This window comes from Dipodomys merriami, unplaced genomic scaffold (genome assembly GCF_024711535.1).
Source record: "Dipodomys merriami isolate MVZ:Mamm:240054 unplaced genomic scaffold, mDipMer1.0.p SCAF_7, whole genome shotgun sequence".
Taxonomy (NCBI): Eukaryota; Metazoa; Chordata; class Mammalia; order Rodentia; family Heteromyidae; genus Dipodomys; species Dipodomys merriami.
Genome location: NW_027206290.1, coordinates 14,226,163 through 14,359,003, shown reverse-complemented (window position 1 = coordinate 14,359,003; position 132,841 = coordinate 14,226,163). Strand labels below are relative to the sequence as shown.

The 132,841-nt window shown below is 40.8% G+C and overlaps 1 protein-coding gene and 1 non-coding gene across 4 annotated transcripts; one reads left to right on the top strand and one right to left on the bottom strand.

Moving 5' to 3' along the window:
* Positions 1-11,193: 11,193 nt before the first annotated feature.
* On the top strand, positions 11,194-73,840 carry Lpar3 (lysophosphatidic acid receptor 3). Of its 3 annotated transcripts, none has more exons than XM_070007471.1 (3): positions 11,194-11,247; positions 35,991-36,747; positions 72,074-73,840. In XM_070007471.1, exons 2-3 carry the CDS (start codon positions 36,012-36,014, stop codon positions 72,400-72,402), a joined length of 1,065 nt encoding a protein of 354 aa, XP_069863572.1. In that variant the 5' UTR covers positions 11,194-11,247; positions 35,991-36,011; the 3' UTR covers positions 72,403-73,840. The 3 variants fall into 3 exon arrangements, with proteins under 3 accessions (XP_069863572.1, XP_069863571.1, XP_069863570.1); XM_070007470.1 differs by lacking the exon at positions 11,194-11,247 and adding an exon at positions 11,479-11,642; XM_070007469.1 differs by lacking the exon at positions 11,194-11,247 and adding an exon at positions 20,531-20,549.
* A 29,686-nt stretch (positions 73,841-103,526) lies between these two features.
* On the bottom strand, positions 103,527-103,633 carry LOC138817424 (U6 spliceosomal RNA). Its single transcript, XR_011368869.1, has one exon. It is a non-coding gene; the product is annotated as a U6 spliceosomal RNA (small nuclear RNA).
* Positions 103,634-132,841: the final 29,208 nt, after the last annotated feature.

The window sequence follows — 132,841 nt, the reverse complement described above, 5'->3', positions numbered from 1 at the left end:
CATGTATTCTACCCAGCCCAGGTTAATGATTTTAATATTCATCCTGGTGGTCATATTATTAGTTTATGCCCCTTTGGGGGAAGATACACAACTTGTTTTAACTATTGATGGACATTTGTATTATTTCATTTTTAATATAGGTGCCACAAATGCTGCTAACTAGCTTCTTGTACACATATGATATCAGTTCTTGTGAGTAAATAAATACAAATAAAATTACTTTAGGAATATGTTTAAGTTTATAAGTAGTTCTTTTTTCTTTTCTTATGGTTGTATCAGTTTGTACCAGGCTCCCAGTTGGTTACTGTTAGTAAGTACTTGCCATTCTTACTCCTTTCAATGTTAGTCACTATAGTACATATGAAGTGCCTTATTGGTCATATAATTATATTTTTTTGTGTATGTGCTGGTACTGGGTTTGAACTCAGGGCCTTGGGCTCTCACCAGTTCAAAGTTGGTGTTCTACCTCTTGAACTTCCACTTCGAGCATTTTGGTGATTAATTGGAGATAAGAGTTTCATGAGCTTTCCTGCCTGGGCTGACTTTGAAGCTCTGTCCTCAGACCTCAGTCTCCTGAGTGACTAAGATTACAGACATGAGTCACTGGTGCCCAGGCACCAGTATTATGTATTTATCTTCTTTTGTGAAGTATTTGAATAGTTTGCGTACTTTAAAATAGGATTGTTTTTATCATCACTATTTATCTGATAAGGACCTTTAGTATTAGAGATATAAATCCTTGTCAGACACATGTACAACAATTTTTTTCCAATCTATGGATTATATTTTCATTTTCTTAATAATACCTTTCAAAGTATAGAACTTCATTATTTTTTTTGTGGGGGAGGTCCGGTCGTGGGGCCTGAACTCTGGGCCTGGGCACTGTCCCTCAGCTCTTCAGCTCAAGGCTAGCGCTCTACCACTTGAGCCACAGTGTCACTTCTGGCTTTTTTCTTTTTGCTTATGAGGTGCTGAGGAATCAAACTCAGGGCCTCATGTATGCAAGGCAAGCGCTCTACCACTGAGCCACCTTCCCAGCCCCAGAACTTCATTATTTTTGTAAATATTTTTAGTATATTTTAGTAGCTATACAAGGGAATTGCCATTCACCAAACCAGTCTCTGAACACAGTGCATCTTGATCAACGTTACCCCTTTCAACATTCTCACCTACCCTTCCCAACCTACCCTTCCCTCATTTTTCTTAATTTTTAGGTTATATATTGATTTTTGCCATTTAACAAAGCAGTTTATATATGCAATACATCTTGATCTGTGTCATCTCTTCTTCAACACTCTTCGACCCACTCCCTCCTTTGTAATTCTCAATTCTGTGGTATATTCAGTGAATTCTTGCCTTCATTCTCCTCCCTTCCCCCTTTCATTCTTCTATCCCTCTCATCTTGGCTTCACTTTCCCCTCTTAGAGGTACCTATTTCCTGGTATAAGCAAAGCAATCCAAATCCAGAGAAACATTTGTGGTAGCTAGAATGTGGCTATAAATCTATAAGTAAACACACTGGGCAGTAAGCAAGTGGTTACAAATGAATCAACTGAGTTCTATGGAGAGCTCAAATAGCATAATTCTTTTAAAAGACTAAATTAAATTTTCTTATTTTGAAGTGCAATTTGTTAATTTTAAATTTATCTATGAGCTCTCTTTAAACATTTTTATTGCTATTATGAAGGTGATGTACAGAAGGGTTTCAGTTACCTAAGTCAGGTAATGAGTATATTTCTTTATGGCCAATGTCACCTTTCTTCCAGTAGTTCCCTCCCATCTCCACCTACAATTTGTATAGTTTGTTTTCAGCATAGTGTCTAGTGAGTACCTCTACTGCATTTGTTTACCCTTTGTCCCTTCATTTCTATGCCCCCCTTTACCCTCCCAAAGACAGATAAAACAAACAAGACAAAAAGAAAGGAAAACAAAAACAGCAACAAAGGGAAAAGAAAACCTCTTGTTTCATTTCCTGGAGTTCATTTTGATAAATATTATTTTATATGATCAGAGGCACACTCTTTGTTCTTATCTAACAAATGGATCATTTCATTTGTCTCTCATATTTTCTTCTGGAAGCGTTACTGTCTCAGCTTCAAAGCGTAAGTCTACAATGCATTTTTTCCCATCTAGATAACTAGTTGTTCGGACACCATGAAATGAAAGACTATGCTTTCTCTGTAAATTGCTTGGCTCCTTTGTTGAAAGTCATCTGATCCTTCTCATGGAGACCTGCCCCCGACTCCCTTCTTGTTCGAGATCAGTACTCAAGTTTGGTTCTGATGCTTTCGGTCATTGGCTGGTGCTCTACCACCTGAGTTACACATCGAACCCTTGTGAAGACTGATCTCTAGATTCTAGTCTGGCCCATTGAACTACTTGTATACCTTGCATGAATATCACACAGTCTTGATGACTGGAATTTTGTGGCCTTGAAATCAAATAATGTGTGTCTCCAACTTTGCAACAATCTAGGCAACTTTAGGCCTTCCACTCTCTCACTTATTGAATCAGCTTATCAATTTGTGGGGTCATGATAGGGATAACGCATATGACTTTTACTAATCTGGTCAGCTAACAAGCTTTTGATTTCTCTGTGGTTTACTCTCACTTTTCTTTGTTTTTTATTCCGTTAATTTTCATGTTTACCTTTAAATTTCCATTTTATGTTTTTGTATTTAGTTTTTCTTCTTTATTCTTACTTTTTGAGGTGAAAGTTTTAGATTTTAAACTTTGTTTCCAATATGAACATTTAAAGCTATAAATCTCCTTCTTAAGTATTGCTCTGGATGTACCCCATAAATTTTGATATGCGATGTTTTCATTATTATTCACCTCAAAATATTTTCTAAATTCCCTTTGGATTGCTTTGATTTATGGGTTGTTTATATACATATTGCTTAATTTCAAAATATTTGAAGATTTCTAGATTCTTTTGTTATTGGCTTCTAATTTATTAGTATTTTTGGCTAGAGAAAAGTTTCACTCTTCTTAGACTTGTTGAAACTTGTTTTGTGATTTGTATGTGCACATACAAAGATGAATTTTGTAGTTGACAAGTACAATGCTTGTGTGTGTGTGTGTGTGTGTGTGTGTGTGTGTGTGTGTGTGTGTGTGTGTGTGTGTGTTGTGTTTGTGCAGGTCCTGTCCTGGGGTTTGAACTGAGGGCCTGGGCACTGTTCCTCAGCTGTTTTGCTCAGGACTGGTGCTCTACCACTTGAGCCACAGCTCTATTTCAGGTTTTTGCAGGTTAATTGGAGGTAAGTGTCTCCCAGACTTTCCTGTGGTCTGGCTTTGAACCTCCATCCTCAGATATCAGCCTCCTAAGTACGTAGGATTACAGGTATGAGCCACTGGCACCAGGCTTGTGTTTGTTTTTGAGACAAGTTCTTGCAGAATAGTCTAGGCTGGTTTCAAACTCATGACCCTCCTGCCTCAGCTTCTCAAGAGCTGGGATTACAGGTGTGCACCATTATTTTGTCTCATATATTTTGAAAGTTTGGTATTTGATAAAAGGATCTTTTTTCATCATGAGATGAAATAACATTTTTTCTTTGGGAATAAGCTCATTTAAATAGTCATTATGGTATTATTTAAAACATTATCATTGCATTATTTTAATTATACCTGCATTTGGAAGCAGGTACTATTATTTTACTTACTGTTGCAGAGATGAAATAAAATTGGATGAATTGAATAAAATGAAGTGTGATAGAGGACACTGAAGTGGATAGGCTTAGAAGGAATAGATACTTTTATTAATATATTTATATAAATAAATCCTACAACATGTCTATAAGTCATGTATTTACCTTTTAGCAGTTCTAACTAACGTTTGAGCGTGAGACCTTGTGCTTGCTAGGCAGGCATTATGCTACTTGAGAGAGGCCTCTATCCCTTTTCACTTTAGGGTCTTGGATTTTTTTGCTGGGGCTTGTTTTGTCTGATGATCCTCCTATTATGCCTCCTACATAACAAGAATTATAGATACGCATTCCCATGCCTGGGTTATTGTTAAGTTTTGGTCTTGCTAATTCTTTTACCAGACTTGCTTTAAATTGTGATCTTCCAGATCATCCCTCCCTAAATAGCTGAGTTTACAGATGTAAGCTACAGCACCAGGTCTCAACATCTTATTTTTATTATCTTGATTTTTTTACAACTTTTTGCATGTATTCTATTTCTGCACAAATGGGCCATCATTCTCCTTACTAATTTGTGTTCTTTTCCTTCTCATTATTATTTGTCTTTATCTGGTCACACCACAACACCATGTAATCAAGGTAAACCACATCCAAGTAGACAAGATAAAACCAAGATCTGAGCCTCTAGGAATCTTTTTCATTAAGGTAAGATAATGTATATTGACATGTTTTTGTAGTTATCAAGTCAAATATTAACGGTTGCAAAGCTAAGTATAAAATCATATGATGTACAATGTACTTTTTCATGGTATTACAGAATCCTATTTCTTTCATTTCAAAGTTTATTATGCTAAAGAAAACACTACAAACTTCCTACTTCTTGATCTTTTATTTTAAATGAATCATTCTCATATTTGAAATGAACTAAGGATTAACAGCCCAGTTTATTGGGGCTTGAACTCTAGGCCTGGGCACTGTCCCTAAGCTCTTCAGCTAAAGGCTAGCACTCTATCACTTGAGCCATAGTGCCACTTCTGGTTTTCTGGTGGTAAATTGGAGATAAGAGTCTCCTGGACCTTCCTGCCTAGACTGGCTTTGAACCGAGGTCCTCAGATCTCTGCTTCCTGAGTAGCTAGGATTACAGGCATGAGACACTGGCAGCTGGCTCCAGTTTATTTTCATAGTGTATTTGTATCTAGGTCTACCGTGTTATTATTCAAATTATACAAAAACATTAAATATTAATCTTACCAAAATCATCAGATTCAATTGAAAAAAAAATCAATTCCTAAGTCGAGAATGTTAGTGTCATATTGCAGCTTTCTTTTGCAAAACAAGGAAAGAAAGTTTAGTGTGTAGAACGCAGAACCTTCTAGCAGGATTTATTTACAACTATCCATTTTCTTTTTCAGGTTTACCAGAATAAATATTTGTGCAGCTGACACTGTGGCTGGTAGCAGGTTCTTGTTGGCTGCCGTGGAAAAGGCAAACAACTAGTCATCGCTTGAGCATCAGGTTTGGAAGTAGTTAGTTTATTACATAAGAGACTGCCATTATTGACACGTGGCTTCATGCTTGCCTGAGAGGCCCCCTGCACTGCTTAGCTGTTGAATATATGGCAGGCTTAATGGTGCTTTCTTCAAGTATCTTAATGTGTTATGTTCACATTGCTCAGGTGATGAGCTTAGGTGGGCAAACATATATGTATATATGTATGTATATATATATATATATATATACACATATATATATATGTGTGTGTGTGTGTAAAGACCTAAATTCTATCTTGAAACCTCTATTTCTATCAGTAGCAGGGAATTTTATCTTGTCACTTTTCAGCTTAAACTAAGACAAATCTTTATCACTCTAGCTTTATCCTTAACTTTAAGCAATTTTCATCCCTTTATCTTTAGGTTTCTGTCCCTTGTCTTCTGTCTGTTGTTCTGAGGTGACTTTGCAGTGTTCAGGGATTGGGGCTTGCTCACAACAATCCTTTGAGAGGACATTTTCCTTCTCAGCTTTAGGATGCTGACCCCTGGCTCCACTGCATCTACCACTGAAGTTTTTTTTAGGTGTTTATCAGTAAAGAACTGCTTTTGGTGCCAGTCTGCAACACTCCAGAAAAGTCAGATGGAATTTGGTACCTCCTGCATTTAACTCTGCCAAGTTAGTCTTTCAATATCGCTGTTCCCTGAACATGTGCCTCAGTGAATAAGTCTGAAACCCTCTTACCCAAGATGCAGATGGAAAGCATCTGCCCTATTAGTCTGGATAGAATAGACAATGTTGTGATGATAAATGCTGTGCAAATCTCCATGAGTTCATAGGCGGAAGTTTATTTCTCATTGACCTACTCATTCTGGGTGAATTCTGCTGCTATTCTATGTTTTTTATCTATTCCTGGATCCAAGTTGAAGAAGATGTTACAGATACAAGGATAAAGGACAAGGAGAATAAAGGGAACTGGTTGGTAAACCCATAACCAATGGTTCAGCATCTTTCTGGCTTTAGCCCTTTGAAGCTCCAGAGAACCCATCATTTACAAATCATAAGCCTTGACTTTTCAGATTATTATTATTATTATTTTGTCTTCCAAGCTTAAGAAAAACCTATTGAGGACCCTAGCCGCTGTGAATTGACATTGTTTGGGCTTTCTGTTCTCTCCCCTGCCTTTCCCCTTCCCTCCCCCTTTGAAAACTGTGTGGTTTCATTTTATTTGTTTTGTGTCATCCCCTGATGAATGCTCCCAGAAACAACAAATGCTCTTGGCTTGGTGGGCTGAGGAGTCATGGGGGCAACAATCAAAGGAAACCTCAATTATTATCTCCAGATGCAAGCTCATCTCAATAGAAAAGTTTGGAGTGGTCGCCAAAGTAAAGCCTGCCTGGGTGAGCACTTTGGGGTGCATTATCCTGAGTGAATTTCTAAGGCATACTGACCTTGGTGGAGGTGGTTCATCATCTCTCCATTCCACAATCTCTAAGGCTCATTTTGAAGATTTATAAGGCAATAATGGTGCTGTCTTCCTATTTTCTGTCTCAGTTTTTTCTTTGAGAAGTAACATTTGTCCATGGTAAATCATGAGCCACACTCACCAGTGTATTGCATCAATACTTAAACCAACATAAGATTAGAGTTAAGCAAAAATATGAATGAAACCAGAAGCTCAATTTAAGAGTCCAGGCTTCTCAAGGCATTTAAACTAGAACCAATCTTCCTCTCTCCATTTGACTGCACTGACCTACAGGATCTGTAGGTGGAATAGCTGTACTATCCAATGCTTTACTCCTCTCATCTGCTTCAGTGTCATGTTTCTTTGATATCAGGGAAGGTGACTGGATAATGTAGCAATGAAATAGATTCTTTTGCAGGTGGCTTATTATTGGATAATAAGAACAAACCTAGATTGTTCGAGACAGCCAGCATGTAGGCTGGCTTGGATTTGCTTTGCTGGCTTGCTTTGCTTTTATATTATGTTTTCGTATATGCTAGAGTAAGGTTCTCATGACTTATTTTCAAAATGGGTCACTCGTTTTGTAATCATAGGAATATACAGAATTAAGTACTGATACATTGAATATCTAAGAAGTAGATTTTAAATTTTGTATCTGGAGTTCGACACTTTATGTGAGATAAAATTTGTAAATGAACTTCTATTTCTTTATTTGTTTGATACTTCTGGTCTATTTCTGTAATTTTCTGTTGCCTTCCATTTGAAGTCAGCTGAGAGATACAGGTCTGTGCAACCTACAGTGTTCACGTCTCTCCTTTCTTTTCTATGTAGTTAACTGCCAAGGCTTGGCTCTGAAACTTGATTCCAGATAACTGTGATTCCAGGTACCACTTTCTGCCATTCCACTTTCTCCACTCCTCAGCTGCCAGCATCCTCCTCACTGATGAGTACAGATGAGCAAATTTCAGCAAAGCATCTGCTCAAATACTTGCCAAAGTAAAGGACTGGTGAATAGATCCCCGCCAATAAGTTTGGTGGTCCAAGCTGAAATTGGAACAGAGGAATGTATCTTTTTCTATAAGCCAGATTAAAAAAAAATCTTCCTAGGGTCCTATCTGCTTCTTGCTTGTGAGGAAGCAGTTAGTTTTAAATTTTATTCACTTGTCTTGCAAACTTATGTCCTTCCATGTAATGCTGGCTGGTACAGGTTCTCCAAGGCCACAATTCCTCCAGCATTATCTTTTCATCAAGCACTGTGTAATGCTCCCTTTCCACAGTATTACAAATCTTTGTGTCTCTAAGAAAACATAATTGCAATGTAGTTGATGATGAGGCATAATTTTTTAAAAGAAGGTTTGAATGACAGTTCACAGCTAGTAACTGCTGTGCATCAATCTTGTGTGTGTGTGTGTGTGTGTGTGTGTGTGTGTGTGTGTGTGTGTGTGTGTGTCAGTCGTGAGCTTGAACTCTGGGCCTGGGTGGTGTCCTCAGCTCTTGAGCTCAAGGCTAGCGCTTTACCACTTGAGCCACAGCGCCACTTCCAATTTTCTGGTGGTTAATTGGAGATAAGAGTCTCACAGCCTTTCTTGCCCAGGCTGTCTTGTAACCGTGATCCTCAATCTCAGCCTCTGAGTAGTTTAGGATTACAGGTGTGAGCCACCATGACTGTTTGTGCATCAGTCTTCATGCTTGATATTTTTGGTTTAATTTACTTGTACTAATGAAATATTTTAATAAAGAAGTGAGACCCAACAAGCACTTAAAGAAGCCTCTGGTGTACAATACTTGTGATTTAGTATAAAAATCTAGGTTTTCTGGACCGCACTTTTCTTTGGCTAGGTTTTGAACTCAGGGTCTTGCACTTGCTTAGCAGGTGCTCTACTAGCTGAGCCATGCTTCTAGCCTGGCTTTTTGCTGATTAACTGGAGAGTCTCAAGGACTTTTCTGCTTGGGTTGCCCTCGAACTGTGATCCTCCAGACCTAAGTCTCCTGAGTCGTTAGGATTATAGTCATAATGCACCAGTGCTCAGTAATATAGCTTTTGTTACAATTGTCCTCTACCTCTTGTCCTTCCTCCCCTACCCCTACTACTGCCCCCGAGTCTTTATCACTGCTTCTGAGTACCCTAAATCATTTCTTGTTTTTACTTTAAACCTGACCACCTTTGTTAAAAATTAAGTGTTAGCTAGAATTTTTCCCGATTAGCAACACAGTTCACTGTATTTACCCTTTTTCCTGTCTCTATTTTATACCTCTGTGGTATAAAAGAGTTTCATTGTGGTAGTTACATGTACATAGTGCACTTTGGACAAATTTACCCCTCTACCATAAATGAATCCTTACCCTTCTTCCTCCCCCACTTTTATGTCCTTTCTCTATTTTTAAGATTCATCTGTGTTAAAGGTGGTCTCTCCTTGGTTTTGCAGGGTCCCTGTTCTCTTTTGCAATGCTCAAGTACAGGAAGTCCTCACATTGCAACATAATGTGTTTCTAAAGTGCCTTTCTTAATTTGTTTGTAGCTTGCAATTGGTTTTCTCAGCAAAAGAGGGCTTTACATGATGTTTACAGTTCCCAGTCCAGCTTACAATAGCTTGCTTAGTTTACATACTAGACATTTGTTGAAGTATTTACTAAGCAAAGATGGTTGAAAGTTTTTCTGTTCATTGCCATTGTGCTTCAGCATTATGATGTTTGAGGTAGGCTGTTTACTCCCCTGATCCAGTTCTCAGATATCACATTTATATACATACACATACACATATGATATAATATACATCTATACATATGTATTTGCAAAGCTCCTGCGCATTCCAGAAAACACAAATCTTTTTTCCTTTTTTTGTGCTGATACTGACATTTGAACAGAGCTTGGACACTATCCTTTTGCTTTTTTGCTCAAAGCTGGCATTCTACCACTTGAGCCAAACCTCCGTTTCTGGCTTTTTGGTGGTTTATTGGTTGAGAGTCTCAGGGACTTTCCTACCAGGGATAGCTTCAAATTTCAATCCTCAGATCTCAGCTTCCTGAGTAGCCATGAGTACAGGTGTGAGCTGCTGGAATTAAGCTTTACAGGATTTTTTTTAAAGCATTAATGTTGTGACCTGTACCTCTCCTTACACATATACTGTAGAGAGAGGTACAGGTCACAAAATTAATGCATTACTACAGTAATGTTCTCAATCCCCAGATGAGGCAACAATAGTTCACACATGCATGTGGAAAATTCAGCCACATGTCTGTGGATCTCTGAGGCACACTGTACCTTCCAGTCCTGGCATGCAGGTAACATGCACCAGGTGAGATGTGACATTATAAAACATTGTTTCCTCAGAAAATTACACCTGGACGTGATAAATTAGACAGGACTCTAAACATTCACACAGTGGGACCAAAGGAGGCGATTCTTATGACAGGTTCACAAGGGCTATAACTATGTGTATACGATCATATAAAACGATACTTATCAAAATGAACTCCAAGAAATGGAAATGAGGATTTTAATTTTTTTTTCTTTTTCTGTTTTTCCCATTTTGTCTTGTATGTAAATTTGTCTGATTTTGGGGTGGGGAAGGGGAAGCACAGAAAAGATGGGACAAAGGGTGAACTAATGCAGTCGTGATGCTGAATATGAACTTGTGGGGGAGTGGAGTAGGGAGGGAAATGGGAGAAAATGAGGGGAAAAAAAGAAACGTACTGTTCAAAAAGACATATACTCATTACCTGCCGTATGTAACTATAACGTCTCTGTATGTCATATTTACAATAATTTTTTTAAAAAAACATTGTCTTCGGAGACTGTAGCATCTCTTTGAATGTATGAGACAGAGTGTCTGTTGCTTGTACTGGGGCTTGAACTTCACATCTGGTGCTCTACAACTTGAGCCACATCTTTACTTCTGGCTTTTTGTGGGTTATTTGGAAATAGGAGTTTCTTGGATCCTTCCACTGGCTCCAAACCATCATTCTCAGATCTCAGCCTCCTGATCATAAGCGTGAGCGACCAATGGGCACAGAAGGGTCCAATAGCAGTGTTGAATGCCCAACAAGTGATTAAATGAATGAATGATAGCAAAGGGCTACAGAAGACAGCTGGACACTTGCTGTCAGTATTTCCCAAGAATCGGAGGCATAAAAAGGAAATTCACAGAATTTCCTTCTTGTCCAATTCCAAGGCCTAATTTTGAACATCCCTGTGATCAATTTTGCTTTGCCTTCTAGACATAAAGCTTCAGTGACATTTGCTTTACTTTGCCTCCTTCTTCTTTACTAAACACAGGTCCACGGAGGCTTTATATACTGGTTTTGACCCCCCCCAAAAAAAAATCATGTCTAGGACTATTTACCCCAGGAGGCCAAGAAATCCCTTACAAGAAACTCCAATGCATTTCTTTCCCTGTTGTAATGAAAAGGTGCGTAAGCTAGGCCCCAGGCCAGACAGACGCGAACATTTTTGACCTCTGGGAGCTGCCAGTCCCCTCGGGTAGCTTTGGGGTTCCAGTTTCGGAGTATGAGGCTTGGCCTGGCAGGGAGCCGGACTCCCACAGGTGGGTAGTGGGTGTGGCCTGCCTTTCTCCCAAGTCCCTTCCCCACCCCACCTTCCAGAGCAGAGAGGTGCCAGAGGGATTGCACCTCCATCGGGAGCCTGCTGAGGTACAGGCCGGTGAGGGTCCTGCAGTGGGAGCCCTCCTTCCCTGGGGGCCCGCCACCATCCTGGGGGTTCAGGTCCCAAGCCGCAGCACCTCGGCACAGAGCTGCTCCCAGGGCTGGCCAGTGGGGGGCGCTCTGTCGTGGGAACACGCGGAGCGCGGAGCAGGGCGGGACCGGGCGGGGCCGCGGCCCCCTTCATTCCCTCCCCTCGCTCGGCTGAAGTTTCCCCCGGGTTCCGGGCGCGTCGCAGCGGCCGCTGGGGAGAGGAGGCGCCCGGCCGCGTCCTGCGCTGTTCCCGGGCGCCCGGCGGGGAGCCAGGTGCCGGGTTGCCCCGTCGCGCTCGGTCCCGAGGGCATGCGGCAGCCGCAGGGGCCCCGGCTCCCAGGCGAGCGCGTGCGGTGAGTGAGGTGCGGGGCGGGAAAGGGGGGCTCCCGAGCAGCCGGCCGGCCGGCGCGCGCGGGGTGACTCCGGGCACTGGGATCGCCACGGATCCCAGCTTCTCGGGGTTGCTTGGCTCGCAGCTGGGCCCCCAATCCAGTCCAAACTTGCCGCGGCAGAACTTTCCAGGCCAGTGCCCCCCCCCGGGGGGGGCAATCTGGTCCTTGCCCACTCGATTATTCTTAGGAGCGACCAGTCCTGGAGAGGCGCACTGGGGGCGGAGGCTGTGCGGGGCTGGTGGGCTGGGGTGACCGGGGCGCGCAGAGCCCCCCCCCCCAGGGCTGCGCAGCCCCGCGCAGGTGCGGCTTCCCCCGGAGTGGAATCTGGTTCTCCCCCGGAGTCCCGGAGATAACGTTCTTCAGCTTCTGATTACACTCGGGGCAGGGGTGTGCAGATTGAGGGACGCTCCAGCCCTGCACTGGCATGCGTGTCAGGCTTCGCAGGAGTCATTCTTAACGGTTTTGCAGCGCTTATCTGGGCTGCTCAGGATGTGTAAGTGAGAGTCCGCAGCGACCCTCCCACCCCTCCTGGGCCGGACAAAAAGTGCTTTGTTTTCCAGCAGTGTTACTTTATTGCTTTCCCTCAGAAAGTGTACAGGCCAAATGGCTTAGAAGTTTCTCAAGCATGTAATTTGAGGAGTGGCTGTGAATATTGGACACAATTTAGTCTATTCAGGTGATCATTAAAAGTGCCCTCAAAAACATTTGTGGGTCCATTTTTTTTGAAACTTACTAATTTTCACTAATCGTTTTCCCCATAATTTGTTTTTGTGTTGGTACGGGGGCTGCTTTGGCTTTTTTTTTTCCCTCGACCCCTTGAACCACAACTCCAGTTCTGGCTTTTTCTGCCCAGGTTGGCTTCAAACTGTGATCCTCGGATCTTCGGCCTCCTGAGTGGTATGAGCCACTAGCACCTTGGCTTCCTATAATTGGTATTGTCACTGTAACTATTTTTCTCTCTCCTCATTAACGGATTACTTTATAAAGTAAAAGGCCATTGACCTTTTCAGAGCTTCCCCCTTGTATTTTTTAATGTTTTTATTGTGAAAATACTGTACAGAGGGGTTACAGTTACATGACCAAGGTAATGAGTACATTTCTTATCAAGCATTATGGCCTCTTCCTTTGTTTTTCCCCTACCATCCCTTCCCTCCCATCTCCACAACTACACTCCCCCCCCCCCCTAAATTGTAAAGTTCGTTGTTCAACAGTGTCTTGTACATCTCATTGTTACAATGGGTCAACCTGTATCCTTATTTAAACATTTTTTTTCCCTTCCCCTCCACAAATTATACCGACATCAAATACAGTGAAATCAGGGGTTATACTGTGGGGGAGGGACATACAAAGCAACAAAAAAAAATCACATGGCACCTTATAAATACTTTAGAAACAATAGCAAGCAAGGAAAAAAACACTTGTGTTCCTATCTTAACATCATCTTATCTGGTCATATGTACATAGCTTTTGACCTTTTCTGCTTGTCCCAGACATATACTAGTTATTGCAAATAAGGGAAACCATAGGACCTATGTTTCTTTAGGCCTGGCTTACTTCACTTAGTATATATCAAGTCTTTCCATTTCCTAACAAATTCCCCCTTATATCTTATAAAACAAAATGAATTTCAAACACAGACATACCATATTTTGTGCACACACACATGCCATTTGTTAATGCATGAATGTTTGTACAGCTAAGAATTTTGACTTTTCCCTATGAACTATTAGTAGTTCATTTGCTACTAACCCTACTTTTTATGAGATATTGGATCCAACTTTATGTGCTGGTCTGAGTCCAATGAAGTAGAGCTTCTCTTTTTGTCTCTCTGTCTCTCCATTTCTGGCTCTCTTTGTGTTGTCTGTGTGTCTGTGCATCTGTGTGTCTGTCTGTCTGTCTGTCTCTCTCTCTCTGTTTTATCCAGAAGTGTTACAGTTAAAACAACAACCTTGGCTCTGTTAACATTATGCCTTTTGAAAGAAACAAACTTTTCAGAATTGCCATTCTAAAAAGTCCAGCAAGCCAACCCTGCCAGTGAGTTCTGGAGTGCTGGAGATAAGCACGCTCTCTTGAGAGAGACTGTGGACCCAGCCACCTAGCCATCTGATTATTACTGACATATAACTAGTGAAATGGGTCATTTGGGCAATGTTTAACATTTCTCCTTTGTCTTTAAAATTTAAAACGTTGGAAATTTTGGTTTAGTTACAAATCACTCCTCTTTTGTAAATCTAGCCAATACATTTATCTACTACGCAATTGTGAATCATTGCTACTCAGTAGGTGGAGATTGATGATCTGTGTTCTGTATTAGAGTTTGAACTCAAGGCCTTGTGCTTGCTAGACTGGTGTTTTGCTCCTGGAGCCACACCCCAGCCTGGAGGTGGAGATTTGGAAGGTTACAGCTGAAGGCCAGCCTGGGCAAATGTTAGCTTATCTCAAACAACCCAGGCATGGGGGTGTACCTGTACCCCCACCTCCATGGGCAGCATAGATAGGAAGATCAAGACTTGAGGTCCACTTGTGCAAAAGTCAGACCTTATCAGAAAAATAACTGAAGTACAAAGAGCTGGCTCAAGTGGTAGAGCACTTGCCTAGCCAGCACAAGGCCTTCAGTTCCAACCTTAGTACCCCCCACCCCCCTTTCCCAAAGACTCTATGCCAAATCAGATCTATTTTGGGTTTGTGGCTGTGTTATGGGGTGGCTTATGGAACAGGTCTGCATATGTTTTCCATGAATAAAAATTTAAGACATTAAAATATGTGAGTATTTTTGTGTATGTTCATCGGAACTTATTTGAAATGCTACAGTACATTAGTATCCAGGCAGAGAAAGACAAATGCACACACAGTGTTGTAGCCAAACAGCATTCTCAATCAGTTGAACCACATATGCCTTAGGCTGGTTGCTTATCTTCTTTTTACTCCTTGCAAGGGAGCAGGAATCCACCATATCTTAAGCCAACCTCTTCTTTGTTTGGGCTGGAACAAGGGAAATCACTATAACTCAAGCGGGAATTTCTATAACTCAAATTACCCATTAGCCACTCTCCTTGAAGTGTGTGCATTAGTTCAAATGCTATCTGGCCTGTGATTATACCCAACAGAGTGGTTAAGTCTGATTGCAAGCTTCTAAAAGGTTGAAACGGAGCACAGGGCATTATTAATGTAGGGTAAAGGGAAGAGCCAGGCTTAGCAGTTACATTAGCCTTTGTTCCAGACATCATTGTGAGCTTGGGAACATTGCTGCACCTCTGTAAGCCTTCATTTCCTCATCTGTGAAAATGAAGGTTAAATCCATCACTCAAGATTGAAAGAAAAAGAAAGGTCTCTGATATGCAGGAAGTACTGACATGGTGGTTATCCTTATTTCCTCCTGGATGTTTATGTAAACCTGGGTACAAATGTATATTGTTCTAGTAATGGGTAGATGCTCAAGCCTCAGGTGACATAGAGATGCTAGATATACTTAAATGTGATGTTCTCTTTTTGGGCCAAGAGTCTTTTGTTCCTCTTGCCACCATTGCTCCATCAAGTACTGAGCCTCTTCTGCTCTGGATTGAAGATCCTTTGTAACCTTTATCTTGGATCTCTTGTGTAGGTGGAGGAGTTTCCTGGGACTCCATGATGGGCTGGCCATAAGCACTGAGAGTTTGTGCTTTTACACATGAAGGGCTGGCATTTAGAGGCCCAGGAATATAGATTCTAGTCACAGCTGCACTCTTGCAAGCTCTTTTGACCATAAATATATGACTTGTGATTCTTGAATCAGTTTTGTCATTTATGCAATGGAGATAATACTTGCATGAATTTGTTCTTTCTCCATCTTGTCTTCTTTTGGTTTATTTATTTTTGGTACTTTTATGTACTTACCTTTAAATTTTTCTCTTCTTTTTATTTATTTGTTGTGTGTATTTTGAGACAAGATTTTGCTATAGAATCTGGGCTAGCCTTGAGCTCACTACGTAACTGATAGTGGCTTTGAATGGAACAATTCTCCTATCTCAGCCTCCCAAGTGTTGGGATTTTAGGTATGTGCTACCACACCTAGCCCTGCATGGGTTATTAGATCCTGTGAAGTCATCTACATGGAGAAACTTTGTCCCTGTGCAGGACCAAGAGATGTTGGAATTTTGGGAAAAGGGCATCCTGATTCTGGTCAGCTAGGCAGACTATCTGAGCAAGGGGTGGCAAGATGTCCATGTGGTAGCTTGTGTACCAAGAAGGTATTTCCACAGTCCATCCTCACTCATTCCTCTCTCCTTTCCTTTGTGGTTATACTAAACTTCAAGGAAGAGATTGCAACCAGGAAGTTGGGAAACTTCTCTATGGGGAATATGTGAAGAAGATTAATTTGACTGAGATTAACAAATGTTATGTGAGGAAAGATCCAGAGCAGCCTCAAATGCTCCTTGAATTACCTACGCTGTCTCTGACTTCTGTCCCCATAGACAAACATCCACAGAGCCAGCTCCACTTCCAACTCGTATGTAAGGAAGCACACTCCTTCGTTCCTTCCTGTGAACTTGGGTCTCCAAGGTTCAGCCTGCAAAACAATACTGGGACTTAGCATTCTTCCAGAGCATCTGATTATTTCTCTTTTTTCTTCCCTCTTCCCCTCCTGATTTGACCTCTGTCTCACCTGACCCCCAATCTCCTGTCCTGGCTATCGACTTGACCCCTGTGACATTACCTCACTCTCATGAACCTTGTCTCCCTTCCTCAAATGTGAATCATTCACCTTCTCAGGCTGGGCCAGACTTCATGTTGCTCCAGAAAGCGACCTGCATCACCCCTTTCTAACATGCTTAATCAGCCTCTCTTATCTAATTACTCATCAACTAGTAGAATGTCCAGCCTAAGGTCCAGGGGAACTGAAGGCCAGAGAATTTGCTAGCCCTGGCTGCTGCATATAGGTGACATTATCCAGGGATAGCTTAACAACTGATAGGGTTACTGGGGTGTACATTAGCCCCTCCACAAGCTTACTAGCTATCCAATGACTTTCCAAGCAAATATGAAGAGTCAATAACTGCAGCGTACTTGTTTTCTAAATGAAGCTTGAAGGCAAGGCCTTGTTCTCTCCCTTAAGTCCTACAACTGAAATATTGCCCTTGATTTCCAAATTATATTCCTGTCTATCAGATATTCACCCTTTAAATCTACTATTTGTTTTCCTTGGAGACATATTGGTGTTGGTAGAGAAGTATTCTAAGGGTGTGTTGATGGTTTATTCTCCCTAAACCTCTACCTACAGACTTACCTTTCATTATGAGTCTGCCAGTCAGCCATCTATCTCTGTGAAAGCTGTCAAAGATGATTATTGTCATCACTCTTTTACATGTGTTAGTTGGCATTCTGTTCTAAGGGAGAACTTACTTTCTCATGTTTTTTAAAAATTCTCTTCCTCCCTCCCTCCCTCCCTTCCTTTCTTCCTTCCTTCTCTCCTTTTTTCTTCCTTCCTTCCTTTCTTCTTTCCTTTTCCTTTTTTTGGTCTATAGTGGGGCCTGAACACAGGGCCCAGATATTGTCTCTGAACTCTTTTGCTCAAAGCCAGTGCTCTACCATTCTGAGCCACAATTCCACTTCAAGTTTTCTGGTGTTTAATTGGAGATAAGAGTATTACAGATTTTTCCTGCTGGGGCTGGCATCAAACTGCAATCCTCAGATCTCATCCTTCTGAGTAGCTAGGATTACAGATGTGAGCCACCAGTACCTGGTTTTTTTATTCTCTTTCATTAGGAAAGATTCATGGATTCCTTTGTATTCAATATGTTGAAATCTTTCACTTAGTTTATGTGTTTTGATGTTCAACTTGTCCTCATTTTAGCCAGTGGAAACTTTGTAATACTTGCTCCTGTAACCTTTTGACGCATATCTATCATTTGTTGAGTATTTCTTTAGTTTCTGGCACCACAGGATGTTCTAGGCCCATCTTGTACTTTCTCTAACCTAGTTCATCTTCCCTTTTAGTAGAGAAAAGAATTTTTTCTAATTAAAATTGCTTATGTTTAAGGTAGTACACCATGGATGTTTTGATATACTATCTTGATATCACTATATGTATATATAGTGAAATGATTAGTGAAGCTTAGCAAATTAACATATCTCTCTCATCTCATACAGTTGCCTATTCTCATGTCTGCATGATAAGAGTACTTAAAATCTGCCATCTTGGCAAATAAACAGTCTGTAAAACTATATTGTTAACAATAGCTCACAGCTGTATACTTCAGTGGAGAGGAAGGAGAAACAGGAATATATGCAGACCAAAGTAAAATGGGTGTCAGTAGCTCATTCCTGTAATACTGGCTACCCAGGAGGCTGAAATCTGAGGATCGAAATTTGAAGTCCGGAAGACTCTTATCTCCAATTAACTACTGGGAAAGCCTGACATGGAGCTTTTGGTCAAATGGTAGAGTGTTAGTGTTGAGCAAAAAAGCTCAGGGACAGCTCCCAAGCCCTAAATTAAGCCTCAAGACAGGCACAATTTAAAAAAAAAGATACAAAGTTGTAGTTCTGTAAGGTCCAGAAGTCTAGAGGTTTGATTTATACAGGCTGATGTGAGGAGATCAAGATACAGAAAGTTGAGATGTCCATTCTATGGTGCTGATGTTGTATCTACATCGCTCTGAAGACAAAGCAGGAAATCAATGAATAATTGAATAAGTAAATATGTGTATATACAATCCACACACCCAAATGCATCTATAAAATTTTCTCTATTAGTTCCATATGAATTAAAAAATCAAGTATTTCATACTAATACCTCTAACTTCAATCCAACGTTCAGGCATCTTCGTGTTTCTCCCTTGCTATATTTGTGTATTTCTTCTCTGGCCATTAGAATGTTGAATCTAACTATCTTCAATGTTTTAACTGGTTTTCTAAATGTAATCAGTCACCCTGCTTCCTCTGTGTCCATCTGCCTTCTTTCCCGGTGCCTCTTGTCCTTGACTGCCAGGCGTGTGAGCCTGCGTCTCTGTGCAGCTCCATCATCAGACTCTGGTCCTTCCAGCTCCTGGCTCTGTGTGGCTCATAACCATTGCCCTTAACTTTGTGTGCCTGCCTATACTCCCCTTTATCACACTCAACCTTGAGCTGACTATTCTTGGGAGAGAGGAAAAGAGAAGGAAGGGAAGAACGAAAACGATGGAAATGGACAGAAAGCAAGAATAGGAATAGAACGTATAAAATCTTTTGCTATATGTTGCCAAATGACATTGTTCAAAAGTTATATCCAGTCTGTTCTCACCAAGGTGCTATAAAAGCACTACTTTCCCCGCTACATCCTTGTTAATCCTGAATATGAGTTACCTGTTTAAATGTTCTTAATCTGGGAGCACTTTACTTCTGTCTCCATTTAAGCTCTTATCTCACTTGACTTATGTTTCCTTTCACCTGCGAGGTCAGAATTCTCCCCCTTGGCAATGCTGATGTTTTGGTAGTTCTTTGTGTGGAGGGTAGAGGTGGGCATTTTGGCACAGGTAGCAGCATTTCTGACCTCTACCTGGTATATGCCAGTAGTATACCACTTATAACTATTTCAGTGTCTCTAGATATCTTTGGGAAGAAGACGGAGTTAGCACTGCCTGGGACCCCACAGTTACAGATTATGATGTTTGTGAGGGCATTTTTACATCCTTATAAATGTCTTAATACATCTTTGTCTTTGTGTTGCTTTTTTTTGTTGTTGTTGTTGGTCATGGGGCTTGAACTCTGGGCTTGGGTGCTGTCCCTCAGCTCTGCAGCTCAAAGCAAGTGCTCTACTGCTTGAGCCACAATGTCACTTTCGGTTTTCTGCTGGTTTATTGGAAATAAGAGTCTCACAGACTTTCCTGCCCCGGCTGGGTTTGAACCGTGATTCTCAGATCTCAGCCTCCTGAGTAGCTGGGATTAGAGGAGTGAGCCACCGGTGCCTGGCACATTGCTTATTTTGAACAGTGAAGAAGTATTAACTGGACTGGGAAAAGAAGAATCAGTAAATGGGTAGACTCTACTGTAACAGAACCAGTAGAACTTGTCTATCAATTACATGCATAAAATTCTCCATAAATCGAAGTTCCAGGATCATTCAACAGAGAGAAAATAATATAATGCCAACCAGATTCAATTTTTATGGATGAGTAGGCCATTAGGATAAGTAGGACTCTAGCATTACCAGGTCACTATCAGTCTTAGATTTCCACCTTAATTTCTTATTGCTAAATAATTGACAACTATAACCATGTCCAGTTGATAGACTCTGTTTTGTTGAGGGGCAAAGGAAAACTTTTTAGGAAAAAGTATAGAGTAACAGCACTCAAAGTTCTAGAAAGAAGCAAATAGGTTACCTCTCTTAGCTTTTTCTGAAACAAGAAAATTGCCTAATCATTGTAATTTTCTAGAATGTATTTGTAGTTTGATTTTGATGTTTTTACTTGGTTACATGGACTTTTCCATGATCATCTTTTGTCAAATACTTTAAAGAAGGGAACCACTTACAAGTTTTTATGGTATTTACCACAAACAGATTATAGCTCTTCAGGAAACAGTAAAAGTTTGCAAAAGGCATTCTTGTCATTATGGAGAATAACTGCATATTTCATTTCTCATGGGAGCAGATAATTGTCTACCAAAGAGAAGCTCCACACATTAGTATGGAAAAAAAGAAAGTTAGACTAGAAAGAGGAGGAGAAGTGTAGAGTCTTCTAGTTTTAGTTTTCTTCTCTGTGAAGTAGAGAATTTCCTATTGATCATCTGACCATCTTACCACAGGATCCAATGGAGAAAGATGTGGGCTCACTCTGAAAGCTGTTGGTGGTATGCAGTGAATGTGTCTTCATGGGCTACTCCATGATACCAATAGAGTGGTCTGGAGGAAGTGTGGTAATGTACAGCTTAAATGTGATATACATGACTTACATCCTGATTCATTGATAGTAATTAGAAAATGTGCTAGCCTGAAAATTCAGTCAATATAACTCACTTATGAAGCACTATAGCTTAACAACAAAGTATGCTGTAGGGTAGAGGCTACTTTCCCCTTTTGAATACATGACCATTTGGGAGCTATGGCTTAATGCCATTACTGAGCATTAATTGGGATACCACATATGGCTAGCCCAGTTGAAGACTGAGATTCAAGGTTGAACTACGTTTGCTACTCTGTGTGATTCACTCTCTCACCACCATGAAGTCAAAAGTGAACTTAGGAATTATCATAAATTGGGAGCCATTTGTAGTTAGGATGATAGACATCAGGTTTTCAGCTGAGGTGGCTAACTTCTTTTTTTCCTGATTATAAATATTCATCCGCGATTAATATGTTCAGTGGTGTTGGAAAAACACCAGTTAGTAACTGAACAGGGTGGGAGAGGAGGCCTGAGCTTTGGGTTTGTAATTCCAGTTACCCTGCAGGCCTGAGGGAGCCATCTCAGTAAACTCTGCTGGACCCCTCACCTCACTTCCTGGGAATAGGCTTAGCCTGGGGCTCACTGGACTTTCTCTTCTCTACACCCAGAGGTGCATGGGGCTTTCCAGTTGCTGTGGCATTTACTTTCACCCAATTATCTAGATTTTCTCTCCCTTTTACTACAAAAGTAATTGAGGTTCAAAAAGGTGAATTGCTCCCTCCCCTACCCCCCAGGCCTTGTTGCTAATTACAGCGATCAAGTGTGTCACCACTTAAGCTGTTCCTAGCCCCTTATTTAAATAGCCCGAGGACAAAGGTACTCTTCCTGTCCCCACTTTGTAGATAAGGAAATTAAGGCACAAAGAGGCAAATTTACTTGCTAATAAGACTTCAACCTGATGACTTGCTTGTTTTAACATGACTATTCTGTTGCCCCTTCAATGGCTTAAAGACTAGAGTCCCTACTGTGTGTCCTAGCACCCTTGTTAAAATCCTATGATCTTACAGCCTTGTGGTTGTTTCTGGGCTCTCAATCTGTTCCTCTGGTCTATAGATCTGTCATTATTCCAGTGCTATAAATTTTTTATTACTGTAGCATTGGAATAAGTTTTAAGATCAGAAAATAGGAGGCCTGCAGCTTGGCTTTTTCTTAAGGTTGTTTTGGCAATTTAGGGTCCTACGTGGTTCTGTATGGGTTTAGGGGTATTTTTCCTTCTAGTTCTATACAAATCTTATTGGAATCTTGCCAGAGATTTCTCTTTGAGAAGTATGGAATATTTTAGCAAGACTGTCTTCTGGGCCATGAACAGGAGATGTTTTTCCATTTATATCTGTGTCTTCTTTAATGTCTTTAAGCAGTGTGGGGGATTTTATATCTCCTTGATTGTTTATTCTTTGGTATTTTATTTATGTGTGTATATATGTTTTGTGTGTGTGTGTGTGTGTGTGTGTGTGCATGTTCAAATGGGTAGTGGGGCTTGAACTCAAGGCCTGGGAGCTGTCTCTGAGCTTTTTGCTTGAGGCTAATACTCTCACTTGAGTCACAGCACCACTTTTGAGTTTTTTGGTGGTTAATTAGAAATGAGAGTCATGGAGTTTCCTGTTCTAGCAGGCATTAAACCATCATATTCAGATCTCAGCCTCTTGGGGAGCCAGGATTACAGGAATGTACCACTGGTGCCTGGCTCAAGTGACATATGTTTAATGTATGTCTTGCAGTTTTACTGAATTAATTTAGTCTAGGAGTTTTTTTTTTTTTTTTTTTTAGTCTGTGTGTTTTCTACATTCAAGATAATTTAACGTCTTGCTTTCCAATTTGTTGTGCTATTTCTTTCTTTCTCCTTCTTGATACTGAGTAAGAGTAGTGAGGGAAGGCATTCTCACCTTGCTCATGATCTTAGGAGAAAAAGTTTTGTTTTCCCCATTGATGTTTTCTGCTAATATTGGAGCACCAAATCTGAGTCCTGAGTCCTTCTACTGTAGCATGCTGCTCTCTTCTCTCTCCTCTTACCCTTCCACTCCCCCTTTTTGCTGTTTCTCAAGCAGTTCTGAGGGAAAGTGGCAGATCTGAAGCCCTCTACTTTGGCACTGAGTCTTTATTGAGGCAGAGAAAGTCTTTACTTCAGTGTAGTTATAGGATAGCCTTGCTATTATTCCCTATTAAATTGAGGTGTTAGAGCATAAATTTATAGATACCTAGAGTGCCACTGGAATATTACATTATATTTCTGAAAATTTTGACTGACCTCACCTTCTTGGGAAGTGATATCACTGTACCACTAGTAAGTACTACTAGAAAGTACTAGATAAAATGAGAGGATAGGTGGGGTTGGGATAGATGGGGAGGAATTGATTAAAATGCATTACACTCACAAACAGAAGTGTTTAATTGAAACCACTTTGTATAAGCCCTTAAGGAGAGTAATAATAAAAATATGAAAGAAAGTACTACTGGAAAATAGTATTACCAAAAATAAAAATTTAAAAATAAAAAAAGAAAGTAGTACTATCACTAGCCAAGTACTTAATTTCCTGTGTGTTAGAAGTGTTCCTTGAATTGCATCCTTCCAGTATCCAAGATTGTTGTAATGATCATTGCTTTTAAGCGAGCAGCAACGTACAGCTTGAGCCACAGCACCACTTCTGGTTTTCTAGTGATTTACTGGAAACATGAGTCTCATAGACTTTCCTGCCTGGGCTGGCTTTGAACCGTGATCCTCAGATCTCAGCCTTCTGAGTAGCTAGGATTACAGGCTAGGATTACACTGGCACCTGGCTGATCCTTGCCATTTTTAAAGGGGGAGAAGGTTCTGTTCAAAACAGTAGGGTGCGTGTTAGAGCATGTTAGATGGACGACATCTGACCAGGTCCTGCTGACGGCCCCTTACCATTCTGTCCCGTCTGTGCATCACAGTCTGCAATGCTCTCCCCCAAAGGGTACAGTCTACCCCAGAACCTCACAGATCTGGTTTTTCTTTGTCTAACTTGTTTTAAACATCCATGCAAAAACATCTTTTTCCCTTTTCTGTCTTCATTCTGGCTCACCAACACCATGGCGGAACAGAAATGAAAAATCTACAAGATCAACTCCCACTTAGAAGACTGGGAGACCTCTAGCAGGGTTGAGTGCCTTAATTAGGCAGTCTGTCTGACAGGGCATATGAAGTCCACCCTCCTTACAGGGGAATAAGTTTTTGTGGCTGAATGTTGCTTCTGCTCTCAGGTTAGGTTTCCCAGAGGCCCAGACTGTATCTTTGTCTCCTGGGAAGTCCTTCCTTGTTCTTGGTTCTCTGTGGCTATATCTAAAGTGAATGTTGGAAGTAAATGTGTGCTCCCTGACAGAGGAAGAACATGAGCCTTTCCAGGCCAACTGTGGCTTCCCTGGCAATACATTTCCTTCTGGTCTGCTTGTTTTTAGTCAGTTCTGCGTGCCAGTCACCACATCCAAATTCCAGTCTGGATCCAGTTTTTAACCATGTCCACTTGCCAGCTTTGGTGCTTGACCCATCTTTTTCTTTTTTTCTTTGATATCTCCTTTGAAATACAGTTGGAACATGAATGTGGGTAAGAGGATGAACCATTAGTCAGCTGTTTACTGCAAGCCTGCCTAGCCTCTGCCTATTGGCTTCAGCTTTGCTTGCAGGTTTACATGCCATTCTTGCATGAGACCTGCTGAAAGCGAAAAGGAACAGCCAACACTTGCTCATGCTCTGGTTGCTACCAATCCTTCACTTAGAGCTACAGGTTTCTTAGACAAAATACAATGACTTGACTAAAACAGAAGTTTATTTTTCTCTTATGTTCTGCAGTGAGTGTTTTAGGTTCAGAGGGTTCCTTTGTTCTTGGTTCTTTGCCATGCTGTGGCTATTGCCTCTCAAAAGCTCTACTTAAAAACTGATTGTCTTTATTTCCAATAAAGAAATTCACTGGCAGTACAGTTCAGTAGTAGAGAGCAGTTACCTAGTATGAAGAAGGCCACAGTTTCAATCCCCAACACCACAAAAAAAGAAGGGAGGGAAGAAAGGCAAGAAACAAGGAAGAAAGAAGAAAAAAAGGAAGGAAGGAGAGAAAGAAGGAAGGAGAATGGAGGGGAGCAAAAGGGAAAGGCTTAAACTCAGGGCTTAGGGACCATCTCTGAGCTTTTTGCTCAAGGCTAGCACTCTAACACTTAAACCACAGGGCCACTGCAGCATTTTCTGAGTAGTTTATTGGAGATAAGAGTCCTGCACAGATTTTCCTGCCTGGGCAGGCATGAGCCACTGGCTCCTGGCAAGAATTGCTTTTTCTTTTTTCCAAAGATCAATACTTGTGGTTTATATTCTGTCCAGAGACAAATCTACTGATGATGTGTTTGTTTCTCACAGCAATGGCAATTGCTATAAACATGTCTAAGTATTCTCAATTTCTGTTTATTATGGATGGAAACTTGTCCATGACTACTTTGATTTGAGCTGCTCTAGGGCTTTGGCCTTGTCTGAATGTTCAGTGCTAGATCACAGGCTTGTTTGTGTTCCAACTTGCCCAAAAGGAAGAGTGCATGAGGTGTGCATGTTCAGTGTCTTAGGGCTGACCTGCACTAGCACATTTCATTTTGTGTTTACTTTGAATTAGTGAGCAGTTAGTGGTGCTAAGTGGTCACCCCAGATGCAAGAAGGCTGGAAAGTGGAGCATCCAGATGTAAGCTACAGGTCTATTATTCTGTAAAAAAGGAAACCATGATTTAGCAGTTCATACTGTGGAACATGAAACTAAAAACATTGAAGAAATAATTACAACAGAAGTCACAGGACAATTTGCAATTATGGCAAATGAGTTAGAAGAATGGCTGTGAGATCAATGTCATACATAGCAGGCTTCTTACTCAGGGGTCCTGCTGGCCCTTTGATGTCGCCTGATCCTCAAGACCACGTGGGTGGTAAGGCTAATGATGAAAAATGAGAAATTCAAGTGCAAAGAAGCTGAGATCCATTCCCAGGGAAAACACAAAAAGTTGAGATTGCCCTTGATCTTCTCTAAGCATATCTGGATTGTGACTAGAAGGAGCAGGTGGAAGAGCAGAGCTCTTAGGAATGCCACAGGAAAAGGAGGCTGTGGATGGAAGGAGGAAGAGCTTGTTCCTGAACTCTTCCCTCACTGCCCCCAGCTGCCAAGTTTCTTTGCCTCTCCAGGGACTGTATCTAGCTTGTGTCCCCAGGCTTGAAAGACTCTTTGTCATATGAAAGTTCCACCAAGGCTGCAGGCCTTGTGAGAACAAATTTAATTTTTAATTAAGTTTAATTTTAAAATTAAAAGCTATTTTTAAAGGTTTTTTTATTTTTGAGATATAGTCTTGTCAGTTAGTGAAGGCTGGCCTTGAACTTTTGATTATCCTGTTTCTTCCTCTAGCTCTTATCCAGAAGCTTCCATGGCTGACCACTCACTGGAAATGCCTCTTTGGAGGGTGGGTCAGTGGCACACACACACAAGAATGCACACATCTATCATGTGTGTTGCTTTTGCTTTGTATCTTGGCTGCAGGACCTGGTTGGCCCAGGAAATGTAAAAAAACAAAAGTAAATTGCTTTTTTTTTCTAGTGTCAGCTGCAAGTCTGGCTCATCTTTAAAATTAACACAGAAATCCATGTCATGGACTCCTGTGGCATATAAGACCAGGAATATATATATATATATATATATATATATATATATATATATAGAGAGAGAGAGAGAGAGAGAGAGAGAGAGAGAGAGAGAGAGAGAGAGAGAGTTTGAATTAATCCTAGACCACACTGAAGAACATTTGTGAGGCAGTCTGCACTATGCAGAAATCTGGTTGGATTCCAAAGCAGTCGTCTTTGCACTATGTAATCTGTATAAACTTGTGCAGATCACTCATTATAGTAGATTATTTATCATGTGCAGAGAAGTTTACTGGATTTTTGGTATGTGTGAGAGAACTATGATACTGGTCGGAGCCACTGTATTTATGATTTATTCCTCTTACTTCTTTGAGAGTTGTTATAACTAGAGAATGTTATATGTAGTAGATTATTGTCAAAGATTATGAAAATCCACAGCATATTATGGCTTCTCAAGTACCTGTTTTTTAAATTCTTTTAAAATTAAATATATTTTTTTATTGTAGAGATACTATACAGTGGGGTTACAGTTACATGAGTAAGGTAATGAGTACATTTCCTATCGAGCATTGTTACCCCCTCCTTTGTTTTTCCTCTACCTCCCCATCTCCCCACCTCCCCAACTCCTCCCTCCCCCTCCAAAACTATAGTTTGTTTTTAACATAGTGTCTTGTACATCTCATTGTTACAATGGGTCAACCTGTATCCTTATTTCAGCATTTTGTTATTTCCCTTCCCCTCCCCAAATTAGAAAAAAGGTATATACAAGATGCAGGGCACCGAATCAAACACAGTGACAACAGGGGTTATACCATGGGGGAAGAACAAAAAAATCACATAGTACAGTATAAGTACATTAAAAACAACAGCAAGAAAGATAAAAAACCTCTGTGTCCCTATCTTGGGGTTCATTTCACTTAGCATCATCTTATATGTTAAGTACCTGTTTTTATAGCATTTTAATGACTTTTAGAGGTCCACAGGCAAGGAGTAGTCTGGTTAGCAGGTAGACCAGTTACTGCTTATATAGTGAGTGCAGAGTTCATGAGAACAAATAAGAGATGAGATGGCACCCCCAAAACAGAAGCAGTAGGGAGCAGTTAACATTCCTCAGGGGAGGTAGGAGGGGAGGCTTGCTGCTTATACAGAGCTGCTTGACACTAAGCAACAGTAGCAATCCCCCACCCCATCTCAACTAGGAAGAGAGGAAGCAGAGGAAATCACTATGTCAGCCTCAGGCTATTCACTCATCTCATACCTTGCTGTCCCTCTCACTGGCAGAAGCTGGCCAGCACAGAAGCTTTTGATATAGTCCCCAAAGGCAACCTATAAGGTACAGAGCAAATGGAGGGATTTTAGGGGAGCTGGAGGGACAACAGTATTCACTTGCCTTTTCTATTCATTTGCATGATGTGGTTACCTTTATGTCAGGATGTGAACCTAGTAGAAGAGGAAGGAAGGCAGGATGAAGAGGTTGAGCCTCCTCCTTCAATGGTGACTGCGCTTCCTGGCATAAAGTGTTGTTAGTGTTCTTGTTGGAGATCCCTCTGACTTGTTCGTTTGCTAGTAGAAGTGCTCTACTTTGAGATCTCCGAGGTCTAGTAGAAGAGATGTTTCCTATGACAGCTGCATGCTTGTAAGATATTATTTTTCTTTTAATGGAGAATTTGAGGATTTAGGGGGGCAAGTAAGAATTTAGAAGCAAGATGGCATCATTGCCAACCACTGGTGACCTGGTGACTGGCTACTGTGGGACATCAGTAGGAAGAAGCCACTTAGAGCAAGGGACTACTTGTGTGTCCTCCTTAAGACTGATGGAAGAGCATATGTCATGAGATACAGTAAATAAGTGAATCCAGTACTACAGCTAGATTAGGACAAGCCGTTTGGACCCAAACTTGTCTGTTGTCAATATTTCTCTACAAACAAAGATTTGCTTCTCCATGGAAAGGCATTTGTGGTAAACGAGCAGTTCAGAGTTTTTCAAAATAATTTTTACAGGGGACAAGTTTTTTTGTGAATGAAGAATATATCTTTCAGTTATGACTTTTCCATTTACACGTTGACATTCTTCACTCTTTCAAACATGTAAGCAACTACAATGTGGTTACACAAGTCTGTAAAGACCATTTACTCTAGCATGAGAACATGTGGAGTTATATATATTCATTTTGAGTATAGTCACTAGTATTTTTATTTTATGAGGATCAAAGGATAGAAGTACCTCATCTTTCTAGCCCAAGAAGTTAGAAAAAGATGAAATTTTTGTAATAGGTTAAACACAAAGATTTATATTACATTTAGATAAACTAAGTCAGGACATTTGCTGGTCACATAAAGTGCAGTATATCACCTCTTTTATTTAGTCCTGCATGTTTCCAGTCTGCCTTCCTGTTTAATCAAGGAGCATAAGCCAGTCTTCAGTCATCAAGAACATCTGGGGAACAATACCTTTGATTATAGCTATTTGATAAACAAGTCCTAGCTTAGAAGCTGTGTGTATACACACATAGTATAAATCCACCTACTCCATGGGGAGAGAAGACAGTAGGTTAACTGGCTGAAATGCCACAGGCTGTTTTTCCTGCCTAAAGGGTGCAGAGTTGTGCTTTGTCATGAAAATCTGTTTATTCTGCTAAGCTTTAAGAAACTGAGTAACCAAGCCTTAGCAACGATAGAGATTTAGCTTTCCCAAGGAAATGATGTAAGTCTAGTATGATAGGGAAATGGATTCTTAATAGTCCTCTCTTAGCAAGCACCCACAAAGTAGACATATTGGTTTTATCCAGGAATTGGTTTTATCCAGAGGCTTCTAATATTCTATGATGGGCAATATCCTTTCTGTTTAATCTATATCAAATTGCTACTCCTCTATTTTACCATAACAAAGAATAAATTAACTAATTAGGAAACCCAGGAGTGTTATCTGTTTTGAAATTATCACAGTATAATAGAGTTGTAGCATTCACTCTCTTCCTTCTTGAAAATTAAAAAATAGTTATTTGCAGAGGTTTTATATTTAAAGAAACACTGAACAAATAGCAAAGTTCCCATATTCCCCTCCTAAACACAGTATCCCCTATCATTAAAACTTACATTCCTGGGTATATTTGGAATAATTAACAAGGTGATATGAGTGTATTATTATTAGCCTATACAGATTAATTTGATTTCTAGCCAATATCATTTTGTCCCATACACTATAAGCTTTATATATAGTCATTCTGTCTCCTTAGGCATCTCTTGGTTGTGATGGTTTTCAGATTTTCCTTGTTGTTGTTGGTATTGTTGTTTTTCTCCCCAGCTAGGGAAGTGTTGGTGTTTTTCTTATGATTAGCCTGAAGCTTTTGGTTTGGAAAGAGGATCACTGAGTAAATTGCTATTCCTATTGCTCTTGCTAGCACATGATATGAAGATTACACACTAGCTACAGGGCTTAGAATGATTGCTGTTGGACTTACCTGGCTGAAATAGATTTTGTTGTTTCTCCATTGAAAAATCATTGCCATTCCATTTCCCTTTGGTCAGGGCTTGAACTCAAGGCCTGGGCACTGTCCCTGAACTTTTTTGCTCAAGTCTAGTGCTCTACGGCTTTGAGCCAGAGTCGTACCACTTCCAGTTTTCTAGTGGTTAATTGGAGATAAGAGTCTTACAGACTGTTCCTGCCTGGGCTGGCTTCAAACCGTGTTCCTCACATCTCAGCCTCCTGAATAGCTAAGATACAGGCATGAGCCACCAGTGCTTAGCTCTCCTTTCCTTTTTGGGAGGAAGTCACTAAGCGTAGTCACTAGGTCCATTTAAGGAATGGCTACTTGGACTCCTTAGAGTGGACACTCTGTATAATCTACTAGGAATTCTTCTGCTCAGGAAATCTGTTTTCTTATGTTGACCTTTATTTCTCTTAGTGTAGACTCACGGACATTTAAGTTATACTTTAGATTAAAATCTCACAGCACCTTACTTATGTTGTTGCTTGAAGTGTGTACTTCTCCCTATTGGGCCCCCCTCTATATTTGAAATATTCTAACGTGCACACTTACAGGAAAGCCATCTCTGTGTGGAATTGTCTTTCAGACCACCCAGACTTGCCTTCTCTGGTTTAGCCACTGTTCAAAGGAAGCAAACACCATCCTCACACCTCTCAGCCAACAGAAGTTGGAACCAAGTCTATCCAGGGAAATGAAAGAGTTGTAAGACCTAAATTAGAGAGTGCATATCCAGAAGAAGAGAAAAGTAGTAATGGTCAGTTTGGGTGAAGGTCAGAGATGTGAGGGTATGTGTGGACAGGCTATATCATTCAATTCTAAATCTAACAGGTATTTACTGAGAACTCATGCGTGCTGAGCCTTCTTCCTGGCTCTAAGAGATATATCACAACAACACAAAATATCTACCTTCGTCAGTATACCATCTACCAACTCAACAGTGCTGGTGAGAAATGCTGTAAAGAACAGAATAAGGCAGGGTAGACGGCTTATGTGCAATAGGGTTGGGAGCGCTTTTGAGAATGGTGGGAAAAGGATCTTTGGGGAAGTGATGTTTGTGCAGGAATGAGATAGAGAAATGAGCCCTGTGGGCGTCCAAGAGGGGAAGAAGCTTCTAGAACAGCAAGGCCTTGAAAATAATGACTAAAGTGAATTTCAGGGATTGTAGGTGAATTTAAATCTCCCATGCTATCCTCGTTTTGCCACTAATATGAATTAGTAAAAAGAAACCAGTAAATAAACATGATCACATATGCAGAGTTTCTTGCTAAGGTACCAACTGTCTAACATCCAATTCCCACATGATTAGGGTTTCTAGAAAAGAAGTTTGTTCTACATTTGTGGACTGCAGGAAAAGAAAATATGCACCGCATCAACTGACCTTCTCTTTGATGTGCTATGATTCCTCCTGGGTTGGGGGAGGGAGGAGAAGAGAGCATTAGGAAAAACCAGCTGAAGAGCCAGGCAGCCACTTGTCTTGGAAGATGTAGCTAGAAATAAAAACAGCTTGAGTGGTTTTCAAATGTCTTAATTTTCATAATTGTTTCCACATTCTGGGCTGGCTGGACAGTTTTTTTTTTTTTTCAGAGAAGTAAGTTTGGGAGAGTCTAAATGAAAGCTTTGCTCATGAAGTTTTCATTTGAATTCCACATATAGACTTTCAAAACCCTCATTTTATGAAGTCTTAAATTACTGAAGTTTGAAGTTGTGGTAATTGCTCCAAAGTTTAGCATCTTTTGTTTCTGGGTCAGACCTATCAAATGCTAACCTTTAGTATGAAAAACAAGTAAACAAACAAACAGCTTGAGATCTGGCAGGAATAAAGCTGAGCCATGTCAATATGGCCCTGAAACTGACCATCCTGTGTCCTTCTTATCGAAGTTGAACATGTATTTTCAGGAAAGTCATTGCTCATCTTCTGGGGCTATTATAAAAAGACAGATGCCAAAGGCTATTTTGAATGCCCATCTATTTTTATCTAATAGTATGGGCAATCTTTGATTTGATCAGATCATTTTTATTTTACTAATGCTGTAATTAATTTAAGGGCTAGATTCTGTATGGTATCTCATTTGTCTTAAGAAAGAAAGCATACTGTTTTGGATAAACTTGTGGTTTATGAGCCAGGATTGCCTGAACAAAATTTTCCACTACCCAGCAGTGGAAACTTTGAAAGGTACCTCAGTTTCCTTGTAGTAATAGTAACTATCTTAGTGTTGGGAAGGTTCAGGGAGATGATCCATGTAAAATGTTTGGCTTAACATCCGGCACAAGTTAAGTACTCTCAAATATTAATTTTAAAAGTAGTAACACTAGAGTGGAGCTACTCAGTAACTCTTTCAAGAAAATAGTAAGTGAGGAAGCTGACTGTGGTGGAGTATGCCTGTAATCACAGCTACTCATGAGGTATATGAAGAAGGATTGTGGTCTATGGTCTGAGGCCAGCCCTGGTAAATGAATTAAAGCCTAAAGGTCTGGGGACATTGCTCAAGTAGTAGAGCTATGTGACCTGGCCATCTAATGAGCCAGTTGGGCAGCTGTGCAGAAGCTGCCACAGCTTTCAGATAAGAAGAATAAGGAGGTTACTTTGAGTCAGGGGAGGTATCTTATAGGAGAGGGTTTCTACACAATACTAAGATAATAGCAATTTCTTTGAAATACCAGAATTATGATTTAGTGTTTGAGAGAGGTCAAGAGATAATAAATTGGTCATTTGTTTTAAACTTGCTAAAGTTTTTGGTGATTTCCAGCTAGGAAAATATGATTAATTCCAATAAGCTTAGGATCACATGGTAGAGAAGAAAAGAAAATAAGAAGTACTCATGTAAACTATCCAGTTACTCAGCTTTGGAGCTCTGAGGTGATGATGACTGGGGAATTGATGAAAGTTATATCATATATATGGTCAGTTGTTTGCAGGGAAAGTTTATACTTAGGTGGAACTTTAAGTAAAATTGTATCTTTGTTGTCACTGAAAACTTTGTATTGATAAGGAAAAACAAAATATTGCAAATCGCTGAGGATTTTTCTTTCAACATTAAATTCAAGTTCTCAGAACTATAAAAGAAAGGACGTAGGCATAGAAGTTATAGAAGGAGAAAGGTTGTGTAGGTTAAATTGAATGTTTATTTATTAAATATATAAAACATGGAAAAGTAATAGAAAAGAACCAGAAAGAACTTTTTTATTAATTTACTTCATTGTTATTATAGAGGTGATGTACAGAGGGATTACAATTATGAGTCAGGTAATGAGTACATTTCCTGTTGTATGGTGTTTTCGGTTCCCAATCCCTACTGGTATCTCCAACCACAAGTTGTATAGTTCACTTTCATTAGTGTCCAGTGAGCTCCACTGCTACATTTTTTTTCACCCTTTTTCTCTCAAGTTCTGTACCCTCCCCCAATCCTTCCAAAGATGTACTCTTAAATACACCATACGTAAGGTAAAGAAGAAAAAACTAAAAACTAAAAATAAAGGGGGGGGAGTCTTTTGTTTCCATATCTTGGAGTCTGTTTCAGTATGTATATTATTTTATATAAATATGAAGAGGCACTTAGACATTGTGCATTTTTGTTTCTTTCCTAAAACTATCCTCTTTTGGTCTTACTGTGTGTATCTAGAATCATGTATAGTTTATCATGTTCCAGTGAATTTTAGATCTAATTCTCACATATCAAACATGCGTTGTTTCTCTCTGTGAGCTTGGCTTACCTCAGTTAACAAGATTTGTTCTAGAGTTCCATCCATTTCCCTGCAAATGACATTATTGTATTAGAAAGAATGATTTTTCAATTACATTTTTATTATCTTTAAGTAGTTGTACAAATGGGTTACAATTCAACATGTCACTTTATAGGTACAATGCATCTTGGTTGATGTTAGCCCTTTCTCCCCCATCCCTCCCAACCTATCTCCTTTATTTTCCTAATTTGATAGGATGCACATTGAATATTATGACTGCATTCTCTCTCCTTCCTTTCTACATTCCTCTATCTTCCTCCTCCCTTTGACCTCCTCAAATACCAGCTTCTTGGTATTCATGGTGTTAGATTGTAAATTGTTCTTCATATACCATAGTTCAGTTAATATGTTTGTGTACATGTGCATATGACACTGTATATGTTGACATATCTATTTATAAATTAGATCTAACTTCCACAAATGAAAGAAAATATACATCTTTTATGTCTCTGAGCCTGACTTCATTTAACTACTTAACCTACTTTCTTCCTAATGGATGTTCTTCCTAATGGATGAGCAAAATTCCATTGTGTTTATATATCACATTTTCTTGTTCCATTGTCCATTGAAGATCATCTAGGCACTTTCCACACCTTTGTTATGGTAAATAGTGCAGCAGTGAACATGATTGTTCAAGTGGCTTTACTGAATCCTGATTTACAATCTTTTGGATAAATGTATTGCTGGATCATAAAGTAGTTCTATGTTTAGTATTTTGAGGAATCTCCAAACTTCTTTCCAAAGTGTATGTATCAGTTTACATTTCCACTAATAGTATATTAGGGTTCTTCCCCCCCACTCTGTGTTTATAGTCTTGAAAATGGCCATTCATTCAGAGGTGAGATGGAGTCACAGTGTTGTTTTGTATTACATTTCCTTTATGGCCAGAGATGTTGAGCATTATTCATGTGCATTATTTCTGGGTCCTCTATTCTATTCCATTGAGTGTTGGGCTTATTTTTGTGCCAAAAAGTTCTACCATTCTTAATTCTACCAACTTAATTCTTAAGTTCTACATTTGGGATTGTTTTCATTACCTTTTCCTATACCTTAAAAATAGTCAACACACATATACTTATTTTATATATGTATCATTGTATATGAATGCATGCAATTATTTGTAATTAAAGAAAGAATATACTTTTCCTTATATTACCACAACCACTGTAAATGTGATTTTCATTTGCTGTGTGTGTGTGTGTTTTAACCAATTCCTAATTTGTTGATCTCATTGCCTGTTTTTCCTAAAAGTAGAATCTAGTGTCAGGGAAAAGTTATGGCTAATCATAATTGTCCTGTGACATATGATTTTAAGACAAAAAAACTTCCTAGTCTCATAAAAAGTTTTGCAAAAAAATGTGCAAGAATGAACTACCTTGGCTTTGATGAGGAAAAGTTGAATTTGAAGATTTTTTTGAGGGGTTAGTTGTGGTGCTTGAATTCTGGACCTGGGTATTGTCTCTGAGCTCTTCAGCTCAAGCCTAGTGCTCTACTACTTTGAGCCACAGCGCCACTTCCTGAATTTGACGATTTTTGAAGGAAAAATCATTAAGGTTTCAGTGCACTGTATAATCACCAAGTCAACCAAATGTAAGAGCCAAAACTAAAAATTTTTCTTTTAAAAAATTAAAAAATTATGGTATTTTAACATGAATTTTAACATATGTCCTAGTAACATATTAATCTTGACATTTTTAATAATCAGTTGAGGATAATATAGTATTTAAACTCAAAAACATCTTAGCTATGTAGAGTATGCACAAGATAAAAAACGCAGATTATCATGATTATTTTTGGTGGTACTGGTGTTTTAATTCAGGGCCTTGCACTTCTTAGGTAGGAACTCTACTGTGGAACCATACCTCCAAACTTTTCTTCCTTGGTTATTTTTGAGATAGGATCTTGCCTTTTGTCCATGTGGATACCTGGACCATGATGCTTTGATTTCACATTCTCCATGGAAGCTAGGATAACAACCATGCACTGTCTCATCCAACTTCTTTCCATTGAACTGGGTCTTGTGAACCTTTTTGTCTAGGCTGGCTTTGAACCATGATCCTCCTGATCTCTGCTTCCTGACTAGCGAGGATTACAGGCACATGCCACCACATCTAGTTCATCTTTTAAAAGTTAACTGAAAAACCACCAGAAGAAAGCACTCATTAATGATTTTGTGCTGTATTGTAATTGTTACCAGTGCAGAGTTAATATTGTAGGACTCGGGACATTTGAGATATATGCTGCCACCATCATCCATTCATCAGTTAGTCCAGCCATTCAACAATGATCTCTCATGAGCCAGGCAGACGACTGGATCCTGAGGTTATTTTTAATGATGAACAAAGAGACGCAGACCCTCCCCTAATGAAATTATGGCTTATTCTGGGAAACAAACAGATTTTTAATGTGCAAGCTCATTGCCATGATAGGAGGTCTGGGGTGATGTATTGGAATAAGGGCATCCATACTGAGAGAGTAGTAAGAACCAGAAGTAGGGGTCCAACAATGCTAATTAAGTGACTGATTTCACTAAGAGCCATACTTATTTCTTGTCTACATTTCTTTCTAGGGTGTTCAGCTCTTCTCCACAATGAATGAGTGTCACTATGATAAACACATGGACTTTTTCTATAATAGGAGCAACACTGACACTGCAGATGAGTGGACAGGAACAAAGCTTGTGATTGTTTTGTGTGTTGGAACATTTTTCTGCCTGTTCATTTTTTTTTCCAATTCTCTGGTCATCGCAGCAGTGATCAAAAACAGAAAATTTCATTTCCCCTTCTACTACCTGTTGGCTAACTTAGCCGCTGCAGATTTCTTTGCTGGAATTGCCTATGTATTCCTGATGTTTAACACTGGCCCAGTTTCAAAAACTTTGACTGTCAACCGCTGGTTTCTCCGCCAGGGGCTTCTGGACACAAGCTTGACCGCCTCCCTGACGAATTTGCTGGTTATTGCTGTGGAGAGACACATGTCAATCATGAGGATGCGGGTCCACAGCAACTTGACCAAAAAGAGAGTGACATTGCTCATTCTGTTTGTGTGGGCCATCGCCATCTTCATGGGGGCGGTCCCCACACTGGGCTGGAATTGTGTCTGCAACATCTCTGCCTGCTCTTCCCTGGCCCCCATTTACAGCAGGAGTTACCTCATTTTCTGGACCGTGTCCAACCTCATGGCCTTCTTCATCATGGTGGTAGTATACCTGCGGATCTACATGTATGTCAAGAGGAAGACCAATGTCTTGTCCCCACATACAAGTGGGTCCATCAGCCGCCGGAGGGCACCCATGAAACTAATGAAGACTGTGATGACTGTCTTAGGTAAGAGGAACCAAGTGAGCCATTATGGTCATCCCTTCAGCAAAATTTTATTAAGTATCTACCGGGTGCAAGGTACTTACTAAGCCACCAGAATATAGCAGGGAAGAAGATCAGACATTAATCCCTCCCCCACCCCATAAATCCCCACAAGGAGTTCATACTCTTAATAGGAGAAGACAAAAATAAGTATTCTAAACAAAATAAGTAAACTATGTAAATCAACAATAGTTCTATACAGAAAAATAAATTATACAACATACTAAGCAAATATAGTTTGTGATATAAAAATGCATGTGAGTGACAACTCAAAGATGGTTTTTGAGAAGAGAGTGAAGGCAGAGCAGGAGTGAACTGCTTGGGATCTGGGAAAGGGATCCAGGTAGAAGGTTGAAGGTAGCTAGCACAGGAACCCTGTGTAGCAGAGGCTGGTGTGGGTGTAGTAGAGGTTGCGGGGAGGACAGCAGGAGAGGCCAGGCCAGAGAGCTCTAGGGGAAAAGGGTAGTGTGCTTGGATTATGTCAGGCCTGGTAGTCATAAGAACTCTGGCTTCTCTGAGATGGTTTTGAACAAGGGTGTGATATGATCTGACTTCTATTTTAGTGACATCTCTGGCTGTTCTTTTAAGAAAATGCTGCCCTGCGACAAATATTTTTCGAGACATCACACAGCCCAGAAAGCAGGGGGAGGTGACAGATCAGATTTGGATATGTTTTACAGGTAGGATTGGCTGATGAAGATGAGACAGGGAGGAGAAAGAGGAGGATGTTGTTAACTGAAATGGGGAATATTGAAGAGGAGGAAATGTGGAGAGGGGAACAGGAGTTTTGTTTTGGACAGGCCAAATTTAAGATCCTGGCAGACACCCACACGGAGTGCCAATCCTATTGAATAGATAGTTGGATATAGGAATCAGGAATTCAGGATTTTGTTCTGAGCTACTGTGCACTCATCAGTCTTTGTGGGAAGGAAACTATCCTTTAAAGCACAAGACCTCAGGAGCTCACCATGCAAGTGAGTGTGAATGTCAAAGAGGACCAAAGAAGGAACCTTGCTCGTGTCACCCCAGTGTTTGAAGCAGCCAACCAAGAAGCACCAGCAGGAGGATTTGCAACCAACAGAAGGTGAAGGTAGCCTAGAAGGAAGAGAAGAGAGCAGCCAAGGAATGGGAATGCAGGTTGAGTATCATGACCCCAAATGCTTGGGATGGGAAGTATTTCAAACGTTTTATGTCTTGGCACTCACAGTGTTACAGATTTTGGAGCAATTCAGGTTTTAGACATTCAGGTCAGTGATGCTTAACCAGCATTTGCAGTGTTAATACTCCCAAGAGGTCACTTGAGCTATCATGTGGTACTAGGTTTTGCCAAGTGGTAGTTTTTTGATGATCCTGGGAGTAACCAATTTTTCTTTAACAGAGCTCAATTGGGGTAAAATTAAGAAAGAAAAGGAAAAGAATTTAGGGCAGTCAGTTAGGACATCTCTGAGTTTTACTTTACACCAAGAGCCAAATCTCAAAAAGACACAGCTGGTCCAGTGTATGTTTCCTGTATTTTATTTTCACTATGATAGGTGGCCTGTTCCCCACCCTGAGTCTAGTCTTGGGTTACAGGTAGAATTTGTGTAGGCAAACAGGAACTTCTGTGAAAGACCATGTCTCACTAACGGTGGTAGCTGCCACAGTGAAGACCATTGTGGAAACAAGTTTCAAGAGTATATTTCTGTCAAGTCCCAAAGGGAAGGAGTAGGAATGAATTATGTAGGCACTAGTAGAGACTGGGGATGAAGAGTGCACGTGGTATGGCTGGAGACCATCACCATGTCTGTAAGTCCTGATATTACTTATAAAAGACACATATAATTATTCAGACAATTTCAAAGTGCGGTTTTATTGAATGCAAGTTTATGTAGTCTTTACTGTGTACCCTAAGTGTTTTTGTGAATATACACTTGGTAGCTCTGTGATTGACAAGATGAAGAAACTGAGCAGATTTAAGCAGTAGCAAAGCCATTTCTCTGATAGTGATTGGGCAAAGCCTCGTTGTGGGCTTGGCCTCCAGAACACATATGTTGAATATTATACTCTGCACTTAGTTTTGATTTATTTGGATCTTTTCTGGTATCCTCTTCATCCATTCTCCCTTTTCAGTCATCTTAATTTTCCCCTCAGTACTTTGACAAGAATAAGAAAGGCAAGTTCACCTTCATCAACATTTCCACTTCTTATCTAACTACAATATTAATAGTTTGGGTAAAGAGTGATGTTTAACATTTACAAGTTCCTAGGCTCCACTATGACCAATACTTAATTTATAGACATAATTATTTGTTGGCCATGTGTGTTGAAGGATTACCTCCCTGCTTAAGAAAAACTTTTCTTTTTTTTTTTTTTGGGTCCGGTCGTGGGGCCTGAACTCTGGGCCTGGGTGCTTTCCCTCAGCTCTTCAGCTCAAGGCTAGCGCTCTACCACTTGAGCCACAGCGCCACTTCCGGCTTTTTTCTTTTTGCTTATGTGGTGCTGAGGAATCGAACCCAGGGCCTCATGCATGCAAGGCAAGCACTCTACCACTGAGCCACCTTCCCAGCCCGAAAAACTTTTCTTTTTTAGTACAATAGACATCATATACGCAGGAGGTAGAAAGGCTTCCGTACTTCCAGAAGGAGAAAATAGGACTCTGAGTAACAGTCTTGGTCACTAGCTTTAGTATCATATATAATTTTGCTAACAGTTGTGGAAGTGTTTAAAAAAAAAAGGGAGGTGTGTGGTTTGGATAGGTGTGGTATGAGGTAAGAGTAAAACCGGAATCACAATGAAATTGCCAAATAGGATAAGAGAAGTAGTGGGATTAAGATGAAATAGCACTGGGGAATTGGTTAATGGCAGGAAGACACTTTGGTATGGAGGAGCTGGGGAAGTTTCTTGGTGGTGAGACAGAGGGATCCGGTGGGAGACAGGAAGCTTGGGGAAGGAGAAATGAAACTGAAGAGGTAGGTAGTATCGTGTTACAGCTTTCTTTATCTTTGGATAATGGAGATTTTTCATTCATTTTACCTTTTCTTGATCAAATTTCCTCATCTTTCCAAGTTATAAAGTTCAGTGATCCCATTTCAACAATAAATAACCAAAGGAGAGAATGAGAAGAAAGAGAGAAGTGTGTGTGTGTGTGTGTGTGTGTGTGTGTGTGTGTGTGTGAGAGAGAGAGAGAGAGAGAGAGAGAGAGAGAGAGAGAGAGAGAGAGAGAGAGAAGGTAGGAGGAAGAAAGGGAGAGGGAGAAGGAAAGGGCCAGAAGAAGAAAAAGAAAGAGTACAGATGAGTGAATGAATGAATAAATGAGAATCTTCTAAGGCAGTAGCCAATACAGAGCTCTTTCAGTGAACTGTGTGTCAAACCAGAGTGCCTATTTTTATAAGAGCAGCTATAGTGTCTTCCTATGGAGAAAGACCCCAGTTGGTTTTATCTAATGCATGTAAGAATTTAATTGCCTAAAATAGTCATCTACTAAATGATATACATTAGAAAAATCTGCCATCATTGTAGTTACTGTGTCTCATAATGTGGAGATAAATAGCTTAAAACTAATTTCTTAAATTATTAAAGGATATAAATATGACAAAATGACAAACTTTTCTATAATATCTTTGATATGTATCTTGTAAGGAAAACTCATATAACAATAAATCCCATAGTTCCTTACTTATGTTCTTCTTTTCGATATTAGAAAGTCAGCTTATAAATATACATTAATTATCTATTAAACAACTACTAAAGGCAAGTGATTACATTGATAATGTAGTGTAATAATAACTTCAGAGAAGGAGAAAAGGCTGGGATGGGGTTATTGAATTTGGTGAAGCTTCTTAGAAGAGATGTAATTTGGAAGGGAAAGTGAGAACTACACAGACAGGGCAAGAGATACTTGAAATAGGAAAAAGAACATGATTGAACTTGTGATGGTAGGAATGTCTACAGTTTGTGTCATACACAAGGAAGGGCCCCTGGGAAGAGATGCTTGTTGTGTCACAGAAGCAAATAGCAGATAGCAATGGACCTGAAAGGTTAGGTCAGCTGTCCTCTTTGAAAGGAGAGAGGTAGACCAAAATATCTTTATGTTCCTTTCCATCATAAGGATTTTAGTTGTTCACAAAAGCACACAGAGCAGACTTGAACATAGAGTCTTTTCTTGAGGGTGATGATGGTGGCATTGATTGATGGTGTGAGTTTCAAATCTGCATGACTGAAAAGGCAGGAAGGCATCCTGTTCTCATTTCAGCAGCCCTGAGGCAGTATGCTTGCTCACTTCTGGGCTATAATGTGTAATGGGGCCTTTTATAAGAAGTTGCTCATTGGTGCTCATTGAAAAGACATTGAAGACATATGATCCTTCTTTCCAAAGGGTGCCATGGTCCTGACTAAAAATTTCAGAATTCTACTTGTCAGTAAGCCCAGCTGGTCAGCTTGTTTATTATTAGACAACACACCATGTGAACTGTATATGCAAGGATCAGAAAATAGGCAAGACTTTCTGTTTTGCAATGTTTTGAAATTCAAAAGAAAGGGTCAAGGGATTTGTGAACCATACATTTGAAGCCTTCTGCTGAAACCATGCTTCTGTGAACCTTCCTGTTTCTTAGGGTGATGTTCATCAAACTGGATCATAAACCACTGTAGTGTCCCCAGTTACCCATGGGCAATACATCAAACCACAGACAGTACCACATTCTACATTTACTATGGTTTTTCCTGTACATATATACTAATGATATAGTTTAATTTATAATCTAGGCATAAAAATAACTGATCATCAAGCTCAGCAACCTCCGACTACAGGCTAGTTTTATTTTTTTGTTTCTTTATCAAGTGGGCAACATTTACTTTTTACTTAAAACAAGTACTTTTGGAACCATGATGAAGTGAAATGAAGTATTACTTGAGCACAAACATTGTGACACCATGAGAAGTGATTTGCTCAACAAGATCACTGCTAAGTGACTAAGTGGATATGTTTAGCAAACATACTTCGCATGTCCTAAGTGAGACTGAGTGGAACAATGTAAAATGTAGCATGTTAATCAGAATGGTCACAGCATAAAACTTACACAGTTTTTATTTCTGGATTTTTTCATTTAAGATTTCCAGATTGCCATAGGTCACTACTCTAACGTGGCAGGTGAAACTATAAATAACGGGCAAGTACAGAAGTGAGATGTAAATGGACACACTGTTAAACTATTGAATAATAATAAACATCAGAATACATGCATTCAATAGGAATTAGTACTCTTTCATATCCTTTTATCTGTGTGTACTTGTTTGTGATTTAAAATATCTTTCTTACCATGAGTTGTTGAATATGTAGACAGCCATGGTCCGAAGGTGAAGGTTTCTGTCATGGACAACAAAAACTAAACATGTTTAAAATATGAATCATTTTAGTTACTAAGGTTTCTGGTCATTGATAGAAGGAGCTCGATGATTTTCTTCCTACTTCATCCTCTCTTATCTTCACTTAGGTTGATGCTAAGTCCCCTTTTCTTCTTCTCAGAGGAGAAGGGAAGGAGGCAAAGTGGTAGCCAGTGAAGAAAGAATACCCAGAGTTCTAGCTAGGCAGAAATGGGAGGAAATGAACCACCATAAACAGCCTTGTAAAGCTCTAGTGATCATCATACATGCCATTCCTGCAATACTATGTCGTTTTCAGTGCTTTAATACTTTCATTTGGTCACACGGAAACCATGCAAAGTACGTAGGGAAGATATTGATTACCCTCTTTTTGTGTTCTTCCCCTAAATGCACTTTATAAGCAAGCCATAATGAATTACTTACCATTCCCTATTTTGCCTCTTTGAACCTTTGCATGTGTTGGAATACCATTCTTCTGGTTTTTTTGATCTTGTAAGACCCAACTCAAGAGTCTACTTTCTCTGAATCTTCCTTTGCCCTATCTGGGTAAATCTGATTACTTTTCTTTCTCTGGGCCTCCACTCTCAGGTTGTGTATACCACAGTCAATACATTGAATTGTTGACTTGCCTTTATTTGGAACTAGAGTACTCACACTTTTGAAGTTTGGAAGTGTTTTCCCCTGCTCCTACTCCTTCTCCCACCACCTGATAATTTTTCATCAATCCTTGCATATCTAACATGTCTGGAACATGCTTGTTGAGATTTGGGGAAGTCTGGTAGCTTTTCATACAAGATGGGGTATGGTCAGTGTGGTGAAGCCATAGCTGTCTCGTGGTTCTTCAAAAACTGGAACCCAAAGAAAGGTATCCTCACTTTCAGCTTGGCTTTTGGCAGCGCTGGCTGGCATAAGCCTTGCCTATGAAGTCCACAGTGGCAGGGGAATGGGTGGGTGTCCCGATTTTCAATATGAAGAGTCAAGATCTCAGAAGGGTAAGGGAGAGTTCCATCTTGGGCAGGAGAAAAGAAGGAATCCTATTTCAGAGCCTCCTATGATGAGGTTAATATGTTCTAAGCTTTTAGGATTTCATTTTATTTAACTCTTATAATAAATTGGTGCAGGTGTTTTACAAGGAAACTTGAGTGGGCTTAAGTTTCTCACCCATACATCCATAACAGTAAAGACATTAATAGCTAATATTCATTGTGTGTTATACATGGTTATGTGATTTATATAATCTATTGTATTTAGTACTCAAAATAACCCTATGATAATATTAACTTATGTTAATATTATTATTATTATCAGGTGAAGAAACTGAGGCCCAGAGAGGTTTGACATCTTGCCCAAGAGTAGTAGCAGAACTGAAATTTGAACCCAAGCAGGTTAGCTATAGTAGCTCACTCTTCCCAGTACAGTAATGGCCTCTTGCAAATAACTGATAGGACTAGAGTCATGTAGGCCTAAGTCTTGAGGGTCAGAATTTGTATCTCCCTTGATTTTCTATTTAGCTTATATTTATAAAGTAACATGATGCTTCAACATGTAGCTCACTCTGGGAAAGTTTTGAAGATTTTTCTGCATAGTAATGACAATTATGACAACTTCTCCTGGGGAGTGACAGCTACATATTCTCCAGACTGTGTAGATGTTAAAGTAGATGCTTAGAGTAAGGACTTTGGAATCTGGGAGGGAATTAGATTTAAAGTCTGGCTTTGTTACTTTCAAGTTGCATGGCCCTGAACAGTTTACCTAATACCGCTGTCACTTGGTTTTCCCATCTGTAAAATGGGGACGTTAGTACCTTTGTCATGGTGGAGTTTTGGGTATGGAAAAAGCTAATGCTCATAAATCAACTAGAATAGCACATGGCACATAGGAAGTGTTATTAGCTACGTAGGACTTAGTTTAACTTTGAAGAGCTTTGGCCTGCATTTAAGCAGAATCCTCTTTTAATTCTTCATTTAACCCCCAGTAGTGTCACTAAGCACCCACAAAAAGGGACTAGAAGCCTACTGCTGTCTATGTTTGTAACACAGACAAATAGCTAAGAGGAAGTTGACTGGGTTTGGCATAGATAGACTCCCTGACAACTGGAAAATGGCATAGTGACCCTGTCTGTCACTGTAAGCAAAATAACACATCATTGTAAAAACTGAAAGTCTGTACACTTGTATTTTTAGTCCCTGTAAACTACCTACTCCCCTATGAAATTTGATTCATGACTACTGTCTCTGATGGATGATATTTTCATTAATCACTCATTTCAGTTTTGTAATATTTATAAATAAATATAAAGGAGACCCTCACCACCAAGCATTCACATGATGAGATTCCAGTAGCTCAGCACCAGCACCTTGTATGGAGATGTATCAGATATTCCTTATAAGAGACTGTCTACATCTTGTTAACAAAGCCTTCCAGTGTACTACATATGTCAAGTACTTTGAGTACCTTTGCTAGGATTGGGATATTTGTCCTTGTTGGGTCTTCGTCCGTCCCACAAAAGACAGACGGGGTCCGAGGAAAGGTAAGTGCAGCGCTCGCCCGTTCCCTAGCCTCCCTCAGCCCAGGAGACAATCAGACACAGCGGGGAGCCAAATCCAGCAGGTAGAAAAACTCGTTTATTAACAGAGAGCAGCCCCTTTTTAAAGACAAAGAGGGTGGGTGGTATGGTAAGGGAGGAAGAGGAACCAATCACTGTCAAGGTCACACCCTATCATTCACCTGAGCCTTCACGGGCTGGTTAGGTACTGATCAGAAGATCAATTGGGGTCTGCCCACTCTACCCTCTCCCAGAGCCATCTTGGCTGGCCATGTGCTCTTCAGTAAATTAGGCTCTGCCCACTCAACCCCCTCCCAGCGCCATCTTTGCTGCCCATGTGCTCCACATGTCCTGAGTCTGGAAAGAACTTGGCTTCATCAGTGAAAATGTCCATGTTTCATTAGGAGTAAAAAGGGAAGGAAGGGAGATAGGGAGAAAGAAGGAAAGAAGGAAGGAAGATGGAAAGGATGGAAGGAAAGAAATAAATCATGCCAGATGAAGAATAACTAAATCATCTCAGAGTGAAGCCATCCAAGCATCAATACTTAATCCAGAGTCCAAAGGTATTCATACATTTTGTTTTTTTTGGTCTTCAGACAGCTAATCAGAGAGCACCTTCTCTAAAGAGATGATTTTTCCCATCAGCTTTGTGACATCACAAAAGGGCTTTATGGGAGGGAATGCTTGCTCCCAAGTGAAGCTGTGAGTGAGTGCAAACGTGCAATTGTCTCTCACCTGTTCCCCAACAATAGTGTCAAACATGGCCCCTCCACATCTCAGGTGGAACAACAGGACTGAGAAATCCTCAATATCTGACGTTGAAAAAAAACAGCTTCATATTTTTAAAAAAATCTGTTGCTTCGTGCCACCACCCCATTCTCAGATTGCCACTCACCACCCATTGCTTCCTCTAGCACAGCATCATTAGGAGTTTGTCCTCCTTCTTTGGCCTGCCTCTTTCACATCTGGTCTTGGTCTTTATCCCACTGTTCAGGATGCCTCTCTTTGCAGTGGGTTCAACAGTCATTTTTCCAAATCATTGTCTTTGTTTCTAGTTCAATTGCTTCCTTCCTTCTGTTTCTTCTACCTACCCCCCAGTCTGCTCTGTTTTTTTTAATTCCTCTTTTACACACCCTTCATTAGAAGTTTTATCTGGCTTCTCTTCTCTTTAGATGTATGAGACCTTCCTCTTTTCATGGGGAAAAGAAACACTGATATTTACTGAGTGCAAGAGACAGATATGTTTCTTACATTTGGCCTCTTCAAGAAGGAAATTTTTGGACAAATCCTATTAGCAGCTATATCCAGCCTTCTTGTCTACACCAATCTCTTAGAAGATTCAGGGTTGTAGAACTTAGTAATACCCTCTCTCAAGGCTTTGATTTCTGACAGATGAGAATGTGGTTATTATCTATTACTCGATTATCACATCACCAGGCTAGTTGCACACCTAGTGTATACTGGCTCTTGGAAGAATTGATCAAATTCATGTTAGCATTGTGTCTTTTGAAGATTTCTACTGGGGCTGCTATGTTCATTGTGTAGCTAAAACAAGCATGCCATGTGGGACTCAAGTGAAATATGTTTGCTAGAATCAGCCTCTCATAAACATAGGGGTCAATCTGGTACCTGGGGGTACTGAGCAGGAGAACCAGGAAGAGCTGGTTCTGGGATACCGTAGAAGAGCAGTCCTTCCCTTCTGCTTAGGCAGTTGTCACTACTGCCCAGGCACCTGCCCTCCTTCCCACCAGATTATCAGCAGGAGCTCTGCAGAGTATGCCAGAAAAGATCTCCTTGCCTTGAAGAATGAATATCTATGGAGAGATCTGACCAAGTGCCCTCTGTAAATCTTTGCTAATGCTGTGGCCCTGGCCAGGGATATCCTAGTTTCTGAATCTTTCTGGTTGGAGAAATAGACCTATCATGGCTGCCTGAGTAACAGTGATGCACAGCAATGATTAGTTGCTTGTTTTCATCATCAGAGGAATACGACCCAAGGGTGGGCCTATTTTATTCTCTGTGTTTTCTCAACAAGATCTCTGCTTTCTGTATGTTCCCATCATAAACATTTATGAATCACTAACCAGGTGTGAGGTGGGATGCTAACACATGGCCCTTACCCTGAAGGCACTTTGTACCTTGCTTGCTCTTTTGTATTATGGTTGTCTGGAGACTCAACAGTTGTCACGGGGGAGATAGATCACCCCAAGGAAGATATAGTCCATAGTGTACATATGGCTTATAGGGAATCATATTTGTAGGCTTATCTGAAAAAATGAAAAGCCTATACGAAAAACTACACACACACACACACACACACACACACACACACACACACACACACACACACACACACACACACACAGGGCTGGATTGAGAGGGTCTAGGCAAAGCAAAACAAAATATACACAAACAAACAAACAACACTGTGGCATTAGATGGTTCTTGGTGGCCTCCTCCAGAGAGGTAGGCTATCTCAGTGATGCAGGGGGAGGAGAAGGCAATGAGGAGGCAATGCAGAAAGGAGGAGGAAAGATGGCAGGAGGCTGGTATCAGAGATTGGTATCCACATGGCTAGGGAGCCCATGTCACAGATGTGAGTAGGAAGAAAAGAAAGACAAACTGTTTTTTTGAATGTTATTCACAAGAATGATGGCAAGAACAAACTACTAGCTTCTGAGAGTATTCCATTTTGAAGGGTGAGTGACCAGATGGAAGCCCCAGCGGAAACAGTCTAGAAGTTCTCACATTAAAGGCTTCCTTGGATTCTAGTAATCTAGGAATGTCAGACATGGGAGAGTCCATTCACTGCTGGGTGGGAGAGGCAGGCCTTCTTCCCCAGATGAAAAGGGATGGTGGGCTCATATGGGGTAGAAACTAGTGACTCCATTTGAATGACTTACAGACTAAGTCCTAGAGCATAGGCAAGCCAGAAGCAGCCTTGGATAGCAGACAGGAGGCTAGGCTAGGGCTTGAGACTATTGTGAGAGGGGTCTCATTCTTTTAAAGTTGGTTACTTTATTGGAACACACTAATAAGTGTTATGTATATATCATTTGGGGGTAGTGAACTGAGACACATCTTCAGGAAACAAAGTTAAAGAGGTTGGATGCAAAGATCACAAATTCTCCATGGGACATAAAACCCTTTAGCATGTCTGGGGTCCTGTTAAGTTTACCAGAGAGCTCTCCTGCCATTTTCTTTCTTTTTTTTTTTTTAATTTTATTTTATTTTATTTGAGAACATACTGTACAGAGGGGTTACAATTACATGGGCAGGATACTGCGTACATTTCTTACCAAGCATTGCAGCCTCCTCCTTTGTTTACCTTTCACCTCCCTTCCCAGCCTCCCGCCTCACCCCCACCCAATCATACCCCCCTCCCCCCTCTCCTGCCATTTTCTCAGGATGGAGATATGGATGTGTGGAGAGCTGAGGGGATAAATGGCTTCTCAGGGACTTCTTATTGGGGTTTCTCTAATACCTCAAAATAAGGAAGGGGTTATAAGAAGCCATCATGAGATGATGGCAGGACATGCACTTGAGATAAATTAAGTAGTACAAATGGAGCCTGGCCATATCCAGATAGAGACCTCTTGCCTCATCTGGCTGCTACTGTGCGAGTTCTACAGCAGGTGAAGGGCTGGGGTTTCTGGCAGGCTGTGGCCCCGGATGCTAGATGCTGCTGCTGTCTCTGGGCAGGCTCCCAAAGGCTTGCTGTTCAAGGCATTGTCAGAGGGTGCACTGTAGACACATCAACTCCTGGATGAAGAGGCCCAAACAGCATGGTCCCTGGAATACATCCAGAAGCCACCAAGGGAAGATTGGGGTATATGCTGAGTGGATATTCATTCCTATCAGATAGGAGCACTGGGGATCAGTAGTGGGAATTCAGGGTCAAGGAAACCTGTCAGGTGAAGGGACCTGGCTACTGACACGGGTAGAATAGGAATCAGGGTGAGAGAGATATTTCTATCTCAGCAGACCTGGTGTGCCAGTCACATTACATTGACTTAGGCATAAGGCAGACATCCAGATCTACTCACAAGGTCCAACTGAGATCTTAGGGTCCTCAGATTCCTTCTGATCAGAAGGACAATCACTTCCTGGGGCTGCAGCTGAGCTATGATAGCAAAATCTCTGCTATCCCTAGGAAATAGAAGATACAAATTCTTTTCAAACCTCAGGATATACGTACTCAATCCTAATTTCTAGAAGAATACACTACAGTGTAGCCCCCTCAAAATTTCCCGATAATGCATTGAACTGCCTCCTTTGGCCCTCCTGGTAGGATCAATTTTTTAAGTATCTCTTCTTTTCTTCCTGTAAAACATTTTTTAAAAAGGTTAAAAAAAATTTCATCATTGTCTTGTTCTTTCGGTTATTAGGGATAAACTGTTTTGTTAGTGTGAAATTAGCCAGTCTGTATTAGTATCCAGTCTCATTTGCTCTGACACAAAGAACTCCTTTGTGGATAATGAAAACAATTTAATGGTGTAGTCTGAAGGAGAAAACAGTATTACTCAAGCTATTAATGGCAGGAGACTCTCACTGACCTCTTCCAGTGACCTGCAAACTGTGCTTCCAGGGTTACAGCCCTCATGAGGAAGCATGGAATGAAGTCTTGCCTGAAAATATTGTAGGGAATGCTTCATGGGAAAGCAGCATAAAGAAAAGCAAAGAGATGCATGCAGCTATAAATGAAAGATAAGAAGGAGCCTCTACAGTTAACTGATGGTAAGGTTTGCTTGAGTTCAGAGTGGCATGTCACCATGACATCTGAATTGGGCATGGGAGCCCATCACTGAAGCATCATGAAGATTAAATGTCCAGTGAGGTCCTGTAATTTTGTGTGTTGAGATAGTCTTCTGAGAAGACATGAATATTTGAATGAATGCAAAGCAGAGCATCTCTAACCTTGATTCAGACACTGTAACTTCTTGTTCTGCACTGGACTCTTACATAGCTGAACCATCTTTTATTTATTTATTTTTCTGTAGGAACGCTTGTCTGAAAAGTCTTCTTGACAAGGTTTCATTACCAATAAACTTACTACCTTGAGTTTCATAATCATTGTACCAGAAGCATGATACGGGGAATTTGAGAGACATATGTAAAGCTAACTGAAATCAGTTGCTCCCATGATGTTGGGGGGAACAGTACTCTCCAGCCACTTTAGAAATGAGCCCTTTTATCTGAAGCCTTGGGGAGGGATAATTCAGGAGTGTGGCCATGGGGAACTGGTAGAATGTGATGTCCCACCCCATGTCTGTAGGTAACATAAGTCTAATGAGCAAATTCAGAAACACCTCAGAGAAGCAAGTGTCTTTTCCTGCTTGGTGAAGCTGTTGCTCATGTTTTTGTGTAAAATCCCATTTTTTCCTCTAATAAAGACAAGTTTGTTTTATCAAAGCCTACATTTTCTGTAATTCTTTTTTTTTTTTTTAGAAATGCACCATTATAAATAGACTTTATTCTATCAATTCTTATATATTCCCCAACACATTGTTTCTCTAAGATCTGTAATTCTTTACAATTTTTCCAGTTAAATACACACTGACAAACATTTTTCTTCCTAAATTTAAGAGGAAATTCAAATCTATTAAGTGAGTACTAACCTGGGTTAAATTCTGTATTTTTTCCAAATCTTGAATATAATGAAAAGGTTTTTCTAAACTTGTGCTAATTTGCAATTTGAGTGCCTAAGCATATCATCAGTACATAATTAAATAATTAGTTGATGTTAATAAACATTGACCAAGACAATTTGTACAGTAAGAACCATATACTTCTTTCCACTGTTGTTTTTATTTCATAAATAATGGCCCTGTAAGCTGTAAATCTGTCAAGACAGAAGGGACTAGGATCATAGTATCAGAGATTTCTATATTATTTGCAAATATTATTTACTGTATTATTTGAAAATTATGAGATGAAGAAAATGCCTGTTTTAAGGAAGCACTAGTAGTTTACTAATCAGTAGTTAATCGTAACTCAGGACACTGAGAACTGGAGTTTCACAGTTTGAGGCCAGCTTAGGCAGAAAACTACCATCTTCAATTAACCAGCAAAATCCTGGACTGGAGGCATCACTTCAGTGGTAGAATGCCAGCCATAAGCCAAGGCCTTGAGTTCAAGCCCAGGTACCAGCATGGAAAAAAAAAAAAGAAATCCTGTTTTGAAATTTTGTTAGGTATTTCTGAATTGCTCTGCAGTAGATTATATCCATCTCTATTCCCACGGAAGTACTATAAATCTTTCTTTTCTTTCTCTTAATGCTTTCTATCAATACCAGGTATTTTATAATTCACATGTCTCTAAGTGAAACATTTCTATTTCAATATAAGATATTTGAAAGGCCAAGAGCTATCCACCTATCACCTTTGCCAGTAAAAAAAGAAAAAGGAAAAAAGGGAAGAGGGAGAGGAAAAGAAACATAATGTCGTAAATTAAAGCTGACAGGAAGGTCAGCAAAAGTTAGGCTAAAAATTAAGATATTTGGTTCCCATTCCTACTCATGCATTTGAATAACATTTATCAAGGACCGCCAGGGAGCAGTCCTCATTTAGACCTTGGATAGCATGAAAAACAAGACAAACTCCCTGCTTCCATGAGCTTGTGTTCTGGTGTAACTGAACCATAAACAAATAAATTAGGGTATTACATCAAGTACTGTGAAAAGCCCTGAATTTTAAAAAAAAACCAACAACAATAGAACAGAGAAATAGCTAAGGGTGGCAGGTACAGGTTGGGGGACAAGAGCTAAGGGTTTCTCTGCATTTCTCTGAACCCCAAAAGCAATGAAGACAGCCTACTAATATGTTGGTGAAACTTCTTCTACGTAAAGCTGACAATAGCTAGTGCAAAAGGCCCAAGAAAGGAGCCAGGAGGATGGGTTCCAGAAATGGCTTCAAAGCTGCACTGATTTGATTGGCCAGAAATAAAAAACAGAGCAACTTATTTTCTTTATAGAATGTCATGTTCTAGGTGATTGAACTGTGAACTGCTTGTGTCTCTTTGGAAGAGTGACACTGTTAGTACAAAGCAAGTTTAAACTCGTGCCCATCAGTGAGTCTGTTAACACGATCCATCAGATGTGCTATTTTACATTGCCTCTCTCCGTGCAAAAGACAGTGTATGGTGCCGTTTATACAAAGTTAAGACACTGCACCTTCAGCATTAAAGTGGACCAACACACTCTTGACCTATGGCTCCTTTCTGCTTCTTCTCTTCCCAGAACCTAGTTTATTATTAAGTGTGTTTCAATACCTCTGAAGATGAGAGGTCACAGTAGAAAATAAAGTTTGTTGAAATCTCATCACAGAAAGAAACTTCTGCTTACCCACCCTGTGTCTAAGGATGGTCTCTTCTCCCTCCCTACTTGGAGATTACAGCAAGGGCTAAAGACAGCAGGGGAGGATGAGGTGAAAGAAAGTGAGCAGATTCAAGTGTGAGGATAGAATGGAAGTTAGGATTTCCTGCAGCCCAGAGCCTCCACAGCACTGGACTTGTGACTCTGCCCTGCCACCCACCCAGGCTTAACTAACTTTTAGCAGTGTGAAAACCAAGTCAGGAATTTTTTTCTAACCTTCATTGCTATCATTTTATTTTGTTTATTTTTTTGTGTGTTTTTTATTGTAAAAATGCTGTACAGAGGGGTTACAGTTACATGAGCAAGGAAAGGAATATATTTATTATTGAGCATTGTTGCCTTCCCACCTCCAAACTACCCCCCCCTCCCCCGCTGAAGTTATAAAGTTCATTTTCAACATAGTGTTTTGTACATCTCATTGTTACAGTGAGCCAACCTGTATCCTTATTTAAGCATTTTGTTTTTTCCCTTTCCCTCCCTGAATTAGAGAAGTGTATATACAAGATACAGGGCATCAATATCAAATACAGTGACAACAGGGGTTATACTGTGAGGGAAGAACATACAAAGCAACAAAAAAAATCACATGGTACATTATAAATACTTTAGAAACAATAGCAAGAAAGAAAAAAGATATTTGTCATTGCTATCATTTTAAATCTCCAGTTTTAAGAAATGACTGTCATTGCCTTGATAGAAAGGTTTTTTTTCTTTTAATATATATTTTTTATTGTAAAGGTACTGTACAGAGGGGTTACAGTTACATAAGCAAGGTAATGAGTCCATTTCCTATCGAGCATTGTTACCCCCTCCTTTATGATAGAAGGTTTAAGAAGACTGAAGCCTTGCTTGTTGGGTGGTTTTAGCACACTAATTCCTCTTGTCTCGACATGCAGAGAATCTTTTTTCTTTCTTTGCTCTCCTCCAAAAGTCTTATGCAAGAGGCCTCAAACAAGAAAAACCTCCTTGTGAACAAAACAGCACCCCTGGAAGACTTTGAAATCCATGCCAAATGTGATACTAAACTTGAAATTCAAACATGGGACTGTTATTATTATCATCTGCTTCCAAAAGGAACTCCCAATTCTACCCCCATTTACCTACATAAAGAAAAAATGTACTTGTTCATAAGTACCTTAAGAGATAATTTTTTAAGAGGACAGTTTTTAAAGAATGTTACAGATAAGCAGAATTGGTTTACAATTTTCACTAATGCTTTTCATTTTATTAACATGAAAACTAATCTACTTAAAGGCATTTCTTTTAAACCATCTCTTTAGTTAGGTGCTGGTGGCTCAGGCCTGTAATCCTATCTACTTAGGAGTCTGAGATCTGAGAATCTGGGTTCTAAGCCAGGAAAATCTGGACAGGAAAATCTGTGAAACTCTTATCTCCAATTAACTACCAAAACACCAGAAGCAGAACTATAGCTCCAGTTGTAGAGTGTTAGCCTTGAAAAAAAAAGTCAGGGATAGCACCCAGGCCCTAATTTCAAGCCTCAGGACTGGCACAAATATAACACAAAACAACAACAAAATTTTCCAGAGAGTTCTCTTATAAAGCTACAGTGAATATAATGAAAATGATGTCTGAAAATTCATTTTCATAATTAAAATCATTATTATAAAATATGAGGTCTTCTTCCTTTCCAAACTTATTTTCCCTAACTTCCATTTATATTGTGAAATGTGGAAACCTATAGCTCCTGAATGTATTTCTTCCACTTATTTACATATTTCTAAGAAGAGACTAAGAATCTGACATTTCCCCGTAAGCTATTCCAATCTGACCAAAAGCTAGGATCTTGGGATGGGAGTTTGATTATTCAGCCTGGGTCAGGTGCCTTGAAGAAATCAGTTTTTATTAGGAAGGAGTCAGATTTTCCTCACATGCATGAAAGACTGATTAATAGAGATGGATGTGCAGAAAGCCATAGTTCCACAGAAAGGAATGAAAATTCTTTGATGTAGCTGTCCCTTTTTAAAGCATGAAGAAGTAGACATTAAATGACCGGAAATTGTGGACATGGGAGTTTGGAGAGAGAACAAATAAAAATTTCCTAGAACCAATAAGGGACTCACTGTTTTTCTTTTCCTCTAAAAGAGTAAACCCAACTTCAGTGAAATCCAAAAGCACTCCAGATTTTTAGTTTTAATGGACTTTTAAGTTGTTTCAAAATGTTTGATTAAATTACTGAGCAAAACAAACATTGTATATTGTAAGGGATCCCTAACAGTCTGTACAAATGTTTTAGATAAATATTTCCATGATTATGTTAATATTTCAAGTAGGATCTAATATGTATATGTATGTGTGTTTGTATGTGTGTTTGTATGTGTATACAGATCTATCACAAAAAACCCAAGATTGAACATTAGAATTATAAAAACCTCAATATGTACTGTTTTGTTTTTCTGGCCAAAAGGCAGGACAACTGTTCAGAATTGAAGCACTAGATACCATTTGGATATCATGGTACACTTTGAGTTATTGTTTCTTCATGAGTAAATTCCTGTGAGCATTTAAATGTGTCACAGACATCACAGAGGGTTGCATAGCCAAGGATCAACTCTAAATAAAAGTTTTTAATATTTCTGCAACTCTTGCTAAAAACTAGCCAATGATTTGAGGAAATGGAGGTACCCGTTTCAATAATCTTTGCTCAGACACAGTGTCTTAGACAAGGGATGTGCATTTAATTACTCCACAAACTCCTGGTACCATCAATATCTTTGGTTATATAATTTTCCTAGCCAAATTATTATTTCAATGAGATAATCTGCTTCATTCTGAGGGATACACAACTGAAGCCTAAAAATGCAGAGTTTTCACTGTCAGTGAACTGTTTAGAAAAGTTTCACAAGCTGAGTAACAGTGGCTCTCAGGAGGCTGATATCTGGGGATTACAGTTCGAAACCAGCCTGGGTGGGAAAAATCTGAGACTCTCATATCCAATAAACAACTCAGAAAAAGCCAGAAGTGGTGCTGTGTGGCTCAAGTGGTAGAGCTCTAGCCTTGAGCACAAAGAGGCTCAGGGACAGTACCCAGGTCCTGAGTTCAAGCCCCTGGACTAGAAAAAAAAAAAGTTTCACCATAAAATGAAAGTTTTTTGGCTCTAAACCTTTTCATGACTAAGAAAATATTCCCTTGTAACTTTCTTGTCAGTTTATCCTTATGTATAAGAATTTAGTTTTTATACAAATAAGTGGTATGTTCCATCTGAATAATACTTTTGGATCATTGCCTCTTTAGAGTTCATTAAGTGCCTACTCATTCATCTACTGGTTTCAAAGTAGGTGATTTCAAAGTCTACTGATACGATATTTTCGTGAGGAATCCTGAATCTAGGTGTTTGATGATTTGTAACAAGGTTTTGGTTGAAGATATTTAATACTAGGACCAGCGTATATTTAAGGACTTTTACTTTATCTCTGTTATTCTTCTTCTGTAAAACTGAGCTAATGATGATCATTCCATTTTATAAGTGCTTGTGGTTTCTTCATTATCATTAAGTGATTATAATAGTTTAGCAACCGCTTATATAATCCTTCTTATGTGCCAGGGACTCCTCTCAGCACTCTACAGATGTTTTACTCCTTTGTTCTTCTCTGAAGTATGGATTATCATTATCCCCACTCTAGGCTGAAAAGTTAAATGATTTGCTCAAGGTCACAAAGTCAGCAATTGGTAGAGCTGAGATTTGAATGCACACATGTTCATTCTAGAGTATGCTCTTAAATCACTGAGCAATGTCATTATTTATTAACTTCACAAAGAACTAAGCATATTCTGTTAGACCACCAAAAAATTAGACATGTCTTTTCCACTACAGACTTACTCTATGGTACAGAAAACAAAGAAAATAGACCATTATCAGGACTCTGAGAGCACGTTAAAGAGATTCTCCAGATGAATGGATACCTAAACAGCCTCCATTTCCTTATCAGTAAAAGTACATAACCATACCTTCCTCAAGAGATAGAAGTAGGCCGGAATTGCTTAATGATAAAAACCATGTTTATAGTTGATTTCAAACCTGCACAGTAAGACATTATTGTATTAAACCAAGTGTTCAAGCTCTGGGGTTGTTTGAGGGGCTGCGTTGTGGATCTGTAAAGCATATTGAAGGTAGAGGGGGCAAAGACCTAGAAATGGAAGCTAGAATGTTCAGTTTAGTGCACTACAAATAATACAAAAGACAGGAATAAGTCATTAAAAGATGGTCAGATGAGCAACAAGGCTAGCCGTGGAACTACCTACCTGCCTGCTTGTCAGGTTGTAGACTTGTAGCCTTATCTGAGAGGCTTTAAGCTGGTAGATACTATTGTGAGATTTGATTCTTATAAAGGTCGTTGGCCACATTGGGGAATGAATTTCAGGGAGTAAAACAGGAGGCAGGACAGCTATTTGAAATGCTACCAAAGGAATCCAGACTAGATTTACTTGTTCTGATGTAACCACTAGCAGAGGGATAGGATGGTTGGAAAGAAATGAGTGGATTAAAGAGAGATTAAGAGGCAGACTGTGCTTGATGATTATTCATATGCAGGAATGGAAGAGAGGGAAGTCAAGAATGATATCCAACTGCTTGGCCTGGACAACTGACCAGGTGAGCCATGGTACCGTTCTCTGTAACTAAGGACACATGACCCCTACACAAACACAGATTCTGAATCATTGCCATTGGGACCAAAGAGAAGATGGAGGAAAATGCAGTGCAGGAGGGTGACTTGTGAAAGCATCCACCACAGATGCAGGTGTTGGCACTGGCCAGCACAGATTTCTTAGCATTCATGCCAAGAGGATAATGACCAGATGGTAATTGGTCTGGGGCTGTTGGCATCTGTGACCTTCCTGTCAGATACTTCCTTCCCTAAGGATTCTATTTGTCCTCTATTCTGTAGGGCTTTGTCTGGAACCAAGTGAGTATAACCTGTTTCTCCAGGTGTTAACCTGCGGCTCTATATGCCCCATATGTGTCAAGACCAGTGGGTTTTTTTAGACCTCTGATGTCCTAAGGAGAATTTTCCAACCACGTTCTATTATATGAGGCCAACTAGTTCCACCATTCAAGGTCAAGGAGGGTATTTCACAAGTAGATGTTGTAGCACTGAGATATATACATATACACACATATATACGTATATATGTATATATATGTGTGTGTGTATATATATGTGTATATTCTAAGGATATAATTTCTCAATCAGAAAAATTCTTTTACCTCCAAATAACATTCCTTTCACTATTTTGTGCAAGGAAGAACATGTGTTTCTATGCAAAGGTAGAAACCACTCTCCTTGATTATACAAATAAGATATGATGTATAAAGAAAGGGCTAGCTTGCTTATGATCTGCAATACCTCTCTTAACCTCACTACTCTCCTGTTTTTTTTTCCTTTACTTTCTCTTCCTGTGTGTGTGTGTCTGTATGTCTCTGTGTGTGTCTGTGTCTATGTGTCTATGCCAGTATTGGAGCTTGAACTCAGGGCCTGGGTGCTGTCCCTTAGCTTTTGTTGCTTAAAGATGGTTCTCTAACACTTGAGCCACAGATAAGAGTTGCATAGATTTTCCTACCTGGCTTCCAACCATGGTCCTAGAATCTCAGACTCCTGAGTAGCTAAGATTACAGAAATAAGCCACTTGTACCTCTCTTCTCCCATTTTATTTTTTGCTTGTTTGTATGTGTGTGTGTGTGTGTGTTTTGTTTTTGTTTTTTGCTTTTTAACATTTTGTTCCAACTGCTGGTATAGCAGCCCTCCTTTTCAGTGGCAATGGGACTTGATCTTATTTGAACTAGGTACAAACGTTGAATACTGTAATTGCCTGAGTACATATCATTTGCATAAAGCAAGACAGTCTTGCAAAAGACCTGTGAAATGTCTGTTCTTTCTAGAGTAATTAGAGTTGCCAAGCAAATAACATGATTCATAAAGCCTTGGTTCAGTCAAAACAGATGCATAAAATGGAGATTGCTATGAAATTGAGATTCCAGGTTATAGGCATGGCACTTCTGGGCTTTTGTTATCCATTCTTATGGAAATTTATTTTTTGCTCACATAGGAAGCTCAAGTTCAGACAGTGCGTGCATCTGCTGTGATAGCTAGGTGGAAGAAACTTATAATTCTAAATGTTGATTTAGCAGTAAAGCCACTCTTGTTCATTTACCTTGTCATTTGCCTTAGCTCCTACCTGATTATTCATGGGTTGAATGCTGCTGTTCAACCCTCTGTTAGTATTCGAAGGTCTTCTTGCATTTGGGCATGTATCATTAAACCATTCATTTGGTCATTCAGTCATAAATTAATATAGATGAAGTGCTTGCTCTAAGTTAGTCATTGTGCTAAAACTCAGGGACATGAAAGTAAATCGGCAATATATTCCATAGGACCTCATTGTCATAGAAGATATAATCACACACACACACACACACACACACACACACACACACACACACACACACACTCTTGCAGCAGTGCTAGTTCCATAATAGACATGTGTTGCTCGATAAGTCTCAACATGCTCTTTCTGCCACTCAGGCCTTTTTCACTCATCTCATTTGAACAACTGAATAAATTCGTTTTTACAAAGTCATTGCCTCTCTGAGATTTTGTAGAAAACAAAGGTAGGTTTCTGCAAGACAGGTAGTGCTGTTTCTTAGTATTTTTTCCAGCTTTTCTTAAGTTTGATTCTGCTCATTTTTAAAGCTAGAGAGCAGGATCAACCCAAGAATGTATGACCTTGTGTGAGAAGTCAGTTAGCCCCTGTAACCACAGTAACCAGTGGGTATCCTTTTGAGACCAATAGAACATATAGAGTAGCTGAAGCATGGGTAGCTTAGTATAGGTTAAGTCAACACTGGTTAAAATTTCCCAGAGGCAATAAACCCAACAGCTTGACTCTATAGAGAACAAGCTGTTAAAGCACCACACTGTATGATCCTCTGACAACTGTGTTTCCAAATATCAGACTATAATAGTCCTTTCCTGGAAGAGTCATAAGAGCTCAGCATCTTGATCAAGATGGTGATGACTTCCCAAAGCCAGGTGCCACACAGAAGGACCTTCTATATGACCTCTCTTAGACCTTACCAGCCCTGGAGGGATATTTGTTGTCTGTTTGGGTGAAATGTGCCCCAGAAGTTGTTCTTCCCATTTGTCATCATGACAGTATCACACACGATACCTATTCTTGAAGGTATTTGCTGTATCTGTGTGTGCCCCAAAAGATGGGGGGGGGGCAACTTACAAATAGTCTTCCTACCAGTGAGACAGTTTGGATCTAAACTATGAAAAGTCAGGAACTGATTGAGAAATTGATCTGTGTCTATTTTATTTACACGTATCATGAGTAATTATCACTATTGTTGGCTCTAGATAGGGGCTCAACCTTTTTCTTTGGATGGCAATGTCATACCCAGACTCTGAACAATGAAATCAAGGTTATTGTTTAAGTCTGAGGAGTTACCTACTTAGATGGGGTTGCTATCACAAATAGGATACCATCTGAATTCCTAAGGAAAAAGAAAAGTGAATATATGAAAGCAAGCGAAAAGAATAGTCTGCGTGAGGGGTGGGGGCAGCCATTTGAACAGCTAAGCAGTTGACAAACAAGGAAATTAAGAAAACAAGTCTATATTTGCACCTCTGGCCTTCCTGCTTAAAAAAAAAAAATCTGTCATCACTGCCATTTTCTTGGGATGGAACAGTGTGCACTTACTAGCATTGCTTTGTCGGTGACAAAATAAATGTTAATGAATCTTTAGATAACAAAGATGCTGTTACATTACCTTTCTTTGAAACAAATTCTAACTTCTCCCAAATCAGATTTGATCAGACTTGAGCATAATAAAAGGAAGGTACTTAATAGAATTTGAATGGTCCTTTGAACCATACCCTGCTTAGTTAAAACTATAAAGGTTTGCCGTTTTGTTCTTGCTGTTAACTGTTGACAGAAAGCATAAAAGAGCAAAATGAGCTATTAGAGAAGTTGGTTACTTGAGAATTAGCAGAGTGTACTCACAACAGTCTTTCCTCAGCATGTGTCCAGTGCTTGTCTAGATTATTTTCACTCTGTGAGCTTGGAAGACAAGAAAAAAAGAAATTAAGAGAAAAAGAAGTGAATGTGTTCTCTTGTGTTCAGTGCCAGTATTTAGTGTCCAACTTGGGAGCAGAGCTAGAAACTATTTTTTGGGGTGGGGGAAGAGGAACAGAAGATACAGAACTAATTTTTGTTTTGTTTGGACTTAATTTTAAGTAGTAATAATGGTGGTGGGGTCACTTCATTTCATGAGAGGCAATGAAATCCTAAAATTAGCCCATCTAGAAATGATTTGTGTTTTCCCGGTATCCCTGACCATCTTCTGGCACTTGTACTCAGAGTGAAGAATGGCCTTGCAACACCAATAGTGATCTCAAAGCCTTTCATTCCTGATTCGTCCCTTAGAGCTCGGCTGGCTTTATTTAATTGCAATGCTTAGCAAATGTAGTTGCTTACATTCTAAGTCCACAACCTTAAAAACTGCAAAGCAGAGCTTGTGCAAGGATAGCACACGAAAGAGAAAGGATGATTCTACTTAGAAGGATTTTTTTTTTTAGCTTCTGCTGTCTGGAAGATGGTTTGATGCAGATCTTCATTCTCTGAGATTAGATTAGCTCTCCTTCCTTTTACTGGTACCTAGCCCCTGGCCCCCTACAGAGTGTTTTATTTTCCTGTCACTCTTACATTTTTAAGCATGTATTAATTACACCAAGGGATTTCAACATAGTATCTCAGATGTGTATTTTTATCAGAATAACCAACCTATTGCTTTCTCTTTCCCCATCCCACCCCAACCCTCCATTGATTGACAGCTTTCATAGTTGATTTTTTTCTGATAAACATTTTATAAGAAATGACAAACAGGAACTTGTAAGTTCAGCCCCACCTAGCTCCCTCCAGGGATCACATGCATTGACTTGCTCTTCTGTCATGTGATGACATAGCACAAAGGCCTCCACCAGATCCTGGCACCATGCTTCATTATCAAGCTCCAAGTGAACTTCTATGGCTTGTAATTTAGCAGTAGGTATTCTACTATAGTAGCAGAAGATGCTCTAAGACAGCGTGTGTATAATGTGTGAGCATGCAATATCAGTCAAAGCACAAATTAATTGTCTAAGAAGCCCAGCAAATGAAGTAACCACCATGATCTAAGTACTCAGAATTAACATTTTTCTGCATGTCTTTTGTGCTGGGTACTCTCCACTAACTATCTTATTAAATGCTCATAAAACTCCTGTTGGGTCATGTCATCATGTTTATTCTATTGCTAAGGAAAATAAGATTTTTTTCTTTGTTGTTGTTTCTGCTTGCTTTTCCTTTGGTTTGTTTATTTAACTATCTTTAGGAATGTAAGGGGGCACAGAAATGGTGGGACAAAGAGTGAACAAATGCAGCAGTGATACTGACTAGATACTATATTGAAAATGAACTATAGGGGGCTGGGAAGGTGGCTCAGTGGTAGAGCGCTTGCCTTGCATGCATGAGGCCCTGGGTTCGATTCCTCAGCACCACATAAGCAAAAAGAAAAAAGCCAGAAATGGCACTGTGGCTCAAGTGGTATAGCGCTAGCCTTGAGCTGAAGAGCTGAGGGACAGTGCCCAGGCCCAGAGTTCAGGCCCCATGACCAGACCAAAAAAAAAAAAAAAAAAAGAACTATAGAACTTATGGGTGGGGGCAGGAGGGAAAAACTAGAAGACAGTGTGGGAAGGGGTGACATTGTCTAAAACAAAATATACTCTTTATCTGACTTGAGTAACTGTACATCATCTAAAAAATTACAACAAAAAAAAATTTTAAAAAAAGAAAGAAAATGGAGGTCCAAGAAGGTAACTGAATTGGCCTTGGTCAAAAACTAGCCTTTGAACTCACAGCCTACCTTAGAATCTGACATCTTGGTTTGACAATATCACGGGGATAGTAATGGGTTTTTCTCTGAAGGGAGAATTCTATTTGATTGCTTGGACCATTGTTCTGCAGAGGATATAAGGTTATTTCTGAGCGCAGAAGCAAGTAGTGCTATGGCTAATAGCAGTGGCCATAAGTATGCAATGAGAAGTAGTTTCTGTAGTTGCTCTATGTTTGACAGCATTGTTCCTGCTCTTTACCCCACCACAGTTATTCCAGGTTCGCCTCTTGGTAAGGAGAGCATTGTTTCTACCCTTCCTCCAGTTCCCGAGTATCTGTAATGCAAATTATGACGTGCTGACAGCACAAGATTTCTAGCTAAGGTGCAACAGAAAACTTAATTCAAACAAGTAACTCCAGTGGGAAGAATCTCAGATCCTTGTGCAGACTACTTGACAGCTGTTGGACTTTAAGATTATACCAAACAAGGGCTACTTACGAAGGCACACAGCTGACTCCATACTTGTCCAGAGATGCCAGAGAGCCCTGGATAGAATAGTCAGTGAGGTTCTGAGGTATGACACATAGGATGCTTAAAGTGGAATCTGGAGGTGGAGATGGTGTTTTCTAATTTATACAGTTTATGGTTTCCAGCTGTTGCTCAGATTTAAACACTACAATTAAGTCTAGGCTGTGGTTCTAGCTAGTATGGTTCTGCTTGAAATTTTATTCTATAAAACCTTTGGCATCAAGCTTTTCAATTTTCCAAAGTTGGCTACAAATTTAAAACAAGTGTCTAAAAACAGGTTGTTAGAATCAAAAGATCTAACAATGGTAACTGTAGTGTTAAATGAATCATTTGTGGAAATTTTAACTGTCCAGCATCTGTTTGGAGTCTCTTAGTGTTTCCTTGTATTCTGCAATAAAAATAAAGTCAAATCGACTAAAAGTATATGTTTTCATTCCTTCCATTTTTGTGCCAATCCATTTTCTCAGTATTTGACTTCTAAATTGCTGTGAGTGAATGGAATTGGACTTGAATGCAGGCCATATCTGAAGTGTTATTTTTGAGTCAGTGAACATGTTCTTTAACCTTATGAGAGTATTTCATATGACTATTCTGTTAATATATGGCTTACACATGTAGTGCATCTAACCCAAAATAGCTATTTGCCTTTAATTTTTTACTTTTTCAAGTAAGAAGAGAACATCCATAGAATGAGGCCCACAACCTGATTTTTATGTAAAGCTATAATTTTCTATTTTAGTAAATCAGACAGCTCTGTGGCTTGCTAGGTTAGCATTATTGCTTATGCATTGCAGTCGTTTCCTAGACTAAAAAAAAAAGAATAACAGAGTGAAAAGATTTAAAATATATCCTGTTTGATGAAATTAGTAGTCCATGTGCCAAAATGAGACTATTTTGTCACTGTTTTTGTCATTATGGATGTTTAGTGTGGCGCTTACATGTCAAGATTTTTTTGGTAATTGTATGTGTGAATTTTTAAACAGATGCAAATATGGCTACAGGCTACTATATGGTGTATAAAAGAATGAATCTCAAAGATCAGGTTTCATACAACTTGGCTCCAATCTTTTGTACTTTCTGTTTGTCACCAAAACCCCAGGAATACACATTCTAGTGAAGGTACTTTATTGAAATGGAGCATTGTCCTCCCTTCTGATTTACTACAGTAGGGTGAGATATTAGCCTAGCTGTTCTTCAAGCTTCCAAATTAGAGTAGGGGAGGGGGAATTATAGACGATTTAAACATAATATTGATGTAAAGACTTTGAAAGACCTTTTATTTCAGTTGTCACGAATATTTTCTTTGCAATTGTTCCTTTAAAGCATTAAATTTACTTTAATTTGATTTTTCTAATTAGTTTAAATTGTAGTCATTAAAACATCATCTCAGGACTATAATTGAATATTCTAGTATATGATTCATTATTAACATTGAACTCATATTATTGAGTGTGTGAAAGAGAGACACAGAGAGAGAATGGAAGAGAGAGGACTGGGGCTTGAACTTTGCTTTTTTTTTTTTTTTTTTTTTTTTTGCTCAAGGCTAGTGCTCTACTATTTGAGCCACAACTCTGCTTTTGGCTTTTGGTAAATTGGAAATAAGAGTCTCATGGACTTCTCTACCCAGTAACAATGATCCTCATATCTCAGCCTCCAGAGTAGCTAGGAGTAGAGGCATGAGCCTCTGGCACCAGGTATATTGTTGAATTTTGAGTATATGGCACTGAAATTAGTTTATTTGATTCCTAAAGGGAACTTCATTTATACCTTAATTAGATCATTAGTACATCCCTTAAACAGGTACTGAAAGGAGATAAAACACAGCTAAAAGAAAAAATAACTAGAAGTAATCAATATAAATGACCTGCCACTTGGCAATAGGAGGAAATTGGACTTCTTATCCAACTTCATCATCATGAACACATTCACTTTTAGTATTAGCTCAAGGCGGGTGATTGCTTAGTCAATATTTGTTTCTAGAGGTATATATGGCTTCACTTGCCATCTACTGCTAATGACTCTCAAGTCAGTGTTTCTGAGAGTCCTGAGCGCATTCTGGTTGCTTTCTAGACATGGAAGAGCCACAGATACTCTTTAAGAGCCCACTGCTTAAAACTGAAACACTGTCTTCTGCTCCTAAAACAGGTTCTGACTCCCCTGCTTGCTAGTCACAACCACATGCGACTCAAATCATCTCGGTTTATTTTTCCTCTCCTTCACTTGCTAAATCCAAGTCTTCAGTTCCTTCCTCCTTTCTCCCCCTCAAACCTATCTAAACCTCTGCCTTTTCAGTTCCTGGTCAATCTCACCTGGACTTTAGCCAGGCCTCGGATACATCTCTCTGCCTCAGCCATTGTTTCTCAAATTTCACCCAGAAACATTTCCAGGGAGCTGGTTACAACTAGAGATGCCCAGATCACACTCTGTCAGCTTCTCTTTGGCAGCAATCTGAAGGGTAGCAGACATCCCAGGTGATTGTGATGGAAGTGGGAACAGACTTGGAATTTTACTTGCCTCAACATATGGATACAGCTTTGCTCTAAAATGTAAGATTTTGAATCACACCACAGATTCTAAGTTTTCAAAGTCCTACCATGCTATAGCAGATGTCTACCTACTTCTTAAAATCAGTAGCCAAGAGGGCCACAGTGTGCTTATGGGTGTGTATTGATGAGGAGGACTGTGGAGGCCAAAGATGGGAATGAATGACTTTATCAACAACTTTCTACCCCCACCCCACATTATCAACACTACCAGTTCTTCCTTTAAGCAAAGAAGTCTTTCTTACTTTTGAAATTTAAAGGGAAAGTTCCTTTGGGAAAAGTATGGCTCTACGAAAAGAAATGATTTGAAAGGAAGATGGCAGCCTCTGGGATGGAGACATGGGTTCTGATACAATATTTTGTGTTAACACAAGACTTACCACAAGGCTTATTTCCTCCACAGGCAGGCACATTGACAGAGTAAGCTTGCCACAAGGCTACCACAGCCTTGCACCTTCACTATGATCATCCTCACACCACAGGACCAAAGTAGTCCTCAAGATCCCAGAAGAGACCTCCTCCTAAAGGAGCTAGTTGAGACTGCACCAAAACAAAACAAAACATGGACCACTTACTTATTGTGGCTTAAACATCCAGAGATGATCACCATTTCCATGGTGCTTAGACAAACCCCCCAAAAGAAGTAAGCCAGTTTTTAAAGAAGTTCCAGTTGCTGCTTTGATGTATTTACATGTCAGGTAGGTTCAGAAGTGGAATGCCATCCATTCCAAAGCATCATGTATTCTTTCCACTGCTCTTCCCAGCCAGGTGCTGGTGGCTCACGCCTGTAATCCTAGCTACTCAGGAGGTGGAGATCTGAGGATCACAGTTCAAAGCCAGCCTGGGCAGGAAAGTCCAAGAGACACTTACATCCAATATACCACTCAGAAAACCGGAAGTGGCTCTGTGGCTCAAGTGGTAGAGCACTAGCCTCAAGCTGAAGAGCTCAGGGACAGTGCCCAGGCCCAGAGTTCAAGCCCCATGACAAACAAAAGCAAAAAAAAAAAAAAAAAAAAAAAACCAACTTGCTCTTCCTTTTCATTACAACTATTTCTCCACAGTCTAATATATTTGCATATATTGTACAAAATAATAGGCTTGGTTATGACATTTTCATACCTGTATATAATGTACTTAGGTCATATTTATTTACCCAACTACCCTTTCTTCTTCAACCCTCCCCTCCTACTGGCCCCTTTCTCTTACAAAATACTTCCTCTTCAACTTTTGTGTCTTTTTAAACAGTCTAGATTCTGCATGTGAAAGAAAACATATGGTATTTGCCTTTTTGAGCCTGGCTTATATCAGTTAACATGATCTCATTTGATCTATTTTCTCACATCATGATGTTGTGACCGTGTTTTCTTTATCCATTTGTTCCTGCATGGCACATAGTTTGAATCCACAAGTTGGCTATTGTGAATAGTGCTGAATAAACATGAGTGCACAGGTTAAAATAGGACTGAAAAGCACCGATGTATAGAAGTACATTTTGAACTTCTAAAAACTGTGATGCACAATAAAAAATAGTGTACATTCTGAATCACAGCTTTCATGAAATATGCCATTAGTGAACTTGGTGTCGTCTTGTGTTTCCATGTTTATAAAACTGCTGGTTGCAACCAACTAAATTGATTTTATAGCCCACTGAGTTGCTACTAAGTCTGAAAAACTTTTGATCTAACATTTCTCCTTGGGGCTTTTTTATGAACCATGGAAAATAGAAATATTTTCTTAATTCTCTCAAGGATGGGACATCATTCATACCATTCTCAATGCTTTGAGGAAAGTTAACTTATTACATACTGTGGATGTCCAGGGCATTCAGGCTTAATTTTCTGGATGAATTCCTTGAAAAAGGCGTATTGTGTCTAATCTGTACAATAAATTTAAGCTTGTAAGTACTAAGCATAAGGTTCTTCCGGATTTGGTTCATGTTCACCTTTTAGACTTCATCTTACTTCCTCAATCACCTACCTGGGTTCAAACCATCTAATGATTTGGAATTCCCCAAATGCATCTTGCTGTTTCTCACCTCTGCACACTCGCTGCTGACGCTTCAGCATTCAGCTCTACGAGGATCACTCCAACCAAACTCAGCTGAGGGTCACTTCAAGCTTTACTTTGACAGTTGTGAGTCATCAAGATCAATTTACATCACTGCTAGCCCCTGAAGGGCAGGACTCTCCACTGTCCACATCACCAGGGCTGCAGCTTATGTAGGACCTAGCCCAGTGTTTGTCTTTAGTAAACGTCAGTTACATTCACCTGACTTACCTCCTTTGCTGCTGAGTATGGGGCCCTGTACGTAGTTCTAAGAATATTAACAGGTCTATTGGTCCTGGAAGACAGGACCTGATGTTTATAAAAGAAAATCTACCTCTTGGGCGAAGGCTAAGCTCAAGTGGTAAAATGCCTGCTTTCTAAGCATGAGACCCTGAGATTAAACCTCAGTACCAAGAAGGAAGGAGGAAGAAGAAAAGGAGGAGGGAAAGGAAGAAGTAATACCTCCAGTATTACAAAAGACAAAAGAACTTGCATGGGGGAAGAGTTGGGCCTACGTTCAAATTATGACTTTTCTGTTTGCTGACTTCTTGACCTAGAGCAAACGATCGAGCCATTTTAAACGTCAAGTTCATATGTTTGACCAGGATAGTAATAAGAAAAGCAATCTTGTAGAGCTGTGGGTTTTTAATGGAAAGTGCACATAAAAACATGAGAATTCTCCCTGGCCCAAGGTTCTAAGGAAAAGATAGTGTGAAATTAAGCAGGTCATATGTGTAGTGCTACTTGAATGTTTCAAGCAGGAAATGCCAGAGGAGTTGAGACAAGGGAACAATCACAACGTGAGAAAGATGGAAGAAGTTTAGTGGAGGAGAAACAATATGAGCAAGCTTAGAAAGAAAAATAGACCTTATAGTAAAAGATGGAAGGCACTATGGCAGGGTGAAACAAAGACTGATGGAGCCCTGGGGAAGACTATGTGTGCTTTGCCTCTAGACTACTTTCACAGCTAGGTCTTGTTCACTGATTTATGCATGTGTGCCCAAACATTTTTCCAAATGCAAGTTGAAGATATTGATCCCTAGGGATACTTGTTTTCTTGTTTTAAAGAATTCTGTCTCTTCTCTCTTTTCCATGGTTTGTTTTTTGCTAAGTCTATATGGAACCTCAATTTTACTGTTAGGGTCAACTTGATTAAACTGTACTGGGCCAGCATAGAAATATGGTTTATCTCTTCACTGGCCATGCATTATGATCACCCAGGGAATCTTCTAGTACTCTGCATTTCCAGAGACGCTGATCCTGAGCTGATGCCAGAGGAGAATCTGCATTATTAAACAGCTCCCTTGGCAATTCAGTTGGCAAGCTAACTTGGAGAGCCACCAACAGAGAATATGTCTTGATCAGTTTTTAGCCATACCATTTTACAATTGTGTGTCTGGGAAGCAAGTCAAATGTACTTGAATTTGATGGGGAGTTGAAACTCATAGTTTTCTAGAACTTAGCAATTTTATACTTGGAATAGAGTTCAGAAGATACTCAACCTATCTTTCCTTTAGCAAAAAATACCTTCCCTTTGTGAATCTTAGGATGGTCCAAGTGAAAGAAATACCTCGGTGAAAGCTGTCAGTCAATAGAGGAATTGAATTGTGGGGAAAGAGAAATAGTCTCTGAGGAGGATGACAGGGAGTGGGGGGTATTAGGGGGTTAACTAATGTAAGGGGTTGGGCTAATCAGAAGGATGAAAATAGTCGAAACAGATTGCTTGCAACTACGAGACTAGAACAATAAAACCCTTTGAAACTGTTTTGGGGAAGGTAAGAATGGATAAAGGAGAATGATAATAGGGGTGACATTGATTGAAATATATTGTAAGTGTATGGAAATATATAACTAATATAAACTAACAATTAGTTAAAGACAAAAAGAAATACTCTGGTCAAGGAGGGTTCTTTGCCAGCTGTAAAACACATTCCTCTTAAATTTCTCCATTTACTTGAAGTCTTAAATCTAAATTCTACCACTTTATACTTCATTTGTTCCATGTGGCCTTTGGGAATGGCTCAGGATAGGTGTTCCATTCTTTGTGCAACTGCCTTTCAGGCAATATGTTAATTGGCACATTATGGAGAATAGAAAAACAATTTAGAGGTTGTTTAGAGTGACTAGGTCACCTGACTAATCCTGTCAAGTTAATACATCCTGTCTTCCCTTATAGTCTTTTCTTCTTCACAAGAAACATATATCATTTCTTCTACTAGTTTCCAGGTAGGCTGTATGAACCCTTTCCAATTTGTTAATGCTCAATTTTTTTTTTTGGTGATTTCAGCTTGCCATGACTTCTTTGAACCCTGCTGGTTCCCAGCAGTAATAGTCTGAACATGGAGGCAAAATATACAAAAAACATTCCTTTTCATTCCTCCTTCTAGACTGGTAGAGGATAAACTGATTTCACACACACACACACACACACACACACACACACACACACACACACACCTTGTAATTATTAGTACAGATTACCCTTTGTATGTTTCTGATTTCTCCCACTTCTCTCTGAAATTTCCAAGATTATAATCCCCAAGACCAGAACCATTCCTGACATGTTATCTTTTTCTAACTCTTTCAGGCTTCCTAACTAGCTACTGGTACATAGTAAAATCTTCTACTGAACTGGTAGACAGACTGCCTCCCTTCTAAGATATGTTTGGATTAAGAACTTGGCTTCCAGGTGGAGGAGTCTTGGTGGTTCTGTTTCCCAGGGTAACTGCTGAGGTGTATAATAGTCAGCTCAAAGCATTGTTCTCTGAGACTCTGTTCTCTGCTAAACAGCAGTCTAGGGGGTTTGAGATGTTCTGTCAAAGAAGATTTGCTTTCATTGTTTGGTGAACAAGCCAAAGAAAGACTTAGTTGTGATATATGTGATGTCTACAGACAGATATGAGATACTACAAAAGGAACTTTAAAGTCCAGAAATAATCCTCTTTTCACTCATTTTAATTTCACTCATTTTGGACCACCATTGAGCAGCTTAGCATATAGGCAGAGTGCATAGGCCAAACCCTAGGCCACAATATGGCTGCCCCAGAGTTGTACAGTAAATAAACACAATCCCAACCTCTGCTTTCCAGTTCCCTACCACATGTTAACACAAAATCAGGGCAGCATGGTGAAAACAAATAGAGCTGTAACTACCAAGTAGAGAATTAAAGTTCTCTACTGGCTCCTAGACATTGAATTTTGCAGAAACAAAAATATCTCCTGATTCCACTGTCTGTTAGAGCCAACAGGATATTGCATTCTCTTTCCCGTTGCCTTTGATCCTCATATCCACACATCCATCCCCTATAGTCAGGCTTATTATCCGGACTTTATATAGGAGGTGAAAGGAGACTCAGAGAAGTGACGTCATTTGCTTAGTTTGGTATTCCTAAGAAGCGGGGTATGCTCATGTGACCAATGCTCATGGTGCCGCCCAAGCTTACACTGCTTTCTCATTCTTTACTTGTCTTGCTTGGTATTATGTCTCTGAGAAGGATAAAGCAGAAAGAACAATATTATCTAGGAATAATTCTCATCAGAATGATAGTTTTATAGGTTTGTTTATTCTGTTTCTTATGTTAGCTTTTAGTGCTCTAAGAATATGATCTTCACCTACTTCCATGCACATTGCAAGCTTGAGATGAATATGTTTTGAATGGATAAGCAAGTCCACTCTAAGGACATTGAAATTAAAGCAACCACATGACACTAAGTGACCAAGAACCCAGCCTATGGAGAAAGACTGTCTGTATTCAAAATTAAATGTTCCTTTAAAGCTTTTTGATCAGCCGGGTACCAGAGACTCATGTCTGTAATCCTAGCTACTCAGGAGGCTAAGATCTGAGGATTGCATTTTGTAGCCAATCTGGGCAGGAAAGTCCATGAGACTCTTATTTCCAATTAACCACTTCCCCCCAAACCCAGATTGGAACTGTGGCTCAAGTTGTAAAGCACTAAACCTTGAGCAAAAATGCTCAGAATCATTGCCCAGGCCTTGAGTTCCAGCTCCAAGACCAGCTCAGAAAAAAGAAAGGCTATTTGGTCAAGTGTCTCCATTTTCTGGGGTTATAATAATTATTGCTGATCTCACAGTATTGTCAAGGAAAGTATTTACATCAATGTCTGACTCATAGCACAGAAGAAAGGTTAGCTATTACTGGTATCTGAGATTATAATAATGAAATAGCAGAATATCGAACTTACATCTCATATTTTACAAGAAAAACATCAGGAAGCTTCTAAGGTAAGTGTAATCCAATGGCTAGAAACAACTGTTCATGTTCCATTGCAGTCCAGGAAGCACATTTCTAGTGATTTCACCATGAAAGATTTATTTGTGACAAAAAAAATCTATCTCTAGAGCAGATGATTAAGCAAATGGCCTGTGAATATGTCTAAAAGATATAGTGCTTACTGAGCATCAATATGAATTTATGAAGGATGAAATTTTTGAACAAGTGACTTAGCCACAATCGTTACCTGTCTCCAATAGCTGTCTCATTACCTGTCTCAAATCAATACTTGTGCAGGGCAATTTGAGGTCTGAATTAATCATGCTAGATTTTAAAGGAAGCGTTTAGAAAGTCTGATGTAGAGAACCAAAGAGTGTAAGCTGGGAGTAGGTGAGTCCTGGAGTCAGAGAAGTTTCTGAATACATTACCTTGGAGAGGGACCTTCGTTTTCTCATCTGTCAAAGGTGGATAATGACTGAAGCAGCCTTCTACTGTGGTTTGGAAAACTGCCAGAGATTGCATCGTGTTTCATAAGCAGGAGATAAATGCAAGCTCTTAATGGGTAAATAGATAAGCCAGTGAGTGGAACATGGCAGAAAGTCAAGGAGATCCTCAGCTGTTTGCTTCTCACAAGCCTGCGTCTCAAACACTCTGATAGATAAAAGCTTGCTTTTCAGCCCACAAAACAAATCCTTTGGCTCCTTGATACCTCTGACTCAGGTGGGGAGGGAACACCTGATTAAGCACCTGTTGCCTCCTCTTGTCTTCCTCCAGGTGCATTCGTGGTGTGCTGGACCCCAGGCCTGGTAGTTTTGCTCCTGGATGGCCTGAACTGCACGCAGTGTGGCGTGCAGCATGTGAAACGCTGGTTCCTGCTGCTGGCGCTGCTCAACTCAGTCATGAACCCCATCATTTACTCCTACAAGGATGAGGATATGTACAGCACCATGAAGAAAATGATCTGTTGCTTCACTCAGGAGAACAGCACAGAAAGACGCCCCTCTCGTATCCCCTCCACCGTCCTCAGCAGGAGTGACACAGGCAGCCAGTATATGGAAGATAGTATTAGCCAAGCCACCATCTGCAATACAAACAGCTCCTAAGCTGTGGATACCTCTCCCATTGCCTACCCAGGCATCCCCTGGGGAAAGAGCTGTTAAAAATCATTACCTTTCTCTACCAAATGCCCATGTACAGTGTTATTTGAGATCGGAATGAATCACTGCTAGGTTTTACAGTTTTGTTGTTATTTTACAAGTTTAAAAGCCTGGGCAGTGAAGAGAAGATAGTACATTCAGTGAAAATGCAGAAAAAGATGGAGACAATACAGTGAATGGATTGCTGCTCAGTTTCATATAAACTGCGCAGAGCATCACCAGCCAGCTGGGTATGCCAGGCTCTGCTGCCACCTTGTAGCGATTTGTTTTTTGTGTTTCAAAAGATGTCAAAGGTCATAAGCCAAACTGAATAATAAATGATGCTACTTGAGCCACTTTATGTAGCTGCTAGGAAAACCTATGTAGTTTTTTTTTCTTCACACATCTAAAAGATTCAGAAATATTTCAGCAGTAGTATTCTTCTACTGAAGAATTACTAAGTATTTTTTTCCTCATGAAAACCATGGCAAGTAGCTAGGTATTCAGTAGGAATCTAAGAATAACAAATTACTAAGGATTCCATAATAAACCTGATTTTTCAAGGGAGCATTTTGAGAAAGCATGTTTACTTAAAAATAATAACAAAAATAATGGAGACTTAGAACCTCATTTGATGACATGATCTTCTTAAACAGGTGTGTATGTGTATAAGCACATCTGCTTAGATTCGAACTTTGCAATTCAAGACTCCAAGGATAGAGATGGTGAGATAGATCACTGCCACCCAAACTCTCCAGTCTAGAACAAAAGCTATAGAAATGACCTGGTGTGCGCTACATAAAAATGAAAAAAAAGCTAAAGAAATATTGTTTTAAGCAGACATTTTAATAGCAAAATAGAATGTATTGATAAGCAGGGTGAATTCTTTCTATATAAGATCAAATATGAGTGCTTAATTTCAGCTAGCTCCACACCACTGGTAGCTTGTTGGCTTTTTTATGTGGAAATATTTCACATCTCAAGGTTTGCCCAAGGTTCTCAATGTATTTCATACTTGTCTTGTGGATTGAATTTTGAACTAGGTCATTTGAATTTTTCTCCTTCAAAGACCTAGATAAGCAACTTGAAAGGCAAATGAGTAAGAAATGAAAAATAGTATTTCATGGACATAGGCTACTGACTGAAGTTTTTATGTAAAGCATTTAGCATATATTCTGATTTCAAATAATAACTTCAAGGCAGTTAATATTTATGTAGTCTGCTAACGAAGTTTACACATTTTTTGCTATTGTAATATAACATTCATGTGCAAGAACTACTTGTAATAAAAGAATTTCTGAAGTCATGCTTTTAGATATAATAGCCTAAAATAGAGTATTATGATTTGAAGGTATAGAGTTCACACGCTGTTAGTGTGTCTACCTGAAGCTTATATCAAATCAATCTATAAAATAAAATTTTAAAAAGATCTGTTCTCATTGAGGTGCTTTATTGCTTTGTGTATCTTCTAAGTAAAAATACAGTTTGGGGTAACTATGGCACATATTTCTATTGCAAAAGAAAAATCAGATTTTCTGTGAAGTACATACTCTTTCGTTATTTATGTAAGCACTTTGAATCTACAGCTGGCCAAAGGGTGGAGAATTGAAATTGAATTCCAGTCCCTGAATAGCTGCTAAGGGATCTTTAAAGGTTTTATTTTGAGGAAAGAACCATTTTTAATACCCTGCAGCAGAGTGTTGTATTCAGAATGGTGCCTGGAGGGGATCCAAAGTGTGGAAATGCAGGGGAAAAATATATAGCTTTTGTTTTTATGTGCACACATATCTCAGCAATGTGCAAGAGTAGAGGAGTCATGTATATTTGGAAATATAAAGGCCGAGTGATCACAGAGCTCACTGAGTCCACTCAGCAAACCCAGCCCTTAGCAGGAAAACAATGTGAAGAACGAATATTCCTCTGTAAATTCTAAGAGCCCAAGCTCATCTGCAAATCATTAAAATGGTGATACTGGGGCTGGGATGTAGCTTAGTGGCAAAGTGTTTGCCTAGCCCTAGTACCAAAAAAAGAAAAGACAAAAGAAAAATACAGTTTTAAAAAAACATGATGATTCAAAAAGATGGTGATACTAAACAATTCACCTTGGCCTTTGATGCTAACTTAGCAAGGACTGCTCTCCCTGGGCAAACAAGAGTTCGTCTTAGATTTTCAGCAGTTGAGCCCAGCGATGATGGCTTATGTCTGTAATTCTAGCTACTCAGGAGGCTGAGATCTGAGGATTGCAATTCAAAGCCAGCCTGGACAAGAAAGGAAGGCCCTGAGACTCATCTCCAACTAACCACCTAAAAACCCGAAGTGGAGTTGTGGCTCAAAGTGGTAGAGTGCTAGCTTTGAGCATAAAAGCTCAAGGACAGTACCCAGCCCCTGAGTTCAAGCTTTAGGACTGACAAAACACAAAGATTTTCTGCAATTGTTCAAGGAGATCTGCTCAGTCTGCATTGGTGAGAGAAGTCAAATCTTTCTTGAAGACTGCCTTCTTGGACAGGGGTAATTTTTTGGAAATTATTGAAATTTCTTGCTCATTTAGTTTTTCCATTGAGTAATAGACTTAGATCACTTTGTGGTTTTTAGAAACCCTGAGCATGGGTATGATTATGGAACTACACTGCTTATATCTGCGTAATTCCAAATAATAGCAATACTAAATCAGAAGATAAATGTAAACCACCAACCAAGTTCTGATTTTCCTCACAGCCAGACTTTTAAGGGTTTTTTTGCAAATATTAAAAGCAGAAATTATTGAAATTTCTTGCCCATTTAGTTTTTCCGTTGAGTAGTAGACTTAGATCACTGTGGTTTTTAGAAACCCTGAGCATGGATATGATTATGGAACTATACTGCTTATATCTGCGTAATTTCAAATAAAAGCAATACTAAATCAGAAGATAAATGTAAACCTCCAACCAAGTTCTGATTTTCCTCACAGCCAGAATTATAAGGATTGTTTTTAAAAATATTAAAAGCCAAAGTGTATGTATTTCAGTATCCTGAATTCCTGGAATTCTGAGCACATGCTTAGCCCATGCTAAAATGCCCCTGGAACCAAAGACCCAACCAAATTGGTAGCAAGAGCATCACATGGATTAGTGGATATGATTCCATTTCTGTGCCCCTCTCCTTACCCTCCCAAAGACAGATAAACAAACAAAACCAAAAGAAAACAAAAATAAAGCCACAAAGCCAGCTGCTATACTTTTTGGAAGTGAGTATTGTATATCAAGAGCAATAAAAAAGATAATATTTAACATAGCAATACCACTTCTGGAACTGTATGTTAAGGAGGAAATTAAAAACAAGGAAAATTATATGCATGATAGCATTCATTTTTTTGGCCCTCATTGAAATTGGTTGAAGAGGCATAATGAAGGTAAGCCCTGTGCAGAATCCATGAAGGTGACTCAGTGACAAGCTCAGTACCAATGAGAACCTGGAGTAAAAATAACTTCAGTATCACTCTTCATGATGACACCTCTCCCTATGTACAGATCTGACTGCTAGGAAACTTACCGTAAAATTATGCCTCTTTTGTGGGTCACTAAATGTGGTGTTCAGTTGGAAACCCCCAGGACTCCTTTCAATTTTACATGTCACTTTTCAAGCCTAAGATAAAAGTCACTTAAAGACTGGTAGAACTTTAAGTAAAGGAAGCTGTGTTTTGTGTGATACATACTCTCCTGAACACATGAAATAATTTTGAATACTCATAAGTTCAGACCAGTTTTCATGATGAAATAATTATTAGGTGGGATGCTATGATTGTGGATTTTTTTATTTACTATTATATTTTGTCTTTACATGATTTCCTTCAGTGTCTTATAGAATGTGCTGTTTCCAAAATGAACAGATGGTAGACTACTGATCGCAGTTGTTAGGACAGAGTGTTTTTAACATTTCTATCTGATGAGCCAAAGGCTTAGAGTGCAAACAATCACACAAAGGTCAGGCACTCACACGTGGAAGTTACAGCTCATCAATTAAAGTGAAGATCCCACTATGTACCATATAATACAGTGGCTCTGTGCGACCAGGGAGCCCCACCGGCAGTTCACTGGGCCAGTCAGTTTTGGAATCTACAACTGATAGCAGTATTTTTAGACCTGCAATGTTATAAATCTTTGCAACTATTTCGACTTCATGTAATTCAAATTTCCATAAAACATATCTGTAATATATTTGCTACTGACATCAGAGGAGAGGTTTTCTGCCACAAGCCCAAATTAAATCTTTGTGTTAGAAAATAGTACTCCAAAGTGGGGGAAAGGGAATAAGAGCAAAAGTGAGGGCGAATTTGATCCAAGTAGATCATATGCATGTATTGAAATATAACAAAATTGCTTTATACGATTAATTATGCTGATGAAAAGAAGAAAAAAGAAAACAAAGCAATTGTGTCTTCAAGGCACTTTTTACTTGTTTTGTTAAGACTTTGCTATTGTCTGTGCTAATGGATATGTCTGTCCCCAGCATGACTGGAACATGCAGAGCTGTAAAGTTCATTACTCGTTTAAATATACATGACCACCCTCACAAAGAAAGCACCAGATTGCAATTCAGAATTTCTGGGTTCTGGTTTCTGTTCTGTCCCCCTAACTGTCTATGAGACTCTAAATATGATTGCTACTCTTCTAAATGAGAGGCTTAAATAATAAGAATTTTTACAACTCCAAAATTCTGTTTCTGTGCCTCACCTCTCAGATGTTCCAGATGTGGGGTCTTCTAGAGCGAGTCTTAAGTTTTTGAATTCATTATATTGTGCTTCATGTGTAGGAATTTCAAAGAAAATGAGACCTGTTTTCATTTTGCTGCACTGATTATCAAATACTATTGCATATAAGAATCACCTAAGGATCCCATCTAAAATAATCTAAAATTTATTTTAGGCAGATACAAAATATAAATCTATCATGAATACAGGAGCAGAAGGATTTCTAAAGGAAAACTGACTTTCTAACCCATGCAGAGAATTTGGCAGACTCCATGATCTGCTCCAGTCTGCCAAAAGTGAAGTAAATGGAAATGTCTGAGCTGTTGTTCACCCCATCAAGGAAAATAGAAAACCACACATTTATTTCACATTTAATTTAACAAATGTTTTCTGAGGACTTCTTAGGAGCTAGGAGGCCCTTCCTCAAAGGAACTGACAGCACTGTGCATCAATACCCAAATGAATCAGAGAGAATAAAGTGAAAAGGAGCTGAAATTATTAGGGATGGACATGGACATATATGAACATATTGTGGTATGTTGTGTAAATATTATTGGTGATACTGTTGAGGTATTTTGGACTTGGCCTCTGTTATGTGTGTGTGTGTGTGTGTGTGTGCGCGCGCGCGCGCGCGCACGCGCATGCGCATGTGTGCACATGCACGTGTACAAAATTACTACTGGGTCTTGAACTCAGAGTCTGGGCACTATTTCTTAGCTTTTTCATTCAAGGCTGGTGCTTTACCACTGGAGCCACATCTCCACTTCTAGCTTTTTGGTGATTATTGAAGAAAAGAGTTTCATGGACTTTCCTGCCTGGGCTGGCTTTGAACCATGATTCTCAAATCTCAGCCTCCTGAGTAGATACAATTACTGATGTGAGCCATTGGCCCAAGGCTATAATATATTCCTGATAGAGAATTCGCTAAGACCTGGAGAAAGAAAAAGAAATCAGATATATAGGCTACTTATTTGGGTTAAAAATATTTTGCAATTTATGGTTAGGAGATTTGATGCTGATAATCTGACTTTTTATTGAGGTGAATGCCTGACCACAGGAACTGGGGCGTATCAGTCAGTTCTCAGTAAGAAAAACAAATCATTATAGACATTTGAAGCAGAAGGTATAAAGTGGGTAATTAAATGCTTAGAAATCAAGTGGAAAAGCTAGAGAACCTAAAAGAAGGGAAGCCCATAATTAAGCCTCAGGTTTACAGTTAAGTTTTAGGGAATTATTGCTGCCAGATTGGGAACTTCTGGAAACTTCTTCCTTTGGAAGCAAAAGATTTGTGGAAGAATACCCAGAAACCATTATAATATTTTTTTCTTTATTGTTATTATAAAGAGGGGTTATAATTACACAAATCAGGTAATCAGTACATTTCGTTTTTATTAATATATATTTTATTGTAAAGAGACTGTACAGAGGGATTACAGTTACATGAGTAAGGTTATGAGTACATTTCCTATCGAGCACATCTCCTTTGGACAGTATCACTGTCATATCTTAATCTCAACTTTGCTGCTAAAGGAAGAACATGGTCTCTGCTTTCCTCTGCCCCTTCTACCTCTCACAATTGTCTGTTGCTGGCAGAATCTAAGGGATATTTACTGGCTTTGTATTCTTGGAAATACTGAGGAGAGCATGTGAAGAAGGATAAGCAATGGAACTTACTGCCAAAAGACAAGCCAACACAAAGTTAAAAAAAAAAAAAAAGGAAGGGGCAGGGGACTTTCTGGCTTCTAGAACTTTCCTTTTTTGAAGATACCACTACTGTTAGGGTTTTTTCATTTCTTTTTCTTTTCTTCCTTTTTTTCTTTTGACGGGAGGAAGAAAATAATACAACTAATTCTACAGAACAGAATGATGATTCTCTAAAAATGTTAATACATGAAATATGTAAATTTCTGAAGAGTAAAGACAAAAACAACATAAGAGTGTAGTTCACTTATTATTAGCTTTCCTTTATCGACATCGATATATAGAAGTTCAGTTTATACTGGGGTCATAGTTGATATACAACCATGGCAAATATGGCATAATCCTTCCTTTGTATCTCTAGATAGAATAGACTCAGACATATTTGTAACAAATGAGCAGAGTAGGTATAAAATCCAGACATTAATTAATTAATTAAAAGTAAGACTTTAGAGTTCCTATGATCTTAAAAGATGCAATGGACCAAATTGGGCGGTGAGGGAGCAGTAATAGATCTAATTTTGGGATTTGGGGAAAAGTAACATCACAACTACTTCTTTTATAAAAATTAGCCAGCCTGATTAATACATCTAATGAAGAAGTTGTGATATTGGGACTATCTCAGTTGTTTTGTTTTATTTTTTTTTTAGTCGGTCGTGGGGCTTGAACTCTAGGCTTGGGCACTGTCTCTCAGATCTTCAGCTCAAGGCGAGAGCTCTACCGCTTGAGCCACAGCACCACTTCCGGTTTTCTATGGTTTATTGCAGAGAAGAGTCTCATGGAGTTTCTTGCCCAGGCGGGCTTTGAACCATGATCCCCAGATCTCAGCTGCCTGAGTAGCTAGGATTACAGGCATGAGCCACTGGTGCCCAGCTCTATCTCAGTTTTATTCACAAGGAAAATGGTGACCACAGATTGAATGAGTATTTGAGATACATAGTGACTAAATCAAGAGTCAAATTTAACTAAGTTCTCCTTTAAATCTTTATTTAAAAATTATTAGTTTCCTAATAACTATACATAACTTCAAATTACAAAGAGCTAATGTTTACTACTAATATAAGCTATTATATTATAATTTAAATAATTCTAATAATAAATATATAATAACATAGTAATATAATGTTTAGGAATTAAGAAGATTGACTTTAGAAAGTAATTCAGTTTTTAGTGTATAAGCCTAACAAATGATTCCAAACTAAGAAAAAAATTTGCCCAGAGCAGATATTAAATATATAATTTATAGCAACTATAAACATTTAGACAATCTATTCAGTCACGAAATAGATGTAAAGCTTTATAGATGTAAAGCTCATGAACTCTAGGAACACCTTAGTTCTTTTACATCATAAGCAGTCAACTTTGATCAAATTCCTCTGTACTTTGATTTCTTTATCTATAAAATGATTTGTTGATGATGAAATAAATTGCATGTATTTGGAGCAGTCTTGGGCACTGTGAATGGATAGTTATTGATGGAATGCTACTGAGCTTAAATTTACAAGTATGAATTATCTAATAATATCAAAAGATACGTATAATGTAGAATTTTCAGATGGGGTGAATATGGTATGCAGAGATGACATCTCTGAGTTGTCATCTTTTCTTAAGACATAATCCCTGGGGCTGGGAAGGTGGCTCAGTGGTAGAGTGTTTGCTTTGCATGCATGAAGCCCTGAGTTCCATTCCTCAGCACCACATAAGCAGAAAACGCTGGAAGTGGTGCTGTAGCTCAAGTAGGAGAGTGCTACCCTTGAGCTGAAGAGCTGAGGGCAGTACCCAGGTCCAGAATTCAAGCCCCATATCACACACACACACACACACACACACACACACACACACACACACACACACACACACACACACACACACACACACACACACACACACACACACACACACACACACACACACACACACACACACACTCCCGCCCTCTGGTGGCTGACAACCAAGGTCAAGGTGGAGTGGGCCTCCAGGGCTTTTCGGCAATACTCAAGTCCAGGGCTTTACATTTGCTTGGTAGGCACTGTCCCAATTGAGTTTCACCTCCACCCCGATGGTTTCTGTTGTTGTGTTGCTGGTTGTTGTGGAGCTGGAGTCTCACAGATTTTTCAGCCAATGCTACCTTCGAACCTAGGTCCTCTGTATCTCAGCCTCCACGACAGCAGCTGGAATTACACGTTGTGAGCCACCAGAACCCGGCTTCTATGGAACTTTTTGCCAGCCGGCCTTTAACCAAGATGTTCCAGATCTCTGCTGCCCATAGCTGGGATGAGAGGCACCAGCTTCCCCTGGCTCAATTTGAAGATGTTGGTTGAGGTGATGTTTGAGGTGATGTTCCACAAGGAAATGATGACAGCAGGCCTGCCTCTTCTGGTGAGTGCACCTTTGTTGTGTCACGTGCACGTAATTCGCGACATAAGGATTGCACCAGGCCTGCGTAACCTCCTGCGTGGGCTCCTCTGCATGGGCTGGGTCTGCGTGGCTTCTCTGCAGGTACCAGCCACCTGGTCTAAATGCAGAAAATATGAGAAAAATTCCCCAAAAGATAGAAATATGAATGCAATGGGAGTGAGAAACCTTGCCACATGAAATCATTCCTCTCAGAACAAGAATCACCTGCAGAAACAAAGCCCACGGATATAAGGAATAAAGGGAACTCTTCTGTCAGAAGTCAGAAGTGGTCCTCAGAAAATGGAGGGGGGGACGGGAGGGGAAATTACATGTGTGAAGTATGTGGGGAAAACTTTACCAGAAATCACACCACAACGAGCATCCAAAAAGTCACACTGTGGAGAAGTATAAATGTCAAAAATGTGTGGAAAGACTGGGCACGAGAAACTATGTGTGTAGAGGCTGTGGGAAGTCCTTCTACAGTCAGTCTCACCTCAACACACCAGAGGAGTCCGGGCCAGCAAGCCCTGTGAATGTAGTGGATAAGGGAAAATTTCAGTAAACTAGCATTGCTCACTGTACACCGGAGAACTCACACAGGTTAGGAACCCTTGGTTTGTAAGGAATGTAGAAATGCTGACTCGTGAAAAGGCAGTTTATAAGTCATCCCTAAAAAAAAAAAATGCAGACCTTAAACAGTTTTGAAGCAGTAGGGATAAAGTCACAATATGGACAGGTGCTACTCACTCACACCTGTAATCCTAGTTACTCAAGAGGCTGAGATCAGAAGATCAAAGTTCAAAGCTAGCCTGGGAGGAAAGTCTTGAGACTTCAATTAACTACCAAAACAATAGAAATGAATCTGTGGTTCAAGTGATAGATCTAGTGCTAACCTTGAGCTCAGAAGCTCAAGGAAAGCCTCCTGGCCCTGAGTTCAAGCCCCAGGACAGGGACACACACACACACACACACACACACACACTCACACACACACACATATCACAAGCTCAGTGGACCTTAGAAACCCCATTGAGGTGACATAGCACTGGGACATAGACATGTAAAAGATGTCCTGCCACAATTCACTGTTGATGAGGAAACTCAGACTAGAAGCTCTGTGCTGTAAGGAATATACACAAAAAGCCCCAAATCGAAGGACATTAAATAGCTGGTGAAAGTGAGAGGGCATTTGAAAGCCAAAGAGGAGGGAGGAAGATGTGGTTAAGTAGTAGAGCACACATTAAAGATGCCGAGCCAGCAACCAGTGGCTCATGCCTGTAATCCTAGCTACTCAGAAGACAGATCTTATGATCACAGTTTAAAGCCAGTCTGGGTAGGAAAATCTATGAGACTCTAATCTTAACTTACCCACTAAAAAGCCAGAACTGGTATTAGTGGCTCAAGTGGTAGAGCATTAGTTTTGAGTAAAAATGCTCAAGGACAGGGCCAAGGCCCTGAGTTAATGCCCCAAGACACACACACACACACACACACACACACACACACACACACACACACACACAATATGTGTGATGCTTTTATGTCTCATCATGTATTAGTAAATTCATGGTGGGAATCCTGTACATAAAATGAATATGGAAGTCGTTTTTACCAGAAATCACACAAGGAAGACATGTGAAAATGGACTTCAGGGAAGTTGGGGGAAGAGAGCGTATTTAAGCATCAAGAACCTTCAGGAAATCTTATCCAACACTGGCCATGAGCTTACCAACTCTGGATTTCTGTGGGATAGTCAATTTACTCTGCATAGCCTTGCTGTGCGTAGGGTGATTGCCATTAACCCTGGCTTGGCACATTACACCTCTCATTAACTTCTTCCTGGGTTCTTAGGCAAGCTGGGCCTGAACTGATTGTGGCCCCTCAGGCAACGACAGATAGATGAGGTCACTATGATTATGGGTGACCACAGAGAAACAAGGTCACTAGAACTATGGGTGACCACAGATAGCTGAGGTCATTAAGACAAAAGTAACTGATTAGAAAGAGTGGGGATCTTCCCATCTCTTGAAGATTGAATTAACCTGGATAAGAAACATTTTTAAAGCATTGTGCATGGTCTGATTTATATGATAGTACAATCCCACAGTAGGTAATTTACTATATAATTTCTGAAAGATCTCTAACCTTTTACAAAACACTAACACAATAGAAGTCTATATTGTTATATTTTATTCTCCAGCCAATTGATGGTGAAAAAAAGCAATCATAGGGAAATTAAACAGTGTGGACTCTGCATGGATGTTGATTGGAACAGAATGTACCTCAGTAGCAGGGCACATTATAAGTATGCATAAGGTCCTGGTTTCTGTGCCCAGCCAAAATAATTTTACTCTGAAATGTGCTACATTAAACATCATTCTACCACATGAAAAAAAAAAAAAGAATGACATCAAAGGTTTGAGACTGAACTGCTACAATTCAGTCAAAAATTGCTTTTTTTTCTAAGATGGTAGAAGAGCTGAGGTGGGGGGAATTAAGAATTTAGTTTTAGATGCATATTTTTATGTCACAAAGAAAGAACTAGATCAACATGGCAAGAAAGCAGCCAGGTAAATGAGTCGAGTTTAGGGAATAGATCCATACACCTATTTCAATCTCAGAGTCCTCAGTGATAAGTGGTATTTAAAACCATGAAATGAGACAAAAATCACTCAAATAAGGAGTGCAGATCAAGATTACAATAGGCATAAGAACTCTCCTCTAAGGATTTCCAGTGTTTGCAGTCAGACAGAAGATAAGTCAGCCAAGGAGACAGAGAAACCTGTGGTATAGGAAGAGAACCAAAAATGCATGGAGACCTCAGAGTGAACAACTATGTCAAATGTCAAATGATGCTGGTTGAGGCCTGAGATACGTTGGTTTGGCTGTACAACTTACGGGGACATTGATAAAGCTCTCCAGTGGAGACATGGCGGAGGAGAGCCAGGCTGGAAGGAGTTCAAGGGAGAATGGAAGGAAAGATTTGAAGAGAGGAAGGACAGTCTACTTTTGAGGGGTTGTTTTGTTTGTCTACACATGGAACCAGAGAAGCAGAGCAGCAGCTGGAGGGGCATGTGAGGTCAGGGAGGGAGCTGTTTTTAAGATGGGAATTATTACAACATATTAGATGCTGGTGGGAACAGTCTAGTGGAGATGAAATGATAATGCCGGAGAGCAGTAACACCGCTGGCAAAAATGGGCTCTAGGACATAGGGAAAGGGATCTGGTCTTTGACCCACACCAGGACATTTCCATCCGTAGTAAAAGGAGAGAAGGCAGGAGATGCGTGAAGAGAGTTGTTGTAGGTAGTGGGGGGCAGTGGGGTGTTCAGTTGTTTCCTTCTATTTTATGACTCAATGAGTATTTTAGGTTATTAGGAGATAATAATAAATCAGAATGAGTTGGAATTTGAGGAGCAAGCAAATTATAGTGGGGTGAAGCAATGAATGGACCCTAAAGGACTGACTAGGGCTACCAGACCAATGCCCACCCTGAGGTTGGTGGGCAAGATTTAGGGTGTGACCATTCAGAAAGGTCATGTGCTTCTCTGCAGCCCATCTAGCCGTCTAGTGGTGTCACTACAGTACGGGCAGAGAATTGAATTGGTTTATAGGTAATGACTGTATCCTAATTAAATTGTAATCTCAGGGGTTGGGATCCAGCTGGAAGTACGTACTAAGTGATTGTTATATGCAGGCAGGGTTGAGAACGTGGAGTGACTACAAGAAGACAGAGGGAAATTACCCCAAAGAGTGTGAGGTCCAGAAACTCCTGCTTGTGAAAACTCAGCATACATTTAATTACTAGTGTAAGTTATATATTTAATAGCCAGCAGAGACTGGGGGCCAAAGGACAGGAAGACAACCTCAAGGGAGTACCTACTTCAGGTTAGGAATTTTATTGATCCCATTCTATACTTAATCTTGAAACAACCCCGGAAGTTAAAAGTCTCAACTTCTGCTTCAGAGTGAATACTCTGAGACTCAGGTGATGGTAGTTAACTCATAGCTCCACAACTAATGAGCAATAAAGTTAAGAGTTGTAGCCAGAACCAAGTTACTGTCTCTATCTCATAGTAGATGTAAGACTTGGGCTGTGTATTAAAAAGAGGAGTAGAGTTTTCATACAAACAGCTTCTCCGTTTGAGAGGGGAAAAAAGGCAGATTAAAAAGGTGTTTAAAAAGGACACAAAGGACAAGGAATACACAAAGAGAAGGAGGCCTCCTGCAGCTACATGCGCTGAAATAAGCAATAGGAAGAATGACCCAACCAACAATTGAACTGGGAGAGAGTGGGTTTTCAATAGCCAGACAGCTGGGCAGCAAACAATATACTTGGGACCCAAGGAAGCTGCATGGAAGAACTGCTAAGCAAATGTTCTCTGCATTGTTTGTATAATTCATTGTTGGGGTTTTTTTTAAAGAAAAAATGATAGCTGTTGGGCTCCATTGAGATAAAAGATGGTCTCTGAGTATAAGCTCATTATCATCTGTCACTATGGCTTGGGAGCTTTATGTGTCCACAGAATCTCACAATCTATATTTCTCCAGCTTTAATCTCAGGGTCGATATCCCAACACAGCACTGCTCATAATAAATAGCTCATATTAAATGATAAAGTAGGCTACTGTGTTTTATATTATTTGGCTTTTGAGCCAATCAATTTTATAGCTGTCTATCCAAGTGCAGAGAAAAACTCTAAAGACAGCTAAGAGTCATATGAAAAACTAAAATAGTCAGACAAAATGAATCTTTATCTCTCCAGCTTCCTCCTAGCAGGGAGCCCCAGGTAGACTGTTGATTATGCATATAATAAGACGCTGCTCCTGGAAATAATCCTTCTGAATGGCTTGCAGAGTAACTCTATTTGTTTGGCCAGCAGTTTCAGCCCCTGATCACACATGTGGTATGCTCAGGGACATTAGTTTGTTGCCTTTTGTCATAGAGGTTTTTTTTTTTCTTTTTGCTCTGATAATATAGGAAATCATTATTCTTGAAATGGGAGCCAACAAAAAAAGAGAGAGAAGAAGTTGTGATAGATGGAACTTGTGTCTTTCCCCAATAGTACTTCTGATTCAAATCTCTGTCTCTCCTCTCTCTGCCTAGTTTTTTTTTTTTTTGAAACATCTGTGGCCCAAATAAGATGGGAAAGATCTTTGAGTAGAAAGCATTCAATTTTGAGTTTGCATATTATTGGGAACACATAATCCTATCAAAAAGTATGCAATAAATACAATATAAAAGAGAATTCTTAAATATAATTTTTATGTTTGTCTAGATTTTAGGTTTTGTTCTAGAAAGCCCTTTTAGTTCAAGTCAGCCACTGTTGTAGCATGCACTGTTCCATTGTTTATTAAGCAGACTTTCATACCTACTATGAGCCAGACAATGTACTCAGCACCAATAAAGATACTGAGGAAAATAAATGGAACCTATACTGGTGACTAAATCTTTTCTAATAGATAAACATGGGGCAAGAAAAGAGCCTTGTACTCACTGACAGACCACTCTATACAATGATAAGTCCCTCACTGGATTTATGACTATCAAAAAATGTCATTTGGATTGCTTTTAAGTTGTACTAAATTTATTATTGCTATTGAACCAGTCAGCACCGTAAGAAGCAACAATTACAAAGGAATTTGTCTATGATGTTCACATTTTATGTTGAAAGTTTAGGAATAAGTCACAGTCATACTTTTAAAAACTATTATTGCTATCCTAAGGCATGATCCTTGATTTTTCTTTATTATTTTTTAATTATTAAAATTCATTTGCCTTTCTTAGAGCAATGTATACAGAAAGCCTAAAGACATTACCTAGAAAGGAAGACCTGAGGGCTGCTGGGAGATTAAGAAGAGGTATCTGGACATTGCTAAGGAGCTCACCATCAGTCAATACAAGGAGAGCATTCCACAGAGGACATGGCTCCTTGGTTTCCAGCACACTATATTCTCTTGGCCTCTTCCCAGTCTCCAATACTGGCTTTCCTCTTCTCTCTGACTTCTAAATGATACAGGGACTAGCTCTGTAATACCCCCCCCTCTCTCTCACACACACACACACTGTGTTGGTCATCTCAAACCATCATACGGCTCTAAATATCTTCTGTATGTTGACATCTACCAAGTTTATATCTATAACCAACACATCTCCTCTTAAATGCTAAACTTGTAGATAATATCCCACTTGAATGTCTGCTAAACATTCCCTCTCACCCTAAACCCATTCTTAATCACCTAGCTCATAGCCCCACACCATCCTGAGGTCAAAAAACTTCCTTCCTGAATCTTTTCTCATGCCCTATATCCAATATACCAACAAATCTTCCTTATCTCTTTTTAGTCTAGAAGCAAACATCTAACCTACTTTTCCTTGCCTCCCAAGCTACTTCCTGCTATGAGCTAGTTTCACCCCTTATTTGAATTCCTACATATTCTGTTCTCCCAGCTTTTACCTTTCCCTCCCTGGTTTATTCTTTACACTGAAGACCAAGTGAGCCTTTAGAAAATTCCAATTAAATTATGTCAATTCTCAGCTCTGGACATTGCTTCCACCCCACCCCCTCCCCACCATCTTATTAAAGTGCTGTCCGTCACAATTTGGCCCTATCACCTCTCTGCCCTATCTCCTTCTCCTCTTGCCTCCAATCACAACACTAGTTACTTCAGCCTCTTGCCTATCCTTGAACCTGTCAGAGGTGCTTTTCCCTCCGTATCTTTGCACTGTTGGTTCTTCTATCTGAACTGCTGTCTTCCCCATAGTTCATTCCCTTACACCATCTTCAAGTCTCAATTCCATTGTCTCCTCTATGAGCCCTTCCCTTCTATCCTGTCTAAATTGCAATCAGCCTTGCTCCTGCTCTACCCTCCTTTCCTATTCTATTCATCTCATATTACTTACCATCTCCCATAGCACTTCCTGCCCTAGAACACTAGCTCCATGAGCTCCATGAGCCTTTGTTCAGTGATCTATCCTCATACCCACAACAGTGGCTGACATAAAACAGAAGCTCTACACATGATTGGATATAAATAAGAATGAATGAATTTATATGCAAGAGGGAATTTTAAAGGAGTATTTCTATTTACTAAATGTTTTACTTTATTAATGTGTAATTGATAGATTAAAATGGCACTATTTTAATGTATGCATTTTGCTTAGAGTGAACATCACCACAATTAAAGTACTAAACATGTCCATCACTCTTATATATTTCCTTGCATTCACATGTAACTTCATGGTGAGAACACTGAACATGAGAATGATACTCTTGGCATGTTTCTTTCAAATTGAATGGAATTCATCTAATTTCTAAGGGAATGTGGAACACTCTTCTCAACAACTACTAGACACACAACATCTAGTACATTTATCACTAACCCTCTTTGTATGCTGGTAGCTAGGCGCTGTGGGAACCCCTCTAGATGCACCAGCCATCTCTTTGAATCCTTAAAACTCAATGAAATAACTTGTATTGGCAGAAGTCCACCAGCTCAGAAACTCCAAGTCATTACTCCAAGCCACACAGCTTATATATCTAAAAAACTTTCTTTACCTCTCTACAATTCTACCTCTCTTAAATAACAACCTATTATCAGAAGTGGTTCTTTGAGATTATCTTTCCAGTAGTTTGAGAGGAAGCCTGCCTAACTGTCTGAAATTGATAGTGAAAAGATGGAGAAGTCGACCCATCCATCAGACAAAACCATAAATCAGATGCCAGAATTAGATGCTATTTCAATTCTATACCATTTTAATAACCCAGAAGACTTGATAATGTTGAAAGATTGGAAGAATATTAAAAGAAGGAAGAAATACAACAAGTTTAAATATCTTTAGACATAACCAGAGAGTAGATTTATATATGTTAAGTTAATCAAACTCTTACCTAGCAACATATGCAGTCTAGGAGGGAAAGATACAGATTTCTGTGAAGAGATAGAGACAGTCAAAGGAGATATAGAAATTCAATAAAGCAGAAAGTCAACTAGGTGACACAGACTTCAAGATAATCTCATCTGCAGCACTGACCATGCTGCTATAAAAAGAGCACACCCTAGCACTGTTGCTGCCAGGAAGGCAGTCAGCATCCAGCCTCCCTGTCTCTGGGTACTGTAGGACGTGGGTCCTGCAGTGATGGTGCTTCTGTGGGGTTAGTGGGTTGAACAGTGCTTCCTAAAAAGGTGGATCCATATCCAAATCTCTGGAAACCATATGTTACCTTATGTGTAAAAGGAATCTCTGCAGAAGTAATAAGATTAATAATCTTGGAATAGGACCATCTTGGGCTTGATGCTGATGGCTCATGCCTATGATCCTCACTAATCAGAAGGCTGAGATCTGAGGATTATAGCTCAAAACCAACACACAGGAAAGTACAATAAAATACCAAGAAACCCTAGTGGAACCGTAGTTCAAGTGGTAGAGCACTAACCTTGAGCAAAAGAAGGTCAAGGACAGCCTGGGCTTTGAGTTCAAGCCCCAAATCCAGGACCAAAAAAAAAAAAAAACCATCTTGGATTGCCCAAATGGGACTTAAAACCAATGACAAATGACCATACAAGTTACAGAAAAGACACACAGAGGAAGGCAATGGGAGAATGGAGGCAGAGACTGATAATGCAGCCATAAGCTAAGTAAACCAAGGGATGTTGAACTCCCCATAAATTGTAAGAAGCCAAAAAGTTTCTCCCTGGAGAAGGCTCCTAGGGACGATCAATTTCTGACTTCTGGCCTCCAGGACTATGAGATAACATTTTTCAGTTGTCCTATGCCACCCAGTTTTGATAATTTGTTATGGCAATACTAAGAAACTGTTAATGAGTGGCTATTCCTCATCACTAGACTTAGATTTTACGTATGAATGTGTTTGAGGTAGCATTTTGTGTGAGAGAGAAGCATGTATCTCATGTGCCTATAATGTTTAAGAAAATTTAAGCTTGGGGCTGGGAAGGTGGCTCAGTGGTAAAGCACTTGCCTTGCATGCATGAGGCCCTGGGTTCAATTCCCCAGCACCACATAAGCAAAAAGAAAAAAGCCAGAAGTGGCGCTGTGGCTCAAGTGGTAGAGCGCTAGCCTTGAGCTGAAGAGCTGAGGGACAGTGCCCAGGCCCAGAGTTTAGGCCCCACAACCGGACCCAAAAAAAAAAAAAGAAAAAGAAAATTTAAGCTAATATTAGAATTAAGGAATTTAAAATTCCAACTTACGAAGACTGAATAACTGATTTAGAATTTTGCATTATAGTTTCACAAAGTTTATATATGCTATTGAAGCATGGTAAAGGAGTTAAGTTCAGTCCTATTTATGAGTTTGATTTGTTGTTGTTATTTGAGACTTGGTTACATTAGTTTAATCAAAACACTAAAGTAATCTTTTAAAAGAAATAGAACACATTGATTGATAAATGTGATATAAAATGTGTGAAGGTATTCAACTAGTCAGGCTGACAAAGTAGCACTACATGTGATTTAAAAGCCTTTGGCATCATTTTTTTAAAAAATCTGACCAGTTATGTGTAAGATACAAGGAAAAGACGCAGTAAGGCTTGCTGCAGAACTTAAAAGCTTCAGGAAAAATTAACTTTAAGAAATTGAATGTTAATTTTTAAAAGAAACGTTGAGCTCTGAATAATTTTACTGCCGTCAAAAACTACTTGAGGGCACCAAAAAGATTACACTTTAATAGAAGCAACATTTTTTTTTTAAGTTTTAATTATTTCATCCTGCAGAAACGGGGCTGGTGGAGGCAGTCTGCAGAAGTGAATCAGTGTTCAGGTGGAGTGAAGGTGATCTGCATTATGGTGGGAGCAGCAGAAGGCTATGAACTTGGCTGGCAAATGCCTTTGTTCTGAGTCAGAGCGTCCTTTGCCACGTGGAGGAACATCAGGTCCAAAGGCTTCTAATGACTGAGCAGATAATGTGCATTCCGTCAAAGGTTGGCTTCCACTCATCTCTGCCCCTCCTCCCTGAGAAAGGATCGTATGTCACTTTCAGCTCCAAGCCCACTCTTTAATTCTCCTCTCTAGGATGCTAAGACCAGAATTCTACAAACCATGCTTTTGCTTTTGCTTCGCTCTTAGACTGTGCTGCTAGAGGGAGATGGAGAGCAGGAAGGCCAGAAGAAATGTGGCCTCCTCAGTCTGCTGCTCACAGGCTTTCTGCTGCTCATGGTTCCTGTGAGCTGCCAGCACTATGTCTTCACCCTTATGATGATTCTCTTATGGTAGCAGCTGCCATTGTTGGAGATTTCTATGAAATGAGCAGAATCAGATTCATCCATCTGCCCCTTCATCCTAAGACATTCCAACCTGCTGACCAGTGCCTCCTCTTGAGAGTGGGCAAAAGCCTCTGGAGGTTACTCCTCTGCGCTCACTGGTCCCAGCACCAGCCAAGCATCACCTCTTTTTGGGAGTCAAAGTTTCAGCTATGCCGATTCTTGATCTAACTTTTCAGATATTAAGAATCCTAATCTTGTCAGGTACCGATGGCTCACATCTGCAATCCTGGCTATGCAGGAGGCTGAAATCTGAGGATCTTAGTTCAAAGCCAGCCAGGGAAGATAAACCTGAGAGACTTATCTCCAATTACCAGCAGAAAGTCACAAGTAGAACTATGGCTCAATTGGTAAAGCATCAGCCTTGAGTGAAAAAGCCAAGTGAGGGCAGGGAGCTCCAAGCTCAAGCCTCAGTACCAGCAAAGGAAAAAAAAAAAAAAAAAAAGAATTCTAACCTCTGTATTCCCTCAGCCTGGGAATACAGAGTTCTCTTGAGTTCTATTCTTGTTTTAGTCAGCTGGGTAATAGCCTTACACTTAGTTAACAATTTTTTATATTAAATTCTATCTCAAATAACTAGTGTGTTATCTGGGGGAACCAAGAAAACCTGAACAAGAGAGAAAAGGAAGACTTCCTCTCTCCTCCACCCCAATAGGGGGTCATCCTACCAACCAGACAACACCCTAGCTGGAGATAAGGCTGCATTCAGACTTTTAAACTGAAATGTGGCTTATTATATCAGACTGATGGTTAACTCACATGAGCTTAAATTTGCTTGACTATAAAAACCAAGGGGCCAGGTGCTGGTGGCTTACTACTGTAATCCTAGCTACTCAGGAGGATGAGATCTGAGGACTGCAGTTTGAAGCCATACTGAGCAGAAAAGTCTGTGAGACTCTTACCTCCAATTAAGCACCAAAAAGCTCAATGTGGAGCTGTGATTCAAGTGGTCAAGTAGCAGCCGTACGCAAAAAAGCCAAGCAACAGTGCAAGGTCCCAGTATCACACACACACACACACACACACACACACACACACACACACACACACACACACACACACACACACACACACACACACACACACACACACACACACACACACACACACACACACACACACACACACACCCCAAAGGGGTTGCCCTGATTTTCATCCAATAATATGGAAAGATTTAAAGAGATAATAAGAAACAAAACTATAATAACTTTTTCAATTATATCCATGAATCCTGCTTCACATACTGGTTATAATCTGAGTCAGTAATTGAAATGTCTTGTAAAACTCACAAATAAAACTCTCTAAGCCTAGGATTTCTTTTGATCCTTTTGCTACCTATTACCCAAGGTTTCTATTTTTCTTTTAAGTCAGTTTCGACAAGTCATATTTCTCTAGGAATTTGTTGGAATGCACATTTTCAAGCATGGGCATTAAGATTTCTACCTTTTGGCTATCATGTGCTTGTTTTGTGGGGAAGGGGGTGGCGTGAGGCTTGAACTCTGGGCCTGGGCTCTGTCCCTCAGCTCTTCAGCTGAAGGCCAGTGCTCTATCATTTGAGCCACAGTGCCACTTGCAGTTTTCTGGTAGTTAATTGGACATAAGAGTTTCATGGACTTTCCTGCCTTCGCTGGCTTTGAACCGCAATTGTCAGATCTAAACCTCCTGAGTAGCTAGGATTACAGGCATGAGCCACCATCACCCACCTATGTGTTTGATCTTTTTTGAATTTTTATTCCTAATATTATTTGTGCCCTCTCTCTCTCTCTCTTCATGTGTATATATATAATTTGTATGTTAGTATATATACATGTATAGATTATGTATTTAAATTTCATGAGCCAATGTTGCCAGGGGTTAGTTTCTTTAGTCTATTTTTGGTTTTGACCATTATCCTATTGTATGTATTATCCATTTTTCCAAAGTCAGTGTCTTCTTTTTTAATTTTGAAGGGAGTATTGTGTTGTTTTCTTTCTATTCTCTAACATTTAATACTTTTGATACTTTGCTCATTACTTTTCGCCCCTTCTACTTGCAAATGCCCGTTTTAAGCTATGAAATTGCTCTTGTGCCTTTGGAGAAGCCATCCCCTTCCTCTTTCATCACAGTTTTCCTACTGGCAGATCCCTTGTATAGGAACATTCCTGGCATCTCATGATCACGTAGCCTTCTCTTTGTCAGACAATAAAGGCATGAATTGAGACTCAGTCCCCTTAGAACCAGAAGTGCCCACCACCCACAGCTGAATCCACTCTGTGTTTATTGTTATCTTAGTCTAACAAGAAAGAGAAACATACAGAAAAGTGAATCACGGGACTGGATTCAGCATCTTGACTCCTCATTGCTGACTACATCTCTTACTATTGCTAATTGAAATAATTAGTCCTTTCCTGATAATAAAATTCTTTGTGTGTGAGGCTGATTGATAGAAAAGGCAAGAAGATTGACCTTCACTGTAAATGCATTCATTTCCCTTAGCAGATGATTTCCATAATCACATTTTAATTTGGCAAGCGAAAGGAAGCCAAGTTTTGGGAGAAATATAGCTTGTTCCTTGGAGTGGAACTATAACGCAGAAGGTGAAACGACTTTGTTTTCTATGCAGACATGCATGCCTGTCCAGTACTTGCAGAAAGAGGTGCCTGGATTTGCTCAATCGACTTGTGGTGCTCATACTAATTGATTGTTTGAAATGAGTCGTCCAGCTGGCAGCTGGCAGGGCCACTGGAATAGCCCTGGGGTTTCTGACTCATTTATCTCCCCAAGACTGAATGGCTCATTATTTCAAAAGGTAGATGAGCCAGCCTCATTTGCCCTAACCTGTTGCAGGCCATAAAAACAGATCTGCCACGCCAAGGTTTCTCCTGATCTCTTTTATTTTAGCATCAATACTTGGGCTTGAACTCAGGGCCTCTCACTCTTACTTGACTCTTTTCCCTGAAGACTGGAGCTCTAGTACTTGAGTAGTAGCAAAAAGCCTCCCCTTCCAGCTTTTTGCTGGCTAATTGGAAATAAGAGTCATGGACTTTTCTGCCCAGTTTGGCTTTAAAACTCTGTCCTCATATCTCAGCTTCCTGTTTAGCTAGGATTTACGGGCATGAGCCCTAGCATTCAGCTTCTTCTGACTTTTACTTGATACAACAGAAGACCTGAAGAAATGAGGCTGCATTAGGGCCCCCAAGGCTCGGAGTCCGAAAAGGTCATGAGGTTTGCTGGATCAGTGTTGAATACAGGGGAGAGACACAAAGATAAGTCAGGGTGTGTGAACCAGTCTGGTGGCATTATCTATAGTCCTTGAATCCCTCTCACATTCACTTTCCTGAAATGGGAAGTAACCACAAAATAAAGGTATTAGGAAGTAGATAATCATTTGCCAAGTATTGTGGTGATGAATACTTTAACAATCTTGTATAGACCCCTTCAAATACTTAGCCAATCGATGTAATATGCTTATTGAGTGTTTATTACCTGCAAGGAATGGTGCTATATTTTATGAAACTTGTTAGAAACTTAAATTTTTTGTAGCTAATTAGGGTACTAAAATAAATGAAAAATGAAAGAGCTGCCAAAGAACAAACACTAGTATTAAAGAAAGACCCAACAATTCACATAAAAGCCACACCAACTTTGTCACTATACATCATGTCTGTCCACCTCTGAGATTGTAAACGACTCCTCTGCAGATCTACTAACCCTCACAAATGTGGGCACCATTCCCAGGGGCTTACTTTAAGGAGAGCATCTTTAAGTACTTTACTCATTATTTTATTTCATATTCAGAAACTAATACATAGTAAAACTCTTAAAGAGTGAGGCAGGGATTCAGGCTTGAAACTAGACATTACCATAATTTCAGCCTTGGCCTAATTTGTGCCCGAGCCTAGAATTAAAACTCTCTTCTATGCTATAGTCTCTTTGGTGCTGTAACATGATGCTTACTGCATTTGAGAACTTGATCTAGACTCATAATACACTAGTATGGTGATCATTGACCTTCAAGTATACAAATCTGACTGTGGACTCTGACGTAACTATGTATTTTTGATGGTGATAGTGCAGTATGGGGGGTAAGGGTGAAGGACACGAGGTGGGGGGGGAAAACCTGTTAAAAGGAACAGCTCATTAAAACATCACCTTGATCACATTTAAGTCTATTTATAGATTAGGAGCTATAGTAGAGTTTAAAATTTCCACTCAAGGTTAAATCTTAAATTAGCAACTTTGGTAAAGAAACAACTTTAGCTGAGTGAGTGGCTTACACTTATAATCTTAGCTACTCAGGAGGCTGAGATCAGAGGATCACAGTTCAAAACCTGGGCAGGAAAGTCCATGAGACTGTTATTTCCAATTAACCACCAAAAGGCATCAAGTGGAGTTATGGCTCAAGTGGTAGAGCACCAGCCACAAGTCAAAAAGCTAAGGGACAGCACCTAGTCTTGACTTCAGGCCCTAGCACCAGCACAAAGAAAAAAAACTGTTGTAAAACTTGGTGAGGAGCATCCCCCTTGGGACATCATTGGTATGAGACTGATCTCTGAGGCCAGTTCTTAGACTTGCCAAGAAGCTTCCTCTCTGGGGCAGCAGGGTAGCAAGATGAAAACTGGCTGTTACCCCTTCACTTCAGACTCTGTTACAATAGTAATAGACTAAGGGCACAGTGCTCAAGGCCCTCTGGACTGTGGGCTTCTGTACTACCTCCACCACAGTCTAGCCAGGCTTCCCATGTGTCAGCCAGAGCACATGCTTGAACCTCTACCACACACCATCTCACCTTGGAAGCACCTGCCATGATGCTCCATGCCCACTCACCTGTCCTACTGGAGAACCCACTATGTCCTTAGCCCTATCCTCAGAAAGTACAGGTTGGACTCCAGCCCCTCTTCTGTGCCTGCATTTATTGGGCTCGTGTTTGCAGATGTGATTCACTTTCTAGTCTTCTCTGTAAGATTAGAAACATATCTTATTCACTTCATCACCTACCACAGGACTCAGAGCACAGCTTGTGCTTGGTAGACATTTGCTGAACTGAAGTTGAGAGAAAAAGCTGGCTTGGGTCACATAGTAGGGCCTTGAGTATGAAGTCTCCTTCAAGATGTGGGGTAAGAAGGGTGCTATGTGTGTTATTAGTGGCCTGTTTGTTTCATGGGAGGTGTATAGCACCTATTATTTGACATAGATCTTCTGTCCAGAATCCCTGCTTTCTGTGAGTTCATCTCCATGCCCTCCAGAGGCATGTCCTACTCTGCAGGTGGGGGTGTAGACTGAGGCTTGACCTCTCCCTCCCACACTACGGATAGGAGTCGGGAGAGACTGAGAATTTATGGTTTCTAGGGACTAAAGATGAGAATGCAAAAAAAAAAAAAATAGGGAGGATGGCCAGGTGCCCCTGGCTCCTACCTGTAACCCTAGCTACTCAAGAGGCTGAGATCTGGGATCACAGTTTGAAGCCAGACCAGGCAAGAAAGTCTGAGTGACACTTAGTTCCAATTAACCACCAAAAAGCTGGAAATGGAGCCATAGCTCAAGCGGTAGAGAGCTAACCTTGCGCAAAAGAAAAGCTCAGGGACAGTGCCCAGGCTTAAGTTCAAGCCACAGGATTAGCACAAAAAGAAAAATAGGGAGCATGGTGTTTTGGGCCCACAATCTAGTTGGGATTGTGTGATGCACAATATAATGAGTGTTGTCTAAAAGCTCAGTGTGGAAATCCAGAAAAAGCAAAAGAACACTCTCCACCCCTAAGTGGTCCATGGCCTACTGCCAGCTAGTGGTAGCTAACAATTCTAAATAGAGCAAACACTCATAGAGGGCTCTCAATATGGCAGATCCTGTTGCAAGTACTTTGTGTGGTCATGAAATAAGAATAGCAGGGGTGGGATGAGTCTATAAGGATGAGAAGGGGTCCTCTGCGGAGGGGGAAATGATGGCTACAGGGAGAAGAAGGCATTAGCTTTGTGCCTGAAGTTCAGGGGAGGTTCGGACAAGACACTGTAATCCTGAAGCTGGCCTGGAAAAATGAGAGCAGCCAGGCTGCCAGTAGGGCGCAGCTTTCTCTGCGCAGGTCCCAGTGACTTCAATGCAGCCCCTTCTACAAGGCCCTGTCAAAGAAGCTCCAGTCTTGGGATCTGTCCTTCAGGATTACACTTCCTGCCGGGAGAAATACAATATGGATGGAGAATGGCATCTTCAAACATTATACAGGAGAAGATGAACAACTGGGTCCAAATGATAATATTTTGAAAAGCCATAGGGAGCCTCTGCTGCTGATGAGTAGCTCCACTTTCATGTGATTAAAGAAGTCCTTGTGGTTTTTCCCCCCCCCTCTTTTTTCTTTTCCTTAGAGACAGACAGACCAGGGTGTTTCCCTCCCACTATAGCACTGAATGATTTTTAAGATTTCTAAGTGCATTGCATTTACATTTACTACTTAGGCTCGAAATGAAAGGCAAGCTAAAACACATTAATGAGCCTTCTGATTACTGCAGCACTTGAGAAATTAATTAACGACAATGCAGCATGCACTTAACATTCTCCTGCTCCCCTGTGCCTGGAGAGCTTGAAGAGCTACGCTTTAATCTGCACCCAGCCAAGAGCCACCAGGGGTGACTTCAGCCAACGAGATGGTTTTACAGCATACATTTCATGTTGCTTTTCCTAGAAGAAAGCCAGTCCTTGAGTAATTACGTGATTGCATCTTTCATAGTAGTTGAGATGGAGGACCCTTGGGTGTGTCTTGTTTCAGTTTCTTTTGTTTTTCCTTAGTAAACTAATATCAAGCACTGGTATTTACCTAGCCCTTCCCTTATAATAAAGCTAGCACTTAAATGTTGCTTAATTAATCAGGAACTGCTCCAAGTATCTCTCTGTGTGTGGAGGAGTAGTTTTGTTCACATTTACTTATTGGTACTCACAATACCCACTGAGTGGGAACTCTTATTATGCCAACTTTGTGGAGGGGAAAATAAAGGTTCAGAGGTATCACACAGCTAGAAAATAACAAAACCTTGATCTGAACACAAAAGATTATCTCAGAACCCATGTCCTAGCCACTAATTACATCTGTAGCCTTCCATATGTGCATTTGAGCTTGGATTTTTACAGTCTACATGTATTTCGTTTACAGTTAATATATTTAATTGTATACATTTGAGTTATAAATTGAAGTGGTTTTCATATTCAGATACATGGTGAGGTGATTATCGCAGGTGATCAAATAGAACATTTCTCTATGCCTTTTCTGTGCCTCCCTTGGGCTGACAAGGACAATAGACCATCAGCACAAAGATAAATACCAGACTCTTATCTCAAATTAGACAGCAAAAGGCTGAAAGTGGAGGTATGGCTCAAGTAATAGAGTACAAGCCATGAACGAAAAAGCCAAGTGAGACTTCAAGGCACTAAGTTCAATCCTAATATCAGAAGAAAAAGAAGAAGGAAGAAGGAAGAGGAAAGGAGAGGAACAGGAGAGGAGGAGGAGGAAGAGGACGAGGAGGAGGAAGAAGAAGAGTATGAGGAGGAGGAAGGAGGAGGAGGAGGAGGAGGAGGAGGAGGAGGAAGAAGAAGAAGAGTATGAGGAGGAGGAAGGAGGAGGAGGAGGAGGAGGAGGAGGAGGAGGAGGAGGAGGAGCAAGAAGGATCGAGAAGGAGGAAGGAGGAGGAGAAGGAGGAAGGAGAAGGAAGAAGAAGAGGAAGAAGAAGAAGAAGGAAGAGGAGGAGGAGGAGGAGGAAGAAGGACAAGGAGGAGGAAGAAAGACGAGGAGAAGGAGGAGGAAGAAGAAGGAGAAGGAGAAGGAGAAGAAGAAAGAAGAAGGAGGAGAAGAAGGAGGAAGAGGAGGAGGAGGAGGAGGAGGAGGAGGAGGAAGAGGAGGAGGAGGGGAAGGGGAGGGGGAGGGGGAGGGGGAGGGGGAGGGGGAGGGGGAGGGGGAGGGGGAGGGGGAGGGGGAGGGGGAGGGGGAGGGGGAGGGGGAGGAGAAGAAGAAGAAGAAGAAGAAGAAGAAGAAGAAGAAGAAGAAGAAGAAGAAGAAGAAGAAGAAGAAGAAGAAGAAGAAGAAGAAGAAGAAGAAGAAGAAGAAGAAGAAGAAGAAGAAGAAGAAGAAGAAGAAGAAGAAGAAGAAGAAGAAGAAGAAGAAGAAGAAGAAGAAGAAGAAGAAGAAGAAGAAAGAAGAACTCCTCCTCAGGAAATCATCCCCCAAAGCACCTTTGGTTGGACAATGTTCCCACATAAGAAAAGTATTGCTAAATAAGTGGGTTGTGATGAGCACAGTGCTTTCTCAAAAACACTGGATCTCTGGAGGGTTCTTCCTTTCACGCAAAGCCCTGTGGGCCTGCCTGCACTCTTGACTCTCCTGCAATATACAGTAGAGGTTAGAAATCTAGAATTTGGGCTCTGATTAGATTGCAGGCTCAGCATCAGCTCTGCCATTTCTGCCTGTGTGGTGGTCTTTCAGGATCTATTTAACCTATAAAATGGAAGAGTAGTTGGATCTAATTTATATCCTGACTGATGACATAAATAAATGAGACCATGTGTGGAAGGAGCAGAGGTGTAAAAGGTTTGATACATTGTGTTTATAAACTGTAGTTATTTGTGAAGATCCCTTGTGTTCTTTGCCAGGTTCTACCTTCCACCAAGCCTCTGCTGCTTCCTCTGAAACGCTCTGCCCCGACAACTCCATGGCTCATTCCTGTCTAGTCTGGACTCTGTTCAGTGGTTCTCTTTAGGAGACCACATGACCATGTATCCAGAGCAGCAACCATCCTCCTAACTGGCCTCTGTCCCAGCCAGACTATATTGCATGTGTTTATTTTCTGCCTCCTTTAGGAGAACACTAGTCTCAAGATGACAGGAAACATGTGTGCCAATACACTAGATTCTCAGTGTTTCACACAGTGCCTGGCTTATGGGAGGCCTTGTAAATAGGTACCATCTCTTCTGTATAGACTGAGATTCAACCCATGGTGAGCTGAAAACTGTTTTCTGATCACACTGGGACAAGCCTTGGGTTCCAGAGCCACTGGTGTAGAGGATGAAAAAAGCATGACTCACTGAGGCATAGAATTGTGCTCAGTGAGCATTGCAGCCCAGAAGCACAAAACATTCCCTGTGCTGCGCTGCAGGGGATCTAAAATGGCTCTGTGGTTTTCTTTGCTAGGAAAGTTATAGCCTGGAGTGACAAGCAGAGCTGCCCACCCTGGCATGCTGTCCAACCTCTGCCCCCCTCTCTCCCTCTAGGATTCTTTGACCATGCACTTTTCTCAAGGACAAAAGGGATATTTCCCAGCTAACCATGGCAATGGATGGCTTACTGCTATTATTTATTTGTTTGTTTGTTTGTTTTTGTCAGTCGTGGGGCTTGAACTCTGGGCCTGGGCATTGTCCCTCAGCTCTTCAGCTCAAGGCAAGTGCTCTACCACTTGAGCCACAGCACCACTTCCGGTTTTCTGTTGGTTCATTGGAGATAAGAGTCTCACGGACTTTCCTGCCTGGGCTGGCTTTGAACCATGATCCTCAGATCTCAACCTCCTAAGTAGCTAGGATTACAGGCGCAAGCCACCAGTGTCCAGCTGGGAATTCTTTTGTAATAATTTTTTAATGACCCTAGCTTGGGTCATGATATTCATTAAGTAAAAACAAGAGGTTTTGCTATGGGCTTTTCCTGGCCTCCGTGGAAGCAACTTATGATTTGTATGTCATAGTCTCATAGATAGTACCTAGTAGACAGAGATAGCAGCTCTGTGGACAATTGGTAGCCTTTTTACAATAGTAGCCTGGTGAAGGCCAGAACAACTGAAAACTAACATCCTAGCCCTGTCTTGCCAAAGCTCCTAGACTCACTCACTCTGAGAGGATCCATTTGGCAGATGAATTTGAGTATGAACTGATTTGATCTGTACATTAATGAACCTCTACCACAAGTGCAGCTTGCTTTAGAGTTTATCCTAAAGGGTGTGGAGTTTCTTCCAAATGCAAGGTTTGCAAATTCACAGCACTTTCAGAGATTGTAATGAGTATATGTGCAACTTCCAAAGCCTGCACAGAGTAGAGAAATCAAGCAAGAGGTAAAACTGAATGAACTAGAACAACAATGGCCCATAGTAAAATATGTACCATGAATTCTACATAATCCAGAAATTGCAGTAACTTGTGTTAGGATTTCACTTCCCTGTCTCTGTGATGAGCAGTGAAAGCTGCAAGGTAAAGAGGAAGCTACCTTTGATTTTTAGCTGGGAGTTGCTGTCTCTGTGGGAAACCTTATTTCCATACTCATATCCATGAACTATATGATAACTATGACAATAACTCTTCTGAATATGGTCCATGAATGAATGCAGTCATTAAGAGCTGTAATAACTCTGACTCATGGCGTGGGTGTTAGGAGAACTCCACTTGCCACGCTGATGTTGTGGCAGGCCTAGACATGGGCAGCAGAGTGGCTTCCCTTTCAATTCCACTTAAGTGGAAGTTACAAGTCCTTGGACTTACTAGAAAGGTCTTACTGAATTTCCTGGGCAATGTTCACATCTCTAGTAATAGAGAGATTGTCCTTTTTTTGTGTGTGTATGCCAGTCCTGGACTCAAGGCCTGGGCTCTACCACTTGAGCCACAGATCCCCTTTTGGCTCTTTTAGTGGCTTATTGGAGACAAGAGTCTTACAACTTTCCTGCCCAGACTGGCTTCAAACTGTGATCCTCAGATCTCAGCCTCCTGAGTAGTTAGAACTACAGGCATGAGCCATCAGCACCCAGGTCTATTTTTCTCTTTTGTTGCCTTTTATCTCCTTGGATTTGGAGTGTTCCTCTCTCTCTCTCTCTGTCTCTCTGTCTCTCTGTCTCTGTCTCTCTCTGTCTCTGTCTCTCTCTGTCTCTCTCTGTCTCTCTCTGTCTCTCTCTGTCTCTCTCTGTCTCTCTCTCTCTCTCTCACTGTCCCTCTCCCTCTCCCTCTCTGTCTTTCTCTGTCACTCTGTCTCTGTCTCTCTCTCACTGTGTGTGTGTGTGTGTGTGTGTGTGTGTGGGAGAGAGAGAGAGAGAGAGAGAGAGAGAGAGAGAGAGAGAGAGAGAGAAAGAGAGAGAAAGAGAGAGAGAGAGAGAGACAGTCCTGGAGCTTGAATTTAGACTAGGTACTGTCTCTGAGCTTTTTCTTTTTAATAAGTTTTTTATTGTGAAAATACTATACAGAGGGATTACAATTACACGAGCAAGGTAATGAGTACAGTTCTTATCAAGCATTGTTGCCTCCTCCTTTGTTTTTCCCCTACCATCCCTTCCCTCCCACCTCTACAACTACACTCCCTACCCCCCACCTCCCCCACCTAAATTGTAAAGTTTGTTTTTCAACATAGTGTCTGTACAATGGGTCACTCTGTATCCCTATTTAAACATTTTGTTTTTCCCTTCCCTCTGAGCTTTTAAAAAAAATTATTGTAAAGATACTATATGAGTAAGGGAATGAGTACATTTCCTATTGAGCATGTTACCCCCCTTTTCCCCCCTACTATCCCTTCCCTCCCCACTTCACCAAAACCTCCCTCCTCCCCCTGCCCCCCACCAAACTGTGAAGTTCATTTTCAACATAGTATCTTGTACACCTCATTGTTGAAATGGGTCAACCTGTATCCTTGTTATTTCCCTTCCCCTCCCCAAATTAGAAAAATGTATATGCAAGATGCAGGACACTGAAATCAAATACAGTGACAACAGGGTTTATACCATGGGGGAAGGACATACAAAAGAAACAAAAAAAATCACATAGTACATTATATATACACTAAAAACAACAGTGACAAAGAAAAAGCCTCTTGTGTCCCTATCTTGGGGTTCATTTCTCTTAGCATCATCTTATATGGTCATATGCACATAGCTTTTGACCTTTTCTGCTTGTCTGGTATGATTATCTTAGACATATACTAGTTATTGCAAATAAGGGAAACCATAGGACCTATGTTTCTTTGGGTCTGGCTTACTTCACTTAATATAATTTTTTTCCAAGTCTTTCCATTTTCTAACAAAAATATGGAACACTTCATGAATTTACATGTCATCCTTGTACAAGTGCCATGCTAATCTTCTCTGTATCGTACCAATTTTAGTATATATGCTGCTGAAGCAAGCACTCTCTGAGCTTTTCTGCTTAAGACTAGCACACTACCTCTTGGGCCACAGCTCCTTTTCTGGCTTTTTGATGGTTAATTGGAGATAAGAATCTCATTGACTTTCCTGCCCAGGTTAGCTTTAGACTATGATCCTCAGATCTCAGCCTCCTGAGTAGCTAGAATTATAGATGTGAGCCACCAGTCTATGACTCTTTTATCTCTTGTATTGACTTTTAATCCCCCAATTTGAAGTGTTTTGGAGAGCAGGATAGAGGGGTCCTTGGGATTTGAACTCAGGACCTAGGTACTGTTCCTGAGCTTTTTTGCTCAAGGCTAGCACTCTACCACTTGAGTCACAGCTCTCTTCTGGCCTTTTGGTAGCTAATTGGAGATAAAAGGTCTCACAAATTTTCTTGCCTGGGCTGGCTTTGAACTGAGATCCTCAGATCTTAGCATCCTAAATAGCTAGGATTACAGATGTGAGTCATTGGTGCTCAGCTTTAAGGTATTTCTAAAATGTAACTTTTATTGAAGAAAACCTCTATTGGTTTCCTGGTTGGGATTGTACTGGAGAAAATGGCCTCTGTCCAGGGACATATGGATAGACAAAGCCCCCACCGTGAAGCATTAAGATCTGACAATATGTTTTCCTCCTTATCTCCTGGGAACTTGCAAAGCTCAACCCATCTGCAGATGCTTGTCTCTCTTGGACTGGGAAGACAGTGATCTTAGGACCAGCTAGCAGCAGATATGAGTATGTGTAAGATCTCTGTGTTTCAACTTTTACCCCAAATCTATGCCAATGTTTAGAGGTTTCTCTGTCCCCCACCTCAAGTGTCTTAATGGAGGAAATGTCTCAGCCTTCCATTGTATCCCCACTGAGCCTAATTCTTGCTACTTACCTAGCACTAGAATCATTTTGCACTTTAATTCATTTCTGAAGTCTCTCTGAGAATCTGTGGGAGACTCTGAGTCTAGAAAGATGCCTGGAAGATAGCAGATACTAAATAAATGCTTGTTGAATTCATGAATCTTCATTTTTCAGAATTTCTTCTTCCTGATGGTGGCATTGAGTATATTTATAGTTTGAAAGAGCTTGTGCCTGAAAGAAGAGAAAGAAGTCAGAGAAATCCATAGTGGGTCTGAATGTGACTTGTAGATAGATAGGTAATAAACCCATAGAATGTCTACCAATTAGTTTGTCTCCTAATATCACGGCCAGCTAAACAAAGAGACAAGATATTGAGACAAGGAGTCTGACCATATTAAAGACAAAAAACAAGCTGACTAAAAAGAAAAGACGATATCTTGCATGAACCTTCTAACATGAACCTTCAGAAAACTCATTTAGTGAATGATAGGTGTTCACAGACTGGTGGGTATATCTCCCAGTGGGTGAAGGATTCATGTATGTGGCCAGATGGTAGATAGTTGATCTAATTGCCTAGTCACAAGATGTTATAAGTTCTATAAATCTCAATAAAATTGATTTTCTTTTGTTTTCTGATTAGATTATCTAAGGGCATTTTCTGACATATTACAATGGACACACTGCCCAGAGAAGAAAGACAGAGTCAGTTGAAGTTGACTATGAAATCCTTAATCCTAGACTTCAATGGCATCTTAAGTTAGGGAGCTTTACAAAAATCAGTCAAAGGCAAGCTTGTTATAAACCAGCAGATGTTGGAGGTGAAGTTTCTGTTTCCTGGAAAGACTTGGAAAAAATTATATTAAGTGAAGCAAGCCAGACTCAAAGAAACATAGGTCCCATGGTTTCCCTTATCTGCAATAACTAATATATGTCTAGGACAAGCAGAAGAAGTCAAAAGCTATGTACATATGACCATATAAGATGATGCTAAGCAAAATGAGCCCCAAGATAGGGACACAAGAGGTTTTTATCTTTGTTGCTGTTCTTTTTAATGCACTTATAATGTACTATATAATTTTGTTTGTTTGTTTCTGTGCTCTTCCCCCATGGTACAACCCCTGTTGTCACTGTATTTGATTCTGGTGTCTTGCATCTTGTCTACACATTTTTCTAATTTGGGAAGGGGAAGGGAAATAACAAAATGCTGAAGTAAGGACTCAGGATGACCCATTGTAATAATGAGATGTACAAGACAATTTGTTCAAAATAAACTTTACAACTTTGGGGGGGGAAGGTGGGGAGAGAAGGGATGGCAGGGAAAAAACAAAGGAGGTTGTAACAATGTTCCATAGGAAATGGACTCATTACCTTGCTCGTGTAACTGTAAATGCTCTGTACAGCATCTTTACAATAAAAATATCTATATATATTAAGAGGAAAAAAAGTTTCTGTTTCAAAGAAAGCAGGCAAGAGAAGATGAGATGAGGTACTCACTGTTCAAACCAAGCTGAATGCCTCCCCTGCCAACCTCCTCAGCCCCTCCCCCCCCCCAAGCCATGCTTGCCCTTTGGAGTAGAGAAGGTGATTTTTGTAAGGATTCCTGAATGCTTGTTGAATTCATCAACCAAACATGATTTAAGTCATAAACCTTTGGCAACAATCACGATGTGTAAATATACCAACACAGGTTTTGCCAACTTCTACCCTTCATGGGTTTCCAGATTAGAGGAATGTGTGGTGCTGGTGATGAAGAAAGGACTAGCTGTATAGTAGAGGAGAAACGTGAGTAATAACTGGGTTCCTTTATTATCAGAGGATGTCATGTGCTAGTGTCAGGACCTGTGAAGAGTGTTCTTCCAGATCAATCAAGGTGAAAGCTTGTAGCTTAACCAGGTATACCTTGGGGCTGAGAGGTGACACCATAGAAAAGATGAGAAAGTCTTTACCCAAGGGACTTACTGGAAGGCAAATTGCTAAAAATAAGTAAATAAATAAAAATCTTAGGAAAACAACATAAAACAATGAGAGGTATTTTGTTTATTTATTGAATTGGACAGTACTGGGATTGAATTCAAGGCCTTGTGCTCTTAGTGTTTTTTGCTCAAAACTGGTGCTCTACCACTTGAGTCACACCTCCAGTTCTGGCTTTTTGCTGGTTAATTGGAGATAACAATCTCTTGGATTTGAGTTCTGGCGCAAGGTGGGCTTTCAGCACAGGGGCGGGTGGGTAGTCAGCTCCAGACCTCCTCCTTGACTGCCTTTTGGCCCTCACTTATTCCCAAGCAGCCCACCCCAGAGACAAGCATGTGCTGTATGTGTGTGTGGCAGTCAGTTAAATGCAGGTGTGTTTGAGGTGAATGTGCTGGGGATGATCCCTCAGCATCTAGAGCCAGGCCAGTCCCTCTCTCTGGAGGCTCATAGCCAGAGGGCTTGAGGAAATGCCGCACAGACTCACGACAATGTGTGGCTGTGATTTAGGCAACATGGATGCTTTTGCAAATAGTAGATATAGTTCCTTACAAACAGTAAGGGATTCAGACTCCAGGCCTTCCCCACCCAGGCAGCCTTCTCTAGGACCTGATGAGAGAATGCTCAAGCATACGCTCAAGGTGGCCATGCTGCCTCCCAAGTGGAGAGAAAAAGGATGGCCCCACAACAAGGCTGTGTGAACATGAAGCCCAGGCATCTGCTTGGGGAAGAAGCTTCAGGGTGCCAGTGAGAAAGTGTCAGGGCCCTCTGTGTGCAGCCAGGGGAAGCTGATGGGCTGGGCCCTCGTGCCAGCCAGGGAGCACAGCGTGTTCCTTCACAGTACAGTGCGTCCATCTGGGCAGGGAGCCCCTACAGCCGGTGAATGTGCCTTTGCCATCAAAGGCCATGAGCCATCATTGTTCATTCAAATGCCCCCCTGCCCCCCACCCCGTGACTCTGAGAAGGCTGGTCTCATTTTCCCACTGTTGTCCCTTCCCTCCATCTTCCCACCTGATCCCACCTGTCAGCTCTACAAGCTTTTTGGCATATCGTCATTGTCAGAAAACATATTTGAAGCATCCTATTGCCATCACACTGAATAGAGTGGGAGGCAGCCGAATGCTCTGCTCTGCTTTTAGGCATCTCTGTGAATTTCCATCTTTCCCATTGTGTAGTACTACAATAGGTACTTGCCCCTGCCCATGGCAGACATGATTAATCGATCTCTCTCCCACACACCTTACAACTTGGTCTCAAAGACCTTAACATGGAGCTCCTAAAAGCCACTTCTCACTGATTTGAGGAGCATTCAAAATGAAAGCTATTTGCCATCACTACCTAAAACAATATATCACTTGACACCAAAAGCAGGCCAGATTGACAGATGATAGACAGATACTGCCATACATACATACAAGATATATATATATATATATATATATATACATATACATAATAGGTAGATAATAGATAGATAGATTGATTGATTGATTGATTGATAGACTAGAAACCAACAAGTCAATAAAGCTGAAAGAACAACCTAGTTCTTTACTAAGCTAAGCTAAGGTGTCCTTCACTGATCATTTTACCTGAATAGATCTAAGGTTAGAGAGACTGAAACATACTACAAATAAAAAAAAGTCCTCTTTCTTTGTGTATACAGACTTCAAGGACTGAAGGAATCCAAGTCTTGATCTACAAGTCACAGAGAAAGAAAGGGGGGCTTCTGTGGCTGTGACTTCTTGCACCCACTCCCCTATTTAATAATAGCCAGATAAAATAAGAGTCCAGGTTTTCTGGGCCCCAGTGGGTGTTCCCCCCATCACTAACTCTTGTTGTCTGGTTTGGCAAGGGAAAAAACCAACCACAGTGGCATTTAGAACACAGACAATTAATGGATTTCAATAATGTCTGTGGTGAAAATTAATGAACCAATGATCCTCATTGAGACCATAAAGCAAATTCCCACAAGCACTTGCAGGACGAACAAAAGAGTCAGAGCATGTCTGTTTATTATCCCAGCATTCCCTATGGAGATGTCTGGAAAGTAGCCTGAGCTATGTTAAAAGCTCGGTTTTCTTGCCTATACAATGGTCACCAATAATATTGGCAATGCTTACATCACTGGATACAGAATCCAAAAACTAAAGGCATGGAGCTTCTGGATCCAGGCCGACAGCAGTTCCAGAATAGGGTGATGAGCAGTAGCATCAGCTCACCACTGACACCAGGAGTTCAGGATAAATGCTCTGTGGCTCACTTGCTTCACTCAGGGGCAGGAAGGTGTCACCAGTGGGTTTTTATTTGGGTGGGCATGTCTGAGAAAGAAACAACATAGAGGGTCCTCCCACAGGGTGAGGGATGGCCCCAGAGACTGAAGGGATCCTTCCCTCCCCTTTCTTCTTCAGATGTCTGACAGTAGGGCAGAAGCCCAGGATGAAAGTGTTTGATGCATGCTTAATGAGTGTTAACTGGGGAGCAGCTGGAAGCATTAAGGATCTGCATGTAGAAGATTAGTTCATGGGGAGTAACCCAAACACATCTCCTCTGGGTTACGTTTATCAGGGCACCTTGCTGGGTGTTCTTGACATCAGGAGCCTGCTTTGTAAGCACCTGCCCACTGCACCAAGGCGTTTGCCATAGGAAGTGGCACTGTGCTCACTGAGCATAGCTTTCTAGTGCATGAATTAAACATGTGTTCCTCCCAGGTCTGGCAGTTTGCCCTACTCCTGCAAAGGATGGTCTGAAATAGCTTTGTTCTCTCCCTGCCTGCCCTTGAGGTGAGGACCTGTGAGCAGAAGGCATTTTAGGAAAAAGAAGGTCTCTGTGTTGGCCGTTAGGTGGCGCAAGAGCTCTACCAATGAGATTGCAGCGGGCCCAAGGCCCTCTTAAGGAAATTCCGGAAAGCTATTTGAAGCTTCCAGGGATTTCAAAGCAGAATAGAACCTTAGGCATCATCTAGTCCCATCCTATTATTTTATGCCAGGAAAGTAGAGCTCAGAGAGATGAAAAATCTTGCCTAGTGTAAAAACCCTCTAGACTCTAGCCAAGACTAAAAACATATTTTCACATACTTCAGAATCAATCTTACGTGGTAAGCCACTAAGTTTCCCCCTCTACGGGTATGTTTATCTTGGATTTTTAGGCAGAATTGAAGTGGGAGGTGGAATTGTGAAAATTAAACACGGAGAACTATGTAACTTGTGGGTGGGAACAAGAGGGAAAAACAGAGAGCAAGGGAAGGGGTGACATTGTCCAAAAAGCAATGTACTCTTTTTTTTTTTGGTCTAGTCGTGGGGCCTGAACTCTGGGCCTGGCTGCTGTCCCTCAGCTCTTCAGCTCAAGGCTAGTGCTCTACCACCTGAGCCACAGCGCCACTTCTGGCTTTTTTTTTTCTTTTTGCTTATGTGTTGCTGAGGAATCAAACCCAGGGCCTCAGGCTTGCAAGGCAAGCACTCTACCACTGAGCCACCTTCCCAGCCCAAAGCAATGTACTCTTGACATGGCTTATATAACTATAACCCCTCTGTACACCACCTTTATAATAACTATTATTTACAAAGAAGAGAAAATTATCACAGAAAGAGGGGAAGCTGCTCAATTTAATTTCCAGTCCTGTGGACTAGGCCTCTCACATAACTCAGGCCTGGGCCACAATGCACAGAATCATCCTGGGATCTTTTCCACTCAAGGTTCAGTCTTGGGGTTTTAAAGGTCAGTGCAGGTGGAGAAGCAGCCGGCTCTCACCAAATGCAAATCAGTCCAGTTTCTTCAGCCTTAATTTCTTGTCTTACTAAAACCATGAGAAGAAGATAGGGTGGATGTCATCATTAAATTTCCTCCCAAAAGTCAGATGCTAGTGGCTCATGCCTGTAATCTTAGTTACCCAGGAGGCTGAGATCTAAGAATAGCAGTTCAAAGTGAGCTCAGGCAGGAAAAGTCAGTGAAACTCTTATCTCTAATTAGCCACCAAAAAGCCTGAAGTGGAGCTGTGGCTCAAGTGGTAGAGTACTAGCCTTGAATGAAAATGCTAGGGACAGTGCCCAGGCCTGAGTTCAAGCTCCAGTAGCAGCGTGAGCACACATGGGTGCGTGACCACACACACGTGCATGACCACACCCACACCCTCATCTACCCAAAGTCCATGGAAATGCAGCAAGTGAACCTCTTGTTACTTTGGTCTATTAATGTATTTCTGTGTTCTTTAAATAAGCCCTGCTGTGATTCAGAAAGGAATTATAGTACAACCAAACAATAGGGAGATCTCATAGTGACCAAGGAAATGTTTCAGGATAAGGCTGATTCATCAACAAAAATCCATTGAAAGCAGGTGCTGTTTGCTTTTTATGAGCAGTCACATTTTTTGGCATATCTGCACTTTTGTCTGCCAACAAAGAACTCATATGTATAATAAATTAGGAATATACACCAGTGGAAAGATTAGGAGTACAGGTTCTGCCCTTGATTACATGATCCTGAGCAATCACTCAGGTCTCTACAATGGAATCTAAACTTAAGAGTCATATTCTTATAAAAAATTGTCTTGTTTGTTTATTTGTTTTTGTTGGTCATGGGTCCTGAACTCTGGGCCTGGGCACTGTCCCTCAGCTCTTCAGCTCAAGGCTAGTGCTCTATCACTTGAGCCATAGTACCACTTAGAGCATTTTCTGCTTATGTGGTGCTGAGGAATCAAACCCAGGGCCTCATGTATGCAAGGCAAGCACTTTACCACTGAGCCACCTTCCCAGCCCAACAAATTATCTTAAAATGATGCTTCATGTCATGTAGCACACAGATACTCTTTTCAAATACCATTCTCCAGTAAAGGAACCAAAGGTTCTTTAAGAAAATAGTTGATTATTAGATTGGGCCTGGGAAAATCCAAGATGATCCTGGAGATTTTGGTGGTGCCAAAAAGTAACTAAGTGTCCCTACCCAGACTATATTGTATGAGAAGAGCAGGAGAGCTCACCTGAAAGTGCTCCTAATTGCCCCTACACAGCTGAGCACCAAAATAAATGATGAGAGCATTAGATTATCAGTCATAGAATAGAAAAAATAGCCAGGAGTCGATATTGACATAAATAAATGATTGAACAGGTAAACAGAAGAGAAGGGGGAAATCTTCCTTACAAAATTAATAAATGAGGAGCTATGAACATACAGAATCACCTGGAATATCATAGGCAAGATCCATAGATAGATATAAAAATTGATGAGCAGAGGTCTGATATTTGAAGAGCTTCAAACTATCTCCTCTAGGACACTTCTTAATTGCAAATGATTTTTAAAAAAATTAACTTTACAGTGGGAAAAATCCCGCCAATACCACCTGAAGCGAATAGTCAGAATCAATATTATCCATAACAGACAACCTGGCAACAAGTAGTCCTCAGACAAGGTGCAACTGCCTCAATCCAATCATAAGAAAACATCAACTAAGCCTCATCGAAGAGAGACATTCTTCAGAAATCACTGAGCAATGCCTTGAAAAAAGAAACCTTTAGTGCCTGAAAGAATAGGAAAGATAGGAAGGAGTCACAGACTGGAGGAGTCACAGACCGGAGTCACAGACAGTATTTTTTTGTATGTTTTTTATTGTAAGAATACTGTACAGAGGGGTTACAGTTACCTGAGCAAGCTGTTTGTATTATCCCCACCTCTGGTACTCAGCTCCACCCAGACCTGAGCTCCTCCCTACCCTAGAGCTCCTGCTATACACTCCCCCTCTCCTCCCAGATCTACCTTGCATGCACTTCCTTCCTTCCCAGACCCTCCTGCTACTTGGATAGAGACTGGTGCCATGTGCTTCTTCTCCTGGAAAACATGGCCCTTCTAATAACCTTATAATAATCTTTCTCCTGTGTCTGCTTGTCTCTTTATGGTCCCCTGGGATTGATATGAAGGATTCTTACAGACGCACAATGATTAAAATTCCATATGGAATCTGCACAGGAGCCTACAAGGGGAAGGACATCAGTGTTCCTAGAAGAGGGGACAAACCAAGATGTGGGCCTCTAGCAGGAGAAGGCTCAGATCAGACCCCTACCATATGAATAATATTCATATTTTTTTTCTTTCATGCTGGTACTAGGGCTTGAACTCAGAGCCACTTAGCTTTCATTTGACTTTTTCACTCTAAGCTAGCACCCTGCCACTTGAGCCACAGCTCCACGTCTAGGTTTTTGCTGGGTAATTTAAGAACTTCCAGATTTTCCTGCCTGGACTAGCTTTGGACCTTGAGCCTCAGATCTCAGCCTCCTGAGTAGTTATAGGTGTGAGCCACCAACTCCTAATAGTGTCACTTGATCTGTGTTACAATGAGAAAGAAGTCAGGCAGCCATGAGGTTGAAGGCTGGACATTTGTGAATCTCGTCACTACTCTATGGAAATATTTCACATTTCCAGGTTTTGAGTCCTGGTTTTCAGCACCAAATGTAAGGAATTATGTCAGTTGGGCTGAATTCCCTGACCACTAAGACCTCATTTATTAGGCAGAAAAGTGAAATGAGGGGGCAGAGGTAAGGGGCAGGGGGTGCAGAATGGGAACTGGAAGGGGCTACTTAAGGTGAAGTCTTGAGTTTCAGGAAAGGGAGTTTTTATAGCATCTTGTTGCCAAACCAGTATCTTGTTGCCTTCAGTTCACAGTTATCTCTTTTATAGCTGGGAGGTGTGTTTGGGAAGGGGAAGGGTGAGGGGAGAGGATGCCATGGCCAGCAGCAAGGGAAGTGCTGGCATTTTTAGGATGTGGCTGTCAAGGGGGGAGATGAGTGGTTCCAGTGTAAGTCATTTTTCATCAGCTACCTTTTCTACTTCTACCTTGAAGTTTGCAGAGGGCCAACAGCATCCTCTGAAGAGTGACTCCAACCACTCTGGGGCTGGTGTGCTTGGGGAAGGTCACCACAGCTAGTATATTTGACCTAGCTTCACTTTCTCAAGAAAACCTCAAATATATAGCAGAACAGGAGAAGCTCTGGAATAAAACATAAACAGCCAGGCACCAGTGGCTCATGTCTGTAATCCTAGTTCCTTAAGAGGCTAAGATTTGAGGACTGCAGTTTGAAGCCAGCCTGGAAAAAAAAGTTCATGAAACTCTCTTTTTTGGGGGGTGGGGGTAGTGGTAGGGCTTGAACTCAGGACCTGAGTGCTGTCCCTGAGCCTCTCTGTGCTCAATACTAGTGCTCTACCACTTTAGCCACAGCGACACTTCCATCCATGAGACTCTTATCTCTAATTAATCACCAAAAAGCCAGAAGTGGTGTTGTACCACTTCAACTTCAGAGGAAAGGCTAAGGCACAGACCCTGAGTTCAAGCCCCAGTATCAACACACACACACACATACACACATACACACACACACACACACACACACACACACACACACACACAATAAAATAAAATAAAATAAAGCCCAAATTAGTGGTGGCTCAAGTGGTGGAGTACCAACCATGAGCAGAAAAGAAAGAGAGAGAAAACAAACAAACAAACAAACAAATCTTGGAAGAGTAGTCTGAACACACACACACACACACACACACACACACACACACACACACACACACACAATCATTATGCAAAGATGACAGACAGCTGCCCCTACAGAACAAGTGATACTGCTTAAACTAAATTAGCAGGAGCTTTGCGGTATAGTGTGAGTTATTTGTATTGAACCATTGAATCAACATCCATTCCCAAATTTAGCAATCTTTCCTTCAAACTCAAGATAACTGCAGTCACTCAGAAATCAGATTATCTATGTAGTAGAAGCCTCAACAGAAATTGGTTATTGGAAACAATATTTTTATGCCCTGGTAGCATAATAAAAACATTATCACTTTTCTTTGCAGTAAGCAATTTTCTTAAAACTCTTCTGTGCAAGTCCTCTCTTTCTCCTTGGAAAAAAAGGCACTTTTTATAAAAGCCTCACAGCATATTTAGACATTGTGACAAAGCAATAGGCAGGTTGCTCGTGCTGGGCTGGGAGAACACTGAATTGGATTCTTAGTCTGAATAGAAACCTTCCTGAGTAGACTATAAATCATCACTGGTTAGACTTTTAAACTTAGAAGTACCAAAGTCTGATTCTGTATTTCATTTTTAATGTCATACAGAACAAGAGGCTACCTAGCTTGAAGCTAAGTATAAAAATACTCTGTAGTCTCTGTGATTAATTCATTTACCTATCTGTCCCATCCATCCATACATCCATACATCCACTCACCGAGATCGTCTAGTATGGGGATTCCATCCTCCAAGCTCAGAAATCACTGGCTACTGCTGCAAGGGTTCTTGTTCTAGAACCTGATATAAACTACTCAATAAACACATCTGAGCCTATGAGACTTCACACTTTTCAACATGGGCATAAAATATCTAGTGATAAGAAAAAATGGAAAGGCACCAGGTGCTAGTGGCTCATACCTGTAGTCCTAGTTATTCGAGAGGCTGAAATCTAAGGATCTTAGTTCAAAGCCAGCCTAGGCACACACTCTTATTTACACGCACGCACATACACACACACACACACACACACACACACACACACACACACACACACAGAGGCACACACATCCTGAAGTAGAGTTGTGGTTCAGGTGGTAGAGCACTAGCTTTGAGCATGAAAGCTCAGGGACTCAGTCCTAGTTCAAGCCTCAGGACTAGCACAAAAATAATTTTTAAAAGTGAAAAGGTAAAGAGCAAATAATATCAGATCTTCACTTTCCCAGGTATTAATCATAGTAATTATATGCTAGCACTTCTGAGATGATACCTTTATGCTAGGCAGTTGCCTTGCACTATCTCAGTTCATCTTTACAATAACCCCCCTAAGATAAAGAGGAGTATTTATTAGGATGTTTTAAGTTGTAAGAATCAAGAATGTGAATGTTCAGCCATTTAATCTTCTCATTTAATAAACAGCTGAGATCTTTCAGAGCAGTTTAGCAGCTAGGGTACACGCCAACATCTGATATAATTTGAATTTGCCCTTCAAAGCCCAGGATGAAATACAATTATTATTGCTACAGTGTTAAGAATTGGGATCTTTTTTTTGGGGGGGGGTCTGGTCGTGGGCCTGAACTCTGGGCCTGGGTGCTGTCCTTCAGCTCTTCAGCTCAAGGCTAGTGCTCTACCACTTGAGCCACAGCACCACTTCGGCTTTTTTCTTTTTGCTTATGTGGTGCTGAGGAATCGAACCCAGGGCCTCATGCATGCAAGGCAAGCACTCTACCACTGAGCCACCTTCCCAGCCCAAGAATTGGGATCTTTAAGATGTGATTTGATCAACATGACTCTGCTCCCACAAATGGATTAATTCCACTCTGGCAGCAGTGAGGATAATTATTGAGGTGTAGCTTGTCTGGCTCTCTCTGTCATGGATGCTCTTTGGCCATGTGAAACTTCCTGCCATTTATGATACGGAAGACTGTGATTTTTAATTTCCCAGCTTCTACCACGATAACTCCAATAAAACTTTGTTCTAACAGCAGAAAACAGATTGGGATAGCCACTCTACATTCTGGGCCTTGTCTATGCTTTGGGCAGCCCCCAAATCCACTTTCTCCCATGTCTACATCACAAACAGGAGAGTAAAGTAGAAAAGAGGAATTCCCTCCTGTACCTATTATAAAGAAAACCATTCCCTCAGGTCCCCTGGCAGACTTCCATGTCTAGATTTCCAGTTCCATGGGCTGGAGCTGGGTTGCACAGCCTTTCTCAGCTGTCAAAGGAGAACGGGGGAGGAGGTACGTGTCTGCTGTGTTCAAGGCAAAGAAGATGGCATTCAGCAATGGGCCAACCACCACTTGGTTCTGGGGCAGAACCATTGTTTTCACCCTTTCATAGACAATAGTTGAAACCGGCCAAATTCTAATTAAACTTCAAGGAAGTTTAATTGAGTCTGATCTTGAGTCCAGACTTCATTACCACCAGATAATTTCCTCATCTACTTTACAAGAGTACATCAAGTTTAGCAAAAGACCCACTCTTCCAGCATGCCTACACCAGGGTCCCAACATTTTCTGTAAGTCAGTCTCTTCAGTTCAGTGAGCTAGCATGGAAATAAGAAAACTCTCAGGAAAGGAGTAATTTCACAGGGCAGTAACCAAGGCAGGAAGGTAAGGCAGGCAAAGCAGCAAAATGGTAAATTGAATGTAGTGGCTGAGTCTGGGTGCTGTCCCTGTGCTTTTATTTGCTCACAGCTAGTACTTTATCACTTGAGCCATAGCTCTACTTTGGGCTTTTTGTTGGTTAATTGGAGATAAGAGTCTCCAGGCCTTTTCTTCCCCAGCTGGCTTTGAACCATAATCCTCCAATCTCAAACTCCTTGGTAGCTAGGATTACAGGTGTCCAGTTTTAAAATGAGCAAGACTCTTATCTCCAATGAAGCACCAAAAAGCCAGAAGTGGAGCAGTAGCTCCAATAGTGAGCATTATCCTTGAGTGTAAAAGCTAAGAGACAGAGCCTAAGACCCTGAAAAGCCCCAGTACTAGCGTGCACGTGCACATACACACAGGCTCATTTTAGATTTTTGAGAATAAATGTGTTTTCTTTTAATCCACTCAATATGTGGTGGTTCATTACAACAGCAGTAAGGAACGAATTCAGAGAGCTAGGGTAGAAGGTGAGGCACAGGTGAGTGCCCACAGAGGGTTGGGGTGAGAGATTGGGGTGTGGAGACACGTGGAGCAGCCAGGTGAGATAACAGCCCAGCCTACACACACACACACACACACACACACACACACACACACACACACACACACACACACACACACACACACACACACACACACACACACACACACACACGCTCCCTATTTCCCCTGTTGTGATCTCAGGTACAAACTCTCCTCTGCTGACCACTGGACTCCCCAAGATGCATAGGAACCTCCTGCATAACCTCTAGTCTCTGTGCTGGAGACTCACAGGGGTCAGGGCTGACTGTGAGGCACTTGATTTCAGGGCCCCCACCCCTTCCCCCTTGCCTGGAGGTCCTGCTCTTCTTTTCCTCACTGGAGTTGAAATGACCCAGCTGATGGGCCTGCTCTCCCCGGCTTCCCAGGGAGGCTCGCTTCATTACATCCATTAGCACTTCTCCCAGTTCTCCCTAGCAGGAGATTTGCAAAAAGCATTAGTTCAAATAGCTGCCCCCTCCCCTCCTGCAGAGGCCGGGCTGCACTCTTTTGGTTCCATTCAGTCCCCTGCCTCCCAAGGCGGTGGCCAACCCAGGCAGCCTCCCTCTGCAGCATGCTTCCGGTCAGAGAAGCCCCTGCGACCTTGGGCTTTACAAGAATTACATTCCTTTGCCCCAGCTGTTCCCTGATTGGAAAGATAATCACTTTCAGTGCCTATGGAGAAGGTTAAGAAAAGTATGCTTTTTTAATACCCAGAATGAGCTTTCTTCCTGGACTCCGGAGGTTTCTGTGTTTTATGTCACTTGTTTTTGATCACAGGGCATTACAGAGACCTCTGTTTAACATTAGGAAGCTCATTCGGAATTGTCTCTAGAGATGGAGGAGCTGGCTTGAGCTTCAGGCATCAATTTCCCTGCTGTGGGCACCCAGTCAAATGAGGAAGGGACGAGGTGTATTTGGTCTTTTGCAAGAGCATTTGGCTCTCCAAATAACTGGGTGGCAGTCAGACTGTGTGTCATTGTTAAGCATCCAGAACAACATTATGAAACTGAACGTAGAAGATTGCAGTGAAAACTGGGAACATTGAAAATTAAGATTCTAAATAACAATGCCTCAATAATTCCTAATATTCATGGATGATGTTTACTATCGCTGGCTTTTTGTTATTGTCATTTTGTGTTGGTACTGGGATTTGAACTCAGAACCTTACACTCTCACTTTGCTCAGAGCTGTGCTCTGCCACTTAAGCCACACCTCCACTTTCAACTTTTTTTTTTTCTGGTTAATTGGAGATAAGAGTCTCTTGGATTTGTCCACCCAGGCTGGCTTTGAACCATGATCCTGAGATCTCAGCTTCCTGAGTAGCTAAGGTTTCAGGCTTCAGGGATCTCAGCCTCCTGAAGTCAGTTATAGCCATGAACCACCAACACTCCACCATATAGCTGGATTTAAAAAGCTTCTTGTATTTCTTCAACTAGAAGGGCAAACAACATTTTTCTAGCAATAGCTGGAAAGAAATGGCTCATTACAACCAAGAGCAGATGATAGTCACACACAAAAAATTATAAACAAGCAGGATTTATTAAAGGCAGCAAAAAGTGCATGTCTTTGGGAAGTACATAATGAAAGAATACGAAAAGAAGAAGACATGCATTGGGAGAAAGGGTTAAGGGAGAGCGTTAGAGGGGGTGAGATTGATTGGAGTACATCACATATATGCATGAAAATGTCAAAATGAAATCCCCCTTGTATCGCGAATGTGTGATAGTAAAAAAATATAATGCTGGTTAAAAAAAAAAGACATACATGCTGTCATTTGCTTCCTGTACCCACAACAGACTTCATTAATCAATCACAATCCCTTCCTGCAAGACCATAAAAATCCTTCTCTGCAGAGTACTTCAGCTAGCTTCTATCTATGAAAAGGCTTTATAAAAGAGAAAAGCTACACTGAAACAAGGACACAGGACGACCCATTGTAACAATAATACCCACAAGACAGTGTATTGGAAATGAACTTTACATCTTTGAGCAAGGGTGGAGGGGTAAGAGGGGGAGTGAGGGAGGTGGGGAGGGAAGGGATAGTGGGAGAACAACAAGGGAAGGGGTAACAATGCTCTACAAGAAATGTACTCATTGCCTTACTCATGTAACTGTAACCCCTCTGTACAGCATCTTAACAATAAAATACAATTAAAAATAAATAAATAAAAGAGAAAGCTCTGGTCTGTAAATGAGAGTCATCCATTAGCAAATTCACTTCATATTCTGAAGATTCAGCTTACTCGGGTGCCCACATGTCTGGGACTGTGGGCCAGGCACTAGGGGCAAAGGAATACAATGGATGTTTTCTTGAGTTCAGTGAAATGAGTTTATAAGACAAAGGAACTCTCCCCAGGAAAGAATATAATGAAATTAGTCCTTAAAGAAGAAGAGAAGGAGTAGAGACCTTTGGGAAATGAGCACGAATGTGAGCCATAGCCAAGGGGACAGAAGTGCTCTCCTGATGTATTTGAGAATCCATAAGGATGATCCTAGAAAAACTCAGCCTGAAGTCATCTGTGAAAGACCATATACTATGTTTCCTTATGAAAGAGATGGTTATTCTTTTGTCTTTCTTCCCTCTATCACTGGAGTGTCTTATGCTCAGTTCATTTCTGGATTGGAAATCTTGGTTCTAGGTGCCTCTGAGTTAATAAAAATACCCTTTCTTCCCCCATTCTTCCCAAAGGCCTCTGGTGACCTGGCTCAGCCTCGACTTTGCTAGATTGGTGAAGTCCTTGAAAGCAGGGACCAGGTCTGTGTCCTCTCACTACTAGCCCATGCCTGACACTCAGGAAGTGGTTCACAGATGGATTTTGAACCAAATGCACCTTCCTGCTGTGTGCTCTGCCTCAGCTGGGCAGACCTCAGTATGTCCCAAGTAAGTAATTACCCCAGACTCCTTTCTATGATTTCAACACAGAAAGGCTCCTGTCTTACATCCAACTAAACCCTCTCAGAATCGATCCTGAGTGACATCACAAACCCTTCTGAACATAGATTCTCTGAACTCCTGGGGCTGAGGCCCACTGTGCACTCATTAACATGCCTCTGACTTGGAGGAAAGATCTGCCTTCTCTTTTGACCCAATGGCTCACTAGTGAAATGTTCTGGCTAGAAGCAACTATAAATGTCTAAATCTGTCATGTGTTTGTGGGGGGAAACTGAAACCCTTCATTACCTAGCTTGTGAGGGACAGGGTTAGGATAGATAAATACTCTGTCTCCTGAATTTGAGTTGCCTGCACTGCCTACAAAATCTCCTGGCTGACTCACCATTTACTGACTTCATGGCATGTAAGCTTCCAGCAAATACCTGACTTAATAGAGGTGACAACTCCATACAGATGACCGATTTTGAAAGAAGTAACTTTTCACATAAAATCCATGTTATAAGCCAGGCACTGGTGGCTCATGCCTTTAATTCTAGCTACTCCAGAGACTGAGATCTGAGGACTACAGTTCGAAGCCAGCCTGGGAAGGAAAGGCCATAAGACTTTTATCTTCAATTAACCAGCAAAATAACCAGAAGTGTAGGTGTGAATCCAGTGGCAGAGTACTAACCTTGAGCAAAAAAAGCTCGAGGACAGTGCCCAGGCCCTGAGTTCAAGCCCCAGGATTGGCGCGTGCACACGCACACACACACACACACACACACACACACAGACACACACACAGACTCACACATGCACACATATCTATCTGTTACAGGCTGCTGTACTTAGGCCTCAACTTGGTCATCCTTATTATTGTAATTTCCAGAGACTGCAGATAGGCCTGAAATCCTCCTATTTAACCCAGGAAGGAAAGCTGTGGGGAAGGATAACCATCATTCAATATTAAGTCACAGCTTAGAGAAGGACAATATCTTAAACTTCCTTATCACATTTATTCTTCTCAAACCCAATAAGCCTGGCATTATGTTCAGGTGGACTTTACTACATCCCTAGCAGCTTACAGCCCAATTGTAATTTAGACACTGCTTAGGAGAAATTGTTGGATATTCTGTCAGAGAGAATGCAATACCTGAGATCACAATGTCTTAATGTCTTGGGCCTGTGGAAAGGCAGAAGATTATGATGGGGATGCATGGTACCTCAAAACTGATCATATCATGAGCAGGAAGCAAAGAGGAAGAGGGCAGCAGCAAATCCCCTATGGGAAGTGCCCTTAGGATTTGAGGACCTTCCACCAAGTCCCTTCTGGAAGTTTCACATATCCCAACAGCCCCAATCTGGGACTGACACTTTAACATATGGGCCTTTGGGGAACATAAATATCCATACTCTAGCACTATTGCATTTTGTGTTCATTTATTTCTCTTTGCACCATGTGCACTGCTTGGAAACATAAATCATTTGCATTAATGGGTTTCTTCCTATTAAAAAAATGGTTGATAATAGTTCCTAGTTAATCATGTGGCCAAAATAACTCCTTGAGCTTATGCATGTAAAATACCCAGAACACCGCCTCTGTGTTCACCCACCCTAGCTTCTTTCTAAACTACAGGTGCTATCCCAATGAAGGTTTATATGATACTGGCTTATGTTTCCTTCCTAGCAGCAGACTCTTTTTTTTTTTTATTGTGAAAATACTGTACAGAAGGGTTACAATTACATGAGCAAGATAATGAGTACATTTCTTATCAAGCATTGTAGCCTCCTCCTTTGTTTCCCCTTCTCATCCCTTCCCATCCTCTCCCTACCCCCACCCCCACCAAAGTTGTAAAGTTCGTTTTCGACATAACAACTTGTACATCTCATTGTTGCAATGGGTCCACCTGTATCCCTATTTAAACGATTTGTTTTTCCCCTTCCCCTCCACAACTTATACCGACATCAAATACAGTGAAAGCAGGGGTTATACTGTGGGGGAGGGACATACAAAGCAACAAAGAAATAATCTTATAAATGTGTTAGAAACAATCACATGAAAGAAAAAAAAAACATTTGAATACATATCTTAGGGTTCATTTCCCTAACATCACCTTATCTGACCTTTTCTGCTTGACTCAGATATATACTAGATATTGCAAATAAGGGAAACCATGGGACCTATGTTTCTTTGGGCCTGGCTTACTTCACTTAATATAATTTTTTCCAAGCCTTTCCATTTCCTAACAAATGGGGCAATGTCATTCTTTCTGATGGAGGCATAGAATTCCATTGTGTATATATAGCACATTTTCTTGATCCATTCATCTACTGAGGGGCATCTGGGTTGGTTCCATATCTTAGCTATAGGAAATAATTAGCATCAGACTCTTTAGCCCAAAGACTCTTAAGACAAATGTTCTATGTTTTTCTCTTCTTTTCAAAATGAAGCTAATTTTTTTCTAATATTAAAATCAGAACACACACAAACACATAACAGAAAGTAGAGACAAGAAATAAATAATATTAAACACTTCATATTTTGGATATGAACTTTATTTTGTAAAGAATAGTCTTTTTATTTTAGGCTAGTTTGGGGCAGCAAAATTGAGAGTAGAATGTGCAAAGTTCCCCATCCCCCAGCTTCTCTATGAGCAACATGTCCAGCAGAGAGGTACCCTTGTTACAATCAGTGAACCTGCTTTGAGACAGCATCATCACCCCAAGTCCACATTCTACATTAGGGTTCATTCAAGATGGTATCAATTGTATGGATAGATTATTTGAGATTGTCTTTTACACACACACACACACACACACACACACACACACACACACACAATATGTATTCCCAAAATACATAAAAGCTATCAAAGTAGCAGTCATTCATTGACCACTCAATCGATCTCTTATCCAGCAGGAAAGGCTGAGAACTTCTAAGTAGGGAGGTGAGCAGGGCTGTTCTTGTGCCCCCAGGGCTTCCAGGGTTTTTCACGGCTTGAAGTGAGTGACTTTGAGAAGCATTTGGGATGGCAACTTTGGCTGGGGGGTGGAAGGGCAGGGGAGGGGGGAGGGATGGTCAGAGATGGGAAGGGATGGGAAGGAGAAACAAAGGAGGAGGCAACAATGCTTGATAAGAAATGTACTCATTATTTTGCCCATGTAATTGTAACCCCTCTGTATGGTATTTTCACAAGAAAAAAAAAAAAAGAAGAAGAAGAAGCTAAGCTGGCTGCTGGAGGAGCAGACCTGCACACCCCTTCATTTGCCAGTCTTTCTCTCAAGGACTGTGAAGGCATTCTGACTCTGCTCCTACTCCCCCTGCCCATCTTCCCAAACCACCTCACCTCACCGCTGCCCTCCATGCCAGTACCCACAAGTGGCCAAAGAGAGCAGAGGGGTACCATCAACTCCAATCAACTTTGTTTTTCTTTTTGTTCTTTTTGGGGGGGGGGAGGGGTCCGGTCGTGGGGCCTGAACTCTGGGCCTGGGCGCTGTCCCTCAGCTCTTCAGCTCAAGGCTAGCGCTCTACCACTTGAGCCACAGCACCACTTCTGGCTTTTTTCTTTTTGCTTAAGTGGTGCTGAGGAATCAAACCCAGGGCCTCATGCATGCAAGGCAAGAGCTCTACCACTGAGCCACCTTCCCAGCCCTCCAATCAACTTTTCAAGAAGCCTTCTAGGTTTGAGGAAAGAAAAGTCTTAATTTTTTAGCCTTACACATAACTGTTTCAGCTCATTCACCGATTCAATAGGAAAAAGCAACAAGAGTATTATTTACTGTGGGTAATTAATCAAACTTAATCTGTCTGGTGGCCAAGGCCAGCCCTCACACCTAGCCTTGTTCAGGGAACAATCAGGGTCACACTAAGCCACCACAAGGACTGCCAGCAAGCTCTGCCCAGATTGCTGGGAAGGAGTAGTGGGTGTGTATTATTTATGTTCCCCTTTCCATCAAAAGAACAAAGCCTCCCTTCTGCTGGCAGCGATGGTGTTTGGGCATATGGCGCTCCCTGCTCTCTCTGCTGAGGAGTGGGCATCCAGGTTGTAAGAAGGGCCTGCATGCAGCCATCTGCTGAGTGGCAGGATTTTTCACTCACAGCTGAGCTCTAATTATGGAATAGGCCAGGGAGGAAGGGAGGGGAGAGTGATCTGGGACAGGACATATGATTTTGTGGAGGAGGAAATGCATCCACTCTGACTGTCATTTGTGCCACACGTGGTCCTCTGGGAGGAGCACAAGACCGTGTGTGTGTGTGTGTGTGTGTGTGTGTGTGTGTGTGTGTGTGTGTGTGTGTGAAGTAAAGACTGAGATGTGAGTAGCTATGAAGCTATTTGTAGGTTCCTGAGCACAAATTATCTCTAATGGTGTTTTGACAGTTCTAGCCTCTCTCACAGATGCTTATGAAAACAGTCACCATGAAAGCATCCACAAGGAGTGAAAACTATGTTTTCAGGAGTGATTTGGGTTACAAAATGGATTTTGAGAATAATGTGACAGGAGGATAATCCTCTTACGCCTCCTGAAATGAAAGATATAGAATATCCATGCAGGGACATTAGTCTGTCCCTTTTGGTATGGCCAGCTTTACTCTGTGTCCTAGAAATTGGACATACTGCAGATCAGGAGACGTAGGTAGACACAGAACTGAGCTAGGGTGTGTGTGTGTGTGTGTGTGTGTGTGTGTGTGTGTGTGTGTGTGTGTGTGTGTGTGTGTCCTTCAGCAATTAAAAATACTTACAATGAGCCAGTGTGTGTGTGTGTGTGTGTGTGTGTGTGTGTGTGTGTGTGTGTCCTTCAGCAATTAAAAATACTTACAATGAGCCAGTTTCCAATGTCTCACCTTGTAATCCTAGCTACTCAGGAATCTGAGATCTTAGGATCAAGGTTCAAAGCCAGCCCAGTCAGACAAATATGAAAGACTCTTATCTCCAGTTAACCAGAAAAAAAAAAAAAAACACCTAGAAGTGGAAATGTGGTAGCTCTGAGTAAAAAAGCTAAGGGGCAGTGGCCAAGCCCTGAGTTCAAGCCCCAGTACACACACACACACACACACACACACACACACACACACACATTACTCACAATGTGTGATGTTTAATGTCCAATCAGGCTTGCCTGGCCCATATCTAGGCAACAGCGTGCCAGGAAATAAACAAATATAAATGATGTATATTTTTTAAATACTCTAGGAAAGACCCTTACTTTCCTATTTTTATATAAGCTTCCTTGCTGGGTTTTGTTGTCCTCTCATTCAGTGTCTGTTATCTAAATGCTAGTACTTGAATGATTGGGATTGTATTCATGTTCAGGGCCACATTTTGTTGTATGCACTGATGTGCAGCTTTGAATGTGAATTATTACTGTAAGCTGTATTTTACAAACTTTTCTGGCCTGATTATATAAACTTTCTATGAAGTATTGCAATATAATGAATCATGGGGTTTTTTGTCTCTTCAAATATTTGTGTTTTAGACACTATTACTGGTGAAGACTTCCTCCTGATTTTTCAGTTGTCTTGTAATAAAGGCCTGTAGAGGTCACAAAACCAAACCAAGCTTTGAAACATGCATTTGTCCTTGGAGATCATGAAATGCCCTAAAGGCTGTTACTCCTTTTTTTTTTTTTTTTTTTTTTTTTTTTGGGTCTGGTTGTGGGGCCTGAACTCTGGGCCTGGGCGCTGTCCCTCAGCTCTTCAGCTCAAGGCTAGCGCTCTACCACTTGAGCCACAGTGCCACTTCCGGCTTTTTGCTTATGCGGTGCTGAGGAATCGAACCCAGGGCCTCATGCATGCAAGGCAAGCACTCTACCACTGGGCCACCTTCCCAGCCCAAGGCTGTTACTCCTTGGCTCAAGCTCTCAGCCGTCAACTATTTTCTTAGGTTAAGATGAACTAGACTAGGACTGGGAAGGTGGCCCAGTGGTAGAACACTTGCCTTGCATGCATGAGGCCCTGGGTTCGATTCCTCAGCATCACATAAGCAAAAAGAAAAAAGCCAGAAGTGGCGCTGTGGCTCAAGTGGTAGAGCGCTAGCCTTGAGCTGAAGAGCTGAGGGACAGCGCCCAGGCCCAGAGTTCAGGCCCCACGACCGGACCCAAAAAAAAAAAAAAGATGAACTAGACTAGATGAAACCACAGCTTCTCCTTCTTGGTGTCTCCTTCTTCCAACAACCCAGAGACCACAGTCACCCTGTTAAAACTGCTCCTCCACACCTGCTAGTCACAAAACCAGCCATGTCTTTCTGGCCCCCAGCTTACCCAGAGACCAGAGTCTCTCAAAATTTTGCTAACCCCTGGGCAAGGCAGAGCAAATGGCAATGGCATATCCCTAAGCTGAGATTTTCCCCCAGACTTAAGAAGGAAGTAGGAAACAAGTTAGGGTAGTGTGAACCTCTTTGTTTTCCTATAGGCATTTCTGTTTTACGGTAAAAAATGAACTGATGGTCCCTGGCTCTTGCATCTGTGATCAAGAGAAGGCAGCCACTGTCTCCATTGCCTTCCCTGGCAGTATATCTCTAAAAGCATACCCTAAGCAGTACCTCCTCCGAGAACCATCTATTCTGGCCACTCTCGAAACGGTTTTGTTATGGACTATTTTTGTGGATGTGTGCTGGTGCTAGGCTTGAACTCAGAAACAGGGGTGTTCTCCTTTGACTTTTTCACTCAAGGATGACACTCTACCACTTGAGCCACACCTCCACTTCCACTTTTAGCTTGTTAAGTGGGACCTAAGAGTCTCATAGACTTTTCTGCTCAGGCTTGGCTTTGAACATGGATCTCCAGATCTCAGTCTTCTGAGAAGCCAGGAATAGAGGTAGTGAGAGACTATTGCCTAACGGACTCATTTTCATTAAAGCCTTATAGGAAAATGATATGCACGTCAGATCTGTGAACCTCAGAGTTTGGAAACACTGGTTTCATACCGTGGGGGTTGGCAGACTTTTTCTGCAAAGGACATTTTGTGAGTTGGGGCAAAATAGAGCAACTGTTGTCACTGGAAGCCTTTTTGTAATTTTGCAATTTACATTTTAAAAGAAAAAATTTTTAGCTATTGAGCAGGCTCCCACTGGGCTGGCTTTGACCCACAAGCTGTCATTTGAAGTCCCTGTGTAATTCACACAGGTGGCCAGCCACCTTTTTAACCAAAGGGTTAATAGGAAGAGGCATCAACTTCAGAATCACCAAATGCACAGAAGGGTAGCTGCAACGGCTAGAAAACACTTCTTTATGTTGGCTTGGAATCTGCCTATTACTATAGGAGCCGATTAAATTTCTGGAAATAGTCTAGGTGCTGGTGGTACACACCTGTAATGCTAGCTACTCAGGAGGCTAAGATCTGAGGATCATGGTTCAAGTCCAGCCCAGGCAGGAAAGTCCATGAAAAGTCCAGAAAAAACCGGAAGTGGAGCTGTGGCTCAAAGTGATAGAGCAAAAAAGCTCAGGGACAATACCCGGGGCTTCAGTGCAAGCCCTACAACTGAAAAACTACACTAAAATTCTAGAAATATTTGCGGGGGGAGATAGAAATGGTTCTCTTATTAGTATGTTATAAACATTTCTTAGTGTGATAAATAAATCATTGTACTGTGCTGCAATGCAGAGAAACGCTTAGGAGCTAGCAGAGTTTTTGTTGTTGTTGTTGTTTGTTTTTAACTTTTTGTCTCCTCCTAAATGTCCAGCACTGCAGTGTTCCATGAATTCTTGTTCCTTTTGTCCTCCAGCTTTTCTGCCTGATTCCTTATTACAGGTATGTCATCCGTGGCCTTTTTCACTGAGTGCCGACAGAACTGGTTCACCTCTCTCTTCTAATTAAATGCTTCTGATTTTCTTTGGACTTTAAAACAGCTCTCCAGGAATGAACAGACCCCAGGGGCCAAGGCCTTTAGTATTTGAGTTAAGTACCTGCTTTAGTAAATTATTTAACCCTCTTCCCTCTTCAATTGTGGTTAGGTTATTGAATAAATGTGAACGCTTCCCAAAGTCCTTCTTAGCATTCTTGAGCTTTACTGGTTTTGATTCCTGAAGGGTTGTGATTTTGCATGGGGTAAGGGCAGAATTTGAACTCAGGGCCTTGTGCTTGTTCACCCAGTGGGTGCTCAACCACTTGAACCATGCCTCCAGCCCAGTTTTTTGCTTGTCATTTTGGAGACAGAGTTCCTTGGATTTTTCCACCCAGCTTGGCTTTGAACCTTAGCTCCTACTTTGGTGCTTCACCTACTGTGGGAATTCAATAATTATTTCTGGAAAACAGAGAAGGAGGTGTTCAAGAGCAGTACTGGGTTGATTTGCTTCAGCATATTTCCATTTTTAGTTGAAGTGTTTTTGTTATGTGTGTTTCTTTTATTAACACTAAGATGAGGACTATTAAATAATATGGTTTAGAAATGAAAAGAAATCAGCCCTTAGGCATATAAGTTGATACAATGATAGGCAATTTCCAGCCTGCTCATGCTACATATTCTTGATGAGAACAACACTCTCGGATCTATGGGATGAACATCAACGCAGAGAAGCTGCACGGGCCTGCTGCTTGACTCCGTTCAGAGTTCACAGTTACTGTGGGGAAGTGGCCTCTGTTTGCAGTCCCGGGTGTGGGAAGGAATAGTGAGCTTTAACTAATTATACCTCGCATCACCCCCAGGAGGTAGGTAATGATTATAGTCATACTTGGCTGAAGTAACTCAGAATGTCTTAATAATCACTTAATAGAATCTTATCATGAGAAGCAAATTGCATTAAATGGGCAAATGAAGTTGGCTGTGAGAAGCGGAGCTAGGAAATAAAATGCTATGGGGAGTTTTATATGGGGAAAATCCAATTAACATCCTTTTAAAAGAATTGGCCCCATGGCCTTTTCATATCCCTTACTATGCCTATCACAGGGTTATGCCTGAAAGAAATGCTTTCTCCATCAATAGGAAAGAAATGGTAGGTAAAAGTGAAGGATGTCAATAGATGGGGGGTAGAGTGGGGAGCTCTAGAAGCCACTGAGCAGTACAGTTCCACTTGGAAGCAAATAGCAATGTGGTTTCATTGTGAAGCCACATGGACAAGCGGGTACCCAGGGACACACTCCTTTCTCGTTTTGCTCTCAAGCAAAGTGGGTGTAATAAACACACAGTACCAACCTGATCAACTGTGCATCATGACTGAGGTATCCTCCATGTATCTAAATCCAGGAAACTCCAGTGTTAAAAGAGCCAAGCCTGGGTGTGAGGTCAGAGAGATGAGAAACTTGGTCGAAAGAGCTGGGGTGAGAATTAAGTACAAGGAGATGCGCTAGAGAGGCTGGGCTGAGGCTCCACGGTAAAGCACAAGCCGGCACAAGACTCCAAAGTTTGCTATTGTTGTTAGAAGGGTGTGTGTGTGTGTGTGTGTGTGTGTGTGTGTGTGTGTGTGTGTGTGCATGTACACACACACACACACACACACATGCAATATGGAGGCTGGAACTCAGGGCCTGGGTGCTGTCCCTTAGCTTTTTTACTTAAGGCTGATGTGCTATCATTTTAGCTACACCTACATTGACTTTTTGCTGGTTACTTGGTGGTAAGAGTCTCATGAACTGTTCTGCTAGACTGGTTTTGAACCTTGATCTTCCTTCCTCAGTATCTAGGATAAGATACCAGCCTTAAACCCAAAATTTGATCCCTGGCATAAGATAGGGAGAGAAAAGTGGAGGGAGAGAGGGAGAGAGAAAGAAAAAGGGTGGGAAAGAAGGGGGGAATGAGTGGGAAACTCCATGTCACCTACAGCTACAGGAGCACCGCAGTCACTGCTGGGGACCTGTGACACCAACGGTTGGTGGTGTAAGGGAGGGGGGACTCTACCTTTGGTAACATGACTCTGGTGAGCACATGCCAGAGCTATGACTTAAAAACAGAGGGCAAAGCCAGGCGCCGGTGGCTCACGCCTGTAATCCTAGCTACTCAGGAGGCTGAGATCTTAGGATCGAGGTTCAAAGCCAGCCCGGGCAGGAGAGACAGTGAGACTCCTATCTCCAATAAGCCACCAGAAAACCGGAAGTGGCGCTGTAGCTCAAATGGTAGAGCGCTCGCCTTGAGCGGAAGAGCTAAGGGACATCGCCCAGGCCCAGAGTTCAAGCCCCACAACCGACCAAAAAAAAAAAAAAAAAACAGAGGGCAGTAGAAAAGCATAGACAAACATGGAATGCGTACTGTGTTCCCCTGATCCAACATGCCTTCAAGGAGCAAGACTTGTTGTCCAGCAAGACCAGTAACCTGTGATGGTGGGGGTGGCATCGATTTCAGGACAAGCCACAGCAGAAGAGAGCAAGAAGCAGTGTGCCTAAGACCAAAATCAACACAATAACACAAACTGCGCTGTGGAGCTAGCCTGAAGAGACAATTGCATCATAAAGTGAAACTATGCTCCTAAATCTTACGTTTATAAAATTATTTCTTTGTTGCTTTGTATGTCCCTCCCCCACGGTATAACCCCTGCTTTCACTGTATTTGATATCGGTATAATTTGTGGAGGGGAAGGGGAAAAACAAATCGATTAAATAAGGATACAGGTGGACCCATTGCAACAATGAGATGTACAAGTCATTATGTCAAAAAATGAACTGTACAACGCTCATGGGGGGATGGGAAGGGGAAACAAAGGAGGAGGCTACAATGCTTGATAAGAAATGTACTCACTATCTTGCCCATGTAATTGTAACTCTTCTGTACAGTATTTTCACAATAAAAAAATAAAATAAAATAAAATACATTTTATTAAGAACCATAAAGGTATCCACTGACCCCCACACAAAAGTACTTGTTCCTATACATGTACTGCTAGACATGCTTCTTCTTCTAACAGAGGCAATACAATACCCACATGACTGCTCTCTATCTCCCTCACACCATCAGCGCTTTTCATTAAAACCTAAGTTGTATGATGTGTGCATGTCTATATTATGCATCAAACTACTCCAAGAATACCCTATGGGAAGGTAAGTATAAGCTGGGAGAACTTTCTCTCTTTTCATGTCAGTTCTGTGCATAAGGTTTTTCTCTTACAAGGGCTATTCATTCAGACAGTTGACAATGTGTTTGTTAGTTAAAGCCAAAAAAAATGGAGTCTCCAACACCAGTGGCTCATGCCTATAATCCTAGCTTCTCAGAAGTCTGAAATCTTGAGGATCAAAGTTCGAAAACAGCCCAGGCAGAAAAAACTGAAAGACTCTTATTTCCAATTAACCAACAAAAAGCCAGACGTGGAGCTGTGGCTCCAAAAACCACAGCTTTGAGCACCACAGCACAAGAAGAGCACCAACCTTTAGTGGAGAAAGCCAAAGTGATAGCTCCATGCCCCAAGTTCAAACTCCAGTACTGGCACAAAGATAAATGACAGACAGACAGACAGACAGACAGACAGACAGACAGACAGACAGACAGACAGTCAGACAGACAGACAGACAGACAGACACATACATACATAGATGACAGATAGATTAAAATAAAATAAAATAGGAAGTTGGGTAGAAAGTGTGTACTACTAAGAAAATAGGCACAGAGCTTTGATCTTTATGGGAGAAATAGCCACCTTTTTACTTGAAGAACAAGACAGCCTCTTACATTGTTTAATAATGTTGAAGAAAGTGCTGAGATCATTTTTTTCTCACAGTAAAGAAACATTTCCTTTCCTCTTGGGTTGGCACCGCAGCCTTTTTGTAACCATTGTTCGCTGCATTTCCTTTACTTAATACTAATATTTGTTTCCATTTGTCTGCCCAAGCTGTGTTGTCCTGCTTCTGGCAACATCCCTAAATCACCTTAATTTTTCCCAGTCCTGAGACCCAGGCGGGGCCCTGGCTATTATGAAATAATAGCATGTTCTGCACATAGCAGTGATGGACAGTGCTCGGGGGAGTACACCACATCATTCACATGAGCGCAGAGTGCTCTGTTTTCCTTTAGTCTTGTTTCCTTGTCATGCAGGGGTGACTAATGAAAGAAAAGAAGCATGTGCAATGGACCATCAGGCTCACTTTTCTTGCACTAAGGGCAGGCAACAACTGACACTGGGCTCGTGAAAACACAGGGAATGGAGAGATGGGGCAGGTTTTTCCAATGCTGCCACCTGGAACTGCCTGGTGCATCTTTCAGGTCAAAGCTAGCTCTGCCTGACACGTAATGAGTTTCCAAACCTTGTCAAGGTTCCACATATGAATGGCTCACTCTTCCAGAATGTTTTCTGTCTCTCAGAAGCTCAAATGCCAACTAGTTACCTAGGGGAGTGTTAATAACATGTTATTTAACAAATCAGGAGGTGAAGCAAATTAAATACAGTAAAGCAAGTCAAAGCTAGAAAAAGGAGAAGCAGTCAAGCCTTTTCAAAACATGCTGATTTGAACATGTAAGATTTCCAAATGGTTAGCAAATAAAAAGAGGCAAGTTACCATAGCAACTCTAAAGTGTGTCTAGCAAGCTGCCAAATGCTTCCAAATGTCCTGTTCTGTAGGGGAGATGTTAGAGGGACGATTAAATTTTTTTTAATTAAGGAAAAAGAATAAACAAGCAAGTTTAGCGCTTCTTTATTCGGGATCTACCACTGAAAGCCAGAAAGAATTCTCCAGTGCTTGAGGTTTCGGGGCAAGGAGCACATGCTTTGGGTAATGACAACCGACCACTAGGTGTCGCTGTTGTTCCACTATTGTTCTGCCAGGTGAGCTACTCAGCTCTCCCAGCAGGGGCTCCTTCTGAGAGCTGCCCTCACATTCAGTTATTCAGAAAAATATTTGTATTGTCTACTGTGTGCCCCAGGCCATGTGAGTCTCTGAAGTAGACCAATGAACAGTCAGTCAGTCGGTGAAGCTCATAGTCCAGCA

Coding starts and splice junctions, on each gene's coding strand:
- Lpar3 (XM_070007471.1), top strand. CDS start 36,012: ATGAATGAGTGTCACTATGATAAACACATGGACTTTTTCTATAATAGG. Junction 36,748..72,073: donor GACTGTGATGACTGTCTTAG/GTAAGAGGAACC, acceptor GTCTTCCTCCAG/GTGCATTCGTGGTGTGCTGG.